General features: G+C 41.8%; 4 protein-coding genes and 3 long non-coding RNA genes across 16 annotated transcripts in view; 3 read left to right on the top strand and 4 right to left on the bottom strand.

Moving 5' to 3' along the window:
- Nucleotides 1-7462, bottom strand: part of PDP1 (pyruvate dehydrogenase phosphatase catalytic subunit 1) — an 8702-nt gene extending 1240 nt beyond the window's left edge. Inside the window, exons 1-3 of one of the 5 annotated variants that reach the window (XM_083749622.1) lie at nucleotides 7270-7461; nucleotides 4243-4277; nucleotides 1-2697 (exon numbers count right to left, since the gene is read on the bottom strand). The exon at nucleotides 1-2697 is cut by the window's left edge and continues 1240 nt beyond it. In XM_083749622.1, the coding sequence (XP_083605748.1) occupies nucleotides 1043-2697; nucleotides 4243-4273 (1686 nt within the window). In that variant the 5' untranslated portion in view covers nucleotides 4274-4277; nucleotides 7270-7461 and the 3' untranslated portion in view covers nucleotides 1-1042. Of the gene's footprint in view, nucleotides 2698-4242; nucleotides 4564-6753; nucleotides 7141-7269 lie in introns of those variants that run through there. The other 4 variants (XM_083749619.1, XM_083749620.1, XM_083749621.1 and 1 more) reach the window with 4 other exon arrangements.
- Nucleotides 7463-19206: 11744 nt separating this feature from the next.
- On the bottom strand, nucleotides 19207-51325 carry TMEM67 (transmembrane protein 67). Of its 2 annotated transcripts, none has more exons than XR_014566479.1 (28): nucleotides 51105-51319; nucleotides 50030-50118; nucleotides 49818-49911; nucleotides 48601-48700; nucleotides 46659-46728; nucleotides 45900-45974; nucleotides 44735-44797; nucleotides 44281-44435; nucleotides 44006-44114; nucleotides 42556-42642; nucleotides 41709-41774; nucleotides 40459-40618; nucleotides 38668-38791; nucleotides 38086-38191; nucleotides 35737-35793; nucleotides 35529-35627; nucleotides 33215-33313; nucleotides 32739-32825; nucleotides 30985-31084; nucleotides 30179-30318; nucleotides 28906-29046; nucleotides 27445-27525; nucleotides 26728-26844; nucleotides 25993-26109; nucleotides 24225-24329; nucleotides 23581-23683; nucleotides 21863-22024; nucleotides 19207-19439 (listed from the first exon to the last, which is right to left on the bottom strand). XR_014566479.1 is itself a non-coding variant. In XM_083747610.1 (28 exons), the coding sequence occupies exons 1-28, from the start codon at nucleotides 51289-51291 to the stop codon at nucleotides 19359-19361; spliced, it is 2955 nt and encodes a 984-aa protein (XP_083603736.1). In that variant the 5' UTR covers nucleotides 51292-51325; the 3' UTR covers nucleotides 19207-19358. The 2 variants fall into 2 exon arrangements, 1 of the variants encoding a protein (XP_083603736.1); XM_083747610.1 differs by having other exon boundaries at nucleotides 21863-22005; nucleotides 51105-51325.
- Nucleotides 51326-52228: 903 nt separating this feature from the next.
- RBM12B (RNA binding motif protein 12B) lies at nucleotides 52229-59700 on the top strand. 5 transcript variants are annotated; one of them, XM_083747747.1, is made up of 4 exons: nucleotides 52229-52640; nucleotides 55284-55333; nucleotides 55852-56802; nucleotides 56842-59700. In XM_083747747.1, the coding sequence occupies exons 3-4, from the start codon at nucleotides 55880-55882 to the stop codon at nucleotides 58166-58168; spliced, it is 2250 nt and encodes a 749-aa protein (XP_083603873.1). In that variant the 5' UTR covers nucleotides 52229-52640; nucleotides 55284-55333; nucleotides 55852-55879; the 3' UTR covers nucleotides 58169-59700. The 5 variants fall into 5 exon arrangements, with proteins under 5 accessions (XP_083603873.1, XP_083603870.1, XP_083603874.1 ...); XM_083747744.1 differs by having other exon boundaries at nucleotides 52306-52640; nucleotides 55852-59700; XM_083747748.1 differs by lacking the exons at nucleotides 52229-52640; nucleotides 55284-55333 and having other exon boundaries at nucleotides 55463-56802; nucleotides 56842-56877; nucleotides 56914-59700.
- LOC310848708 lies at nucleotides 54110-63807 on the top strand. Its single transcript, XR_014566522.1, has 3 exons — nucleotides 54110-55465; nucleotides 60609-60758; nucleotides 63671-63807. It is a non-coding gene; the product is annotated as an uncharacterized lncRNA (long non-coding RNA).
- On the bottom strand, nucleotides 61627-76241 carry CIBAR1 (CBY1 interacting BAR domain containing 1). The gene is made up of 8 exons (XM_083748154.1): nucleotides 76094-76241; nucleotides 74238-74472; nucleotides 72590-72658; nucleotides 70917-71018; nucleotides 67390-67494; nucleotides 65508-65621; nucleotides 63657-63776; nucleotides 61627-62903 (listed from the first exon to the last, which is right to left on the bottom strand). Exons 1-8 carry the CDS (start codon nucleotides 76123-76125, stop codon nucleotides 62829-62831), a joined length of 852 nt encoding a protein of 283 aa, XP_083604280.1. The 5' UTR covers nucleotides 76126-76241; the 3' UTR covers nucleotides 61627-62828.
- A 5082-nt stretch (nucleotides 76242-81323) lies between these two features.
- LOC310848738 lies at nucleotides 81324-84003 on the top strand. Its single transcript, XR_014566566.1, has 2 exons — nucleotides 81324-82216; nucleotides 82250-84003. It is a non-coding gene; the product is annotated as an uncharacterized lncRNA (long non-coding RNA).
- Nucleotides 84004-108751: 24748 nt separating this feature from the next.
- LOC310848736 lies at nucleotides 108752-132633 on the bottom strand. Its single transcript, XR_014566565.1, has 6 exons — nucleotides 132515-132633; nucleotides 129484-129583; nucleotides 119701-119879; nucleotides 112572-112650; nucleotides 111648-111763; nucleotides 108752-108882 (listed from the first exon to the last, which is right to left on the bottom strand). It is a non-coding gene; the product is annotated as an uncharacterized lncRNA (long non-coding RNA).
- Between the last annotated feature and the right edge of the window lie 11546 nt (nucleotides 132634-144179).

Consider the following 144179-nt stretch of genomic DNA (forward strand, 5'->3'; position numbering starts at 1 on the left):
TTCTTCAAAAGCCGACGTGAGAACCATGTTATATGGATATGCTTTTGCGTCGTGATATTTAAAATATCCAAAACACCAACCAAACTGTCACTCAAACTACAACATATGTGACTACACTACTGTAGTTTACAAAGTCACTACTGATTGCCTAGGTTCAAACACAAGACCAGGGACTTATGACTGGAAATAGGTTTGGTACAAGTCAAGACTGTTGCTTGCCATGTTTTGCAAGACAGCCCTATTGAAAATTAGCTCAAGTTTCAGAAAACGTAGAATCATAGTTTCATAATGCAAGTCAAAGTTGTTTTGCATGTCCCCCATAGTTAACCCATTTTCTCATCATCATTTATTGCCCATTGAACTGTGCAAAATATAATCTTCTCAAAGTAAGTCATCTGGTGCAAAATTTTATTCCACTACTATGTTTGGACAGGCTTAAGGTATTTATGGCTTAGACTTACTCTTTTTAACAGTGGTATTCTAGGCATGTGTTTCAAATGATATATCATTACTCAAGACCAAGAGGATAGCTTCTATCAAGACATTTGCCAACCTGTTAAAAAGTTCTCTTCCTTTCCTAAAGGGAAGACACCATAGCTACTTTGTAAATAAAAAAGTCATCAGCCCTATTTAAATTCAAATTTACAACCAAGTTACCCTCCAATGTACTGTATAGTTACTGGAGATACCTACCTATACAGATATTTACATGTGACAAAACACACAATATTTTTTTTTGCCTTGCAAGACATTGCACTGATGCATACAAAGCCTTTACTTCTCCTCCAAGAAATCCCAAATTACAAACCACTGTTCAAGCAGATAGGTTGAATAGTGCAAAGTTCTCCCAAGTTGTTCTGCTCTCCTGTTAGCTTAATTTGAAAACCCTTCGACCATTGCTCGATTTGTGCAAATTATACTTGCTTCAACTGTAATTCTGACGGCCAGAGATTAATCAAACAAGTTTCACTATCATGTCATACAGTCAGTACTGGCCATTTTGTTCTGTGAAAACTTTGGTTCACACGTTTCAGTTTAAAATTTAAAACTCTTCATTTTGACATGCACCTATAACATGGGAATTAAATTGCACCACTATAATTGTGATATCATCCCGGTACATCCTAGCCAACTCTTCTGGAAGACTGAGCATCTTTGACAGCCGTTCATGATCAACAGTACCAAACTCATTATTTCCAACCGCATGGCGTATCAAGTGAGTTGCTGCATTCTGGTCTTCAAAGGCTGAAGAGACCCGCGCTCTCCTTTCTGTTAGAAGACCATGCATCTGTCCCAGAGTTACCTTGTAACCTCCAACAGCTATTGGTTCTTCATGATGAACACCTGTTAGATACTCACCTACAATTCTAACCACATCCTGCCTATGCATGGTTTCCCACAAGCCATCTGTTGCCAATATCAGGAATTTGTCCTGAGGTCTTAATTTGTGATGTATTATCTCTGGCTCAGCTGTGAGGTATGGAGGAGTATGGTAGTTTGGTGGGATGAACTTTGTATATTCGTTATCATTGAGCTGATCTGGGCCCGTCTCTATCACTCTCTTCTGAAGGTCAATGCTCCATTTAAATTTGACATCTCCAAAAGCTCTGAAAGGCATCAGTAGGCCCAACAGTCTATCTTGTTTCACAACACTCTTTTCTTCAGACTTTGGGTGCTCCACTTTGAGTCGTGCAATCTCACTTTCGTTCTGTGCATTATGATCATAGGACAGAGCAACAGCAGACCAAGATCCATCCTCTTCTTGCACACCAAGCATGGCCCTGCTGTCACCGGTATTAGCAACATGTAAATCAACTCCATCAACATGCGCCACACAAGCAGTCGCACCAGAGAAGGCTACACGTAGTACCAAATAATTGAGAAAAGAATTTGGATCGCCTACTTGAGCTTCTAAAGAAATGTCATTGTCAAGCCTTTTAAAGGCATTAATTAAAGCCTCTTTTACATCAGTTGTCTCCCCAGTGTTAAGGTCTATGAGTTCCTGCCAGTAAGTTCGTAAGCTGTTAAAATACAATTTGGAGGCTTCCTTACTGAAATAATCATTGGGGTGCTTGTGCCACTGTAAGATGGGCAACAGGGCCCTACCACTCTCAACAGCATTTTCTATTTCAAGTAAAGTCTCATGGGGTAACAGAGAAACAGCTATGTAATAAAACAGTCTTTCACTGACAGCTTGTGCACAGGCACATCCTGCATGCCCATCAAACACACCAAGAAGCATTCCTCTTGTTTGCAAGCAAGTGGCTGCACTTCTTCTGTCTTCTATTGGTGCATTGGCAGGAAGCTGGTTGCTATCAAAGCCAAGGACAGAACTTAAGTTTTTGCCATCAAACTCTGGCACTTTGAAACTGTATTCATTTGCCTTCAGGATGCTGTTGACTTGCGGAGGTGTGAGGTAAAACCTCTGTGGTGTGGATACATAGTTTCTTGCATGAATAAACTGACTGAAATTCTCCTTTGGCCTACTGAGCGTTGCAAACTTCTTCGGAGGAACATACCTCAAATGATTGTGAGTTAAGTGAGGTGACAGGCAACATAGATGTTTATGATGACAGTAGCATGCGGTGTTGTATATCTTGCCAATCTCACAACTGCGAATTAATGGGAGCAATAGCTGAGTTGGTGCTGGCATGGCATCAGAGAACAATGGCAACCTGGGGTTTCTGACTGGAATTGCTGCGGGGGGAAACACAAGCAATAAGTAAGCTTAGAAATAATTTTAAAGGAAACAATACATATCAACTAGTTTATTCTAAATGACAATTTAATATGCACAATTAATTAACAGCAATTAACTGACAAAAACAGCAACACATTTAATGAAAGTTTAATAGACTAATCTAAGGCTAAATTTCCTCAAGGAGAACATATCTCAGTTCACACTGTTATACTTGTGTAGAACTATAAACAGAGTGACCTATTTTTACAGCTGTACTAACTTAACCAGAACTTTATATTGGGAGTGTGAAAAGTCAACTAAAGGTTACAGTATGAAGAACAGAGTAGACTGAGATTCAAGATTTCTTCTTGAAAACAGTCTCCATTTCTGAACTGGCAGTGAGGAGAAGTAAAGTTTATCCAGCCCAAGATTTTATTTATTTATGTTGTTACTTATGTTAATTTTTCCAACACCTCCCTCAGTTTTTACAAATTTAAGGTCAAGTGTGTACAACCAATACATATATGTGCATTTGTTTAATCAAAAGGTAAGTCATACTCGGTTTAATGGGACTTAGTTCCAAACAAGCATAGGATTACAGTCTTAATATCCTATAATAAATTTGCTGTACCCCATCACCTATCTTTTTGAAGTTTTATAATTACTAGATATTTAGGAGCTACAAAACTTCATTCAAGGCTTCTAAACCCTTGTTTGTTTGTTGCTTTAACAAATTTGATAAATAATAAATCTTTACTCTGACCTCAGTCAATGATTGCTGTGGATTGCATGCAATACCATCTTTTCTACTAAGCTATGCATTCATATAGAACACATATTCAAATGACACCCTACCTACCACTACCAATCTAAGGCCAGCCCAAATTTATGAACCACAACTGAAGGCGTTCAATGTGGAGGAGGTGAAGCTACCAACAGCCGCCTCTGAAAGAAACCACATATATTATCTACTAAGTATAATCAGGCTTAATAGTTTCCCTTTTCATCCAGAAGATATTTGCTCAATTGTGCATAGTTTACTATAGGACCTACTGTTTTGTTTTTTTTTAAAAAAATGTTTAAAGACTCATTAATTCAAGTGAGTTTATTTGTTTTGTATAAAGTTTAGATCCAGCCTTCCAATAGAAGCTTCTGAAAGCTGGTTTAAGAAAATTATGGTGCACAATATTACTAATATTATTATAATATTTATTCATATACCTTCTTTCCCCCAATCAGGGACTCATAATAGGTTATTATGCATAACATCCTGCTAATTTTTCACATTTGAACAAATCAACATCATGCACAAATGTGATACTTTTGTGAAGATGACACTATTTTTTCTCTCTGTACTTCTTCACATTCACAGCCTTATTTGTAAGATTCAAATCCTAGGAGCATGAACTACTCAGCTTAGGAGGCAACACAAATTTAGAGTAACCTTCAGAGTACTATAACCTGCAATAACATATATTCATTATATAGTCTTCTAACCCCACTACCATCCCTCCAAATTCCTATTACAGTACTCAGAAAATAGGAGCACAAAAAATACATACCAATCCGCCTGGGCCCAGGACACACACACATTCTCCTGTCACAACAAGAAGCCGCCAACATCCACAAAGCAGTAGCCCAGGAAAAGCAAGGCAGAGAGTTTATTAAAGAAGGAGGAAGAGGTCTCCAACATTGAAGGGGGACAGAAAGACAAACAGTTTGTTTGTAGTGACAAGCATTAAGAAGCAGCAACTGCAGCACAGCCATCTCTCAGCAGCATTGTCTAATCCTACTGCAGCCCGAACTCACTGCTCGTCATCCCTCTTGCTGAACAACATAGCACTCAGTTCACGCATGATTCATCTGTCAGCCCAACCTAAAGAGCAAAAGCACACTCATCCTTTTAAAGCAGGGCTGGAGAACTTTTTTTTTTTAAAAAAAAAAGCTAAGCACCAACTTTAGTTGATTAGAGCCACAATCAAAATTATAGGTACCAGCTCTGCATGGGACAATGTAAAATTCCACCTTAGTTGCTACAAACTAAGGTGCTCAATATTATTCCAGCTCTGTTGGCCTAACAAACATTAGTAAACATATTAGATTCCTGCTCTGTGGGATTTAAATCCACACATATATGCCACATTAAATATGCTCATGGATAATCTGAAAAAGGTGCACATCATTAACAGAGAGAGGGATGGAGCCTCCCTCTACAAAGCGAAGTATCCAATAGTGCCTTCCTTTTTTTCTCCTATACCCCCAACTTGTTGAGGGTTTTATATACATGTACATATTTATTAGGGAAAGCTTATCCAGGATATTGGCGGTGCTAAAACTATGCACAGATGATTTCTGCAACCCATACATACAGAGGGGTTCATTATAATGAATATTCAACTCAGCTACAAGGAATCAAACTGGTCCATAGCCAATTCAAGTGGAAGACAGGCACAACTGCAAGACCACTAGTATCTCATCAGCTATTCTATCTGCAAGGATAGCTTCTTACTCAGTATGGTGGTATCTTGACAACAAATTAAAAGAGCTTCTCATTCCCAGGAAGCCTGTGCATCCAATCATACACCACAAGGCCTGGGAACAATTGTTGTGCTGATGAGGTCTTATTCACTGCTTAGGTTTCAAGGCAGGAGGAAATATGATTATCAAAACTGTGATGATCAATTGGTTGGACTGATTTTTTAAAAATCAGTTAATGTAATAGAAATGTCCCTAGACAGCTTCTTTTAAAATATAAATACATGCATATTTTAAATAGTACTTAAGCAGTACTGTACTCTCTCTTCAAAATGTGGGAATGCCTCTTCTAAGATAATGGGAAGTATGCAATGCCCTTGTTCCACTGGCCCAAGGATTTATACTTGTGCAGTGGAACTTTCCTCTAGCAATCCCAAAGTCTGCTCTGGAGGGTTGTGGGAACCCTCAGAACTGATTTAGAGGGCACACAAGGGGAAAGAAAGGTGCAATGGTAAATATTTGTCCTAACAGAACAAGAGACTTAAGCACTACTTTGGATACAAACCAATGCCTGCTCTGATACCAATCTAAAGATAAACAATGTCTGCTTCTTACTTCCGAACTATAATTCTTTACATCTCAATTAAATTTGCATATGGGCCATCAGCCAGGATTTAGCAATGGCTCTAGTTGTGGCATCTAGAAGCACATCAAGTGAGACCCTTTGCCTATCTTCCTCAATACAGCTAAAGAACGGCAGCAGTCCTCCAAGGTTTCAGAAAAAAGAAGCCTTCCCAACCCTACCTGCAATCTAAGCCTTCCACATGTAAAGAATGTGATCCATTGCTAAACCTCCCTCCTTCGTGTCTTGTGCGCAGGTCACGATTTAAGAGACCACAGATGCTTCCATCAACAAGACGACCTCAGTGCAGCTTCTTTCTTCTTTAGCAATTTGAAAGGGACACACTGGTTGGGGAACAAGCAGCTCTCTGGATGTTGCCAGGAATTCCCACTCCCGGCCAACCAAGGCCATGGGAAGAAGGCAGGCAGGGATTTCAGCCTTGCAAGTATTCCGAGGGCCGTAGTTCCCCTGCCTTAGCTGAAAAGGGTGTACCTCGCCTAGTCTGCCCATTGCGCCTTTCTGGCCAGCTGGGAAGTGCAGCCTGGATTATACACGTGGGAAGGGAGATAACGGGTTAACTTCGGGTTGTTGTTTTTTAAAAACCTAGAGTTTGATTACATATTGGTGTAAATTGGGCTGCCTCTCCCTGCCCCCCCCAATCAAAATAAACCTCAGCACCAGCAAGGAATCTCGGCCTCCCTCCCTCCCGGGCATCCTTTTCAGTAGCTGGGCGGCACCTGCCACAAGAGCAGCCTCACAGCCACCACAACCATCACCTCCTCACCTCCACCTACTCGGCGGCCCCAGGCATCGCCTCAGGCAAGAGCTGACACCTAACCCTCCCCGGGTCTTTCCTTCATTCTCTCACACACCCACCGGCAGACAAACGCCCCGCTCCGCCCCAGGGCCTGTGTCAAGACCACAGTCAAGACAGACACAGACACACACGCAACACACCCTCCTCAGAGAGACTGACCTGCTCAGCTTTAGGGTCGGGGCCCCGCTCGGGCAGCGGGAAATGGAGAGAGCGGGGAAGTTTGTCACCCACCCCGCCTCTTGTCTGTCAGGCCCCCTCAGCGACGGCCGCGCGCCAGGTGGAACTCGCCGCCGCCGCCCTGCCTCACCCACCCCCCTTTTTTTTTCCCTTTATCCCGCCGCCGGCAAGCGAGAGCGCGCCCCCGTGTGCGCGCGCCCCCCGCGTTCCCTCAGCAGCAGCAACGGCAGCAGCGCCGAACGCCCAGCCCGCCGCGTGACAGCTTCCCTTGTGTCGTGGGCGGGTTTTTCTCCCCCTTTCTCCTTTTTTGTGACGAGCCGCGGCTTATAAAAGCCTCCGTTCGGCCGGGCTCCGAAGCTCCTATTGGCTGAAGGGCGACTCTCACGTGAGCCTCTCCCGTTCAGCTTGCCTCGCCCCGCCCCCTCCACTTTCTTACACCCCCCCTCTTTTTTTTCTCTCTCTCTCTCTCCTTTTTTCTTATATTAACGGTTTCCTTACCGGCGCAAGGATTTCACATTCTCGTCTCCTTCGGCCTGCTTTGTTCCATTGGTGGGTCGAGATCTTGCCGAAGCCGCCTCCGCGGATGAGTTCCTCCTCGTTCTTAGCGCATTTCTCCTGGCTCTGTTAGACGCAAAGAGGCTGTGAGGAGAGGAAAAAGGGCGGGCTCGCAAGAAGAGGCTGCGCTTTGCCGGAGGAGGGGGGGGAGTTTCTCCGAGCCGGGCCCGCCTTTCCTTCCTCCTGGCCTATCGGAGCTCTTGGCGGAGGAAGGGCGTGGCCCGCATTCCTCCTGAGAAAGGGCGCGGGAGGGGGCTGTTAAAAAACCTCGCATGGGCGAAATAAACGGTCGCATTTCCTTCTTCCGCCGCCTGTTTCCTAGCGCCAAGCAAGGTCACTTTCAAACCTTTTGTTCCCGGTTCTGTATACATACATTGGAAAAGGTGGTCATAAAGATGAGTGCCAACAGTGCCCGTATCCTAAAGTGCCTTTCCTTGGAAGAAATCATCACCGACTGCGGGTACAAATCCTCATTTATTTTAGTTTTAGGGGTGCTAACTTGGAATAAAATATTCGGGGGGGTGGGCAGGTAAGCGCCGTCCCGCATAATCGATCGCAAGACATGGCACATGTGCACCATTGGAATGACAGTGCCCATCAACTTTTGGGGGGGGGGTCCTGACCCCCTCAAATATTTTATTGGGAGGGAGCGAAGGGACCTCGGCCCCTAGGAATTGACTCCTGTGTGTTAGTTTGTATGCTCATCTCCAGGGAAAAGAGGGGGCTGTGTGAGGGAACACGACCCCCCCTCCCCACCTTTATCTTTACAACAACCCTGTGAGGTAGGTTAGGCTGAGAGAGAGTGTGTAAAATGGGTTATGGCTGGCCGCCACTGATGGGTGGGGATGGGGTTGGAAAAAGTTCTGCTGCCCCCTGGTCCTAGCCCAGCACTAGGCAAACAGAGACAGGTCTCTGCCCGCAAAGAGCTTACATTCTAGAATAATTGAAGAGGGGAAGAAGTAAGAGGTGAATGCAACTATCCTCTCTACCGTTAGCGAACTCAACCCCATGAGCATAAAAAAATGGCACTGTCCAGCAGAAAGGTGTCAACAGACAGGTTTGCAGGAGTCCGTAAAAGCTGGAGTGACCCGCTAAGGGATGGACCCCAGAACAGAATAAGGAGGGCTCCTTGGTCACAAAATGCTTTCAGGAAATGAAATGGGAGTCTCCTGAAAGCAGGCTTGGCTAGCGCTAGCAGGCTGGATCTCTTGATAGGAGCACTCTTCACAAGTTTTGTTTGTTGCAAGTCCCCACTTGTGTGTACTGTCTTCCATTTAAAACGAATGTAGCTGATGTGTAAAAAGGACTTTATAATCTGAACATGGAGATGATGTATGTACTTCTGTAACCCAAGAAAACCTTTAATAGAAACAATTAAATAATAATCACACACACAATGAATAGACAAGTGCACTTGGTGATGCTGTTCCAGAATTCAAAGTAATGTGATCCTGCCTTGACCTCATTTTCCCTCGAGGATTACCTCATTTTCCCTCGACCTACCTATCCACTTATCAGGCAAGAGGCTTTGCACCTTTTAATAACTGCATCATAAAATCAAGACATGAGGATCGATAGCTCAGACTTCTTCCACTGCTGCATCTCTATGCTGCAAAAAGTTCCCCTTGTTTGATTTCTGCCTATTACATGGTTGTTAGAGTAGCATTACATTTTTTTAAACATCAGTCTGGTCTCCATGCAGAATCAAAGTGACACCAAATTAGAGAAACGGAGGGTGAGGTGAAGATGCAACATGATTGATAGTTCTATTTATTATCCACTCTTTTAAGCAGCTCAGTCAGGGTAACTTTGGTCGCCTGTCCAGACACTGCTGCTCAGAAGCAGACTCCCTTCAATTAAATTTACTCCAACAAATTAAATTTGCATGCCTTGGGAGCGATCCCTGATGACCAGTGTTTGCACCATGTGTGCACCTGTGGCGTTTTGCAAGGAACATGTTCCTACCCCACTGGACTTAATCAAAATAGATGCAGAAACAACAGAGAAAGGGGGGATGGCAACATGTGGAGCAAAGAAACAAATGTGTGGTTATGAAAGCATAATTAAGATAAGGCTGTAACACTTGGATTCTAAAATCACATTGATATCAGTGAAGATAACTTTTCAAGTTACATCATACAACAGCCTTTATGAAAGTTTTAAAATGTGTTTTGCAACTGCAATGAGCATGTTTTAGTTAGCAGTCATTTAGAAGTCCAATCAGGACTCCTGCTGAGCCTAATTAGGATTGGATTAGATCACTTGTATCTTTGATAGTTGTGTATAAAAGGGAAATTTCAGCACTTGCAGCTTCTCACCATTTCACTGCATCTAGCAGCATTCCGCCTACAATGCAACTCTGAAAGGTACAGAAGCCCTGCTCTTGTGATTAAGAAAACACAAACAAAGTGGGTCTCATGTTGCAGGTTGTAGTTAAAAGTGGACCCTATATCTCAAACTGTTGAATGTTGCTGCTTTAGAACAGTGGCTGGTGCTGTTTGTAATCTCCAATTTGTTCAGAGGGCAGAACTATTAATAGCATTAGCTACTGACTTCTGCTGTTGGTCTGCAAATAACTTGGTAAAATGAGGTGAGGGGGAGACTTTTTAAAAACAAAAGTATTGTTCACCTGAAATAGCAGCCCTCTGCTTAATGTTGCCTCATTGATTCACCATTTTTCTGTCATCCCTGAAAGTTTACAAGTGTCTTGACTGAGTGTAGTTTACCTTGATGTGACCTGATGGTCAGTTGGTTTGCGTTTAGTCTGCTCGTACTATGTTTAGAATGGCAGAATGCCTGTGAAAAAAAAAGCTGCGTAGGCCTTCAGTTTAGTCCACTGGGGAGTCAGCAAAATATTTTTGGTGGTTGTGGCATATTTAGGCTGCTGCTTTCAGCAATATAAAATAGTACTGCTGCTCCTGAATTTATTTTGCAAAATTTACTTTCCCCGTGGTTGTAACTGGTCCCTGTTTGTGCTGCAGTGAAGCATTGCTATAGAATCCTTACTACACTGATATAATGGGAGCAGAAGCCGCCACCCTAACCCCCCTTGTATGACATCTAAAGGCTTTCTTGGAGGCAGGTTGAAACATGCACAAACAAGAAACAAAACCAAAAAAATTCCTTCCAGTAGCACCTTAAAGACCAACTAAGTCAGTTCTTGGTATGAGCTTTCGTGTGCATGCACACTTCTTCAGATACACTGAAACAGAAGTTAAGAAACAATCATTATTTCCTGGCAAAGATGGCAGACTTTGCCTTTTCCTGCATGCCCAGCGTTGGGTGAATTCATTCATTCATTTCTCTTTCACACCTTCAAGGACAGATCCCTGTTTAATACCACCGTTACATAAATAACAAGTGCTGCAATTTGTGGCTTTGATCTTCAAGCTGCTAACCTCATCTGGAATAATTAACCCATCTAATGTGACTACTTTGGAGTAAGTCACTTAACATTGGCACAATGCTCTATATAGATCACCCTTTTTCAAAAGACCCTAGGATAGTTTACAAAAAGCAAGGCAATAAAAATACAACAATATCATTATATCCAATAAAACAGCAAAACATTAAACCCAACATTTCACACTTCATAGCAGCAACACAGTACTCTACCTGGTAAATCAATATAGATGGCATGGCACAAACATTAAGATATCCCAAAGACCTGGGTGAAGAAATGTGTCTTTAATTAATACCAGAAAATTCAAGGGGTTTAAGTTAATGTACTGGGTTCTCCCTCTCACTATTTTATTCTTACAACAGCCCTGTGAGGTGGGTTAGGCCGAGAGTGAGTGAGTGAGTGGCCCAAGGTCACTCAGCAAGCTTGTCCCCTCCAGATGCTGGACTGTGACTCCTAACATCCCTGAGACCTGGGACAGCTCAGTCAGTAGAGCATGGGATTTTTAATCTCAGGTTCATGGATTCAAACCCCACACTGGGCAAAGATTCCTGCATTGCACAGGGGTGGACTAGATGAAACTCATGGTTCCTTCCAACTCTATTATTCTATTATCATTTATGCTGGCTGGGGCTACTGGGAGGTAGAGTCCCACAATGTTTGGAAAACAACCAGTTCCTCACTCCTGCCTCATAAACTTACTTTCATAGTTATTAATATATCCTAAATTCAATTTTAGTAATAAAGGTAAAGGTAAAGAGACCCCTGACCATTAGGTCCAGTCGTGGCCGACTCTGGGGTTGCGGCGCTCATCTTGCTTTATTGGCCGAAGGAGCCGGTGTACAGCTTCCGGGTCATGTGGCCAACATGACTGAGCCACTTCTGGCAAACCAGAGCAGCGCACAGAAACACTGTTTACCTTCCCGGAGCGGTACCTTTTTATCTACTTGCACTTTGACGTGCTTTCGAACTGCTAGATTGGCAGGAGCTGGGACCAAAGAACAGGAGCTCACCCCGTTGCGGGGATCTGAACCGCCGACATTCTGATTGGCAAGTCCTAGGCTCTGTGGTTTAACCAACAGCACCACCCGCGTCCCTTAATATTAGTAATAGCAGCCAGTAATTAGATAATAAACCCCCTACCTACAGATTCATTATCTTAAACAAAAAACCACTGAACAACAGCAACACAAAGCAACCTGTGGTTTTAGTAAGTAGGAAAAGCCTGTGTGCAGGAATTGGGGACCCATGGCTCTCCCAGGTGTTGTACTTCAACTGCCATCATCCCTGAACCCTGACTATTGGCTGTCAGGCTGGGTCATCTGCAAGGTAGGCTCCAACAACAGGTTCCTCACCCCTGTCCTAGATTATGTGGAACTGAATTTGCGTTTGAGGGATTTAAACTGGCAAGGCTGCTTGGTGTCCCTAGAACTCAATGCACTCTCCATAGTTGCCTCGCTGAGTTTTGGGGGCTTCTTAATTGTTTGTGCAGTATAAACAGCCACCAGCTATACCACAGATAGATCAGTGGAGCTGGCAGGGGCAGATGGGAGTTGAAGTCCAACAACATCCAGAGAACCACACAGGCTCCTCTCTCCCGAGTTAAAGGCTGCCAGCTGAAATTAAATTAAGTGAAACAACCCATAGGTCCTAATAGACAATTATTATTTTCTTTTTTGTGAATTACTAGTTCGGGCAGTCATAGGGTGGTTCGTGGGAGTTTTGCTGGGACATACTAATTTTACTTGGCCTCATTTTCTTCGGTTTGAGTTGATATTATATAATCAGAGTTATTTTAAAGCTTGCTCCCCCGAGATGCCCGGAGCTCAGTTGAGGCCACCTGTTCTAACTGTGTGCTCTGAGAACCGACTGAGCAACACGTCGATCACAGCTGCCGTTTCTCATTCTCCAGGCGCCAGAGCCATCTACGTTACTCAGTTTCAATCAAACATGGGTTGGAAGCCATATAAGCAGCACTTTCTCCTACCTTTGCATTCATCTTTTTTTTCTTTTTGCATAGCCTGCCTCACCTTTCAGTGCCCACAAGAGCCCACCTGAAACACAAGCACACAAGCTTGTGTGCTACAGAGGTCATGAAAATGTGTTATTTTCAAAACCTGGCCTGTTCCGGGTGCTTGCCAGGTTAGGATATATGAGACTAGCAGCAAAATATATTTGTGTTTAAGTTTCAGATGGGTTGGCACAGACCAAGGAATTCTTACTGACCTACAGCACCCAGCAGCAAGTACCTCATTAAAGGAAAAAAAAACCCCAAATGATTTACATAGAACTGATAAGCCGAAATAATTCACTGTAGATATAGTATAGTCTGTGGAAAGCTCTGCACTGGGAAGTTCGTCTGGCGCCTTCATTATACACCTTTAGGCACCAGGTAAAAACGTTCCTTTTTAACCAGGCCTTTGGTTGACCTAATCAACATCCCATACTCTTTTAAAATGTGGCTTTTTGGGGGGGGGGTATATTATTGGGTGATTGCTTTTGTTTTTATTTTATATACTGTGATCTTTTTATGTGAACCGCCCTGAGACCTCTGAGTATAGGGCGGTATATAAATAATAATAATAATAATAATAATAATAATAATAATAATAATGGCAACTTGAACAATCTGTCAATTTTGGTTTCTCCTAATCTCTCCCCCCCCCCCCATTTTAAGTTCAGTTCTACACATTTCCACATCAGTTTGAAGTAGGTTTTTTTTTTTTAAAAAATTAAATATGACTGTGTTTCAGTTCACATATTGTTTTGGAAAATACAAACGTGGCATGTTCTCCTTTAAAAGTGAACTGAGTTTAATTTCTTCTTCCTCCTTCCTCCTTGTGACTTGGTAAACCATGATTGTATTAACACAGCCTAAAACCACGCCTGCCTTTTCTGACGCTGCAACACACTGCTGATGAAAATTAGCTTCAGATCAACCACAGTCCTATTTTACCAATATAAGATGTAATAACAAAAACATAATCAAGCAATGGTTAGAGAAGGAAGTTTCTGCAAATCAGCAATGGGGACCCTGTGGCTCTCCACACAGAGGCGGCTATGCTGTGCACCCGGGGGGGGGCAGGGCAACCTCCCCACGGTGTGCCTTTTTGTCACCCCCCTCAGGGATGACACCCGGGGCAGACCGCCCTCACCGCCCCCCTTCCTACACCCGTCTCCATATATTGTTGGACTCTAATCCCTTTACAAAATGTTGTACTATTTTATTGTTGTTAGCTGCCCTGAGCCCGGCTTCGGCTGGGGAGGGCGGGATATAATTAAAATTTATTATTATTATTAGCCACAACCAGCATGGGAAGGGTCAAACAGACTCTCTCATTTTGTTGAACTGTATCAAGTCTTTTTCTTAAAAATGAAACCAGTCAGCCCCCTATCTTTTTACATATTTGATGATAACCAACCACAGGGAAGACAATATACTTAAAATTCTGAATGCCTGGCATCTGCAAACAAGATCCCAAGCCTATTTCATGTTATCTTATTTACATTCCTGTGTCCAGACAAGCCATATTTGGGTTAGCAGGATATTGCACGCAGGATTTGAGATAGAGCTACGAGCAAAGGTTGCTTAATGTTCCTAACTATATTCTTGGCTCCAGGGCAGAAATCTTAGAAGGAAGGAACTGGGAGAAGATAAGAAGAAACTGGGTCATTGTGACTCTGTCCTGAATACAAAAAAGATAGCAAGCAGCGAAGCTACTCATTTATGTCATTAGACAAGATATGAGGCCTTTATTTTACTACCGTTGAAATGTTAGTGTTCTTCCTCTGAACAGCAGAATGAATGCTCTGAACCTTTTCCTTCTTAAACATATTTTATATTTTCCATCAAATAATATAGAAAATATACAAAAAGTATTTCCAAGACAGGAAAACCTCTATATAAATAGAGGTTATTCGGTTGTTGTTGTTGTTTTATTTTGATTATGTACTTTGTGGTTTCATATTCTGATTTTATTCTGTGAGGCACCTGAGACCTGCAGATATAGGGCTGTATATAAATTCAATTAGTAATAATAATAAAACTTCAAATTATACATTCTCTTCCAAAATCCCACAAAAGGGGACATTTGGTCCAAGTCTTGGAGCATTGTCTGCCTTGTAAACATTGTAATCGAACACATTCTCAGCTCAGATCTCAGCCACCTTTTAAAGGAAAGAGTAGTAGAATGACATAATTTTTTTAATTATCAACATTCTTGCTGTCATTGTTTGGTTTCAAAGTAACTCACAATGCTCTTGATACATTGACTGGACAGTATTAAAAGATGATATGAAGCTACCATTAGGCTTATTGTGTGCGCAATTTTGCTTCTCCTTGGTAGGTGGTTCTCCAACACATGGGAAAATAAACACATTTTGAGTAAATTTCCTTGAGAAAATAGGGCACGGATGGGCTCTTCCTTTATAAATACCTGCTTACTTACAAATGTACAGTCTGAGCCAGAACATAGATGCAAACATACAAGTAGTCCCCTAAAGGCACAGCAACAAGAAGCAGGTTCAAAACTGCCTCCCAGATTTGCTACTTGATGCAGCTGTTCAGTGGCGTAGCGTGGGTTGTCAGCACCCGGGGCAAGGCAAGTAATTTGTGCCCCCTAACCCGTGGTTTTGCGCCCCCTAACCCATGGATTTGCGCCCCCTAACCCTAACCCCCAGATGTTGCGCCCGGTACGGCTGGGCCCCCCTGCACCCCCCACGCTACGCCACTGCAGCTGTTTCACATTGCCTGATGCTTAGAAAGCATCACTGCCCAAGCCCCAGAAAGTCTTCATCCATTACATGTCCTTGAAGACAGTTCAGCACTTGCTGTATTTTTTTACTCAGCAAACAGCTCTCCACTGATTTCAAAGCCAATGGGATGTTTGTTCTTTCTGTTAAAGATATATATTAGGGAAACAATTGTTTTGCAATACAGTGCTGTTTGAAAATGTATCTCAGCAGGTGAATATTGTTAATGGTGGTTTCTACACTGTGTGGTGCCATTAAGTGTTCATGCCCATGTGCTCTTCTGTTTGTGTACTAGAGACAATTTATTTGCATCCAGAGATTTAACTTCTAGAAAGAGAGCTGAATGCTGAAGAAGGAGAATGCCAGCACCTCACGCTAACAAAATACGGACATCTCCAAAAGATCAGTGGTTAAACCAGGAGTTAGGGACTGTTGGGCTTAATGCCTTTTGTCTAAATAGGGCAGGGATAGGGGAGCCAGTGGCCCTACATGTGTTGTTGGACTCCAACGCCCATTAGCCTCAATGGCCAATGGTTAGGGATGATGGGAGTTGTAGTCCAGGAACATCTGGAGGGGCGTAGATTTCCCCATGTCTGGAACAGGGTGACCTGGTTGAAATCAAGGACAAGGCAAGGTTTGAAAACCTTTTGGGGCCCATGGGATAATTTCCAAACCAGAGAAAATGTTGAGGACGCCTTGCACACATACGCACACACCTACTGCAACAATGGAAGGTCGCTCACTCCCCCCTCCTGGCAATGGCACAGGAAAGGGGGAGTGAGATATAAACATGCGAGGAGAACAGCAGCAAGGAGAACAGCAACTAGCAGTGCTACACAGTAGATGGCTGGGTAGGGCTTGGAGGAAATTCATGCTTGAAATCCTGGAGAGCTGCTGCCAGTGAGTGTGTACAATATTGAGTTAGGTGCACCAATGGTCTGAATCAGTACAGAGTTTCCTATCTTCCCATCATCTATCACCCTTTTTGATACATTGTTTTAAAACCATGGAGAGATACTATCTGACATCTGCATTGGTTTCCGTCACTTCGAGTCCAGTAGGTTCATCCTAAACCAGTTGCCATAGAAGAGAGCTAAAAGGCTTGCAAACCTTTTTTGTTGGTTCAGCCTCAAAATTAGACATAAAGAGGTGATGATGGTATCTCAAAATCGCCCTTGTCCATTGCACTTGTTCCCCCCACCAGAACATGGATTTAACCGCTATGCCCTGTGCTCTTGTAAACCAGACTATTGCAATGTACTTTGATTGGGGTTGACCTTGAAGAGTGCTTGAAAGTACCAGCTGCTGTAGGATTTGGCAGCTCACTGCTAGATGGGCATGGGCTGCCAGACTTATTTAAGATTTATTTTTAAACTGCATTATTTCACTTCTGGACACTCTTCAAGGGGCTGGCTTTGACCTATAATGTTCTGGGACATGTAAATTGTAGGGAATTTCTCTTCCTGTGCAAACTGTCCTGAAACCTCTTTAGATTCACTGAGGAAGCTTTGCTTTGGGTTCACGTTTGCACCATCTCACATCTCTGAAACTTGTCAGTTTTGAGATTTTAATGAGTGAGCATTTCAAGACAGGCATTTAGCGACCTGATTTGGTGGTTTCCCCCTATTATTATTTCATGGTATTGAAGCCTTCCTCACTTTGTTGCATTTTTAATTTTATGTAATTATAAGCTCAACTGATTTTATTTTAAGAAGGGCAAGCGGGGTGTGGGAGAGAAAGGAGCAGCGTTTTTTTTGTTTTCAGAGGATCTTGCTATAGTGGATTGGCACAGATAAGATCACTTACAGGTCATTTTCAACACACTGATCCCAAGGCATAAATATACCACCCATTTCTTCTTTTTAAATAATGGTGAAAAAGTATTCAATATTTTCTAAACAATTTACAACTAAGTGTTCTTTATATGAACTTTTAAGCATATGTTGTAGTGGCATTTGCCAGAGAGATGTCGTTTTCCAAGGGCCCCAAGCCTAGTATGCATGGCATTCTGAATTTAATCTACTTGATGACTCATTGAAAGTACAAGGCACAGGCAGGAACTCTGCTGCAGTGGAAATGCTCATTTCCTCAATTACTCATAAGTAAAATATGTTGGGAGCACAGCCTAGTAAATGTATTAGGAATGTGAAGTTTACTCTGCCAGAATTATTTTAAAGAGGCACTGAACGTTTTATACTGAATGGGAAAAAGGAAAGAGCCAGTTGTTATAGTAAGCATGCACACAGAAGCAGCGTGAGGAATTGATTGAAATGCAGTCTGATGGAGGCTGCTTGCATGAAGTGCCTCTTGGTGTGCTTTCTAAAATTCTCACCTTGCTCTTGCAACCGCTTCAAGGCAGGGGGAGAAATTCAAGTGGCCATCTTCACAACTGCTAGCAAATAAAAAGCAACCCTAAATAATCTTTTTTTAAATATACAGCTTGTATAGACTAATGCATGCTCTCCTACATGACAAAAATTTAAATGGGCCAAACTCTTTGGAAACCCAATTCTGTAATCTGAACATACTGTTAATGGTGCACATGTAAATATTGCCACCATAAATTCAGTTCACCAGATTTCAATGAGTTTGCATTTTAGTGTGCATTGCTGCAGAAAGTCTGCAGAAAGTTCTGAGAGTCACTGGTTGTAATATTCTCTTTCTGTTAGGTCAGGCATGCCCTGTTTCTAGCCCTTGACTCCTGCAGTGGAGGCCTGTTTTGTTGCCCAAGCCACATCTATTGTTTAATTAGATCAGCACATTTTTATACTTGTCAGCATTTTTTCTTCTGTTGAAGGTGAAACCCTGTACTCCTTCACCTAATGGATCAGCAAAACTGTCAGCTAAAAAGCCAAAATTCCAGAATCCTTTTGTTGACAGTACATGAAGCCGATTGGGAAAATACACACAACATTCTTGTTTATACGAAATACAGGAACAGTAGCTAGTCAGTCATGGATATATGAACTGTGTTTTTCCACTTCAAAGCTGTTTTTAAGAGACCTCCTGATTTATTCCATCTGTGGTTCAAGCCCATACAGCAATAGCAATAAGAGAGAGAGAGTGATGAGGGCTGTCCCACACAGGATTAATTTTTTCTCTCATTAAATCCTGAAATCAGGAAGTGCTTCAAATGCTCCTCTTACAAACTGGGCAAGAGCAAGGCTTCTCTTGAACTTTATGAAATCACACCTACCTCTGAAACTCTGAAAGCACAGGAAATGTGTATCTACATGCAGTTTGCTTCAGTGCCTCCTGTCCAGAAAATTCATTGTACACAAGAACCTGAATCCTCTACCTTTTGATCATTTTCTCCATACACATCCAGCTCCTACCCACAAATCTTAAAACACTGCACAAGAGATGTACACATACAGTGGTATCTCGGGTTACATATGCTTCAGGTTACATACGCTTCAGGTTACAGACTCCGCTAACCCAGAAATATTACCTCGGGTTAAGAACTTTGCTTCAGGATGAGAACAGAAATCGTGCAGTGGTGGTGCAGCGGCAGCAGGAGGCCCCATTAGCTAAAGTGGTGCTTCAGGTTAAGAACAGTTTCAGGTTCAGAACGGACCTCTGGAACGAATTAATTTCTTAACCCGAGGTACCACTGTACACATAAAATATCTGCAAAACTAATTCATGGGTTCAGCTTTAATACTGACAGTGACATCTCTCTGTATCTTGGCATCCCTTTTAAGGCATGTGAATAATCACTATCCATGACAAGTACAAATTTATTTAATCCAAAACAGCAGTTTTCAAGTACACAATATGGAAGAAAAATTCTACACATGAATATTTACAAAGTACTGCAAGCAAATCCTTTGTGTATGTGTGTCATTTTAAAGCCGTAATTAGTTCCCAGAAAGTCTCTTCATATAAGAAATCTTTCATCCACCAAAGTTTTAGATGCCAAATTCTTCTGTCCAACTGTATTACGAATGAACCTAAAAATCTGAAAAGATAAAACCAACTTCAGATGTTATGGCATAAATTGTACAAAATACTCCATGTGTAGCAGCAAATCCTTATTTGACAGGATGTTAAGCTAATGCTAGATGCTCTTTAATCTCATCTAAGGTTACTGTCTTAGATTTGTCAAGTATGATCAATCCAAGTTAAGCACCTCACATAATAAACAGTAACTGGAAAAAGCTGAAAATAAGACTTGTTGTTTGGTCACCCCAACAGTAACCTGAAAGCAAGCTGCTCTTCATAGTGAGGGAGCTGTTTACAATTTATTTCCAGACCACTCTTATAAAAAAGAAACCACAAATTTAGTATAACAGAGCTTGTTATCAATTTCCAAACTGTGCTGTCAACTTCAAACATCTTTATTATGGGAAGATCTTCATAATGATCGTCCAGTTAATGTTACAATAGAGATGTGCGACAAAAACCAACCAACCAGTGTTTCTATGGTTTTATTGTTACTTTGGTGTTCGTTGTCAAGGGAGCCTAGAAGAGATGCATCAAAGTGGGGCTATTCTTTGGCCTGGTCTGAGGCTCCAGCTGGTGCAAAACATTGCGACTAGACTGTTGATGGGGACAGAATATGGTCAGTGCATAATTCCAGTGCTCAAAAGCTTGCACTTGTTGCCCATAAGCTAGTGGTTGAGTTCAAGGTTCGTGCATTAATTCACAAGGCCCTGAACAACTTGGGTCCAGAATATCTACTCCCTTATACAGTGGAACCTCTACTCACGACCACAATCCATTCCAGAGGCCCATCCTTATGGCAAAACGGGTCGCTGGGGGAGGCACCGATGTGCCCATGCACGGGCAGCGATTGCCCGTTCCTGCTCATGTGCGAATGGTGGCAAACCTGCCGGTTACTCCTGGGTTTGCCCTGGTCGTAACTTGGAACGTCTGCAAGTGGAGGTGGTTGAAAGTAGAGGTTCTACTATATCCATGTTTAATCACAGAGGTCTTCAGGGGTGTCACTGTTAGTGGTTCCTCCACAGCTCAGATGCATGGTTCGTATTCAAGAGGAATGGTGTGTTCAGTATTGGTGGCCCAATTTTGTGGAACTCCCTTCTGGTTGAGGTCAGACAGCCCCCCCCATTGAACTTCTTAAGGTTTTTGTTTTTAAATTCCAGTGGGCATTTTAATTGAAACCTGATTTTATAGTTTTATTGATTTTTACATTTTCTGTATTGTATTGCTTATACACACCATTTAGAGGTTGCCATAGCTAAACAGTATAAATGAAGGGGGGAAAACCCCAGCTTTATGACTGACCATTGTGCAGTATGTACTGTATGCCCCAGTGGTAGATGATGGGGGCCTCAGCATGATCTCATCACCAGAAATGAAGAGAAACAGCCACCAATCGTAGCAAATGCTCCCTTTCATTTGAGTCTGCCTGCAGGCAGTATGCAAGAGGCCTGCCAAGGCTAGAACTGGTTGCAGTGCCAGCACTGAATTGTGTTCTCGTACTGAGATTCGGGCTCTGTTTTAGGTCAGGCTAATGGGCCTGATATCCTTTCGAAATTTGGAAACTAACAAGTTTAGGAATCAAAGTTTTGAAAATCCTAGAAGCCATGTGGTAAAGCATTTTAAGAGTCGGTAGGAACTACAGCAGTCGTGCACCTTTGTTGTTTGAACAATGCGGATTTTATTGGAAAGTGGGGCAGTACTAGACAGTTCTGCACTAATTGCCAGTTTGCACTAATTGACGAGCAGAGGGTGATGTTTGCAAAAGCCTAACTGAACTTACAATATCTGCTAGCACAGTACTTGAAGCAAGAAGTGGAATGATGAGATTCTAAAAATATCCTTCCTTGGGAGAGATAAATTAGCTGGGATGATAGGCCTGATACACACATATGTTCTATCTTGCATATATTAGTCTTCAATGGTAAAAGTCATTAAATTTTACCATAGACCCTTTTCCTATCTTTTCCAATGTATTTTGGGTTGGATGCAGGTTTGCAGTGAGTAGAGTTCTGTTTACATGAAATTCCACTGGAGGATGGGAGGGGGAGAGATGATTTTTGCTCATTTCTCCTTTCCCCTATATGCCCTGAAAAGCAGCTCTGGAGGGTTGGGAGATATTTGGGAGCAGCTTGGGAGGTGGTGCTGTTGTGTGGGGGGGGGGCAGTAAAAAACATCTCTTCTACACTGCCTCCAGTAGAAACTTCCACAGCATTGGAGTCCTGTTTTGTTCCAACATGCAGTGTTTACTCTTAGGACTGCAAGTCTGCAGCACCTGTTTTGTTTTTTTAACAGTGCCTAGCAATCTTAGGAATAAATAAACAAACAATTATCTGTTATGCCTAATAATACATTTTGTAGATAACTGAGAATACAAACTACTATATGCTATCATTTTTTAAAAAACAACATTCTCTACTCCATTCCAATAAAGAGGCTTACCTCTTGTTGCAAATACGTCAGGACAGCTGCTAAAACAAAACTTTGGCTGGCCATATCCACAATGGTGAAAAACAGCATGTCGAAGATGAGAAGTGTTGCTTCATTGCCATAATACAGCACATCACTGAAAGAATGTCCTTCATCTGCAAATAAGGAAACAACCTGTTGAAAAACATGTATAATATCTGCATCAAAAAAGCTGTACAATGGGAGAAAAGCTTCTAGAGAATGGATAAAAACAACAAAAGTAAAACAAGTAAATTGAAACAAAAAGTTAGAAACATAATAATCTGCAATAGATACAGTTATTTCATTCCTTTACCATGAAAGCTGTAACAACTTAATTTTATAAAATGGCTTTGTATTGTATGACATCCCGTTGTGCACAGATGTCCATTAAGTGCTTACTGTTTAAAAATCAGAAGCAGATTACCAAGACTCATTCTGAACAAGAGGCACATTCTTACTGATCTCTCTGAGTATATTTTATTATATAACTTAGAACAACAACAAAAAAACAACAACTCCACCTCAAAAGCATATGTTTTAAAGATACCAAATCCAGCGTGACTAAATCATGAGCTATGCACATAAATTTCAAAATTATAGGACTAAGAATTTAGCAACCAATAAATGCCATCTAAACTTTATGGTGTCATTATCAACTACTGTTATCTGGTAACCCTTAGTTATCTGGCCAGTGTAACTGTCTCAGGAACTTCTACCAGAACATTGCAGAGATTCAAGACCTTTCTGAAAATCAGTATCTATAAAAATACAGTTTGGAGCATCTGGTTTCCATTGCTTTGATAGACTTTATGGACAAACGTATAGTAGTCCAACTACTCCGGACATCAGCTTTAGCTGCAGCAGAACAAGTACTGAAACTAATGGCTAACACTATGAGAAGTGAAACTTCTTTTGTTATGCCTGTCAAGTGCAGTGTTGGAAGGACTACAAAGTTCAAGATAAAACAGGTTCTGTCTAAACAAACACTGTGGGATAAGACACCTTTGACATCTAAGCGGAAATTTCAAGTCCTGACATCAAGTTGAGAGAGAAGACTGGGAATGCTGTGGACATAGTGTATTTTGATTTCAGCCATCTTGATCTTGATCTCAGCCAAGGTTCTGACAAAGTCCTCCATTATATTCTTGCAGAAAAGCTAGTAGAATGTGGGCTGAGCGAGGTTACCGTTAGGTGGATTTGTAGCTGGTTGACTGATTGAGCCCAAAGAGTGCTTATTAATAGTTCCTCAAAAGTGACAAGTGGGCTGCTGCAGGATTCTGTCCTGGGCTCCTTGTTGTTCAATGTCTTTATAAATGACTTGGATGAAGGAATGAGGGGATGTGCATCAAATTTGCAGAGGACACCAAATTGGGATTAGATGAGCCACTGGCTTTATCCAGCAGACTCATATATTCTTAGTGAAGCTTTTCTTACATGGATGAATAACGATGTTTTTTTTCCTATTTCAGATATACCTTCGCTTCTCCTACTATTATGTGGTTCATTTATTTGTGGGCAAATTTCATTTCTCCTAGGTACTGAAGAATTTAAACTCCATATCGCTTGCTGCATTTCTGGCATTCTTCAGTAGCATTCAAGTGCTTGGTCAAAAAATAAACCACAGAAATTGCTGGGACTCTTGTAGACACAAGCCATTAGGATTCATCTGCTCACCTAACATAAAAATTTAACATCTAGATTGATAATACCATTGTAAAAGATGCTCTTTTCCATTGGTTCCATGAACTCCATTCCAAGGATTTTCTCCAGCAGCAATTTGTCCTTTACAATGTAATCCATCTCCTTATGAACCTATAAGTGGAAAAACAAAACAAACATTTCATTATAAAAGCACTTCTAAGATACAAACGAAGAAAAGCACTATTTTATTTATTTAGGGATTTATAACTCACCTTTGCACTTCAGAACAAAGAACTAAAGATGGCTAATGTAACAAATTTAAAGCAAACAACAAGAATAGAGCAACTTTAGAAATACAACACACATCGAAAGCAGCGGAATAGAAAACTACAAAAAGAAAAAAACATTTCAGGGAGGAAGTAAAAAAGAAAAAGAAAATAAAAAGGATCAGGCAAAAGACTTTCCAAAAGCAAAGAAACAAAATTTATCAAAAGGCACTGGAAAATCAACAGAGAGTAAGTAAGGTGATCTTGTATCAACTTGTTTTACAAGTGATCAACTTCTGTGGTGTTGACTGCAGGGCAGTGTACCAGCATCTGCACAGCACAATCTCTACTCTACAGGACCACATGAAAACAGAGGCTAAATCACAACCCCTTAATATCAAAAACATTATTCAATCTTTTTATTAAATGTTAATTGTGATACTTACATGATCAATAAATGAGCCTAGAAATTTATTCATGGTATGATATGCTTTGGTACTCTGCTCAAATGTAGTCGCAGATGAATTCAAAAGTCTAACAGGACCCTGTTTCTGGGGAGAAAAAGAAATACAAATGATTTTAAAATGCACACAGGGTCTCATTTGACATAATGGATGTGTAAAATAGCTGGAAATATCCGACTGCATTCACGCTCAAAGACACTTATGGCTTGCAGCAAAATACTTGATTGAAAGATACCCTTAAGGTTATAGCCCTCTTAAGGTGCTTGATATTTGTGTTAATTTAAAATGCAAGACATACTAGTTCCAGTTGCCATCATGATCAGCCTGCACAAGTTTAAGGACAATCTTTGGAAGCAGTGAACTTCCTGTTCTTCTAGAGGTTTCCCATGTGTTTTGGAATCCTAGAAAATCCAGGCTCGAAAACTCACAGGAGGTCTCTGTGAATACAGGAGGCTCCCTGCTTTGGAAAATTGCCCTTAACATCATATAAGAGTGCACAAAATTCTAAACCACACACTGTACCCAATAATCCACTGCACCAGAAGATGGTCCTAGTAGAAGAAATTCACAGAAACACAGCTGAAAATACAGGAAGTACTATCAAAGTCCAGTTGTGAACTCATTTTTTAATGACTGGTGGTATGAATACTTGTTGACTGATTTAAAACATTTCTGTACAACGTTTCATCAAAATTGATTCCAGGATGGAATATAGATAATATTTTTTATAAAACCTAATAAAAGGTAAAGGTAAAGGGACCCCTGACCATTAGGACCAGTCGTGGCCGACTCTGGGGTTGCGGCGCTCATCTCTCTTTATTGGCCGAGGGAGCCGGCATACAGCTTCCGGGTCATGTGGCCAGCATGACTAATCCACTTCTGGTGAACCAGAGCAGCGCACGGAAACGCCGTTTATCTTCCCACCAGAGCGGTACCTATTTATCTACTTGCACTTTGACATGCTTTCGAACTGCTAGGTTGGCAGGAGTAGGGACCGAGCAATGGGAGCTCACCCTGTTGTGGTGATTCGAGCTGCCGACCTTCTGATCGGCAAGCCCTAGGCTCTGTGGTTTAACCCACAGTGCTACCCGCGTCCCTATAAAACCTAATACAATATAGTAAAACATTCACACTAGAAATTATAATAAAAGACAGCAGATACAATTATAATACAGACTAAGGGGTTGTACAAATTAAAATTCATGGGTAAATAAACTGTAGTTCTGAGGAGGACAACACTTAAGACCAGGAACTTAGCCAAAAATGTTAAGACATAGGCAGGCTGGTATGTGAAGAGATGACCCCTAAGGTAGTTTGGGCACAAGTCAAGAAAGGCTTTAAAGGTGTGTACTAGCACTAGAACAGCATTCTACACCATGTGTCATATCTTCAGTTTCAGTTTTTGGACATCAAGGTTCTGCCACACGGATACTTAAAGGACCCAGACACAAAACGATACTCATAGACAAAAGGCTCTGCTGTCCTGGGAGGCCACAGTTCACATGCAAGCATTCCACACACACATGGACAATGTAAACTTCACTCATATCGTCTATTTTTGTCTGTGTGTGAATGATCCATATGCACAATGCATGGTCAGAAGAATGAAGATGCACTGGCTGTAAAGGATATATAAGATTAAGAAAAATAGATGTGGAAGATTCTATGTCTTCTTGAACTAGAATCCATCTGGACAAGGACATTTTAAACACAGAGGACAGCACAGCAAGTCTGCCAATAATATACATACCCTTGTTAATGTTTCGTGGATCCTGTCATACTGCTGCCTCATCTTGCTTGAAATGGAAATCTGAAAAGTCTGACCATCTGTGTTTGGTAACAAGCCTCTTTGACTACACAGATTTTCCTAAGGAAATGACATAAAGCAGAATTGCTGGAACAACTTGAACAAGGAATGAACTCAAGAATTTATTATCCATTCCGCTGAACCTGAGCAACATCTGCTTTTACCCTTTTGTACTGATAGTTAAGTTATAATAATAATTATTACTGCTGTTCTGCACTAGAAATGCTAATTACAAGCCAAAGAAAAAAGAGAAGAAAAAAGTGAAAAAAGACAAACTTAAAAAAATTAAGGCAAGGATACAAAGGACAAATAAGTTGGGTGTGTAAAAGGGTGGTTTCTATTTGTTTCTCTGAAACATCAATACCCCATTCTGGTGTGATAGATTGTTTATAAAATGAAGAGGAGTTTCAGATGCAGTTGTTGATAAAGCATGGGAATCAGTTCAAAATTATAAGCAAGAAAAAATATGAGGGTGTAAAAAGGATTCTAGAAAATGCAACCAATTTTATTGCTTGACCTACTTTTAAATCTCTCTCATCCCTGCCCCCTAAGAGTGGCAACAGTTAAGCACATATTGAAGTACTGTACAATGAAATACAAAATAACTAAAGTTCTTGTGCATGGATTCTTGATATATAAGTGAGTTTTGGGATTCCCCTTCCTAGCTGTTTTACATACCGCTTCCCTCTTTAGGTTCATATTCATCTCTTCCATATTGGTATCTGAATGCCCATGCACAGACCGACCGTGAATATAATACCCAAAGCATCTGTGTGACAACAGAAAGACTGAAATCTACAAGGTAAGAAAAATAAAATTCAGCATCTTAAAAGATACAGATTCAAATAGTGTTTACAGTGTTTCTTTTCAATGGATATGAAGATTCTTTGCACAAGAAAGCAAAATTCTGGACAACTAATCTATTTTGCAGTTATTGTTTATGAGTTACGTTCCACCATGATGTAGTTAGTGAGATACAATATATTTTGAAACTGGGCATATCTTTATTCTACGCATCTATAAACCCATGTGTGTACATCTTTGAGAAAGAGGATGTGCTTGTAGATTGTTCACCGCCCCCCTTCCCCACTTGACTGGTGGAGTGAGGATGAGAGGTCTGGGTTGATTCTCAAATAACTGTTGAGAATCTGTTGAGGGCCCTGAGTCTACTAAACTATATATAGTATTGTCTTCTCCTTGTTATACAAGTGAGGAAAACAGCAAACCCTGTTGAGATTTTGGCAAAGAACTGGTGGAATAAAGAGCAGCAACTCTGGTTTATTTATTGCTATACTATGCTAACTGTTAGAGCAAAACTAACTACATCTTTATAGCATTCTAAAGCGTTAACATAGAAAGGCACTAATTGGAAGCATAAAATGATCGAATACTTACATTGCTCATACAGCACAAGTCAACAAACTGCCTTATCTTATCTTCTATAAATCTTTCATAGAAGACAGAAAAGTATATCACCTGTAATAAATCAGATTTACTAATGAGTTAAGGACATGCAACTTCAATTTTTCTGCTTTAGGAGCCAGTTTTAAACAGAGTCATAAGAGTATAAGCCACGAGCTGCCTGTTATGCCACTGTTTTATAAAGTCCAAGGCATTCTGCCTCCTCCAAAGAAGATGGGGGTAATTTAGAAAAGAAGCAAAAGCTGGGATGTAGTGTGTTGATCTCAAATTACTTCAGCCTGGGATGCTGGGCAGTCGTATATGTTTTGTCTGCCTCTATGTTGTTGACCAGGCATAGGCAAACTCGGCCCTCCAGATGTTTTGGGACTACAACTCCCATCATCCCAAGCTAACAGGGTCAGTGGTCAGGGATGATGGGAATTGTAGTCTCAAAACATTTGGAGGGCAGAGTTTGCCTATGCTTGTTGTTGACTAATGACCTAGAAGTGACTTAGCAATTCTGTTTTTTTGTGCGTTTTTTCCTTTCTTGAGAAATCTGGAAACTGCAGTCTCAGTTGAGCATCCCTGCTGCTGCTCCTCACCTCCTTTATTTTTAGTCTCTTTCAACTATGTGTGAAAACTGCAAGGAGAGGCCCATTCTTTGTTTTGTCTTCAATAATCTTCCCTTATCTGCAGATTCTGTATGAACTATTTCCAATAGCACATGTATTTCAAATTGCAATTAGATATTTTAGATATTTTTTCAAGTATCTTTTGAATTTTCCTAAGTTCAAATCCACCAATAGAATTCCAGTGGAAAGTTGATTTTCCACTCGCCACGGGACGACGATGAGGAATGAGGCCAGGGAGAGGCTAGTGCTGCAGCAAAAGGCTGCTGAACACGCCCCCTCTGTGGCACCTGGTTGGATGGCCACAGGAGGGGGCATGAGCACCAGCCAGGTGAGCTGGAGGCAGGGGGCAAATGCCCCCCTGCTGGGCGGTGCTCGGGCTCCCGCCCACAACCACTCCCCTCTCTTTCAGAGAGGAGAGTCTTTTTAGATATTTTTTCAAGTATCTTTTGAATTTTCCTAAGTTCAAATCCACCAATAGAATTCCAGTGGAAAGTTGATTTTCCACTGTATGTTCATAGGTATGTCACACAGCATGTATGTGTACAAACAAGTTTTGTTAGAGCAGATCACTAACACTAACACCAATTGAGATCTTTTATGCTAATAATTGATGGATGTCAACTTCCACGTTCTTCCCAATGAAAATAGATCTCCAAATAATCACCTCTAAAGAAAAATATAGAAACACACAAATACTTAGTTTGTGCCTTTCCAAGGACATCCAATACAACCAGAATTATAATCTTTTAACAACAACAAAATCAACAAAAAATCTGTATAACTTGAAGACAGTTAAATATATAGTGGCAATGGAAAGGTCTACCTGTATTATGGCAATCACTAGCCAAAGGACAGCAGACACGCCAAATCTCAGAATACGACTCCAGGGAGCTATGTAACTTTCTGGGCTCCTTTTAAGACTGGAAGAAGAATCCATTAAGGCCAGATTTGAAAACCCCACAACCTGAAAGCGTATTTTGAAAATACCAAAAGATATCTCATTAGTAATCTGCATTAACAAAGATCTTCTAAATTGCTGGACTTACTGTGTTCTGTTATTTTAGTGTATATCTTTGACCATGAGGTATTATTTTATTGATCTATACTTTTATTCAAATAAAAATAATAATTCTACACTTATGGTACAGAAAGACTTGCAATGATGATGCAGATGTAGTGGATTATGCTGGATAAAACCAGAAGAGGATTTTATAAAATCAAAATATAACAATTTCATGAGCTGTACTTTCAGCTCCCTTCCAAAGCCAGCTGAGCCATTTTTAGTTAAGACTTAGCAAAAATTAAAACTAGAACAGGATAATTTTAGCTCCGGAACTTAAAGATTTGACCATTCCAATGAATGAACATTGATTGTAATTCTGCTTTATGATGTCAAGTATTTAGCTGAGCAGCTTGCTTCACTTCCTGCATCATAAATATCACTTGGCAGCCAAGAACCAAATTTACAAAGTATTGTTATGGAAAAGCGAGTCTAAAATGAAGGCAGTACTAGTAATAGCTCTGCAGGTTGCACAGAAGCAGCATTAACAGAGCTCTTGTCCTGTTCACTAATAATATATGCACAAGACAATTAGTCCTCACCTGCCTTCTCATTATGTGTGCAGGAGAAAGCATTTGCTAACCATTTAATTCAGCTGGAACAAGTATTTCAGCTGATGCTGCATGATGAATAGATTAAAACTGATGCCTAGTTGTGCTATGCTATTTGTTTTTAAGATACAACTTCTGTGGCTCACATATATACACTAAGTACATAGATAACAGAACTAAACCTGAACTATGGGAGCTCATAATAAAAACAGAAGAAGCACAACAGCACACAATATAACCATTGGGTTGTATCCAACCAAGTTGCCCTGTTAACACACATACTTCCTATAAATCTGCTTGGGAAAGGTTGGGGAACCCCCAGAACAGTTGGGGGATTGTACAGAAAGAACAGAGGGGAAGTCCTGCTGTGCAGGCAGAAGTCCCTGCACGAATGGGATGACTTCATTGGTTACATCCCATCAGCTTACCCAACTGCTTTAGAAAGATCAAAAATCAAATGAATGATAATGACATCTGAAAGTCACCTCTAAGAAGAAGAGAATAGCAAGCACTTGGAAGAGAGGATTTATTTTCCTGATGGTTTGAATTTCATTCCACTCATTTGCTATGAAATACGTTCTCCATATGCTGACAGGTGCAGAAATACTTCTTACGCCATTTTCTCCTGTGGAGAAGCATAGTTCAAACTGTAAATGTCTTAAATGTTATTTCTTTATATCCTGCTTTTCCAGCTTAAATAGCTTCCACAAAGCAGCTTGCATCTATTAAAATACATTAAAAATAGAAGGCCAAACATATATCCAATGGGAGGGGGACACAATAGTGTGTCTGTGAGCAGGGCTTCTGGAGCCAATCTTAGGGCCCCAGCCAGTTTATATAGGTCGCAAATCATTTAGTGCTTTAAAAGGAAGTCATAAGCACAGGAACATGGCCAGTTATTATCGGCAGCACAAGGGGTGGTATCCAATGCAAAAGTTCTTTTAGCACAGGGATTTCAGACTCTGCAAGGAAACTCTCCATTTTCTCCATACACCCCCTAAATGTCTTCTGCAGAGGATACCAGGGGCACACTGGGAGAGGAGGCGGGGGGGGGGAGAGTTCTGTTGCACAGGTGGAAATCCTTGCGTCAACAGCGCTACTTCGTTAGATGTTGCCCACATTCAAATAAAACAGTATCTTAACTGACTACAGCTGGGACATGGAAATGTTCCTACTTTCTTGGGGCTATTCCTGGGGCTATAGCCTGTGGCTATCTGGATATTGCAACTCCCATCACCCCTGGCCACTAACAATGCTGACTAGGGCTGACAGAAGTTGTAGGAATACATACCTTCAACTGCTTTAAGAACTTTTCCTTTAGGACGCTCCCAGTCAATGAAAAAGATATCTACCGTAAGTTGGAAAACAAGCAGATGCAAAAACTGCAGTGCCTGAAGAAACCATTTAATGAGACAAAAATAAACCTAAATTAGCATTTAGGACAGGAAGACAACTAATTAAAAACAGGAAGTCGGCATTCAGAATTGTACAATTTCTGTTGCAATCCAGAAAACCTGGCTGCAGTAATAGGATAAAAATTCATTCCTGATTAATATTTCCACTTCTTATATCCATCAACAGGAGCTGGCTGCATTAGGGTTGGTGGGGGCAACTCAAGATCATGGGTAGTATATTAAAGTGTAGTTTCACTTGAAAAACCTGCTGCTAGTTTGGCAATTTAACTCATCCCTGCTCTGAAACTATCACAAGTTTGTAAACAGGGTCAGTTAAAAATTAGGAACGCTTAACATCCAAAGGTTGCTGTGAAAGAACATGTGCTTACACCTGTCCCGCTGAAATCTATGGGACTGTCACTGTGCAAATCCTACTCACATGGAGATGCAAGTTCCATTGAGTTCAGTGGGACATAAGATCATTAGAAGACCACTACTGGATCTGACCAAAGGCCTCCTTAGTTCAACATCCCCTAGCTCCAAGGGGCTAACCTGATGCCCATAGTTTGTAGTATAGCTGTGGTTAGACAGTGGCAGTTCTCCCTCTGCAAAAACAGACTGGATATTGGGTTGCATCTAATGCTCTTCCTCTACTCTTCCAGGGCCCTTAAAACATCTGGAACAGATTTTGAGAGAGCATGAGGTGCTGAAGGGAAGAGGAGAGAAGAGGAGCCTTTTGTTGCCCAAGTGGAAATCTGCTGCATTAGTGGGTCAGCAATGTTGGATACGAAACATTGTATTCCAACTCAAGTTTTATTTCATTTGAAAAAAACATTTTTGTTTAGTTTTAAAACACTGAAAGACAAATGTGCCCTGGCAGTGTCAATAACCCATTATTTCTATATTGTAAGGCAGCAGCTGGGGTGGTGGTATGAATGGGAGAGTGTGGCTTGCAACAGTCCTCCAATGTAGTCCATTGTTAATACTACAGTTTAGAGGCGGGGCTGGGTCTGGCTTGGATTTCTAGTCAAAATTCTGCATACAAGTCCCCTCTCAGGTTCTAGCAAAGGCCAGTCTACTTAATTTGCCTGTATCTGCTGTTAGGTCTCTCTTTTTTAAATCTTTTGCTATTGGAAGAAAAATAAAGAAGTGATACCTTACCACTGAAACCATTTTTCTTTCTCTAGAAAACAGCAGAACTGGAGAGAACTGCAGCTTGTGCTAAAAATGCTAACCCTGATATGATTTCTCATTTAGAAGACAAAATTAACCACAATATCAGATGGGCAACTTAATTATTAGAGCTCTGCACAAGGCTCCCCCTACCCTTGAGATTTGGGTGACCCTCCCAGGGCTAACCCGGGAGACACTCACCCCACCATGGGTCCAGTTCCAACATAGTTTGGGGGGCAAAGCTTATGTCTAATTAGTTTAAAAAAACCTAATAAAACATTCCTCTCCCAACTGACCAGGGGTGGGGTCTGCAGAGAATTCGCTTGCAAAAGAGTGCCCTGCGTCAGGAAGTATTGGTGCTTCTGCTTAACAGCAAGAGGCTTCTCTGTATCCGATTCATCTGATGCCTGAGTCCCTCTGAACAAGCCGGTTTCTGCTCAGGGCTCAGACAAATCCAGAGCATGGCCCTACTGCTTACCTTAAGAGCAAAAGCACATCCAATGTAAGAAACAAAATTGTCTTCTTGACTTGGTAATGGTAAGAGAACAGAGACATACTGCTGTGCCTGTGGAGTGAAGGGTCTTCATTAAATCAAACAAGCTGTAACTACATGTATGTTAAATCATATCATACAATTTCTACAACTGAATTTAAAATAGTGGTTGCTTTTGCCGAAGTTACCAAAGCTTGATGAAAATTAGGATTTGGAGCATTTTTTTATTTTAAAAAAACTAGCTCTATTTACTACTGCATGCACATTTAAAGTGAGAGGAAGAGGTAAAGTATAAAGGACAAATACAGAGAATATTTTACAGGTACAACTTGCCTCAATGGTCTGGTGAGAAAAGCAAAAAGGGAAAACAAAACATACAAACATTTAGATGTCATATCTAACATTTATATGTGTACAATTGTTTATTCATCTTTAAAGAAACACAATATGATGAAACTTACTTTGAAAAATATAAGCCAATATATCCCTGTTCCCACTGAGATGATGAAGAAAACATTTGCAAGGTCACCAGAGTAGAATAGCAAGAACTTCAGAACTGTCTACAACATCAGAGTACAAATGTGTTAGGTGCAATGACAGAAAGGTGTCCCAACAGAGACAGACAGAAATGCTATTCTTACACAGCGTCGCTACACCTGTATCTAGTAACTTTATGCAGTGATTCAGAAAATGGGGAGGCACTTGACTTTGGAACTGTGTTTAGACAACAGTTACCCACACTTTTTACTGGAGCTTTTGTGCAATGAGCCAATGTGATGCACAGTTATATACTGCTACACTGGCCATGTGGATTTCATCACCTGCAGTAATCATTCAGTGAACTGCAGGGACAGGCAGAGGTGCTGCTTCAAAAAAAGTTGTCCAGACATGTTCTTAGGTAACAGAAGAGCTAACTTAAATTTGCTGTGCTCTATCAGCTGATAATTAATCTTTAATTGGAAAATGTTGTTAGCCATAGCCTTAAAAATGAAATAAAAAATCACTCCCTGAAAGACTCTGCATAGTCTCTTTTTTTAAAGGAACCACTATCAAATAAAAAGAGGAGCGGCTAAAGAATAATACAATTATTTTTCATTTGTTTTGAATTCCAAGGATGACCTGCAGCCATCACTTCATTGTTATAACAGTAAGACAAAGAAAGTCAGGATTTTTCCTGTCATCCTGATATGTGTAAGCATCATGAACAAGTAGTATGGATCCAGCACCCAACTATTTATTTCCATAAGTCACCAATACAGCAGATCTTCATTAGCAGAAGACTCAACCTTCCCTGACCCACCAGTCCTACTTGGTTATCCCTGACTGAACCCTTCTACTATTACTATTATGATTTTAATTTATTGCCTGCACGTCACCCTACAGATCGAGGGCAGATTACAACAATTTAAAATACAACATTTAAAACAGTTTAGAACAGCTTACAATCACAAAAAGACTAGAAGGTAAAAGCTTGAAGGTCGGGTTCAGTGTTTTTGGCTCAGGCTCCCATTTTGTGCTTCTTAGCTTTTCTTTCCTCCTAGCCTACCTCTAGCCTGGGGGAGCTCCAGAAGTCAGAGGCAGAGAACAAACTGCATGCAGAAAGCCCCAGAATTTATTCCCAGCACCTCCGGGTAAGACTGGGAAAGACTCTGGTCTCAAACCCTGGGAAGCTGCTGCCATTTAGAATAACAATATTGACCAAGAGGGACTGATTTGGCAAAAGACAGATTTCTGTGGTCCATTACTCCCCACTTGCCAGTCTCTGCTTCCTTAGACTATCTGCAACTTTGGCTTCATTGATCTCTGGCTCTCCTTCATACAACTTACTATGATGTGACCATCTTTCTGGTTCACAATCCTGACTTTTTCTGGCAATAAACTGTTTCCTAGTGTGTGATGGGATGATGAGCTGCTTGTGCGTTAAAGCTTAGTCCCTCAGAGCTTGGGCATGGTTCTCAAACTCTGCCTTAAGCGGAGCCCCCTTAAACATGACTCCCTCAATCGCTAGCAGAATCCGAGAGTGGGCGTTTGCGGAATCTGCTCCAACATAAAAGTTCCTTAACGGAAACACGTCTTCGGGATTCTCGGCGAGACAGCTTCCGGCGAGGAGTGGGTGTACCTATGGGGGGGTCCTGAGACTTCTCCACTGTTTTCACTGGCAGTCTCTCGGAGCCCTCCCTCCGACTCACTTTCTCTCTGAGCTCTTTCCCTCCCCCTGCTGGTACCTTCCTCTGCTGCTGAGTCTCTCTTAGTGTCTGAGAGCCCTTCCACCGCCTGCCTTTCTGATGGCAGTTCCCTGACATAGTGGGTCTCCTTCCACATTTCACCAAAATCCTCCATGATCTGTAAAGATTCTCAGGGGTTCAAACCAGATACTCGGGCCGTATAACAGCCATTTTCTCCCAACATCTCTCTAGATCTATTTACCCAAGTTAAACCCCAGTATCTACTCTGATGCTTTCCTCAACATGAGACTTGAAAGGCACAGAAGAAGACCTACGATCGGAAACATATATCCTGCAACAGTTGGTATGGTGTAGTATAGTGGTCAAGTGTGCGTACTACTTAAGTCCTCAGTCATTAACACGCTAGGATTTAATTAACCTTTGCCCTCCCCATCCACTACATAGGAATAATAATAATGGCCAATTTACAAAAATTGTAAAGATTGCTGGGGTTATGTACATGAAGAACTTGGATACCTCCAAACTGATATAAAACTGTAAATATTATGTGTAAAAAGTATTATCTGCTAGGACTCTCGATCGTTCATACCTGTAGGTCAATCATGGGGCTCCCTATACGCCTCTTCCAGCCAGCTGTCTTGAGAAGGGACCACAGAACTGCCAGGCCACCCAAAACACCTAGAGCTATCTGCAGGAAAAGATAAATAAATCAAGAGTTATGCTTCTGCTGCATTTTGTACAGAAATCAACAAGCATACAGTAAAGGAATTAACATTTGATGAGGAGAGAAAACTTACATCAGTCTGAATGCGAGCCTCCGACTGGTTCATTTCATAGTTGACTGAGAAGGAAACCTGAAGAGTGAAACAATTCCATTAACACTGCAATAAATCATTCTATCCTGAATGCCACATTTCATGCTGCATTAAATTACAATACATAAAAAATAAATAAGTAAAACAGAATGTTAAGTTAAGGGTCGCTAATTCAATGTGTTGAGCACTTTTAAAAGTTTTGGCACAATAATCTGATGGCATGAAAGCATGAAAAGAGGGAGAATTACATTAAGAAAAGCTGTGGTTGCATAGCTTTTCCAGCAGAAACCATGAATTTTGCTGAAAGAAATGAGTAACACAGTCATCGACAATAGAAATACTAGCTTTGCATGAAAATTGCCTGCAATTGTATGAAATTCTTTTTAACCAAGGAATGAATATAGTGTTGGAAATGCCTGCCAATATCTATGGTCTACATACAAAATTTTATCTGGGATCTGGAAGAGACTACAACAGATCACTTATGCCAATACTCAGTAAGTGAACTTTCCTAAACTTGTAGATAGTTTGGTTTGGGAATTATGGAGTTAATTTGCTTCCTAATGCCAACATTGACTGGCAGGTATTCACTTCAGGAGGCATTAAAAGTATGGATTTCAGGCAGTCTGACTTGCAGAGGGAATTAGGACTAAAGTATACTTTCTTGATGTTTGGTTTGTTTGTGGATTGGGATATAAGAAACAGGGTAGCCTGGAGAGACAGAGAGGTGGCTCCCAGGAAGATCTGAAGAATTTCAAGCTCCCTATCAGAATTTTAGCCAGCAGGAAGCCTTTTAGATAAAATTAGCTAGATGTGTTCATCCTGTTTTAATTATCCTTTTGCTCTTTTGGGATTGATTTGTGAGCTTGCAACCATTCAGGAGATAAATCTTTTACCTAAGAATAACCTCCTTGTTAAGTAAGCTTTTAAATTTGGTTCATAAAGCCTTGTGGTCTCTGTGTGTCTATGACGCCACGTTACCTAAAGATGATGTCGTCAAGACCCAGGAAAGCTTTGGGCTGTTTGGTAGAGGAAGCCACAGGTAGCAGTGAACCAGGGCGTAGCTGGGGACATGTGACACCACTGCTCAAGCCTATCTAGCAATCACTGCTCCTGCAATGAGTAACTGCTGGTTGCAATTATATGGCTGAGCTTTTATTATTTTTTTTGGCAAAGTTAAGTTTTTAACCTATTTTGGGGGAAATAAAACAAAAAAAAAAAAAAAAACAAAAATACACAACACTTCCGATATGGGCTGCCATACAACTGGGTTTCCCTGGACATTTCAAGCGATTTTCAAAAATTCCACCCAGATGCCATTTTTGAAGGATGAATCCCAGCTATGTCCAGGAAATTCTGGATGCAGCCCTATTTAGGAACCAAGAAGTAAGAGGAGGAGAGGACATGCACATGAGAATGTAAGAAAAACCTCCTGAATCAGGCCAAATGTAGTCATGCAGCCGGCCCTCACAGGCCAATCAGATGCCCATGGGAAGCCCAAATGCAGGACGTGAGTATAACAGCACTCTCCCAACCTGTGGTTCCCAGCAAGTGGTATTCAGAGACATGTTGTCTCCAACACAGCTACACACATGGGGAAAGCAGAAACTACTACTTGTTCATCAGAACCATTTCTTCCCCAATAAGTATGAACAAAGCTGAAGAATCTTCATAGATGAATTTGCTGCCTTTTGGACAGTCAGCAGGCAGGCAGGGTACAAGAAGTAAAGGACCCCTGACCATTAGGTCCAGTCGTGACCGACTCTGGGGTTGCGGCGCTCATCTCGCTTTATTGGCTGAGGGAGCCGGCGTACAGCTTCCGGGTCATGTGGCCAGCATGACTAATCTGCTTCTGGCAAAACCAGAGCAGCGCACGGAAACACCGTTTACCTTCCCGACAGAGTGGTACCTATTTATCTACTTGCACTTTGACGTGCTTTCGAACTGCCAGGTTGGCAGGAGCAGGGACCGAGCAACAGGAGCTCACCCTGTCGCGGGGATTCGAACTGCCGACCTTCTGATCAGCAAGTCCTGGGCTCTGTGGTTTAACCCACAGCGCCACCTGCGTCCCTAGGGTACAAGAAGGAAGGGCTTATTTTTATTCAGTATATTCTTACACTTTTAAAAACATGCCCGATTTTGCTGTTAGTTTAAAATGTGAAATCTGTACCTTTATGGCCCTTTTATTTTTGCTAATTTGTAAATAGTGTTCCTTATTCGATTCCTTGGCATTATGTACCTCACCTATACCATTTTTGATTGACTGACCGAGTTACTGTTGAATGATGCCAGGGAAATTCAAGTAATTGCTGGAGCTACATAGGAACTCACCACCACATTCTCAGCACCGGGATTCTGAACCAGAACATCACTGTACGCAATTGTAATCAGAGGGGGATAAATGGCTCCTCTCTGAGTGTTAGGCACAAGACGAATGCTGCAGAAATATACACAACACGATGTTAACAAGGAAATAAAAGGAGATGAGAAATTAGACACTAAACAAAAACCCAGATCTCTGATCAATAAAACTTTATTTTAACAATGGTTATAATAATCAACTGCGATGTGCATACACAAAGTCAAAAATTAAATTAATTTTAGTCAGCCTTACAGTAAAAGAACTGTTAATTTTCTGCAGTGAACCATATATACAGAATGGGTTTTCCTTTTAAATTGTCTTCCACTCCCAAAGAGGCAAGATGCCATTAAATTTTAAAAGCACATTAGTTCTGAGCCAACACATGCAGGATTGCATTGTTAGTATGCTAAGTGCCTTGCAAAATTTATTAAATCTTTTCTCACAACAAATAAGATAAATAACGATAACAAGTAAATTATAAGTTAATCATGGTAATGTCAAATTTATAATTGGGAAGCTATAGCTGGTAGTATCTTGTCATGTGATCTTACCTTATTGTTATTTCACTAGCAATTCTGATTATTCTTGGCTGGTTTCCTAAGTCATTTTCTTGTCCACTTAAAGTATCCACCAAAAACATTCGACGTGTCAAAAGCCAATTGTTCATATTGCTACCTTTTTTAAAAAAATGTAAAATTAAATTTTCAAGGTAAAAAACTTAAATATAGAACAGTAGCAGTGTAATGAAGAAATAATGAAACATGCTTTAAAAAATATTAACATGTGAAAATGATAAGTAGTAAAGAAACTAGGGCAAGTAAATTTTCAGAGAGAAATGAACATTTCCTTGTTTTCAAATGCAGGTTTACTATATCATGCTTCTAATTCAACAGGGAAAGCTATAATAAGAATGATCTATCACAATTCTGACTCATTTCAAAATCAATAGCCTCTTCATATAAACTACATTTCAAATTCTCCTTGAAGTCAATGAACTTGTTTGGACATAACACTAAATTATGGTGTAACATTATGTGAATGAGCCTTAGGATTGTGTGCCTCCCCCCATCCTTCCTCTGCTGAGGCCATGAGAAAATCAGATAAACTGTGGTTAGTTTTAACTATGCTTTACTGAAACTATCAATCTAAAGCAGTGGTTCATGAAGCTGGCTTCTTTAAAAAAATAGTTTAGAGTTCACGTGCAACAGTAAATTGTAGTTAACTGAAATCAGAAGTGAAAGCTTATTTTCAGTGCTGCACTGGAAGAGAGGGGAACCTTTGGCTTCTTCATGTAATACTAAAGTTAAGATTATTGCCACCCAGCACTCTCTCTTTCGTTAGATCACCACCACCACACTTCCTTTTGTAAGATTATGGGGAGCGACAAAGAATGTCGCTTGGCTCTGGTACCACCAATTGTCAACATGCATTACAGTGGTGCCTCGCAAGACGAAATTAATTCGTTCCGCGAATCTTTTCGTCTAGCGGATTTTTCGTCTTGCGAAGCATGAAATCCCATAGGAATGCATTTAAAATCAATTAATGCGTTCCTATGGTAAAAAAAAGTCCAAACAAAGCCAAATTTGGTACAACAAGAGTTTATTAAGTGCTCTTTAAAGTCACACATACTGTAAAGAGCATTTCAAAATTCAAACCCAGAATTTTTTTTAAAAAACAGCAGAGTGCCCCAATGGTCACAGAAAATCATAAAAATGCAGGAAAAAAACCACAAGCTTCCAGATTCTTGCAAACCCCTCCCCAACACCAAGTCCTTGAATTCCAAAACCCCCAACCCCAAATTCAAAACCCCCCAAAAAAGTTTTAAAAGCTTAACTTACCAAATGGCTGCAAAAGAAGTTTTGGAAAAGCTTCAAAAATCACCAGTCTTTAAAAACCTCAAAAAAGGCTACTATGTAAACTGCGTTCTATGAGTTGCTCCTCGAAGTCAAGTCGCAACTGTATTAACAGTGTTAAGAAAAAGGAAACAAACTTGCAAGACGTTTTCGTCTTGCGAAGCAAGCCCATAGGGAAATTCGTCTTGCGAAGCAGTTCATAAAACGGAAAACCCTTTCGTCTAGCGAGTTTTCCGTCTTATGAGGCATTCGTCTTGCGGGGCACCACTGTACAATGAACAGCAGTCCTTGGGAGAAAAAAAGTTTGTGACTTTGCCACATTATGTTCAAACAAGGTGACGGTTTACAAAAGAAGACTTCTGTGATATTACATCACAAATATAATTACACACACGGTGAAACAATACGCTGCCAAAAAGCTAGAATTATTGCATGTAACAGAATGTATATAATCAAAACTCACCGCGAATAGAGCCTAAATGTTCTTACCTCTGTTCACAAACATTTCATTATACTGAAGATTTAAGTTTAACACTGGCACTGCCCAAAGGTACTGTTGTCCATCTTCTTCATAATAATATTCAAGGAACACATCATAAAATATAGGACTAGAATAATCCTTTAAAATTTTGGAAACCGATATTGTACACTGTAGAAAAAGAGCATAAAGGTAAAATGAACTAGAATAAAATATGTATCTTCACTGTTCCAATAAAAGCCCTGAAAAACTCAGAAGCTGCAAATTGGTCCCATGGAATTCTTAATAAATTCTACCCTTTCACAGAATGGAAAGTATAGATGTGCAATTACTTTCTAGCGACTGTACAGAGAAATGATTCAATCTGCATCAAAATTTATGTTGCAGAGCAGAGTATCAGATTTGAAAAGTAGCTGCATTTCTCCTCTTGAGAATGCAAGAAGATCATTGCTGGGGCAGTATATTGTTTCCCACAATGGCCAACCAGATTTCCATGAGGTGCCCAGAAGCTGGGCTTGAGGGTAAATAGCCCTCTGTTGCTTTTATTCCCCAGCAACCAGTATTCACAGAAAAACTGCCTCTGAGCCTGGAAGTATGATATAGCCATCATAAATAGTAATCACTAAAAGCCGCCTTCTCAATGAATTTGCCTAATCCCCTTTTAAAGTCTTCCAGGTTGGGAGCCATCACTATATCCCGCAGTAATGCATTTAACAGTTTCACTACGGCCTCTGCAAAGTACTTTCTTTTTACCTGTCTGGAATTTCCCAACATTCAACTTGATTAGGTGACCCATGATTCTAGTATATGAGAGAAAGAGGAAAAACTTCTATCTACTTTCTTGACACAGTGCATTCTTTCATGAGCCTTGATCATGTTCCTCCTACCCCTACCTGCATTGTTTTTCATTTAAAGCTCTAGTGCTGTAACTTTTCCTTGCAAGGGAATGGCACCCGCCCCCAGTTTTTTAGGTTGTCCTTTTCTGCACCTTCTCCAGTTTGCATGAACATACAGTGGTAACTCAGGTTAAGTACTTAATTCGTTCCGGAGGTATGTTCTTAACCTGAAACTGTTCTTAACCTGAAGCACCACTTTAGCTAATGGGGCTTCCTGCTGCTGTTGCCGGAGCCCGCTTTCTGTTCTTATCCTGAAGCAAAGTTCTTAACCTGAAGCACTATTTCTGGGTTAGCAGAGTATGTAACCTGAAGCGTATGTAACCCAAGGTACCACTGTATTTAATATTGTTTTAAATTACTCTTACTTTTTGTTGATAAGTTGTCCCAAAAATGTAAGCAGCATTCAGTTTAGTTAGCGTATCTGGGCAAAGCTGCAGTTTTAAAAAAATATAATAATCAAACATTTGACATAATTTAGTGCAGTCTTTACATACCTACTACCCCCTCAAAGAAACACAAAACACAAACTGCTGCATTTATAAATTTTTAATAAAAGGTAAACATAAGCTTTAAAAGTAACAGAATAAATATTGTGACAGTAGCTGGTCCTTTAAAAGCCAACTTTGCTTCCTTCACATTCCACCAAAGCAAATTAAGCTTTCAAACATTTCAGAAACAATCCTCTCAGGACAGGCAGGTCAAGCTATGCCATATGTGGATGGGAAAAAAACAAATAACCTTAGTCAAGTCAGCTCCCTCTGCTAACTTAATATGTAAATGATGAATAAAAGTGAACAGAACACTTGCAGAGAATGAAAAAAATGATGATTAATAATCAAAGTGCCCTCTATTCAGTGGCTCTGGGCAGCACATGGGGCTCCAATGCATATTCAAAACTCTGTATGAGCATGAACTGTCAAATTCACTTCAATAGCAGAGTCTATGTACACAAAGTTTCTCCTGACATTGAAGTAACAAGCCAGATCCAGCTTAGATGGATCTCTGCATGTTCATTAGAACCATGCACAGCATTGGACTGAGCCATTTCCCCCCTCTTTGCTGACCAACATATTTACAAACTATGAGGCCACAGAAAAAAGAGATATACTAAATACTAGATGCTTTGAAATGATGTGTTCATTCTTTCCCTCATTTGGTTCACGGCTCTAAATTTAATCCATGATGTATCATAAATAACAAACACAAGCTTACCTGCAAAACACCACCTTCTAAATACTGCCATTTAAGAAAATTTCCCCTTGCATCATATGAAGCAGCAATAAACTGCAATTTTATATTCTGTAAATGAAGATAAAAGTCCCTTTTAAAAACAGGTTTTATGTTTTAGACATTTCTTACAGCACACATGAAACAAAACTAAAATATTATTAGCATTTCACTTCCTCTTCTACAATTTTGCCAAAGAAATTTAGATACCAAATGTAAATCTCCTGCTTTACCAGGCAGCTGCATAGCTGCATTATATAATACACAATACTATGCAAATGTGAAAGGTTAGTTTGTTCTTCTCAAACTATTGTGGGGAACAAAGTCCATATTTTAACAAAAACTTATCAATGAAATGAAAGCTGAATTTTGTATAATAAACCAGACCCCAAGATGTTCCTAAAGTGTATAATACAACTGCTTCTTGTTTGGTCTAGAAATTAACAATCATTTCAGAGTTACTTTATAGTTATATACAACATATAACCATTGTTTGGTTATCAACCTGCTGCAAGCCCTGCTTCCTGTCAACTACCAGCTGAGCTGCTGTGCATAAACTCAGTAATAAAGGGCTTGAAGAGAATTCAACTTCTTTGGGTAAAGTAAAAGATCGGTTTGGCTGGGAAAAGAGTCAAGGAAATCAAACCTAGCAGGTATGCCAGTGTAACGTAGAATCAAACTCTCCAAAACATTAGAGCTGAAATTACATACATTTTGGTCACTTCGTGTATATTGCCCCCCCAATCTTTCTGATTTTATGACTGATACTTAAAGTAGTTTATATTGCAAAAGTGCAATCATTTACATGTCTCCTCAGAATTAAGCCTCTCTGAACTAAATTGTATTTACTGCCAGATGAGTGTAGCACGGATGGCGAATGTCTCACCCATGAGCCAAATTGGGCCCACTAGGCCAGTCATTTGGGGCCATCCATGACCACCTATTGCTCACCTGATGCCATGTGCGAGTAGGTAAAGTTGTGGCTGCCAAGGAACAATCAGAAGCATACACATGTGCTTTTTACTGTTGCTTAGCAACTGGACTTGCATTTGCCACTGTTTAAATTTAGGGCTGAATGCTAGCCTCAGTGGAGCAGAACCAATCTCTGTGGGGCTTGCGTTTGGCACCAAATGTATATCGTGTCAAAGGCAAGTCCTTTTGCTAAGGAATGATCAAGTCATCTAGACCAAAGTAGTTAATCACCCCTGGAGTAGAGCAGAGGTGGGGAATATTTTCTGGCCAGAGGCCCAGATCTTTCTTTCTCTGTTTGGTCTGCAGGTTACCCACCCCTGGAGTAGAAGACTGCAGCCTCAATTACAAGGAACACATTAAAATTCGGAGGAAAACTGGCAACCTGTGCAATCGCATCATAACTGAATCACACGAAGAATAAACCTGACTCAAAAGTATTTTTATATAAAAAAAGGTAACTTACTTTGTTTGTTCCTTTAAAAGTGAAACTAGCAGGAAACTGGGTTGTGTCAAGAACCTGTGATGCTAATCCTGGCTGGTCACCATAGTATAGCCATGGAAGGTTCTGTCTCCTGCAAACAGTTATATGATGTTTGTTACAACTATTAATTTCTAGAATATCTATCTATCTATCTATCTATCTATCTATCTATCTATCTATCTTATCTATCTATCTATCTATCTATCTATCTATCTATCTATCTATCTATCTATAAATGAATAGCAAATGCCACATACCAAAATGATATGGAATGAACAGTACCAAGTCCAGCTGTATTTGCAAAAACATACTGAAAAAGACCACATGCATCTGTGCTGGCAGAGCTCAAACTATTCATGTTCATCACACACATATTTCCAAGTGTTTGGCAAGATGTAAGGTTGGAGTACAGCTGCAAGGAGATAAGCCAATGACAATTATTACAATATTGTAAAGATATTTTAAAACTGAAAATATCATCTTAGAATACCATTTCTGGCTCTTTTAAGTTTTTTTTAATGCTTTGAGAAGTTTTAAGTAACACTGGGAAGAGGCATTCTGCAGCACATTTTACACTTCTACACTGTTTCAACACCTCAAAGCACCAGGGAAAACTGCAACCAGGTTTCAATACACAGAAAATAATAAACTATGTGTATTAGTAATACTTATCAGTAATCCTGTTGAAAGAGAAAAACTTTCAAAGCTTACCCAGCAAGCAGCTGCTGACGCTTGTAGGTTTTTTGAAAACCATGCTGATATCAAGGTGATGCCCTATAAGTAAGACCAGAAAGTCAAAATAGTTGCAGCAAATTGTTTTCGTTCAAGGTAGAAGAGCAGGCCCTCACCTCATATAGGCTTGTGCTCTCTTTTTAATGCTACTGTTGTGGGAGGATTGAACTGTTGTGGATACCAGAAAGTTTATTCTGCTTTTGGAGTAATATGCTGCTAGTGGGTAGTAGGTGCTTCTGTAAATATTTATAGTTGTTGTATTATTTATGTTATTGTATTTATATCCCATTGTTTTCTCCAAGGAGCTCAGTGTTGTACATGCTTCTCCCCAGTGCTTTTTTTTAATAGAAAAATAAGTGCTGGTACTCACCATGAAGTTGTTACAGTAAGTGCTACAATGTTTAACACCCCCCCAACACACCCACCAGGTGCTGGTACAGCATACCCTTGAGTACCCACTAAAAAAAAAGCACTGGTTCTCCCCCTCCTCACTTAATCCCACACTAACCCTGTGTGGTAGGTTAGGCTGAGAGGCAGTGACTGGCCCAATGTCACCCAGTGAGCTTTAGAGAAAATGTGTGCATTGGAACCCTGGTCTTGCAGGTCCTACTCTGACATTCTAACCACTATACCACACTGGCTCTCATATATGTTTTGCAACACAAAACAGGTATCTGTTAGATAAGGAGCACAATAAAAGGGGGATAAACAATGAATAAAAAACAACTATTTGCTTAATGCAATGAATTATATTGTTAGATTAGCCAATTTTTGGAATAATATATAAACTTGATTATTTGTTTCTTTATTGCATTGCATATTGCTGTTTTGATATAAATTGTTTTATTGAATTGTTCTTTATACTAACATAGTGTGGATACATTTGGGATGCAGTAATGCTTCTGAATATCAGCTGCTGGACACCACAGGAGGGAGAATGCTCTTGTGCACGACTCCTCCATGAGGGTTTAGTCTTATGCTCTTATATCTATGATGTACATATATTTTTGCATTGATTGATTTATTTCTATTGTCGCTGGATGTGTGTGTGTGTGTGCTTGTTTTAAGTGTAAATGTGTCACCTTGAATGTCTGCAAACACTCTGTGGCAGCATGCAAACAAAATGATTATTATTATGACTTACTAGCTTTCCAAAGCGTACTGTTGCAATTCCCTTTGGGGGGTAATTCCCAGTACTCCTGAAGCATAAACCTCCTGTCTGAAAAGATATTTTTTTTAAAAATCAAATTATGTAAATATCTACTTTTAAAGACAGAGGCTTAGAATTAGAATAGCTTTGTCACAAATGGAAAGAGGCATGAATCCAGTTAGGCAAGCAGAATCCCACTTGCACAATGGGCCTTTTCTGTGTCCTTCCCTTACTGCAGTACCGTGACATAGCACCTTTTGAGGGTCAGGGGATCTGGGATGTGATGACAGGGAAGGTAGCTTACATGCGCAAACCTCCCACTGTGGGATATAACTCATACTGCTTCTCCTACATACTGTCCTATTATTTTGTTGGCATCCGTCTCAAGGAACAAGGCAGCACATCTCTGAGAGCAAAGTCAAATCACTGCAGAATCAAACCGCCCACTGTAGCTGCAGAGACTGGTAACTCTTGCATTGTTTTTGCTGTGTTAGCAGCACCAGTGACCTCACCTGGGGTGCACGCCTGAGCAGTGAGGTCCTGGGCTGCCCAGAAAACAAGACCCCTGCTTGACCTCGTTTATGTGGTCCAAAGGAAAGCAGAGCAATGCATGTGGCACCAACCTGGCTGCAGGAGTTGCAGGAAGGAGGCATACAAGACACCATCCAACTGTCTTAGGGACTCCACTCCAGATTTGTGTAGGGGTTATTTCCTTAGCCTTTCCTTCTCCCAAAGATGTCCTATTATACTTACTAAAATATTGGGCTCAGAACAGCTACATGACTTGTTTACACTGATGAATGTTGGTTCACATCTTATACACCTAAAAAGATAAAAACAGAATGTGAAGGCATTCCTTGAAGGCATTTCATACCCTATACTTTAGTAATCCTTTGTAATGAAATAACATCACACAGGCAACACCAGAGAACAAACTTGCTGCATTTGTGAAAAGTACCATTTGTTCTATCAGGTGCACATATCTAACAGTTCAGAGTATCCAACTCAGATATGCTTGTGAGAGATAAGTAGAGTTATGGAAGACAAAAATGCTGCAAAAAATGATATCACTGTGTCTTGTTCCTCCCATTATATCTTATGAAACTCACTATGTGATGTAATGTGATCACACTATAGATTTTCTCATGCTAGCTTCATAAGCATTGGAGGCTGCTGCTGGGTAAACTAGCAGAATGATGTATTGATTTCCCTCAGTGAGTTTCACCTGATGCTACAGATGAGATGTGGCATAGATGTGAGAATGCTATTTTTGCCTGATACCTAGCATTTTCTATAATGTCTTGTTCTCCTCATAGAAATACCTTCAAGTGGCAGCTATAGGTTTACACATATTTTTCAGCACTGAAAAAGTAGCAAAAACATACTGAGGTTTTTTCAATGATGCACATGTTTAGGAGGATGTTGAGTTGAACTTTCTCTTCCACCTATGCAGAAAAACTACTGCCCTTATATTCCAGAATCAGCTTCCTTTTGCATGCTATCAGTAATTTCTTGAAAATGGATCTTTTTGGACATATCACTGCCAGCTTCCTAAACTACAATATAGAAAGCTAAGAACAAGTGTTGGGTTTGAGCACCCTTGCTTCAGATTTCGTTGGTTTCCTCTAGTGCTTCAGTTCTGGTATCTTCAAGCCAGTTCCCCATTATGGGACTTTCCCCCCTCTCCTCCCACTGTGCCCTCTGAAATTGGCTGGTTGGGGGTCCCTCAAGGGAACCCCTGAAATAGTGTATAGGTAAAATGCTTGTGCAGCTAGAACATTTGTCATAGCACAGCACTCAATTCTATCAGTTCACTAACCAAGTTTAAATCCTTTTTAGAAACCTGACATAAAGCTGAGGTTCCCCATTTCAGCTGTAATGGGGAACTGTGCTTTAAAGCATTGGTCTTCAACCAATGAGTAAGAACCCACTACTTGATTGCAACCCAGCCTAAAGTGGGTAACACTAGCACGGAAATATATGGTTAAAAAACTAAGAAGCTGCTTGTGTTAAAGGCGGGTCCTAAATCTAAAAATACTGCAGGAAACTGCTATAAGGAGACAAAGACTGGAGCACCAAAGCCAACATATGTTAGAAGGAGGAAGAAGGGCAAACCACACAGACCTGACATTTAGTTAAACTATGACTTATAAAGCTGAAAATGTATCTGATCTGATTCCATTTTTCTTTTAAACATGGGACCGCTTCAGAAAGTTTGAAATTATAGGTTGTATGCAATGCTGTTCAGCTCACAGAGCAGCGTTCTACTTGCACAACGGAACTTCCTCCTCCTCTCCCCTGCAGCCCCCTTCAAAGTCTGCTCCGAAAGGGTTGGTGGGCTCTGTGAAATGGATTTTGTGGTGCATGGGGAGATGAGGGTAAGACTGCACGCATGGAATGTTACTTAGGTAATATTGCATACAACCAGCCTTTTTTTCTGGGGGAATGCATTCCCCTAAACATTTTGTGAATCTAAGTTTGGCATCATTGAGGGGCAGTATTTCAATATGAGTAGGAAAATGAGAGTAACCCTAAATATTTTTTAGAAAAAAAGCACTGCATACAACCGTAATCCTGCAACTTTTTGCAAATTTGTATCAATTGCACTTCCAGTTTTGTATATTTGTGCATGAATAAAAGAATAAATCAACAACCCCTTCTCCCAAAGCAAGTCTTCAACAAAAAGAATACTTACATGGTATTTAATGCATTTGAAGTAGCAAATGACTTCCCTTTCCCATCACATTGAACACATAATGCATCTGACAACAATGCACCATTGGTGTCTCTTTCCACTAAGTAAAAAGAGAATATGAACACATATAGTAACATGGCATATAGGTTCATATAATATCTATATGTGATTAACCATGTACAAATGCAATGTTTCAGAAAAAAGTTAGAACATTCAGTTAGAACACGCCACAAATTTAAAACTTTACTGTGATCCAAAGGGCTTTTCAGTGTTCTGCACATACGCTGGGGCCTTCTAGGACTGCTCTTCCTTCCATCTGGCGGATACTGAAAAATCATTCCAAAATCTTTTGGAACTCTCTGGAGTGAAACTCCATGTGACATAAGGGATTGATGAAATTAGAAAACCAGCTACTTGGAAGTGCTTTTTACACATGGATGGGTCTCTTAATGCTATAGAAACCTGTCAAAATGACCCACAGGTGGGGGAGAGGTCAGGATCTAGCCTACTGACTGGATCCTGTTCCTCACTCCTGAATTAAAGCATCTAAGGTAGTAGGGAAAGACCTCAACTCAAGTCTTGTAAAGCTAGTCAGAGGAGACAATGCCAAGTTAGACAGACAAATCATCTGACAATATAAAGCAAGTTAATAAGTTTATATGTTCATTTTTTGTCTCTGTTATTATCATTCTGTTACTGTCTTATTGACCTCTTGATGTTAGTTAAGAAGCCCATAGTAGAATAGCTGCAAAAACTACCTTCCTCAAATGCAGCATTGTATTTGATATTGGGTGGGTGAAAAAATTAATATATTTTTATTACTTTCTTAAGACAGAAATCAAACATATAGTATTGTATCCAATCTTTTCATCCCATGAATAGAAAGATCCTTTCTGAGCCTGTGTATGAATAATACATTTTAAGCATATGACTTTCTGTATCCTGAATCTTGAGAACTATAGTTTGTTAAGGGTGCTGAGAACTGTAACTTGGTGATGGGTAAACTACAGTTCCCATGATTCCTTTGGGGACATAATGTACTTTAAATGTATGGTGTATACACAGCCTTGGTGTGCAACTCTCTTTCCATGTATTGAAGCTCTTTCCATTCATGGACTTAAAATATTAGGTACAACCCACAAAAATATTCATTACTGCTTCCTCTGATGGAGAAATCAAATATTTTAACACAATGAACAACTTCATAGAATTCTTACCCAATATCTCATTAACAGGGCATTTACATTTTCCTTCACTAGTTAAGCCTTTAGGACAAGTAATGCAGTCCCATCCATCTTGAGTAACTCCACTCTAAAAAAAACACACATATTAAAATATTTTAAATCTCACTGCATTATAACTATATAGTACATCTATATGTTGTTTGCAGTAAAAACTGTTTAGATTTTATTGCAAGTATAACATTTACCATGCTTTCTGGACATTTTTCACAAGTTATAGAAGATCCACCATTATCAGAAACTAACTTGAATCCTGGTAGACAAGCGCATGATGTACCTGAAACAAACACAATAACTTGTTATTTCAGTTGCTACAAACTGAAATCCAATTTGCTCTATCAAGGTTACCTCTCTGAAATATATCCTAAAAGCCCGCATCTCCATTGGCACTTTTGTGTGGTTTGATAGCTAGTAATGGACTATGCTTGGGGAAAACTTGCATTCAAAGCCTATTGTCAGCTGTGAAACTTACTAACTGACCCTGGACCAGTCACTCTTTCAACCTAATCATGCACACTGACAATGCTATATAAATAACAATACACCAGGGAGTGACAGAAGCAGTCACACCTTACAGCATGGAGTCATATCAGGGTCTACTAGTAGATCACTTGGGTTTTTTTGTACTCCCAATAGTTTTACAATGGCAACAAACTTTTTCTCCCCCCATCCTAATGGGACTGATGAAATGAATAAAGATTGGGGTCATGATGCATGGATTTTTCTGTCAAAGGATAGCAAAATCAGCTGTGATTCTCAAAACAAATTCTTGAGCTCAGAGTTCTTTAGCTCTTGCGAAGATGGCAGGAAAGGCCCTCCTTACATGTTCAAAACCAAGACCAATAGGCATTCATGAAAAAGCCTTCTCTGTAGAGAGGCATCACTTCTCTAAAATGCTTTATCAACTGCCCTGAAAAAAATGCCATCACTTCACCCGTCGAGGAAAACCCCCATAGACCCACTTCATACACAGTTGCGTTCTGTTGTAACTACATAAGATGTTTGGGGTTGGACCCTTGCAGTTTATTTCGCTTGGCTTTTAACGAAGAACTGAAACATTAGAGAGAGGGAGACATAGGGCAATACGCAACGTTAACTATACGCAGCAGCAGGCCCATTCAAATCAATGGGAACGCCATGGATTTCAATGGGTCGGCTGATGTACTCGGGATTATGACTGAACTGGAAAGAAATGAGGCTCCTCGCCAGGCATCCCTTCCTAGGGATTTCGCCTGTAAACCGCGCTCGCCCAGCTCGCCTCACCCCGAGAGCTTTTCCTCTGCGAGGCCCCGCACTGCCCGCAACTCAGGCTGGCGATGTCAAAGTACTGCGTCCCACCGCAGCCCTGGGGCCGGTGCAGCGGGAGGAAGAAGCCCTGGCCTCCCGACAGTCCCGCGCCGAACGGGAGCAAGAAGAAGGCCGCGCAAACCCAGCGCCTCGCCGTCGCCATGGCTACCGAGGCCTCGGCCGCGGCTGCCTGCCTCAGCGGCGCAGCCAATAGGCTACCGCGTCTCGGAGCGGCCGCTACGGGACGCCAGGCAGACCAAAAATATCAGAGTGCGCAAATCATACCCATTCCCCAGTAGGTGCCCTATTGAATTCAACGGGGTTTGCTCCCAAGGTACAGTAATTGGGATTAGGATTACAGCCTTAGTTGACCGAATACTCGGATCTGTCTAAAATGTTCTCGACAAATATAAAGGGGGGAAATTGGCCTTTCGCAAGTCAGTTTTTTCCTGTTTTGCGGTCACCCTTACATCAAGTCAATAAACGGTTTTTCTACGGGGAAAGACTAAGCATGAGTAGGGTTTTTTTCTCAGTTAAAGCGCAGGGTTGCAAATTTCAGATCAAGGAAGATGGGTGTTTCGTTCATACCAGGGAATAAGTGCATTTATTTGGTAGTGAAGTTGCTTTGAGATTACTGTGTAGGTGCCACATAAAGCACAGATTAATTATAAAACTGCTGTTAGGAGCTACTGCCAATGGTGATGATAGAACCCCAAAAATTTAGACAAGCACCAATTTTTTTTGGACAAACACTAAGAAACCGGAATAGCCAACCCCAACTCCTATTTTCCATTCGATTTCAGACAGGAAAAAACTGCGCATAGTTTATATCTTAGCTGCAGTTAAACGAAAATTGGCAGGAGACAAAAAGGGCACACAGATTGATTTCTGAACTAGAGGTGGAAATGAAGACACGTAAAAAATCAGCTGTATTTCCACACTCGAATTCCTTTTCATCGAAACAACACTGTGCGCAAGAATTTGGATTTCCCCATTTATTTCTTCTGCGCATGTGCCATACTAACAGGAAAAGATACGACAAGGCAAAATGATTGGTGAAGCCTCGAGTTTCCCGTACAACGACAGACGCATGCGTACCGGTTGCCGGGCGGCTTCCGGGGGACTGTTTGTGCGCGTGCGCAGCAGAACCATTTCCGTCCCCTCGCTGCGCACGTCCTGGCGGTTCTCTGAGGGAGACGGAGACGAGGGCGGCTGCCATTTTGTCGCTTGCAGTTGGGCCTCTCCCTCTGTGAGGCAGAGCGAGGGGAGAGTAGCGCTGTTGCTGCTGGAGGCGAGCGAGTACCGCGCGTGTTTCAGCTGGTGTAGCCGGGTGGGCCGCGACGAGGCGCGCTTGCGGACGTGGCGAGGCCGTACGGAAGAGGCCGCGCCGTTGGGTCTGGCGAGTTTTCCCGCAGTAGCAAAAGCAAAGCGGTTGCGCTGTTTCCTTCCGTCCGTTGAGGGAAGTCGCGGAGCCAGGGCGCTCTCCGGGTCCATTCGCCCCACACGGGCCTGGTTAGTAGCGCTAAAGGGTGTCGTGTGTGTGTGTATATGTGTGTACGCGCGTGTGCGTGCACGTGTGTATGTGTACACGCGTGTTTGTTGGCACGCGGGTAATGCTGCCTGGCTGCTCTCGGTAGTGAGTCTCTTAAGCTGCAGAAACACCTCCTGCCCCGTACTGTACTTCTCTCCCTTGTGGCAAAAGGGGCCGAGCGATACCCCGGTGGGTGATAACTTAAAGGTATTCAATGGTGCGCCGGCAGCCGGTGACGGGGCGAGCCTGGTGGCTGCTTGTAGGGGGAGGCCGCGCCTATGTCTTCCCCACTCCGGCGTAGTAGGTGCGGTGACAGAATAATGCTGCCTTCAAACGAACACAGTTCTTTTGTGTGGACGGACATCATTCCGGCGTGGGGACCAATTACAGCTCTGACTTAGGAGTGGCTGATCCGGTTGGTGATTCCAGTTCATGCCCGGTGACGGTCATCATGGCTTTTGGTTTTTCTTTTTTGTCCTCCTAGCCACAGAATTTATTGTTCTCCCACGCGTACTCGGATGGTTGGTTAATAGCAATCCCTTGGAACCCACTGGACCTTTCTGCCGCTGGCATCCCTGGGAGTGCATTGGAATGTACATGAACTGGTATGGGAGAACCACGGAGGACTAAGGAGATGCCGACCGCATTCACAGCTTGTTTTAACAAATGGTTCTTGATGGCTGCCCAAGAAATGTTCTGTGTTGGTGTGATTTCTCCTAGCCAGCATTTACGTGGAGAAAAAGGAAGAATGCTAGTTGCTCAGGATGACGTGCCTTCTCTGCACTTCACATACTCTGTACAAAGTATATTTTTGCTCTGTCAGGATATCCCTGAGTTCTATCATGCACCAATCCCTGGGAAGAAATAGCGTAGACATTCCAGTACTCCAGTAACATCATTATCATGAACAGTTAAGGGTAGGAGTTAGAAGTGCCTGTTTTAGTAGGATCTATATTCTTGTTTTGTGTTAGCTTCTTTCTCAGCAAGGACTGCATAGGAGTAAAGTACACTTACGGGTTTTTTTAATTGGGAATAACTATTTTGTGGATATACAAAACACTTTGCAACTTCTCCATTTTCCCTAGTTGTTTTTTGATCTAAATTCTATTTACTCATCTAAATCTTTATATACCTTGTCCACACCTGATAACCAAGAGTTGCTACAGTAAATTGTTAATATTTGTTTCATTTTTTTGTTATTGTTGGGGGATGGGGCTCTAGAAGTAAAAGCTTGCCTTGCGGTGAAGACTTGTCTACTTGCTTTGGAGGTCTCTGCTGGGACTGAAAAAGAATTTATAGTTGTCTTTTTTAAAAAACCGCAAAAACATGGTGGATTTTATCCATGGTGTTGGTGTTGGTGTAAGATCTTGAGTTACCTAGGAGTATTTAGAACAGTTTTACCTGGTTTTCTAGCATTGTTAGAGTGCTATTACACTGATGCCCTGCTTGCAAGGATATCTGGTTGGCCACTGTGAGAACAGGATGCTGGACTAGATGGGCCACTGGCCTGATTCAGTAGGCTATTCTTATGTTCTTGTTCTTGGTTCCCAACAATAACAAGAAGAATGTTTGATATTAGCCTTTTGAGTAATGAGATGTTATTAATCCCTATTGATTAGAATACTGCCATTGATTTCAGTATGATATTGATAGTGCTTTTAGAGAACTATTCAGACTTCTCAAAAAGCCCTTGTTAGAAACTTCCAGATTGGTGGTCTATGATCTTTGCAGAGGGGGTGAAAGAAAGTAGGCCTTTTCTATGTACTTTACTGAAATCAAGTTTAAAGTAAATAAGATTTCATAGTTTGCTTTCTTGGTCATGTGGATCAGTTATAGATGAATTGGGTTCTTGCACCGTTCCTATATATGATAATTCGGACATTTATTTTTGAGTAGGTTTCATTGAACTCAGTTGAACCTCCGGTTTTGGGCTACCCAGTTTCTGTTGCTTCATATTTATGTATTTTATGGAATTTGTGAAAAGATTGGCTTGGAAAGCGCCATGAAAATGTTTTATGAATGTAGTCAGTATATTTGAGTGCCTTAACTTTTGTGATGTTTTAGTGCTCTAAAGAGATATCATAGAATATATTGTATTCTGGATTTGTGGTTGAATGACAAGCATTCGTGGTGAAATTGGAATGGGTATAAGCAGTATATTTTCCTGAATTTACTTGATTTTTGGATTTTTCTTCCAATATGGTCATCTTTACAACAACGAATTAAACTACAGACGAACATCTTGCCACCCTCTTCTGAAAAGAATTTAAGAACAACTGCCGACTCCTATTTTTGTGTGGGACTTCAGTTTTCTATAACTACAGGCAGTGAAATGTTTGGGTTCTTCCACCCAACTGTCTGTGGATCTTTTGAAGACTGATTTCAAACTATTTTCTTCACTTGCTGCAATCTGTTTTAAATGGATACACTGGCATAAACATTGTTCACTTGAGATTGGTTATTTTTGATTTTTGTGCCTCTCTGGACTGGGAAATAATTTTAACGCAAGAATACCAATCTTGATTTCTTACTAATGTTGACCATGATTATGAATATACCACAGTAACACAGCATAGTATGTAAACCTGCTTGACCATTAATAATGTTTCATTTTCTTTCCACAGTTAAATTGATTTCACAGACTTTATCAAGTCTTCTAAAGGGAAAAAAAAAGGTAAGCTTCAAAGCTTAATGCTTCTTTTGTCTGAGATGATGGTTTTTTCTCCCAGGCTTGTGACTGGAAAAGATGTACAATTCAATATCCTGATCATGGGGCAAGGATGACTGGAATTTGATTCATTATGAGGTGGGCAGTTCTACTGATAGAACATAAATGTCTGAAAATCTAAGATTTCTGTGTAAGTTGCTAGAGAGTTGTGAGACATTTTTGATCACAGATCTTTCTTGGCTTTTGCTGTTGGATGGCAAGAACATGGGACCACAGTTGTCTAGAATATATTCTGTGAAAGGTTTGCTATGTCTTATTATAGATTGTAAGAAGAGTTTGATATTGTTGCTTTTAAAATGGGGAATGCTGTTGGAACAGTGCGGAATTTCAGATTGAATAGTGTATAAACTTTCACACTAAAATAGGTTTGTTATTCCAGATGAAGGAATTATTTTTTATTTTGTAGCGCTTAACTTCCCCAGTGTACTAAAGGCTTGCTATCACATATACCTTTTTGTCCACAGGTGATTATTGCTGTGGGCTGAGCTCAGAATGGCGGTAGTCATCCGTTTACAGGGGCTTCCTGTTGTTGCGGGTTCTGCAGATATTCGCCGCTTCTTCTCAGGATTGAATATTCCTGATGGAGGTGTACATATTATTGGAGGAGAAAAGGGGGAAGCTTTCATTATATTTGCAACAGATGAAGATGCACGACAAGCAATGAGCTATTCTGGAGGATTTATCAAGGATTCACGTATAGAGTTCTTTCTTAGCAGCAAGACAGAAATGCAGACTATAATAGAAATTAGTAGGAGAAGACGGGCAGGTTCCATTAACTCAGGCGCATCTGGAATTGGCAATCTTTCAAATTTAGTTGCAGCCATTAATAAAGGAATGCATCAATCTAGCTGTAGTTCCATGGATCCGTTGGGGAATGAGTTCCGTTCAAATGGATCTCGAAACAGTGATACAGATATGTTGGAACCAAACTATAATCAGCCTAAGAAAGAGCCATTTCCAAGTGTGTACCTATTTATACGTGGTATGCCTTATTCTGCAACAGAAGATGATGTACGCAATTTCTTCTCTGGATTGCAAGTGGAGGGAATAGCCATGAGAAAAATTAATGGTAAAAATAATGGAGACGCCGTGGTAAAATTTGCAACATTAAGTGATGCCACGGAAGGGCTTCAACGTGATCGAGAGTATATGGGTTCAAGATTTATTATCGTACGAACCTCTAGTAAAGGAACATGGATTAAGTTTGGTGGAAAGATTGGCAGTCCTGTCAATACCCAACATTTCAGTCATCATTTGAATAAGGAAACATTTTCTTCAAGCAGAGAGCATTCACGAAGAGAGCCAGACTATTTGTCCCCAAGAAAACGCACCTGTTCAAGGTCTCCAGAGAGGGTTATGGCACGCACTCCTTCAAGGTCTCCTGTAGGGAGGATTACATCACGTGCCCATTCAAGGTCTCCTGTGGGGAGGGGTTTGTCACGTGCCCATTCAAGGTCTCCAGGGAGGGTTAAGGCACACCATCGGTCGAGGTCACCACAGAGGGTAAGGACACGCACCCGGTCGAGGTCACCACGGAGGGTAAGGACACACACCCGGTCAAGGTCACCACCACGGAGGGTTATGGCACGCACCTGGTCAAGGTCACCACCACGGAGGATTGTGGCGTGCACCCGGTCAAGCTCTCCACAACAGAGGTTTACGACGCAGTCTCGTTCTCAACACAGAGAATATTATATACTCATTAAAAATCTCCAACCTACTCTTGAGAAGAAAGATTTGATTAAGTTCTTTGGGCATCCAGGTGTGACTGCCAGTCCTATTATATTTTTAAAGCCAGAAGGCGAAGCAAAGACGAAAGATGCAATTCTGCTGTGTGACTCATTGAAGGTGTATGAGTTTGTATTGACCTTTCACAAGGATAAACTGCTTGGCCAGCCGATCTTCATATTTCCCATTTCAAAAGAAAAGCTGTTGTTCTTAACTGGATCTTCTGAAGCAAAAATACCACCAGAAAGACAGCACCATGCAAATGAAAGAAGTGATAGAGATGAATATTCTGGCTTAAAGACCTGCGTATATGTGAGAAACTTTCCATTTGATGTGACAAATGTTGAAGTACAGAAGTTCTTTGCAGGATTTAATATTGATAACAGAGACATTTATTTGCTTTATGATGACAAAGGAATTGGACTTGGGGAAGCATTGGTCAACTTCAGAACTGAAGAACAAGCCCGCAAAGCTGAAAGCTTAAATCGCCGGCGGTTTTTGGGAACAGAGGTACTCCTAAGATGCATTTCTGAGGAACAAATGCAAGAGTTTGGTATTAATATTTCATCAACATCAAATGAAAAGATACAGGATAATCTCCATACATATGAAAGAAGTGAACATTTTTACCCCAGTAGTTCACAAGGATCCTCTTTGCATGGGAACTTAAAGCACCTGTCTAATTATAGACACCCATCTGATGATTTTATCTGCTCATCTGATCTTTTTAGAGGGCCTCCTGGTGACGGCATTCCTGGTAGTTTTCAAGAAGGGAACTTTAGGCCTGACTATAATTCTAGTCATGCCTCAGATCGTGTCACATTGATTAAATTAAAGAATTTACCGTTTCAAGCTTCTCCTAATGAAATTCTGGATTTCTTCCATGGTTATAAAATCATACCAGAATCTCTTTCTATTCTGCGCAATGAATATGGAATGTCTTCTGGTGAAGCTATTCTTGCCATGATGAATTATAATGAGGCAGTGGCTGCTATTAATGAATTAAATGACAGGCCAATTGGCAACCGCAAAGTTAGTTTAACTTTTGGGTAGATGTGAAAATGCCTAGGAGGCAAAGTGAAGATGTTTGCAGTATTAATAGAATAAAACTAGATTTGTGTTTTTGTTGTTTGGAAAGTGATGACAAAACATCCATCTATTTGTAAATAGTTAATTGCTTTAAAATGAAAGCTGTTTGATGCAGTGCAGTTGCATCTGTTAGAAAGCATAGGTTGTTAGTTACTTTTGAATATAAATAATAAGTTGAATGCAAGTTTTGGATTCTTGTCTGTAACATTCAATGGCATATTGAATGTTTTTTTCTTAATTTCAGCTTAGCATTTCTTTTAAAATAAATGTACCTAAATGAAATACAGTATGTGGATGGTTAATTTGTATATTGCTTTTTTACACCCATTAGCGTATGACAGCCCTAATAAGAACCAATCTTGTAGTCTGGCAGTGTCTTCCTCTATAAATTGTACAAACTATAGGCTATACAGGAAGTATATTGGTACTACTAGAAGATAGTCGAATCTTTTGAAGTTCTAGGGCTGTTGGTTAAACAACCCAAGATGCATATTTTCATGGCCCTTGGCTTCCCAAATTTTTGAATAATAGTACAGTGGTACCTCGGGTTACGCTTCAGGTTACAGACGCTTCAGGTTGCAGACTCCGCTAACCCAGAAATATTACCTCGGGTTAAGAACCTTGCTTCAGGATGAGAACAGAAATGGTGCTCCGGTGGCAGCGGGAGGCCCCATTAGCTAAAGTGGTGCTTCAGGTTAGTAACAGTTTCAGGTTAAGAACGGACCTCCGGAACGAATTAAGTTCTTAAACTGAGGTACCACTGTAATTGGGTGTCCTCATACTACTGATTTACGGAGTTTTTAAAAAAAAAATCCAGGGAAGAAGAAACGGTCCGTTGAATGAAAAGGCTGCTTGGATGAATATGTAAAAGCAAGAGTTTAAAGGGAAGTTGTATTATCCCCAAACTTCAACTCCCATGATGTTGGCATCAGCAAGCTTCCTGATTGATCTTTTTGAAAAAAGGAAATGTAGCCATTTTCTATTCCATATCTCTCTGCACAACACTTTTGTTTGGGTCTTCTTCAAACTGCAGCCTTTTGTGATATTTAGTGCAGACTACTTTCAACTGCACACCTACAATGAAAATTGAGGAAGCACTAATAGATGGAGTTTTTCAAGGTTATAATGCATTTTCAATATTAAAATGCAGGGGTCATCAATCTGACATTTGCAAAGGATTTTGTGTGTGTCTCCAGGCAAGTGTCCCCCAGAGCCTTAGCTTTCATTTTCAGAAAAAAGCAGGTCTCTAGCCCTCCCAGAAAGAAAGTTATGTGGCAGAATGTACAGTACCTTCTAAATTACCTTGAGGTAATTTTAGTATTACCTTAAGGTAATTTACCTCTGTTTTAATATTTAAACTTTTTATGTTTTAAAATATGGCTGTGAATTTTCCTTGATTTCCTCATTTTATATTTTTGTAAACCACGTTGAGATTTGTTTTTTAATCAAGCAGTGTATAAATTTTATGAAATAAATAAGTGATTTCTGTGAGATAAGAGTGAGTGTGGTGTGGCCACCTTGTATAGTTTTCTTGGTATTGAGCTGTGCTCCCTATTAGACAGCAACAACATCAGTGTATATTCAGTATTGTGGTGATCTTCACAATCAGGACCAGCAGGGCATAGCTGACTTCTTGTAGTAAGCCTAAGGTTGATGGAGTTTCTAGTCTAATTTTGTGTTATGCCATGTCCCCAATGGCAGCCATTTTGTGACTGGTTCCCACAGCACACTCTCAAAATTCAAAATGTGCTCACTGATATGAAAAGCTTGGCAAACCTCTGGCGAATTGCTATTGTGATGGTTTATTCCTCTTTGGATGTTTGCCAATTTCTGCACTATTTGTGATGTTGTATTGACTAGGTAAAGGTAAAGGGACCCCTGACCATTAGGTCCAGTCGTGGCCGACTCTGGGGTTGCGGCACTCATCTTTCTTTATTGGCCGAGGGAGCCGACGTACAGCTTCCGGGTCATGTGGCCAGCATGACTAAGCAGCTTCTGGTGAACCAGAGCAGTGCACAGAAACGCCGTTTACCTTCCCATCAGAGTGGTACCTATTTATCTACTCGCACTTTGGCGCGCTTTTGAACTGCTAAGTTGGCAGGAGCTGGGACCGAGCAACGGGAGCTCACCCTGTCACGGGGATTCGAACCGCCGACCTTCTGATCGGCAAGTCCTAGGCTCTGTGGTTTAACCCACAGCGCCACCCGTGTCCCTGTTGTATTGACTAGCCGGTAGCAAATCCCTATGTACTTTGTAAAACCGGTTGGACTCTTAACGCCTATCAGCCTCAGCCTGTATGGCTAAAGTTAAGGGTTGGTTGTAGTTCAACATCATCTAGAAGGCCAGATTTCCCTTCTTTGCTTTTTTATATTGCATGCCATTGTTTTGGTTTGTTTTTCTTTAGACAACCATTTTCTTCAGACAACTCATCTTATTTCACATTGAAGCCACCATGGGGATGGATGCTTGAAAAGCTGGTGAATTACCCATCACATACAAATTTTGACAGTATTCAACATTTGGGGGCCATAGGACACCTTTAAATTTTTACCTAGTAAGAGATTTTTTAGAAACTGTAGTCTAACACACAAACTATTAAAGTATATTGGTTCTGGCTATGTTAATCTAAATTCCCCTTGGGCTATCAGGAACAGTACCCCCAGAATGCCTAGGTGTAACACTGGGCTGCTACTAATGGAACAGGTATAATCTATAATCTCATAGTTCTAACATGCAGATTCCAATTTCATTCATGTATTAGGTTTGATTACATTACATCTAAGAAAGCAGTGTTTGGGAGTTTGAACTATGAGAGTGTTAGCCTTTCCATCAGGTCAAGGACAATTTGGAGCAGAAGCCTTACTCTTGGGGTCCAGCTTCCCCTGCAGTGCTTTGTAGGGGTGTGTGTGTATAAGTAAAACTTGGAAAAGAATGAAACCTAATTAATTTCACTTACCCATTCAGTATGTGCAAAATAGACTTGATAACTTCACTTAGTGTGGGGTTTTTGTTTTAAATTGAAAGGGGTAGGGGGAAGATAGATCACTTCAAGACAACTGAACACATTAACTGTTGAGGATGGAGTATAAATTGCTTTGTTTGTTCAAAAAATATTTCTAATGGTTGTTAAGGGTGTACAGCAACCCCAGTGGTTTTGGAGGGTTAACAATCTTCCCTACACTCCACTGTAGTACACTACATAACCATAGTACGCTACGAATGAGTGAGAGGTGAGTATTGCTGCTTGGTTGTCCTGCATATGACTGAGATGGTTGTAATGTTCACTATGGTTCCTTTACAGACGAGTTTTACATTTGGCACCTTCAGAAAAGTCTTCCAGCTTTACCCTCTTAATTGTATCATTCCAAGTCCATCTCTGTTCTGCAGGCTACAGTTAAGAATTACTGACAGAAGAAAAGCTATTTTGTGAAAAATACAAGTATTTATTTATTGTAATTATTCCCAGTGGCTTAGATAATGCCATAATATAGTTGTATTTAAAGTCAATGACAGAACTGAAATTCATGCAGAAAGACTAGACTTTATAATATTGATAATAAAAAATTAATGTAGAAATGCTGCTATGAAGAAAAATCGGCAGGTGTGGGGAAATTTTGGCCTTTGAGACATTGCTGAACTGCAGTTCCCACCAGCCCTAGCAAGCGTAGCCAGTAGAAGCAACATTTGGAAGGCCAAGGTTCCTCACATCTGAAATAAAAAGAAAATAAATCACCCCAAATAATCAGCCCCCTTGCATTTTGTATCCCTATAGGAATTACAAGGAAAATAAAATTAAATGTAAATTAGAAGTTCTGTAATACTGAAGGCACTTTCACAAAGAATACTGAAGCAGCTTAACTGCTGCATTGATGCAGATTTTATGCCATCATCTGCATTGATGCAGCAATAACTAAGTTAAAGATTATGGGGCAGGATATTAAGAAAAATATCCTGATGCGAACTCCGAAACATCTGTTAAATAAATAGGCACATAAACCTGTATGCTAGCCACCCAATTTAACACTCCATGAATATGGTAAGTCGGAGAATGAAAATTTTGGAATGTTCTGTGACACCTTTATGAGAGCACTAGATTATAAAGTGAACTGAACAAATCAGTACTGTCTATTTTCACCAGCTGCTTAATTTGCTTCCATGCTTTAGCATACACCGGGAAACGAATGAGTTTATGAAAAGTCAAAATGTATTCTGAAATAGAATCATAGAATTGAAAGGAACCCTGAGGATCATCTAGTCCAACCCCCGGCAGTACAGGAATATGCAGCTTTCCCATATGGGGATAGAACCTGCAACTTCGGCGTTATGAGCACCATGCTCTAACCAATTGAGCTATCCATGTCTTCCATAATTATGGAACTCTGAATCCCTTGAAACACAACTAAACTCACTGACACAACTTTAATATTGCTGAATCTACTTTTAGTGGACCATTAAATTTCATACCATTAAAAAAATCATAATTGTCAGGTAACAGTGTTCAGTTCTTTACTGTAGTTTAAAGTCTTAATTGTGTCCATCACCGAGCAGCAACACAATGAAAAATAACAATTTGCAGGGGAAACGCTTTCTAGTCTCAAAGGTGCTCTCTTCCTTGGTTTTAATGCTAATCTTCATATTCATCCTCATTGTCATACTCTTCATCTTCCTCCTCCTTTTTCAGTGGATTTCTGGAAATCTGCTACACAGAATATGACAAATCAGAATTTTAAAAATTGTAACAAAAAGCATTAGCCTTGAATGAAGTCAATCTGCATTTAAAAATATATTCAGTATCTTGTTTTTTAAAAAATATTTTTGTATACAGTATGGGTGTATGCTTGCCAGGTGATCATATAAGGCTCAAACAGGATCCAGTAGGTGTGGAGTAACATGCAGGTGAGCTTTCCTGTAAAAGTCTAACCGAAGGCAGGCCAACTTTCATACCAAATGGACAGCAAGAGTAATTTGATACAGACCCTGCAGGCCCGCACACTGCCTTGGCACGCATGTGCGGGGTGGGAGCAAGCTTTATATTTGACTCCCCCGCCAGCTTCCATGCTGCTTTCCTAAAGCTGGGTAAGCGAGACACTGGCCTTTGGGAAGATGGTGTGAGAGGTGGGTGGATGGTGTCAAAAGTTGCTGGTCTAAACAGCTCCTCCTCCCTTGGCTGCCCTGCTTTGTTGCAGTACCATAGACCTTTGGTTGAACAAATGTCAGCACCAGGAATTGCTTGCATAGTGAGTAAAAGTAGCAGTGACAAAAAATCAGGGGGAAGGAAGGAAGGAAGGAAGGAAGGAAGGAAGGAAGGAAGGAAGGAAGGTAGGTCTTCCTACTCTGAGGAGAAAGGGTCAGAGAAGATGTTGATGGAAATCAAAAAGTGAGAAAATTTAATTCATTAATTTAATATTTCATAGAATGTAGCTAAGGAAAGCATTCAAGCTTTCTAACCAACCTGAACTATTCCAGGACAAGATTTGGATGAAGCAGTCCTCTGGAGGGGAGACTCTGAATTTGCACGGACAATATCCAAACGAGACTGATGTTCTGTTTGATAAAGCGAACTCCGAAACATCTGTTAAATAAATGTTGGTGTTCAGAATACACAGGAGACCAGGGGTTTTCAAATCTACCTGCTGTGAACCTTTTCTATATCAGTTTGTTACCCAAGGAAACACACTGTGCATGTCTGGCCCACAGCCTCAGCACCTTGCAAATGATTCTGAAGCGCGTTATCTAAGAGTATACATAGTTCATATGGGACACTGGCCAGTCCTGTTAAGCTTCACAGTTTGTCCAATTATAAAGCTCCTCAAGAACCTGGTATGGTGCAGCACGGGTGCCTAGAGCAGAGGCCTGATCTGGCAGACAAGAAAATTGTTCTGTCCTCAGCAAGATGCTGATTGTGGTGGCAGCAATTTTTATTTATTAAACGAATAAAAGATTCAGCATGTGGGAGGCAGTGGATGGTGCCCAGTGCCCTAATGGGGATGCAGATTACTCCTTGGTCATCCGATCAATCATTTGATAAGAAAAGGGGGTAATAAGCCCTCTCCTCACCTCATCTGCATGAATTAGTGGCTGTGTGTATCTGCAAGAGTGTGACGGGGCCAAACTCACATGTAGCTTCCAGAGGTTAGCTTGCCCTGCTGTATACAGCCCACAGGATTTTTCTAGCATACATTCAAACTAGAAAACAGGTGTGCTATTGCCTTATGGCTAACAGATACTGGCATAAATTGTAGTAGTTCTACTTAACTTGCTGGAGTGGATGTCTGAGGCAAGGTTGCAGGGATAAAATACAGCTAAATGTTGTTTGCCTCTACGGCTCCAAACTTGTCTTCATTTTTTCTTTTTTGAACTATGCCTTACCATGAAGTGAAATGGTAGCCTAAGGGAGAACAGACCAAGCCTTGCAGCTGATCACTACAGGGGCTGGCATGTGAGATTTCCCTTAAGAAATCTTTAGAAATATTCCACCTTAATAAGTTAAGATCTAAAATTGCTCTTAAATCTTGTCACTAGCCCAGGCTTCATTTTGTTCATTATGGCTGAACACATTGTTAAGGATTTTCAGTTATCTGAAGTTCACTGAAGCGTTGCTAATGGCACAAGGACTAGATATTTTATTTTTAAAATGAAAGTTATACACTGCTTGATTGTAAAAAAACCTCAAAGCGATTTACAAAAGATAAAATCGTGAAATCAAGAAAAAATTACCCTACTTTAAAACATAAACACCCTGTGGAACACCCTCCCTTCAGATGTGAAGGAAATAAGTAGTTATCTTATGTTTAAAAGACATCTGAAGGCAGCCCTGTTCAGGGAAGTTTTTAATATTTAACGCTGTATTGTTTTTAATACTTGATTGGGAGCTGCCCAGAGTGGCTGGGGAAACTCAGCCAGATGGGTGGGGTATAAATAATAAATTATTATTATTATTATTATTATTATTATTATTATTATTATTATTATTAAAAGTTAAAATACTAAAACACATTAAAAAAATTTAAGCCTCTGGTCAAGCTTGTCTAAATAGGAATGTTTTTATCAGGCGCTGAAAAGAGTACAGTGAAGGCCCTTGCTTCTCAATAGGCAGGGAGTTCCAAAGTGTGGGTGCTGCCACACTATGTGCCAATTCCACTGATCTAAGGGATCAAATGGGTGCATATTGGGTAAGGTGCTCGTAGTTAAACTGGTCCAAATATATGCCTCAATAACATTAAATATTATGTAAATTGTGTAGGGAAAACAAAAACCAACAACCCTGCACAGCAGTACATTAGAAGTTCCTCATGTTTCTTACCTCTAGGTCTTCATTCTCATCAATATTTTGTATAGTTTGGTAGGCAGCAGTGTAAATTTCTAAGGCTTTCCCATGGAATAGCATTTCAATTGTTACAAATTCTGAAAAGATATTCTAAAAACAAATGAAGGGAGAAAGTGTTACAGTAACTGCTCTATATGTATAATAAAGGCAGACTAACTGGGCTGTCACTGTATGAAGAATGGTAGCTTGATAAACTCTGTATAAAAAGAATATGGATCATTACACAGCAGCCCATACTGGCAGCTTCTCATAGGCTGAGGCTTTTCTTGTATTGGCCTATATGAGGTCAATGAAGCCCCAGCTCACTTCTGCATACAGCCAAGTACTTGGTCTTTCTCTAGATACTTTTACCTCCACCCCTTGCCATTCTGGTTAGAAGCCTGTTTTAGCACTGCCTACCTGAACCTAACTGCACTATCTCTTCTTCAGGGAGCTGCTGCATAGTAAGAATTACTTTCCTGTTTAATCACCCACAAAGTTACTTGTTCCTTACAATTAATAGACAGCATGTTAGTGCTAGGAACCTGACCAAATTCTTAACTAAACAAGAAGTCCACTGCTCTGGCCCCTCGATTTTTTAGGTTCTGCACAAGACTGGAACAGCTTTGCCTATTTTTATAACAAGTAGAAACTAGCTGTGAGTGGGCTGTGATACTACACTGCAACATGTTTTATCTAAAAATACAATTATTACAGTTTTTACACTTTCCTTTAGCGTTCTAGTACAAGCTGACACCTCATTTTACCCACCAACTGGGGCAAACTGGTGCCCCACTGGGGTTCCTGTGAATTCCAGCAGCTGCTCAAAATATTTCTTAAAAATTAGCCAATATGAGCTGCTTCATAGTTCTCCACAGTTATGGGGTCAGTTGTCCTGTGATGTTTCATCATCATTTCCGTTTCTGAAATTAAGCACTCAGAGGTCTCAATTTATCCCTATTGAAATGAATGGGAAAGTAAATCTGCCAAAGGCCTAAGCTAAACGAGCCCATTCTATCCCCAGCAATGTCTCAAAATTGGGTAGTTGAAAAAAGTTAGCATTTTGCTTGTACTGTAATTCCATTTTTTGTAAGTATACCACTTCAAGAGCAGTGGAGTGGATTTTCTGTTTAGTTTAAGTTTATTTTGTCTGTACATTCCTCTGTGTGCAAGCACACACAAAACCCTTAAAAAGCACCACAGCAGTCTATTGAACCCTGGAGTAAACTTTACCCTAGGGAGTTAATTCTGCTTCAGATTGGCATTATCTTGACACAGGAGTAAGTGCAAACTTGCAACACTAGTTTCTTATTTGTAATGGGTTGTGTTCAACATTGTGCAAGCAGACTTGTGGAACGGGACTTACCCTTCTCTTCCCCCCTGCAGCCCCAAAACCTGCTCCTGAGGATATGCTATATTCCTTCTGTTATGTACCAATCATTTCACCTAGGCATTTTTGGGCTTCTTTTTTGTACTGCTTTCTTCTCTAGTGCTTCCTGATAGCACAAGGAGGATTGTCTACTTGGTGGTTTATAGCTTTGCTCCAGTTGAGTCACAAAAGAAATACTGCTCTCTGTACATTTTTTTTAAGGGAACGTCATGGGGTCCAATGTACCCCAATAGTTTTTGTGCTTTATTGATATATCAATGAAAACTTTAAAAGGAGATATAAAGTAAATTTTATTATGAGAAACTGAAGTCATTTAGAAATTATAATTGTATTTATTTCTAGCTAGGACAAGGGGACCTGTTGGTCCCCAATAGCAGATTAATGTTTGTTAAAATAAATGGTGAAGGAATATTAAATAGACAATCTAAATGGCTCTTTCCCTGAGCCATTTTTTATGTTGTTGATTTATATTAGAGTATACACACACACCTTTATATCTCTTATTTTTTGTTTTTCAAAGTTGTCAATGGTTTCTTCCAAGTACCGACTTGTCCGCGTGGCATCCAGTGAAGCTCTTTGTAATTCACTTTCAGCCTTTAAATATAAATGATAAATAGATGTTATTCCTATAATTTTGAACAGACACTATTAATTAGAATGCACTGGAATTAGGAACCACTATAGTGGTAGCTCTCAGAACAAAGCTATTAATCTGTGCTCCACTGTATTTCATAAGAAGAGCTCCCCTGGATCAGAGCAAAGCCCATCTAGTCCAGTCTCCTGTTCTCTCAGTGACCAACCAATTGCCCATTGAAAGCCTGCAAAGAGGATATGAGCACGACAGCACTCTTTGTACCTGGGCTCCCTAGCAACTGGTATTCAGAGAAATATTACCTCTGATACTGGACATCACAGCTAGCCTTATCCTCCATGAATTTGTGTAAACCCCTTGTAAAGCTGGCTGGGTTGGTGGCTGTTGCAACAGCTTGTGATAGCAAATTCCATGGTTTAATTATGTGCTGTATAAAGAAATACTCCCCCTTGTTTGTCTTTAATCTTCCTCCATTCAGCTTTATTGGATGACCCTGGGTTCTAGTACTGAGAGGAGAAAACCATCTCCATCTACTTTTTCCACATCATCATCATCATCTTCATCATCTCTATTTATATACCTCATGCATGACTGTACAGACATTGGTCATGCCAATTCACTGTCTTAATTTTCTTCATTCTAAAGACGCACATTCGCAACTTTTCCTCATAGGGAGTTATTTCAGCCCAATGACTATTTGGCTTAGCTTTTCTGAACTTTTAAGGCTCTAAAATACCCTAATTGAGAGGAGGTGATCAGAACTGTATACATGATCCCCAAGTGCAGTTGCTCCATGTATTTGTTTAATGTCATTCTGATATTAGCAGTTTTATTTTCAAACCCTTTCCTAATGATCCCTAACAGGAAACTGACCCTTTCCACAGTTCTGAGTTATCGAAGATCTCTTTGTTGGTCAGTAACTGCCAATTCAGACCTCCAAAGTAGATAATGTGTTACCCTGCATCACAGCTACCATTTCCATGGTTTGGAAAATAACTGGTCTTATGGCTCACATACAAAAACGCTGCTAATACCAATAAAGGATTATTTTTTTAAAAAAATTGCTTTAAGATCATAAACTCTGGGTGGAATACAATTTGGGGTTACTGTGCTGATGGAAGATATCCAACAATTGGAACAGTTAAGCAGTTTGAAATAATTTCTCTTTACAGCCCCTGCAAATCTCCAGAGGCTTGGAGTCTGAAGGAGATTTTGTGGGACAAAAGGGAGAGGAGGAATCTCCAGAAATCGATTTCCTCACCTGATGGATGTCTTTCATCAGTGGAATAACACCAACTGATGTCTGCCCTCTATGTAAGGCAATAGTGTGGAAAATGCTGTAGCAATCAAAGTAATGGTAAAGGTTTCTGTTGAGTGAATGAACAACTTTAAAAAGCACCTAACCAAGTCAGAGCTGAATTTCAGGGCACTTTAACCTGGTACTGTCTCAAAGACCTTTGCTACACTACTGTCTCCTACACCACAAAAGAAGTTAAAGTCTCTTATAATTGAATTTATAGCATTTTTGCCTTTCTCCCTAAGAAATTTTTTGAAGCCAAAACAAGCTGACCACCACATGTGTGTATTTTTTTAAGCAACAGAATAATGTAATAAACATTACATTATACTTCTTCATCTACTTTTCCAAGCTGCTGTTTTACCAGAAAAGAACATGATTTGTTAAACTGAGAGCCTTAGAGCAGCTGATGACACCTGGTGTTTATAGGCTTCACCATAATGATTGTAACAAAGATACAGTAACTTGTACAGCTGGGATTCTGATATACAAATAACTGATGAAACATAATTAACAATAGTAGAATTTAATCTGATATTTCATCCAAAAAAGAAGACCTACCTGTGACTGAAGTTTGCAGTAAATGAAATATTTTAAGTTATGGAAAGTGCTAACACACTAGTATTCTACAGACATAAAAACATATTTATATACAAATAACTCAGTTGGCTCCCAGTGTCTCTTAGGCATTGAAATGAATTTATGATGGATTTAAAAAAAGAAAATCTAGAACCTATAACAAAACAGGGAGCTAAAAAAGATTATTTTCCTCTCAGGAGCTTCAATCGTAGACAACTCCTTTTTAATAATGTTATCTGCTGATGTTGCTATCAGTCAGCCAGAATACTTTAGGACAGAGGTTTTCAACCTTTTTGAGTCCATGGCTCCCTTGACCAACTACCGTATTTTTCACTCCATAAGACAAACTTTTTTCCTCCTAAAAAGCAAGGGGAGATGTCTGTGCGTCTTATGGAGCGAATGTGTGGTTGATCGCTGGCTCCCTTTCCGGCCCCGGCCCCTTGCCCAGGTCTCCATTGTTGAATGTTCTGCAGACAGAGGCTGTTTCCCAAGTGACATGCGACTGGCTGATTAGATTATCTGTCTGTAAACTGTAGAAACATCTCCCTTTCCTAAAGAAGCTGCAGAACTCTGAGTTGAACCCCATAAAAACAGGATTTTTTCCCTTTGCAAAGTAAGCTCAACAACATTGAGCTGATCTTCAAAAAAAAATATGGGGATTTCCCCCTTTCCTCCTCTGAAAACTAGGTGCGTCTTATGGAGCGAAAAATACGGTATATTTTTCCTGCGGCTCCCTTGTGGAGCCCAGTTATGTCACCCCTTGCCTGCAGAGCTGGCAGCCTCTCACGCTGGCACCCTCCCTTATGGGGTGCTCCCTCAGCCTGCTCTCATCTCTTATTGGAAGCCCTTTGGGCAGTCAGTGCTACCACCCCTGGTCTCTAAGCTGCACCCCCCTGCCCCAAAGACAGCTGCCTCCTCACAGTGCCTCACAGGGGCCTGGGAAAAGGATGCCCCCAATCTTAGTGGCCCAACAGAGACTGGTCAAAGGTGAATATGAGGCTATCACCTTACCTTAGGAGGCAGCAGTGGATGCTGCTGGGCCTGCATGGCAGAAGGGCTCCCCTCCAGCACCAGTCACTCAGCTCCCAGGCAGGCCATGCACACAGCAAGCACAAGAAAGGCCAGTGCCAGCCTGCCCAGTCTTCCACTTGTCTGCCCATTCCCAACAGCAAGGACTGATGGACTGGCTGGCTCAGCTCCCTTGCTTACTCCAAGGCTGCCTTAGCTCCTGGCAACCAGCATCCCTGGCCAGCCCCAGAGACACTATTCGCTTGGGGAGCTTGTAGCCAGGGCCACTGCAACAAACAGCTGTGCAAGCCTTACGAAGCAGAGATGTGAGAGGGCATCAGGAGGAGGAGGGAAGGAAAGAGGGACAGAGGCCAGCGTTGCCTGCCGCACCCCTGACCATCATTCAAGGCACACTGGTTGAAAACCACTGCTTTAGGGACATACTAGGTGGAAGAGGCATATCTCTCACATAAATTTTGCAACAGTCATCTAGTAAAGCGCATATTTGAAAGCTGCTGAACACTTGTTTGCAAAGGATACAATAATGTGCCGGTCTGATGGATTTCGTTGACGCGTCTTTTCAAGCTGAGAGAGCTGTTTTGCTTCTCGATTCTTTGCTGATAAAGTTGCTTTGAGATCCTCCTGAAATCATATATAGGGACACACTCAAAGTCTAAAGATTTTACAGAAAAGATTTCTGTTCATTTGAGTTCCTTATAACTAGCCTTCAAGTCAAAGCAGTTTTACCACACTAGCTATTCATTTTGTGCAATACCAGGTCTTGGAAGTTAAGACTACTAATCGAGACGGGATTATGAACTGGAAACTGCTTTTAATGACAGGGCTGGTGCTGTGCTTTTATTGAAATTATCTGTATGCTACTAGATTACATATATAGTTTTGATTCTATTAATGTTGGTTTTTTAAATGATTTTTTTCTGTCCTTAGAAATTCCTATTTTATCTATAAGCCGTCTTGTGCCCCTGTTGGGTAGTAAAGCAGGATACAAATGAATATATAATAAAAATAATCAGAGATGGGATTTTCTAAAGAAAAGGTTCTCTAATCTTCAATAAATGCTGTGGGTATCCATATAATACTAGGATTAATACAAGACAATCTTAATCAGATATCACATGACAAAGTTCAATATACACAGAATATATGCAATTGCCAAATAAAAGATAATAAAGTAAAAAAAACCAAGAAAAAAAAACTTGATTCTTCTTATAACTGGCAACGAAAGGTTGAAAACAGAACTCCCATTTCCCCCCATTCTTAATGGCAATATTTGCACTATCTTTCCATAAAATATCATCTTAAATGCATGGGAGGCAATCCTAAATCGGTGGTAATTTCCCACTTCCAGGCCTATAGCTTTTCAATATTTCCCATGGATACACTTCTAATGAGGTATTTGTGTGCTCTTTCCCATGTCTCCATGGTTTCTTCTTGAAATTGCTGCAGCCAATTAGAAAAAGAGATACAAAGCAAAAAACTGATTTGTATGATCTCTCTTGCTCCCTAATTTATCTGCTTTTTCTTTGATTCGTCTGATCTCATTCTCCCTCCCTCTCTCCATGGTTTCTGCCAGTAGCAAACCCCCAAATACAAGGAAGTAAGCTGCTGTTCAGATATGTGAATCTGCCAAGCATATAGCAAGGTTTGGGCATATTTCTTTAAGTGTGGATAAGTGAATTTTGGTATAAAAAGCATGCAGATAGCGGGACCTGTGTGTATTCTGAATTTCAGTCTCATAAACGCAAGAACTGCCTCTGGTGCTGCATTTTGAATGGGATTCTGAAACTGCATTAGTTCAGAATGTGGTTGCTAGATTACTAACTGATTCACATCACTCTTGTGCTGTCCTAAAAGCATGACATGATGTCAACAGAACAGCCTTTTCCTGCTGTGGTTTCCAATCAATATTAAGAGGCATACTTTGTTTGATCATTCGGGTAACATAGCCACTGACAACCATATCCTCCATGAAGCTGTCTAACTCTACTTCATTGGATGACCTCAGCTTTAAGTGTTATGTTCAGGTATGTAAAGTTTAATTATTGATATGACATTTTGTTGCTGAATTTACCAACAATTGATTACTAAAATACTAATTTATGAGATCAGAAGCATCAGTTGAACTTGCTTAGTTATTTACCTTCCTCGAAAAGAAAATAAACATGCAATGGAAAACAAAATCCATCACCTACTCTCTTAAGTTTTATGATGGTCCCATAACATTTCAGAGGTTCAACAACTTTTGCTTCAAGTCTTTCTACCTGTAAAGAGGAGCAATGAAGTATTATTTTAACTTTAAATTTTGGCAATCAGTCTTAAAACTGGTTTTGAGAAAATTCAAACACACAACTAAGGAAGAGGGAAAACATACTACAGTTCGGCAGTAAGAAAATTCAGTTTTGGTTTTAGTATCTCACAAATTACACCTGCATTTTTACTTTAAAATACAGTTGATTAATTATATGCCTTTTATCTGAAAGAATAAATTGAAATACAAATGACATCTCTCAAAACACTTACAGTTGTCTTTTCGAAATATTGAAGAAAATAAGCATAGTAGGAAAGAAAACATTTAATACTGTCCCCCTCATTTACAGTAATAAAGCAGGACCAAAGTAAACACAGGTAAATAAATGTGTCATTAACTTTCAGTACCATCTGGTAAAATTTGCCCTCATCATCTGAAGATTTATTCAATTTGATTAAAGTTTCTAAATGAGTTTTTTTTTCAAACACGGGGTATTTCTCCAAGGAAAAGTTTGCTGGATGATACGAGGGGGAAAAGCAGAAAATGGCATGGCAATTTGTGTAACTATAAAACATGACCATTTTGAGAAATGCAAAACAGCAAGGATGTCTCCATGCATCTTCATAGACTAGCTGCAATTTGGATCTTGTACCACAGTGGCTATTAAGTGAAATCATGATGTGACACATGCTATCTGAACGCTTGTCTCTTCTTTTTGTGTTTATTAGATTTGAAGCCAATAAGGCAGGTGCTTTTTTTGCTCTTTTGCTTAGGAGTATTTTAAGCACCTTATAAATTACGATGATCAAAAATAAAACAGGAAGAAACGGCTGTCATGAGAGTAGCATTAGATCTATGCAAGATACTAACATTTATTATTTTGATTACTGGAAACATTTCCAAGTCATATCAGCTTTGCAATCTGTCTTTGCCTTTCCAAGCCTAAGAACCCAACTAGCAACTGTATCATTCTTTAAGGGGAAAATGTGCAGGGTGTGCACTCATCTCAACAGTGTTGAACACAGGTCACAGTTCAGAAAAGAGCACATAAGAACAGAATAATCATTTTAAAATGGCAAGATGGAAGAGCAGTGTTGTAACTGGGGGAGGAAGTGGCAACAGGAAAAAGAGCAGTATCAGCTTAGTATGCAGAACCTGTTTTTGAGCCTACACCTTTTTTCAAAAGTTTTTTTACCACCATGGCAGGAGTTTATTTTATTTAAAATACTTATATACCACAATTCATGAAAATAGATTCAAGGTGGTCATGAGTACATTGCAGCTAGTTTCAAAAATGACCGTGGTCATTTGCAAGGGGTAGTAGTGCTGCTAATTCCCCAGTATTTATATTGTTAGCTGATCAGTGGATTCAGTGGTTTCCTTGGGCTGCATCAGAGCAAGAAAAGATGCACTCGAATCCCCCTGAAATCAATGTGAAAAAGTTCAGACTAACTTGTCTCACGGACCTTAGCACAACTAACATACTCTGGATCCAACCTCTTATTCTTAAGTGCATAAAGTCATAAGTGCAAATAAAAGTAATAGCTTATAATTTAAAATACAAACTTTCCACCATGAAGTGCATTGTATACCTCTGCGTGGCGATAATCTTGAAGTTTGGAAAACTCATTTGCAAAGTTTTTCAATCCATTCCTTAAACTTGGTGTTTCTGTAGCTGCATAAGCATGAATCTCATTTACTAGAAGATCTGCTTTGTCTCGCAGTCTGGCAGTTTTTCGTACATATGCTGCAAATATTTGGCACAATTCACCAAAGTGTTTTTCCACTTTTGACACAGATTCTCGTACTTGACGAGTCTGGTTGTCCCTAGACAAAGAAGTTAAAGCATTATGGTCAGGCAACATTAACAACAGCCTAAACAACTCTGGTAATACTATAACAATTATTTTGATCTCAGTTCATTTGAAGAGAAGAAAACAACAATCCACTCTATTGGTAAGTGTTTAGGGTGAATATCATTGATTCATAGAATTCTAGAGTTGGAAGTGACCATAAGGGTCATCTAGTTCAGCCACCTGCAATGAAGGAATCTTTTTCCCCAACGTGGGGCTCATAACTGAGCTATTGCTGCTGTTAATCTTCTGTAGCTTTCTCAAGTACACTGCCCCCTCCATCAAGTTTGAACAGCATATAGGAATATAAGTGTTCCAAGGTTCTCCAGCTCCTGTGATCCCCCAAATGCCACATCTGATTATCTGCTGGAAGTAATAAAAACGTTCCTGGGAGCTCAGTGATGAACAATATATTTAGGGCAAGTCTTCAGTTACCTGTATGAACATGCCCAAGTATTACAGGGTTCAAAAACCTAAATGCCAGCAAGAGCTGTTATGCTGGTGAATACTAGGGGCAGTTTTCTCAGTGGTGGCCCCACACCTTTGGAACTGCCTCCCCGCATCCCACCAAGTGGTGTATGCCCTTTTCAATGCTGGCTATTAATATATAAAAACACATTTATTCAAGTCTGCATTTGCTAAACCATGCTGCTGCTGGTGTGCGCATGTACTTTGCAAATGTATCTTCAGGCGGTACCAGGGCTGTGTGCCCTGAAAGATGGGTTAAAAACCTTTCCATGGGCGTAGCCAAGATTTTTTTTTGGGGGGGGGCACAGAGCCAAGTTAGTTAAGTACAGTATTTCTATTGTTTTACTTGATGGGGAGGGGGAGCTGCCCCCCTGCGCCCCCTTGGCTACAGGCACAAAACTTTCAAATGCATATTAGAGCTGCATTGCAAAAACGGTATAGCTCATTTTCTAAAACCCAGAAGGATTACATATTCCTTAGTATCTAAAACGTGTGTGTGGAAGGGAGAAAAGAATGACTCATTATATCTCCCGAGGGCGATTTCGAAGCAGGCGCAACGACAGCTAAGTTGGGGTGGGGTGGGCGATTCTGGGGCCGGGGCGCCTGAGACTGGGGCCGGGCTTCGTTTCCCTTCCAAGCTTTCCATTGCGCTCGGATTTGCGCAAGGAGAACTTGCTGCGGAGCTTTGAATCTAGTTCCTCGGCCCCTTAGGCTCAGCGGGACCTCCCAAATACGCGCCCCCAAGGATTTCAGCGCCGAGCTCTAAAATACGCGTAGGGCTCCTGAGCGCGTGCAGAGTGCCTTTCCCCCCCGCGGCCGAGCCACACTCGGGGATGAAGAGAAGGGGGTGGGCTACTTGCTTCTTAGGATGCAAACCCGGGGACCCTTTGGATGGGTGTGGTGGGGGGGGGATCCCCGAGTCAGTCAAACCTACCCGCTCCCCGAAACCCCCAATTAGGGGGAGGGCGCGGCCATCGCGCGTCCCCCCGTCCAGCCCAAGGCGAGCATCCTTGTTCGCCGTGCCTCCCCCCCCCCCCCCCGACCCCGGTCGGCGAAGATCCCTCGCTTTGCGGCCAGCAGCCAAGGCGGGGGGAGCTTGTCCCTCTGCCTCTCCGCAGAGCCGTTACCTGGCGTCCAGCCCGCGGCCCAGCATCAACATGGCGGCGGCGGCGGCAGCGCCAGAAGCCGCAGCGACGACAACAGCGGCAGTTAGCGGAAGGAGCCCCGGGCGCGCGCGCTCGCTCGCGGCTTCCAGCCGGTTCCCTTGGAAACCGAGGACCGCCCACCCACCCAGCCGGCTGCGCGGCCTAGCCTCGCCCACCCGAAAAAGCCGGCCTGAGGGGAGAGAGGCGGCGTAAGGAGCTCGCCTGCCTTTCGCTCTTCGGGAGGGCAGGGCTCGCGTCTCTTCCCTTCAGAGTCAGTTCGGGGGGAAATAACCGCCGTTATTTTATAAGAGCCTATTCCGGGCAATACTTTTAGAGCAGGGGGTGTGGGGAGAGCGTTTCAAGATTATGCTGGACTCCAACTCCCATCAGCCCCGAATAAGGTGGCGAGATGTGAGGAATGATGGGAGCTGTAGTCCCAACAGCGCTTGGAGTACCGCAGACCTCAGTGAGCCCTCATTCCTCAGTCATAGAATCATAGAACTGTAGAGTTAAAAGGGACCCTGAGGATCATCTAGTCCAACCCCCTGCAATGAAGGAATATGTAGCTGCCCCTGCAGGGAACAAACCTGCAACATTGGTATTGTCAGCACCACGCGCTGCATAACCAACTGAGCTGTTCTGAACGCAGTTGTTTATTTATTTGTCACTGTCTTTATGTCGCCCATGACAGTCCAAAGCGACCTGCAATTACTCCAGCCAGCTACATGAGCCCCTCACCTCGCACAAGACAGACAAGAGGACGATGAAGGAGGGAAGGGGGCTTTTTGCAATCTCTGGAGCAACTGCTGTGTCTTTGGATAGTGCAGAGCCATCCTCAATCATTTTGCCACCTGGAGTGAGAAGACGGGTGACCCAGGGAGTGGAGGTCACTGTGGCTGTAGGGCTCTTCCTCCTCTCATTTTTCCATCTTGGTTGGTGTAGTGCAGGCATAGGCAAACAGCCCTCCAGATGTTTTGAGACTACCATTCCCATCATCCCTGACCACTGGTCCTGTTAGCTAGGAATGATGGGAGTTGTAGTCCCAAAAACATCTGGAGGGCCAAGTTTGCCTATGCCTGGTGTAGTGTTTCAGGCATTCCCAAACTTGGCCCTCCAGATGTTTTGGGACTACAATTCCCATCATCCCTGACACTGGTCCTGTTAGCTAGGAATGATGGGAGTTGTAGTCCCAAAACATCTGGAGGGCCAGGTTTGGGGATGCCTGGAACTTTAGATGGTCTTTGGGTGGCTAGAGAGAGTAATAGCAGCGCAAGACAACAACAACAATAATAATAATAATAATAATTTTTTATTTATACCCCGCCCTCCCCAGCCAAGGCCGGGCTCAGAGCGGCTTACAAGCAATAATAAAAACAAGATGAATGATTACAACTTAAAAACAAAAATAAAATACAACATTAAAATAATGGAACATTAAAATATTAAAAGTAGCCTCATCGCAGGAGAAGGAAAAGAAAGAAAGAGGAGGAAAAAGAGAGAGAGAGAGAGAGAGAGAGAGAGAGAGAGAGTGAGGTGGTGGTGCGAACGGTTTCTTACTGCTATAGCCACCAATTCCTCTCACTTGCTCATCCTGCCCTTGTCCCCATCCTAATGGCGTGACAGACAGAAGGGGAGGGGGTTAAACAGAGCAGAAACCACCGTATTTTCCAATATGATCTTATTTCTGTTACCTATTTTTATTTTAACAAAATTCATATACACTGCTTGATTGGGAGAAAAATCTCTAAGCGGCTTAGCTATGCAGTAGAACCTCAAAGTTAATCAGCACAAAGCTGATCTGAACTTCAAGAAAAGAGCATGGCGCAGTCTTCATTGGACTCTGAAACTTCAGAATTCAAGTGTGTCTTCACATAAGCAGAAAGCCCCTTCATGCAAAATACTTCCAACACACGAATCCTTTTCACTCTCTTGATAGTTTTTCATGTGCAGTGACTTTCAGGGGGACCCTAGAAAGGCTTTAAAAGGAGATAAGACCATGCAGGAGATGGTTATTTGCCCATAATAGCTGAGTGGGACCTTCTTATTCAGAGGTAAAGTGTTGCTGAATACTATTTGTTGGAGAGCAACAGCAGGAGAAGACTATTGCCTTCATCCTTTACTGTGGACTTTCTTAGAGCATCTGGTTGGGCACTATGAGGAAACAGGACGCAGAAGTAGATGGACCTTTGGTCTGTGGCAACAAGCTTCTTATGCTGTTAGGGAGGCAGTAAGAGAATTGACCCCCTTCATGGATCACTGCCTTGTCGTGGCAAAGGGGCTTGAATAACTCAGAGAAGCTATGAGCTATGCTGTGCAGGGACACCCAAGACGGACAGGTCATAGCCGAAAGTTTAGACTAAATGTGATCCACCTGGAGAGGGAACTGGCAAATCACTCCAGTATTTTGCCAAGAAAACTCCATGGACATAAAAAAAGGGAGAAGCTTTGAGAAGAAAGCGAGAGTTTCCAAGGCATGCTCTGGTTCCTGGGGTCACGGAGAGTCGAACACGACTAAGACGACTAAACAACAACAACAAGAGAATTGACAGATACAAGGATATCAAAGCAAACTAATGTTTGTTTTGTTAGTGAAGTTCAGCCTATGGAGGCTGCCATTTTTTGGGGGGAGCAGTAGTGGAAGAAGAAACCTTTAACCTTTCCCCTCACAATCCTTTCCTGATCAAAAGTGCCCTCCCCCTATTTGCTCTGCGTCTCCCTTCCCGTGGGACAAACAGAGGTCTTGAGTGGGAGAATAACCCTTCTGGACCACTGCTCCAAAGAAACAGTCTGCTCCCCAAAGCTGCTTTTCAGAAAACGTTGGGAGATGCAGTCATCACAGATCTCCCAGAGAATATGTACTTTGTTTCTTAGTGTTCTTGAACTGAAATTTGGACAGTGCACACCTGTTACCAGACTCAGGACGCAGTTTGCAACAAAGCACTACAAATGTTGCATTTTGAGCATTTGTGGCAGCATTCAAACCTTGAATGGTGACAAACATGCATGTCCAACTCACATGGGTTGGGAGCCACCATACACAGGGTTTGAAATCTCTTTTCCTGCTGTTCCAGATTCCCAGTGCTTGTATGAATAGGGCTACTGTGGGCCCTACAGTAATAGAACTCTCTTCCTCTAAAAACCTGCCAAAAGCTGAACCTGAACATTTTCTTGAAGTCTTGGAAGGCAGTTTTGTTTGGATTAGTTGCTTATTGCTGTGGATAAGCAAACAGTAGGTGGTTTTTAATTTGGTGGAATTTGCATTTTTACAGTATGGCTTTCTTTACAATAACTTTAATTTGTTTTATGATGTTTTTAATAATCTTGATTGCTTGGGGCTGAGTGAGCATAAAATCTACACGGGGGAATAAATGAGCAGAAATCATGGTAAGAGAAATTACATCACTTTCTGCCCGCTCTAAACTCAAATGGGAATCAGACCCAAGAGTTTTCAGTGTCTAGTCCCAAGCCCAGATGGCAAGTGCTTTGCTCACAAATTCTTGAGATATTGCTTTTAATTTCCTGACCCGAGTATTTTCTTTTTCAAAAATGCATATTAGCTTTAAAAATATAGTCTTAATTTTATTTTTAATTATCAGAATATATCATTTCAGTATCTAAAATTGTAGAGATGAAAATGTTCGCTTTTAGCAAGTGACTCAGTTTGAAAGTTGTGAATAAATTGAAACCATTAAATGATAACTCACATTTTAAGTGTGTGTTTGTGTATTCATTCCAGGTATTCTGTACAGGAATTCCATTTTGCTACCATACACAGTGGCGTAGCGTGAGGGGTGCAGGGGGGGCCGGCCGCACCGGGCGCAACATCTGGGGGTTAGGGTTAGGGGGCGCAAATCCACAGGTTAGGGGGCGCAATTCCACGGGTTAGGGGGTGCAAATTACTTGCCTTGCCCCGGGTGCTGACAACCCATGCTACGCCACTGATCATACATTCATGCTGATGTCTTGATTCATGGTTACTGTTATTTCACCTGCCTTCTGAAAAGGCAAGGCTTCACAGCAAGATTTTCATCAGTGAGTCCTTGCTTAAGATGACAGGCTGCATGTAAAGGTGGTGTTTCCCCTTCGCATTAATACTCCAGCACAGTCAGCATTGGTATTTGCAGTCTTTATTTCATATACAGTGGTTCCTCGGGTTACAGACGCTTCAGGTTTACAGACACTTCAGGTTACAGACTCCGCTAACACAGAAATAGTACCTCGGGTTAAGAACCTTGCTTCAGGATGAGAACAGAAATCGCACGGCGGCGGGGTGGCAGCAGCAGGAGGCCCTATTAGCTAAAGTGGTGCTTCAGGTTAAGAACAGTTTCAGAACAAATTACAGAAAGTTCTTAACCCAAGGTACCACTGTATACAAAAAACAGCTACAGTTCAGAATTACGCGTCCAAACCTGTTGAGTCAGATTCGGGGAGTGGCTTCCTACGATTCCCGCGCCAACGAAGTAGGCATGGGAATCACATGAGACTTTGATCCTTACATTTCATTTCCCTCCTTGTCTGTGCTGATTTGAAAGCCCCCTCCCTTCCTGAGTCTGAGCTTCCTTCCCAAGCCTCTGGGTGGTTGCAGGGCTCTTCAACATCCCCGAGCCCCTGTTCCGTCTCTTCTGTCCATTGCTCCTCTGAATCCTCCTTGACACTGCTTAATTGCATCCTATTAAATCTGGGACATTTGAGAGGTTTGCAGTAGCAGATGAACTTGCTACTATTGTTTATTAGGTAAGGCCAAGGGACAAAACCTGATGGTTTTATTTTGGGGACCTTTCAAAACTTGAGTGGTTGAAACTGGTCATTCTCTGTAGCACTATTGCACTATTACCATAATACACCCCTGCCCGTCCTGGAAAAGATATGCCTACTGAATCCAAAAATTGCATTTGCCTTCTTTGGCAGTTGTATCGCAAAGACATATTGTGATTGGCCAAACGTTTCAAGCCTCCCTTTCCTAAAATATGAGTTGCCACAGTTGGAGGAAGAATGCTGGAAGACAGTGGTAATGTTGCATGGTAGCATTGCATATTTTCATATAAAGGTAAAGGGACCCCTGACCATTAGGTCCAGTCGTGGCCGACTCTGGGGTTGCGGTGCTCATCTTTCTTTATTGGCCGAGGGAGCCGACGTACAGCTTCCGGGTCATGTGGCCAGCAGGACTAAGCCGCTTCTGGAGAACCAGAGCAGCACACGGAAACACCGTTTACCTTCCCGCTGGAGTGGTACCTATTTATCTACTTGCACTTTGTGCTTTCGAACTGCTAGGTTGGCAGGAGCAGGGACCGATCAACGGGAGCTCACCCCGTTGCGGGGATTCAAACCGCCAACCTTCTGATCGGCAAGTCCTAGGCTCTGTGGTTTAACCCACAGCGCCACCCGCGTCTCACATTTCATATATGAGACTTAAATTATGCTGAAACTTGTCTTGCGCTATATGGGAAGGGGAACCTGTGACCCTCTAGATGTTCTTAGACTGTAAGTTCCATCAGCCTCAACCAGCCTGATCAGTGATAAGGGATAATGGGAGGTGTAGTCCAAGAGCAATTGGAAAAAAATTGAGGGTGGGCATTGTAATTCAAATGAGCTTTCTGGGCAGTGTAGGTTTTCCTTTCACTTACCCGCTCTGAAATGTACAAATTCACAAGGATGGCCACTAATCTCAGTCTTACCCCTGTATGTGCAAAATGAGAATGGTAACTCTGGTCCACCTTGACTATAAGGTGCCCTAAGGATTGCTGACATAATATATGAGCAGCAGTTTTGAACATCTGAAATGTGCTACATAAATGCTAGCTCTTAATTTCATATCAACTTTTTAAATCACAGGAACAGTACCAAAGTCAAAGAGCAACAGGAGAAGTTTTATTTCCACAAAACGTAGACAGTTGCCAGGCTAGGGTATATTATGCTACAATATTTGACACAGTACCAGATAAGCAATTAGATAACAATTTCAATTTTGTTTAACAGTGTTCTAGCCGATGGGTCTCCATGGCAGGAAAATATTATTGATTGGACCATTTTGGTCATAGTAAACAGAGTTGTCTTGAAGGTGATGGATTTACCCTGGTCAGTCAATAAATAATATATCTTTTCACAGTCTGGTCTATTATCTAGACTGTTATTATCTAGATCTATTATTGCTCTAGTCTTTTACATCAATGTTGGGTAGATAGGATATTTTGGGAATTGGCTTTTTTATATTAGAACCTCAAACTTTATCACTAAGGTTCAATTTCAAATCTAGGTGAATAGATTATTGTCAGGCCATGACAAAACATTATTTAATTTTTCTAGATGTAGTGAGTTTTTTTGAACCCTCAGATCAAATCTCAAGCCATGTACATATTTTACCTTTCCAGCACATTCAAAGCACATTCTTTCCCCCAAATAATTCTGGGTACCATAGTTTGCTAAGGTTTGCCACGTATTGTGAGGGGTAAATACAGTGCCCAGAATGATTGAGGGAAAGAATGGCCTTTAAATGCATGGTATGTACACAGCCTACTTTTAAAGTATGTACAAAACCTTTAGAAACAGCAGGAGTCGTGTAGCTATGCATGTATGTAGAAACTTGTCCCACAATCTATCCTCTTGTTCACTTGTAAGGAAAACTGCAGTTTTATCAAGTTTTAGAAGCTCAAGAAGGCTCATATTTTGTATTTTTTTGGTTTATGCATGTGAATATCCTTTGTGTGTGAGTGTATAGAAATGGTTATCCTGCATTCCTATCAAATTTTCTGGGTGATTCAGCCAGGCATTTCTTACATTCTTCCTGCATCGGAGGTTAGGGATCTGTGGCTCTCCAGACACTGGTCTCCAACAACAACATCTGCCCCAGCTAGCATGGCCAATGCTGAAAAATGATGACCTGCTGCTTCCATTTCATATCCAAGATGCATCAATAGAAGTATGTTAGCTTACATGGAAACTTTTGAAAATACAGTTCCTATTCTTAGCATGCTCTCACGATTTATACTCCTTAAAAATGTGTGTTAATTTAAGGGGTGGAATTGTTCAACATCAACTTTCTGTTCAATTAACTGATAGCAGGTGTCACTAGATGGTGCTGTTGGATAAGGTCTTCCAACAGCTCCTTATTAGCTGAGCAAATAGCCAGCATTGTTTGTCCAAAGTTGAAGAGAGTGCTGGGTGGGAGGTCTTGGGAAAAGTCTGAGAGCTTGTCTTGGCTCCTGATCAGAGTAAACTTTGAGCAGCATTTGCACACAAGTATTGCTGCTGAGCTGAGTTTCCTGAAAGAAGACTGCCTGAATGCTCTTTGTTATACTCTTCTGAGTTGTGACTCTTGTCCTTTTATTTCATTTATTTGTGATTCCATTTATATCCCAACTTTCCACTAAGGAGTTCAAGCTGGCAGATTTAGCTCTTCTTCTCCCCTGGTTTTCTGGGTCCTAGTCCAACACTCTAACCAGGTGTATCTGTTACACCTGCAATATGTATGCCACTCTCAACACCACAATGGTATCTTCTGTTAAGTAGAAGAACTGCAAGACCTAGAAAGTACCATGTTTCCCCATATAAACTTGCCCAGACCGCAACATTATTGTCTGAAGCCCTTCTTTTTGTGCCATCTCCAGGAAGGTCTGAAGGGTGGTGATGAAAGAACAGGCCTTTCCTGCAATAGTCTCCATCTATGGAGTGTTCTCACCAGGAGGTCCGCCTGGTCTCAACTCTGTCACCTATTTGGTACTAGGCAAAGATGTCCTTGTCCCCATCGCTGAGTATTTGAGCTTCACCAATGACTGGATGATTTTATTCTATGTTTTTAATATATCTTTATTCTTGTACATACTCTCACTGTAAAACACTGCAAGATTTTTGTAGTGTGAACTGATATATACACTTAATAAACCAAGTATAAACCTAACCTAGAACACCTGCTACTAGTGCAGAACATAAAATCGAAGTCCCATGGTCTTGGATGTGATATCTGTAATGTTGGGTGTCCCTCTCTATCTGACCTTTGCCTCATTTTCTGTTAGTATAAAATGTCAATATGAAAAATGATCCTGAGTCAGTAAGACCATTAGTGGAAACACCCTTCTGTGAATATATACAACACAGGGCCTTGCATATTGATTCACAGTGTAGCTGGAACAAACTGTATGGAACATCTGCAAAGGTGAGTCAATGCAGACAAAACACATCCAACTCTTCAATTCTTTGATTCTAGCCCACATGCTTGTCCCCCCCCCATTTCTTTCATTCTTTTACTGAATGCAACAGTGCAAAACGAATGCAAGGTTAGCATAAATGGTAGCATTATGATCTGCCAACGAGGCCAGTCGGACTCGCAATTCATATTTACAAAGGGTGATATATTGCTGTGCTAGTACACTTTCAAAACCCTTGCTATTGTGCTATTGGCATTACAAGCAGATATGCCAGGACAAATATTCAGAACACAGAAACCAGGCTGCAGCCCTAGAAAGAGTTACATACACACACATCCCTTTGAAATCAGTGGATATTGTCTATCAATATACAGAATTGCATCCTTTAGGATAGGTATCTTAAAAATTTTCAGGACCCACTTAACCCAAACATTTGGGGACCCATATACTGTATTTTGCTGTGTATAAGACACCCCCATGTATAAGATGACCCCTATTTTTTGAGCCCAAAATTAAGAAATAAATCATTGCAACATTCCGTGTATAAGACAACCCCCAATTTTAAACTTTAAAAATCTGGGGGGAAATATAGTCTTATACATGGAAAAATACAGTAATAATCTTTTACCATCTTAGGGACTCCTTAGAGTTTGCTCCTTAGCCTTGTCTTCTCCTAAAGATGCCCCATAAGGTAGGGAAGGTTTAGGATCAGAGTTTACCATCTAATATTCCTGTGGAATACTCAGTCAACAGATTCAACAGCAACCTTCTGTTTCAACTATTCAAACACCTACTGAAAACCCAGGCCTATGCAGGCAATTAAGAATACATCTTTCTACAATAGTTAGTTGATGTTTGCTTTAAAACTTTTTAAAAATAAATAAATGGTTGAATGTATTATTGTTGCAAGCTACTTTGATTTTTCTAATGAAATAGTGGCATATAAATATTTTTTATAAATGTTGCATGTTGAGATAACACTGGAGCGTGCCTCTGGGCATGAAGTCAAATCGCTGCTTTAGCAGCATTGAAATGACCTTTCCAGGACACAGGACTGATGTCGTCCAAAGGAAAACAGAGCAATATGTTTGACACCAGCTTGGCTTCAGGAGTTGCTGGAAGGAGGCCTACAAGGCACCATCCAACCATCTTAGGGACTCCTTAGAGTTTACTCCTTAGCATTGTCTTCTCCTGAAGATGTCCTGCAATGTAGTGGAGGTTTAGAATCAGAGTTTACTATCTTCTAGATGGGCTACCTTCCCAGATTGACGAGCCCCATCTGCCCCTCACTTCCCTCTACAGCATGTGTAGAGATCACCTTCTTCTCCATTGGACCCACTATTGGTCTCATCCACTCAATCCACTGGAGCCTGTCATTGCATGCAGGAGAAGTCCGTAATTCACCAAGGGTTTGAGACCCATCAGTGACCCTCACCTGGTTTAGCTGGCCAGTCAAAGCTGTTCCCAGGATGTGGCTGCTGTCACATGCTGACAGCTTCTAGGAGCCACAGGTGAGAGCTGAGTGCAGGGTGGGACCAAAGGTGGACAAACTATCCCAGAAGGAGTATGACGTGCCCCCCACCAGAGGTACTGCCCCCTCCCCTAACACTCCATGCACCCCTATACATATATATATATTTGCATGTTAGTAGAGGCTTTGTTTTGACCCACTGCAGCCAGTTAGTGGGACCTAACCCACCATTTGAAGACCAGTGCTTTAGCTCACTTAACTTCAGCACTGCAAATTTCACCTAAACCCAATAATCACAATTCAACACAATGTTGAAATGCGCTGAAGCCCAATTCAATTTTATTTTTTTGCCTAAGCATGCCTTTTTCCTCCGTGACCAACTTGTTAAAGATGTCCTGTTGATGTAGGATGTATTCATCAATCAACTTCTAGAGGGCAGCAGAAGACTGCATTTCAGCAGTATAAACACTTCCTATGCATAACTGTAAGTGTGGAGGTTCCTATCCTATCCACCCAAGTACAGTAAATCAATGCATGATGTAAGGAACTCTACCATTTCCTTCTATAAGAAAAGGGCTAGTTTCTCCCCCCTCCCCCAATTAATTCACTCTTCCCTCTCTTTAAAAAATGACCAAGTGCTCAATTGGACTTCTTTTATCAATCTTATTGTTTCTTAAATTGAGTGAAATGGACTATGCATATAAATCTTATACTTCCGTTTACTGTATGAGTAATGAGGGCTCAGTTGAGTTGCTAGTGGGGGGAAACCATAGAATTCATTTAGAATACATGCAAAAATAGCTTCCCCTCTCTCTTTCGTTACACGCAGTAGAATGCAAATAGTTTCTGTCTGCACATTAAAGACCATCAGGGGCAAAGGGCAGGGGGAGTGTCCATCAGATTTTTAAAAACTGCTTGTCCTGAGTCAGTATCATCCTGGAAATCAAATGCTATTTGATTGAAAACGAGAAGCCCACTTTGATTTTATAAAAAAGATGGTTGTGTGGAGAGAAAGGGCTTTGAAGCCTAGACTGTCTGCTTTTCTTCCCCTTTCCCCCCAAACACGAGATTTTCTTCTACCAGGTCTGACCCAGCAATACTATCAAATGCCAATCTAAATTCATAGGTAACTGTCTATATGATGACAACTCTAATAAATAGCTGAAGAGCTCTTTAGTTTTGTGCTTGCTATGCGGAGGGTGTGAGTGGGGCAAGTTCCCTATCGCAGCCATACCTGCAGACATGCAGTCCCACAGAAACTCTTCCTGTTAAGGGTCAAACTAAATGTGACATTAATTGCATGACTGCAATCAGCATGCAAAGAAAGATAACATTTATCTTTCTTTGACCCTTGTTTTAAATGCTAAAGCTTTGTACTTTTTCTGGCTGAGGGACAGTGGGATTTTAAAAAAAGAATCGCAGATGAATGTAGAAGTGGAACAGAATGGTATTGTGGACAGGGGGAGAGATTGCGTTTGGTGCAGATTTTAACATGAACCTATCCAATTTGCTCTTCCTGAAACAATATGCAAACTGAAACACAACTGTACTTTGAAATTTGGCCTTCTCTGAATCTGGTGAGAAACTGCTTGCAGAAATGTGTAGAAATGTGCATAAATCATCCATCCCTAATTGAGAATGAACACATGTGAAAGCAGCATTGAAAGAGACTGCTCCGACCACCCCTCCTTGCTCTTAGTCCAGAGAAGAAGCCAAATTAACCTTCCCAGTGCTGTAGGGGAACACAGCCTCATTTATTTAAGCAAAGTTCATGTGCGTGGCCACCATTCACCCCTATGATCCTACAAACAACATTTGCAAACATCTCAAAGAGCACACAGCAGGCTTTGATGCTAATTGGAATAAAAGATGAAATTCTACAAGCTCTGGTGGTTCTTGGACTCGTGTGACTTTGGGGGATGATCCGCATCAAAGGACTTGCCGAAATGAAGTTTAGCTTGGGTTGACAAAGAAAAGGCAAGATATGTATGTAAAGCCAGGAAAACAAAGTGGCTTGGAATGGCAAGCACAACATAACACACAGATGTGACGCTGACACACAGTAAATTGCAGAAGCATGAAAGTAAATTAAATTGTGCGTTCCTGTCCCTGTCTTAGTCCCAGTTTGATTGGTGTAGCTTGCCAGAGAAAGCTTCCTTGTTGACCCAGATTTGTAATTTCTCTGCGAAAAGGTACGTCTGTGGGGCCTGTAAGAAGCCAGAATGAAGGAACAGCTCTGCTGCATCTAAATATTGTGATGAGCATTGCTGCCCTGCTTAGTGGCTTCTTGGCCACTGACACTGAATGCTAATTAATAGGCAATCAAGGTTAACTTGCAATTCAGGTCACGCTTGCTTGCCAGGGAGTTGAGTCTGGTCTTTATACCTGGGAGGGTGCGTGCCAAGAAAGGGCAACCAGAAAGCTCTCCTTTTATATTACTGGAGCTATGAGCTGCAGAAGAGAAAGAATATATGCAGTATATGTGCAGTATATGGCACATTTCCCCCCTTGTGGCTCATAGCAACTCAGGTGGGGATAATCTGCATGTGTTAACTGTTTCCTGCCACGGTTCTGGTCCACACCCCCCAGTTGATTTTAGGGGAGTTAATGACACTAGGGGAGCCAATCACAACTCTCCAGCATCACATGAAGTTTTGCCTAACTGTAATTGGTTTAGCCAAAGCAAGACTGAACTGGGAAGGTAGCCCATCTAAGAGAAAGAAAACTCTGAGGTTTACTCCGTTGCCTTGCATCCAGGCCACTACAGAGCCAGGGGGCAGCTGGGAACCCTTGGAGGGTTAAGCCAGCCAACGGGCTCTGCCAGGAATTAGTTGGTTTTTTTGTTTGAGTTTATAACTTTATTCTAACAAGACTCCTGCTCTGGGCCTCAGACCAAGCTCTGCATGGACCTGCTTGTGACTATACACATTTGTGAGAAAGGTTTTGGGAGTAAATCCTGAGGAAAAACCCATACTCGCTGCCTTGAGGGACATCTTCGGGAGAAGAAAAGGCCAAGGAGGAAACCCTACAAAAATCTGGAGTGGAGGCCCTAAGACGGATGGCATTTTCTATGCCTCCTTCCAGCAACTGCTGCAGCCCACCGGGTGCCAAATGTATTGCTCTACTTTCCTTTGGACCCCATCAGGGCAGCCCAGGACCTCCATGCATCAACACAGCGCGGGAGGCAGCAGTTATGAGTTATCAGTCTCTGCAGCCAAAGCAGGCGCTGTGATTCTCCGGTGGTTTGTTCCGGCAGCCTCCACAAAGCTACAGGTGTTTAGCCCTGTGGCGCATGGAAGGTGGTGATGGAAATGTGCTGAAGAGGCTGGAGCCGCTCAGCATGCCTCTTATCTCAGAACAAGTGATCCTAATCACATTAGATGATTAGAATCTGCACAGAGCTATAACTATTGCAAACATGGTAAATATTTGCAGCAGGTCTGCTGATTGTTTGCTAGGGAGGATCTCTTTTTTATTTTCTTTTTGTATGAGCATAATCTCTCTTGAGTTTGTGACTGATGTCATCACTGACCCTCGTTTAAAGGCATGCAAATTTGTCACCCAACAGAAATTATTATTATTTCAATCTTATTTAACTTTTTAAAAAAATAATCCAATTTATTATGGACTGCAATAATGATCATTTACATTTTAGACAACTGGGAAAAAGTTCAATTTAAGTGCTTAGCAAGTATGTTAATATTATTTGTCCTACCACCAACATTTTTGTATCGGAGCTGACATGAGAAATTATGCTCTCACATTTAAAATGCATCGCTACAATTTGCCATAAATTATAAAAAATAATTTGTCAACACCTTTGTGTTATTTAATAACATGAAGATTTAGATGGTCATAAAATGGCAATTCACCCAGTCCGGTGGTGGGAGACGTTTGCGGCCCGGTGTGCTGTTTCCCTGTCCTCCTGAAGCCACGCTGTCCTGCAAACCTTTGCTCCACTCCCCTGGCCATTGTGGAGGCTGCTGGGTTCCCACCAAACCCGGGGGGGGGGGGGGCGGGCGGACGGGACTGTGCCTGGGCACAAAAAATCAGTTTTGCCTTAATCCTATTTCCACTGAGTTCAGTTCCTTTTTGCCAAGGCTTTGCTTTATTCAACTGTTGCAGTTTTCAGCCTCCATGAGACTGACATGAAAGCTGTCATTTTGGGTTTGAAATAATTATGCGAACAAACATTCAGTTCCATATCATTTGGCATAAGAAATAATGAAATGGGAAGGGGGGGGGGAATTGACAGAAAGTTCCATAACACTCATTTTGGACCCTGTCTTTGGCTGTGCTGTTGCACGGAGTGTATGATGTGTTGCCTAAGGCAAACTATCTCCTTGTTAAGAAATCCATAAGCTACGTTAAGCTACCAGCTGATCTTCTTAAAGAACCAAACCTAATTTCGAAGGCGGTGACATTTCTGCTGGTGTTTAGAATGAGCAGACTGATTTAACAAAGAAAATGTGCTTAAAAACCAAAAACTAAGGAGTTCATAGCAGGAAGGATTTCATAGCAGGGATACAAAATGCATTCAAGCCTTTAAAATTAGTTTTTTTTGGGGGGGGGTGAGTACACAATTGATTGCAACTTGCAAATGAATTGATGGCATGAGGAGAGGCAGCCGAGGAAGGTGATAATGATCACTTGACTAACTTTTCTAATAATCCTACTGGGGAAGATATTGCATTAATGTTGTCCAGCTGTGAGCAGGGAAGCAAAGGTTACGGAGCGTCTTCTCTTTTCAAAATCTCAGAAAAATAGAAGAGAAGAGAGATGGGGTGTAAAGTTTATGAAAATTCTAGTTCTAAGAATTAACAAACGAGGGTGAATGAGGCGCGATCCCACTTCTCGAATAACCATGGGAGGTTGCAAACATTAAGCTTTCTTTCCCAGAGCACCCCAACTGCAGAATTTTACAATAGTTGCAAACTCACCAACGTTGGCCCTCAAAAGTCAGCACCTAAAGCCTCTTCTCCTTACAGAGGGGAGGAGTTGTGAGCGGGAGCCGTTTCCCGCATTGGCAGGGGGCGTTTTGGCCCCTACCCAGCTATCCCGGCTGCCGCGCCACACCCCCGGGCAGCCAACCAATCAGGTTGAGGTTTGGGGGCGAGGTTTAGCCACTCAAATGCGGTCGCGGCAGCGCTTCCTGTTTATTCTGCTGCTGGTTTTCGTTGGGGATCATGGCACGACCCCCAGTGACATCAGGGGGAGCTTTCAGTTGTATTTGCATCAACAGGCTCCTCCCACTGGTGGTTAACCCTTGATAGACTCACCCCTCCCTGAGGGGGTGGAGTCACGCTCTGTTGTTTTATCCAATGCCTAAGCCAATACCTCTCACATGCTGTAATCAATAAAGTTGTGGCCTTTTTTAGCCCATTAACTTAATATACTGTGTCCATGTGTCTTTCTTATTCTCAAGCGGGTGGCGGGTCCTTGAATCACAACTGCAAATGAGGTGGAGAAACACTCCAACATATTCAGGAACATTTCCTATCTGCATAGGCATCACCCCCAGTCGCTACTGCACCCTGGGATGGAGAGGCCCAGGGACAAGGCATCAGTGTGGTGCAACTTCCGGCTATAGAACTGGAATGTATGTACCCATGACTCAGCCAGAGGGAGGTCAGGTAAGTGATGCAGCCCTGCTGTGCTGTCCATCACTGCATGCAAGGCCAAATTTTATGTGAATAATGTAATCTCTAGTTTGGCCCCTAATAGGAGGTGCGAAGGGACGCGGGTCTAAACCACAGAGCCTAGGATTTGCCAATCAGAAGGTTAGCGGTTCGAATCCCCGTGATGGGGTGAGCTCTCGTTACTTGGTCCCTTCTCCTGCCAACCTAGCAGTTTGAAAGCACAAAGTGCAAGTAGATAAATAGGTACCGCTCCGGCGGGAAGGTAAATGGCGTTTCCTTGCACTGCTCTGGTTTGCCAGAAGCGGCTTAGTCATGCTGGCCACATGACCCGGAAGCTGTACGCCGGCTCCCTCAGCCAATAAAGCAAGATGAGCACCGCAACCCCAGAGTCATCCACGACGGGACCTAATGGTCAGGGGTCCCTTTACCTTTACCTTTAGGAGGTGCAAAAAAGCGTTTTAGTGGGAATTTTGCAAGAGGGAGGCCAAAAGGCCCCACAGGCTCGGGATTTATCCTTGCCCTGGACGTGGGGCCAAGCACTGCTATTGGTCAGTTGGTCCTATGCCCAGGGGGGTGCTCTCTGGTTCCTGCTGCCATTGGTCAATTTGGCGGCAGAAGGACGATCCGGCCTGCAATAGGCCAGTTCACAGAGGAGGCCTGGGACCTGCTGCACTCTTCACTTGTGATTCTCAGGAACTGGTATTCAGAGGTATACTGCCTCAGACAATGGAAGCAGCCAAACAAACATTTATTGAACTGGTATATATTTTACAAGCTATTTGGTAAGTCCGCCTATCCTTAAACAAAACAAAGGTGTTGCATATTCACCTGAATTCTTATTTCCTTTGCAGATTTGAATCTCCCTGTCTCAAAGCTGAAAGAAGTCACTGGAGCAACAGCAGAAAAAAAACACACAAATTGATTCCTTGTATTATCTTGCGCAAATCAACATAGAGGAGATGTATCTCCCCCTCATTTAATTCTGTTTTCCTTCTAAAGGTCAGCTTTTGAAATGAATGTGAATTCTTTCTCATCTGACTATAATTATTTAAGGCTTAACAACAAATCTATTCTTACAGTCTCTTTTGTCTTGGGTTTGAATTGCTTGCTGTTAAATGAATTGCTTATCAGGGTTCTTTTTTCTTATTCTGCAAATCATATGTGCACTGCTGTCAGACTCCTGTCTATTAATTGGTGGAACTGAGATCTGAATGCAGATGGTAAACCTATTAATAAATGATGGTTGGGGAAATACTTATTGATTCATACAGAAAAAATTATATATACATACTTCTGCGTCGTTTTGGATAATGTGGGATTTTAATCCTTCACTGATTTTTCTTTATTTGCAAATTAAGCTTAATATACGTATGCTGTAATAGAAAAAAAAAATTGCCCTGGGTTGCAGTTGCTCAGTTTTGAGGAATAAAACATATCAACAATGTTCTCATTAAGGCGGCAAATTAAACATTAGTGAGATCGAGCATGTTTTGACTTTTGCACAGATATAGATCCAATTTGTTTATTACATTTAGGCTGTGAACATACCACACACTTAAAGTTTCCCCTTGAAACCAAGGATTGTAGTTTGTTAAAGGTGTTGAGAATTGTAGCTCTATGAAAGGTAAACTGCAGTTCCCATGATTCTTTCTCTCTCTCTCCGTCTGTGTGTATGAGAGAGAGCAACCTTTAAATGTGTTTTCAATATATGCTGTGCACACAGCTTTATACCCCTTATATTCCGTCCAATGAGCTCAAGAAGGCATACATGCTATGTGTTCAGCTCAGAGATAATGACTGCTCCAGGATTGCCAGATCAGTTTTATATTTGAGTGGAAATTTGAACCCTGGCCTCCTCAGTCCTTATCTGACTCTCTGACCACTCTGCCACCATGAAATGTAAACATACTGGGTTGTATCCAACTAAGTTGTCCCACTAATGCAAGGACTTCAGCCTGTGCAGTGGGACTCCCTCTCTCTGTATAACCCCCATCCAAAGTCTGATAAGGAGGGTTGAGGGGAAACCCAGAAAAGATGTTTCTGGGGAGGGGTGCGCTTGTGAGTTGAAGGTGCTCTGTATGTGTGTTATTTTACTAGTAAAATAATTACACAGTAGACATGTGGGAAACCTTTCAGACAGTCTAGCAGTTTTTCTCTGGTTTCTGGCTCTGATACTCTGAGTTAGAAATAAATAAAATAAAAGCTGCAGCAACTGAATGTGCGAAGGGTTTAAGACTCCTCTTGGTCAGTCTTTTGTATGGTTGGAATATTCCCCCTCTCATCTTGCTCTAGCTGCTCCTCAGTGTGGGTTTCTGTGACATGATACAAACTCAAGAAATAATTGGTCACAATGCAAAACTATAGTTACTTAGGGTATTAGAATCAATACCATTTGGCAAGTCACGGTTTGTGACTGACCAGCAAGCAGGAACTGTTATTATGGTTTGAAGTTGTTTGGTATTACAAACCAAACCATTGTTTTTGGGACCTTAAAGGCCACTTTTGGGGATAGCATCAAGTGGAAGCGGGAAAACATGGTTTGTCTGTATGCTTAAAACACAAATCATGGTTTGGTATCCACAGTTGATTCAAAGCACAATTTTGTGTTGCATCTAAACCACCAGTTTTTAATAGGTTACATTTCAGTGGGATCTGCCCAGCTATAGGTGCAATCCTACACTGTGGAGACATAAAACATAAGATTTGTTCTGGTAAGGTACAGTTCTCTTTCAAAGAAGATTAGCTTTTCAAATGAGATTAGCGGTTTTAAGCCTGATCTCTGCCTGCAAAGTAAAGATATCATTTCTGAAGCTACATGCCTTCTGCATGAGGAATTTACACAGAATTCTCATGTTAGAAATGAAGAAGCCCTGGAAGCCGTACATGCTGAAAATAGAAATCACTGTGACCCCCCCCCTCAGTAAACCTGCCCCCCAGAATGCTTTTTTGTTTGTTTAGATTGAGCCTTATCACTCTTGAAAGTGAGCTCTGTCACTGCTAGAGACCTGCACCGATAAGGCTGCAGAGACTCTTGTGCTAAAAAAGAAATAAAGAAATCAGCACAAGAAATCTGCAGAAGGGAGATAGGCCAGGCCAGAGAGCAGATACCATCAGCTCCTGACAGAACCATCAACAGCCTGAGAGAACTGTTGGGTCAGCCCCTCTCTCTCTCCCTCTCTGGGCCTACTTACACCTGCTTACTCTGTCTCCAGTGCAAGCCAAGCATACCCTCCAACATTTCTCTGGTGAAAATAGGAACGTCCTATTCCATAATCATATTAATAATAATAATTTTACTATTTATACCCTGCCCGTCTGACTGGATTGCCCCAACCACTCTGGGTGGCTTCCAACATACAGTGGTACCTCAGGTTACATACACTTCAGGTTACATACGCTTCAGGTTACAGACTCCGCTAACCCAGAAATAGTGCTTCAGGTTAAGAACTTGCTTCAGGATGAGAACAGAAATCAGGCTCTGGCAGCAGCGGGAGGCCCCATTAGCTAAAGTGGTGCTTCAGGTTAAGAACAGTTTCAGGTTAAGTACGGACCTCCAGAACGAATTAAGTACTTAACCCGAGGTACCACTATATAAAAAGGTAAAGGTACCCCTGCCCGTACGGGCCAGTCTTGACAGACTCTGGGGTTGTGCGCCCATCTCACTTAAGAGGCCAGGGGCCAGCGCTGTCCGGAGACACTTCCGGGTCACGTGGCCAGCGTGACATCGCTGCTCTGGCGAGCCAGAGCCGCACACGGAAACGCCGTTTACCTTCCCGCTGGTAAGCGGTCCCTATTTATCTACTTGCACCCGGAGGTGCTTTCGAACTGCTAGGTTGGCAGGCGCTGGGACCGAGCAGCAGGAGCGCACCCCGCCGCAGGGATTCGAACCGCCGACCTTTCGATCGGCAAGTCCTAGGCGCTGAGGCTTTAACCCACAGCGCCACCTGCGTCCACCACTATATATGAAAGCCTAATAAAACATTAAGCATTAAAAAACCTTCCCTATACATGGCTGCCTTCAGATGGCTTGGGGACTGGATAACTCTATACCCTCCAACGTTTCTCTGATGAAAATAGGGAAGTCCTAAGGAAAAGTGGGACATTCCGGGACCAAAACAGAAACCGGGACAGCTTCTATAAAACCGGGACTATCCCTGGAAATTAGGGACACTTGCAGGGTCTGCAACTGCTGATTTGGGAAGCAGTATATACACAAGGTTCTTATGAAATGCTGCATTTTGCAGCATTTCCCCCCATCTTTGATCTGAACTGAGAAAAAGAACAACCTGTGTTTTAAGCCCGTAATGCGTACAAAGTCTGCAATGCGTACAAAGTCAAAATGTCTTGAGGGAAGGCAGAAGGAAGGGAGACCAGGCCAGGGGAACATGTGCCACCAACTGGCAAATGGGAATCAATGCTGGGCTCCTCCTACCCTTGTTCCCAATGTACAGTAGATGTTTATTCCCACCCCCCTTGTTCCTGATGTAGATCTTCAATCACCCCTTCTTCTCTGGAAGAAAAACAAATTTATGCACTTCTATCATGTTGCCTCTTACTTGCCTTTTCTCTAAATTACGAATCCCCAAATGTTGTCACCTTTCCTCACAGGGGAGTCGTTCCATCTCCTTCAGCCATTTCAAGTTCTCGGTGAAATCAGATGAACAGTAGTTACAAACCAGTAGCCATACATTGTGGGAGGGATTCAAGTTTAGGTTTGCACAGTTAAGTGAGTTCAAGTGCTCTGTTGTCCTAGCACAACAAATCCACTTTTTTTAAAAAAAGAATTGGTCATTTTGCAGCTAGGGAAGTGATGGAGAAATGCATTGAAAAATGTGTAATAAACAAATCACTAATGGGAAGATGTATAAGGATCTTGCAATTAAGACCAAGTATAATCTAACCTTTGCATAATCTTTGTGTGAGCAAACCATGCTGAATAAACAGGTCTTTTTGAATGGCCCTTTGCTGCAAACTCTCCATGGACCCCTCCTTTCATACTGTGTCTTATTTAGGTGTCATAATTCTGTTGTGACTTTATCAGAGCTTCGAGTCCAAAAGAAAGGGAAATTTGTTTGGAAGACCATTACATAACTGAGTGTGGTTGGGGTATGCGAATGGGTAAAGCAGCTGGGATCTGTGACGGAACCTTTGTGATCCCGCTGTGATCATCCTCTCCTATATGGAATTTTATAATTGGAATTGTAGGAAAAACATAAATTAAAATGATGACAAATGATTTACCTCGCCTTTTATGTTGTTGCTTCCTGGAGTTTTATATCATGGCTGTGCAAAAGCTCTATTTACCAAACAGTGGGTAGCCTGTGCCCATTAAAGTAATAATCCTATGTACTTTATTTTTTTTTGTTTAAAAATTATTTTTCCCTCATGAAATTGGAGACCTTGCATAGTAACAATATGACCTTTTAAAATTAACTCACTTTTTCTTACGTCTTTGTTTGTTTGTTTGTTTGTTCTTTGAGTTTGCACTTTAGGATTTCTAAGGAATAAGTAATCCTAATCTTGAATCCTGTTGATGAAAACTATATTATGGAAATGTCTGAATCACTTACTGTGATATGTAGATCAAAGACTGGGCAAAGTGCTATGAATAGCGAATGCTGGAAATTACTTTAAACCTGTCACAGGCCAGCTGGCAAACAGAATGGCCCGAATCTGTGACTGTGAGGAATAACTGAAATTTTGAAAAGTTGTACTAGAGAAACCCGTTTTGGCTGAGAACAACAGTCCTCCCTCATCCCCAGGGAAAATGTACTTTACCACTGTGGGACTGGAGCAGAAATATTTAATAGGAGATAGATAAATAGATGAAATGATAAAACATTATCTAAGATTAATCAAAGGATCATTAGGCAAGTATCTCAACACTGAAGGAGTACTTTTACATTAAATTCTATTGCTTTAATTTTTTTAAAAAAGATTATACCATTCAGGTACAGAGGTGATCGGCTGTTTTCTCTCCATAATTACTAAATAGGTCCATTGGACATTACGTTTGCAGACTCTTGAATTTCAGCCAAAACTGGGTTTTATAATTCTTTAATGTCTACAGTGCAGCTGGATAATGTTAAGTTTACACATGCCCAGAGTCTAATGCATTTATCTGTTCCAAAATTGATTCTCATTTTTGCCATTACTCTTATTGGACTGTGTTAAATAATAAACAGCCAGGTGTCAGCAATCTGAACAATGATGCCTCTGCTAAATCTTCTGTGGATGAAGGTGCACCTGCCAGACATATTTCCAAGAAGACACAATAATTTATTCTGGTTAAATTGCTTCTGCACAAGACTAATTAGATGCATAAAGAAAAGGAAGCTGGAATCCTTGGTGCCTGATGCAGCTCTTGGATCTGGCCTTCCAGGTAGGGATTTGTAACTGCACAAAAGCTCTTGTTGCTTTCAGCAGAGTTGTTTAAGCTCCAGGCACCACAATGGTGATAGCTTCAGTATTACTGGTAAACTTGACTTTAAATGAGGGGTGGGAAATCTGTGCCCCCCCCGCTCTTATTGGCCACAGCCAGTGTGGTCATTGGTCAGGGGTGATGGGAGCTGGAGCCAAACAACATTTGGAGGGCCACAGGTTCCTGGTTTAAATAGTGTTTTTATTTGGAATTAAGTGCCCAGTCCTCACACACAAGGGTCTCTTCTTCTTTGGCGATGACTCGTAGCTGAGTAAGATTGTCTTCCATGAACACGGTTTTAACAGTCTGTAAGTGACTGTGGAGACCAGTTCTGGATCCACACGTCCTTCCACAGTGGAGACGTAGGTTTCCGGGTGGGAGTTGATCACGGTGAGAATTTGCCAAATGTGCCTTCCTCTTAGCACGTTTCTCCCTTTCGTCCTGAGTTTGAGCGTCTTCAAAGCCCATGACACCTTTGGTAAAGGCTGTTCTCCAATTGGAGCGCTCACATGCCTGTGTTTCCCGGTTGTCGGTGTTTATACTACATTTTTAAAGATTTGCCTTGAGAGAGTCTTTAAACCTCTTTTGTTGACCACTGGCATTCCGCTTTCCATTTTTAAGTTTGGAATAGAGTAGTTGCTTTGGAAGACGATAATCAAGCATCTGCACAACATGACCAGTCGAACAAAGTTGATGTTGAAGAATCATTGCTTCAACACTGGTGATCATTGCTTCTTCTAGTACATTGGCATTAGTTTGCCTGTCTTCCCAAGTGATGTGTAAAATTTTCCAGAGACACCGTTGATGGAATCTTTCAAGGAGTTGGAGATGGCGTTTGTAAGTGGTGCATGTTTCACAAGCATACACTAAGGTTGGTAGTACAATAGCTTTGTACACAAGCATTTTTGTTTCCCTGCAAATGTCCCAGTCCTCTACATGAGTTGAGGCACTGCCTTGACAGTGCTTAGGTGCTATGTGGCACCACACCCAATGTGACTCTTTCTGTGGTCAAATTCAAAACTGCCCCTTTTTCATCTGCTCTTACAGCATACAAACTATATGGCAGAAAACTGGTCTCAGACTCTACTACCATGGCAAGTGCCCATGACTTACATTTCTAGTATATGAAATACTGATGATCCGCTTAATGAGCCATTGATGAACACTGTGAACAACTGAGCCATGGCAATGCTACAGAGAGAGCTCCTTTGCCTGTAATTTCATATCAGTTTCTTAGGAATGTTCCTCTGGAATGGAAGGATGAATCTAAGATGCACTGGAAGTAAAAAGGTCATTGCCTTGAGTCCTGTGTGTATATCCCTATAAATGTATGAAATCTTGAGAGTTTCAAGTTAAGTGGGCTTAAGAGACTTCTCCATTACAAGTTAATGCTTTCTGTCATAATTGTAGCCTAGAGACTGGACTTTTCCAGAAAGACCCTGGGCTGGAATGGCAGAAACATTAATAGTGACTGCAACTGGATGGAGGGAAGTGCCCTGGCTTGAGATGTTTTGGGCTAGAAGAAAGGATCAAGACGGTTGAAGTTGAGGAACAGCGTAGCCCAAGGTCTTACATGCTTTGGAAGCAGGAAAGGGGTCTTCAGACCCACTGCCTAAGGCAATCTGGGATCGCTTCCCTATGCATCTCAGAAACGTCCTTTGCCCCTTCCAAGCAGGGAAGTGAAATCATGGCCCAGCAGTCAGAAGGAATAAGAGTGGAACAACACGGGATAGGGAGTCTGCCAGAGGCATATGTTTGAATCCTTTCTTATGGGCACAATTGATTGGAAAATAATAATGCTTCCTTTCTTGGCCTCCTTTGCTTGCCTCTGTGCTGAAAAGGACATAGATGAAAGGTGACAGAGGAAGGCACAAACAATATGAGAAGCCTCAGACTAGTCCTTAAACAATATGGAAATGAATGGAAGATAACGGCATTGAAATCCCGAGGCAGTCACAAACTGTGGACTTAGCAAAGTACAGAGGTTGCCTATGCATTTTAACATACCAGAAATCCTTGGCTGGTTTCCAGAGCATGGTAGTAGTCACCAAGGACATTTTTATGATCGACATAGTGTTATCCTACACTGTTAAAGCCATCAAATTGTGGTAGGAGTTTCCATAGTTTTACTCTGGCAAGTTTTAACTCTGGCAAGTGGCATAAAACAAAATAAGCAACTATCTCCCAAGTTGTTTACTTCCTGGTTGGTTGTCATGGAAACCTTAGCAATGGCCTACTTGCCAAGGGAGGAAAGGGCTGTAATCACATTTCTGAGTTTTAGAGTAGCAGGCGGGTCTGTTGAACCTCCCTCGTGTCCTCTGAAGAATTCTGTTGGGAGTGCAATCCTATGCACGCTTACCTAGAAGATGGGCCCCATTGAATGTCATAGGACTTACTCTGGAGTAGACCAGCATAGGACTGCAGTGTTGGATGTTTAGCTGGCCAAGGTTGCTGTGTTTTGACAGCGGCAGGCCAGGACTTGTCTCCAGAGATCAATATAGCTAATTTGACAAATCTGCCTTTAATAAACAATTATTAAAGGATATGGCGAACGGGCAAAGTTTCAGAAGAATGGGCTGGAAGAGCACTGTCAATTTGGCTTTTAGCCATTGTGAGAAAGGAAGGTGTGTGTGTGTGTGTGTGTGTGAGAGAGAGAGAGAGAGAGAGAGAGAGAGAGAGGGAGAGAGAGAGAGAAATGTCCTTCCAGCTTTCTCCCCCCGCCATATGTATCAGCATTTGACCTACCTGTGACCTCAGGTCCACGTGCTTCAGCCCCCCCCCCATCCCAAAGCCAAATGAAGTGATAACTGTAGCTGGTCAATAATCCCGGATTTAACTGGCCCATGAGACACCAGCATTTGTGTCCTGTGGGTGATATCTAAATTAGATGGCAGTCAGGTATGTGTACACTGGCGCGGTCATTAGAGTGGGCAGATGTGCACAGCTAATGGCTTACCGAGAGGATTGCTACAGGGGGAATTCCTTGAGAAGCTGCAGCACAAGTCGCACTTACAGTCAGAAAAGGTCCTTTTTTTCTCTCCAAAGCATCATTTAACTGCAACGAAACACATGGTTGAATAAACAAAAAGAAAACAGAAACCTTGCACCACAGGGTTCGTTTTAGATGTGGTTTTTAATCTTTATATGTGCCTCTTGGGTTGTAAGGTCATCCGAAAACTAGCAGGGCGTTTTTCCTCCCCCCCCCTTTCTTCTACACCAGCAAATACCGAGGACTTATACCACGAGATTTGGAGAATACTGTGGGGTCCTATTCACGGCTGCACTCACACTTTACACATGTAAGCAGAAATGCCCACAATCTCATTAGACCACTGAAAACTTGCCACAGTTACAAAGAAAACTAAATGCACTGCTGACCTGCATGCCAGTATCTATGCAAATCTGAAGCAGAAGCTGAGATTTATATATGCTTTACATACCCCCGAGGAAATACCTATTTTATAGCACTGATGGAGCAGATGTAGTTTTCTCTGTGAAATGTGAGTGGAATCTAATCAGGGTCGGTGGTGGTGGGGGAGAGAGAAGCGCTCTATGTATTCAAAACAAGCAAATGCCTACGCCACCCCTTAAACCTGCTGGCACATCGGAATGGATAGAAATGCCATCTCTGAACTAATTAGGCGCTTTATTGTATACCACGGCTATGCATTTGCATGCCTGCCTTAGCAGAATCTTATTCCCTTCCAGCTGCACTGAAGAGACAAAAATAAATCTTACATTTTGATGGTATAATTGACAGCATGACAAAGTTTCCAGCACGAGACGGCACAGTCCCTTTGGAAATATTTGGAAATGGAGGTCCGGTAATTTCTTCCCCCCTCCCCAAAAAACAATTCTATTTTACAGCTATGCAAGTTTTTAAAAAAGGGGTGGGGAAAAACAAGCACGCAAGATGGCTTTGGGGGGGGGGAACCCCATCCCTAATAGAGCCAGTTACAGCAATCAACAGTCTGCTATTGCTGAGATACATCTGTGCGTTTTGCAATTGGAAAGTGATTATTATGCCTCAGACACTGAACTCATGGACTTCTGTTTAACTATTTTATTGTCGTGCCATCAAAAATCCTCCATACCTGGCACGGTTAACATCTGAGCAATCCTAAACATTCTAAAATTAGATGTATATTCAGAAGGTGTTTGAATAGCTCCTGGAGCACAGGCAGGGGCAATTATGTACAGATCCATGAATAAAACATCTTTTTGAGGGCATAAACAGAGCAGAGGAAAAGAATAGAACATATGCAACGATGAATCAAGAAGGAAATTTGTCCTGAATTTACACCCCACACAGGATCACTGTACTTGGAAAGAAGCAGAATTATTCACAGCAACACCCAGCGAAATGCATACAAAGTTACAGTGCAGAGATTTTAATCCATAGATATCTATGCCACCTGCAAATGGGAGCAGGGAAGAATGGCAAACTACCACTGAACCTTCAACTAATGGATCCAAGGAGACAGATGGCCGAGGGGTTATGCTGACAAACAGTTCAAAGAGCACCACAATGGTCAGGGCCAGCTTAAGATTGGAAGGTCCTGGGCAAAGTGCCTTCTAATAAGCCACCACTTAAATTAATGGGTCCCAGTTGGAACAGTACTCCAAGATTGGCTGGGAGCCACCATTTTAACTCCTCACAACACACAAAATTGCTCAGTGACTATCTATCTATATCTATCTATCTATCTATCATCTATATCTATCTATCTATCTATCTATCTATCTATCTATCTATCTATCTATCTATCTATCTATCTATCTCTATCATCTATCTATCTATGTATCCAGTGGCGTAGCATGGGGGTGCAGGGGGGGGCCCGTCCACACCGGGCGCAACATCGGCGGGGGGGCGCTCCACGGGTTAGGGGGCGCAAATTACTTGCCTTGCCCTGGGTGCTGACAACCCACGCTACGCCACTGTATCTATCTATCTATCTATCTATCTATCTATCTATCTATCTATGCAGTAGTGTCACTCCAGAGCATTGTGGGAAATCAAAAGGCTGGCATACCCAGCTGCCCAGTGTGGAGGGCCTGGTGAAGGTACTAGGATGCCAGGTTCTGATGCTGAGACTGACTTTGGCATTTTAGTCCCCCCTCATCCCACTTCGTCTATCAGCGGTTCTCAACCTGTGGGTCTCCAGATGTTGTTGGACTACAATTCCTATCATCCCTGAGCTCTGGCCTTGCTAGCTAGGGGTGATGGGAGCTGTAGTTCAACAACACCTGGGACCCACAGGTTGAGAAATGCTCATCAGTTTCCTAAGACTATCTTTCTCTTTGCAGGCTGAGAACTAGTGTCACAACACGGCACAAGACTTGAGAGGGAATGTCACCCTTTATTATTGGGGGAAGAGCCATAGGTTAGTGCTAGTGGATTTTCTTTTCATGTAGTGAGTCTGTGGTTCGATCCCCAGCATCCCTGCACAGGAGACCTTTGGACAGTGGCAGAGCTTCATGCTCCGGCACCGGGGGTGGGGGTGGGGTGGGGTGGAGAGCAGTGGGGGCAGGGCTGATGTGTGTCCCGGGGATGGGGCGCGCTGCCTGCAGGGACGTGGCACCCAGTGTAGGCGGGGGGGGGGAGCTGCAATGGCACCCCACTGGGATCGCGCTGCCAGGGGTGGTGCGCTCCCTCCCCACTCCTCTTCCTCTGCCAGTGCCCTTGTATGAAACCTTGCAATGTCACTGCCAGTCAGCACAGACAAAACCCTGGGCTGATGATCTTACTTAGAATAAGGCATATTCCTATTGGAGAGTACAGAATAAACAATACAACTCTTTCACTGAGATATTAGACCAGTTTCAGAATATTAATTAGAAGAATACATAGAAAAAGGCATTTTAAACAAAACCACTGAAGTTACACAGTAACAAATAATAATAATAATAAGAAGAAGAAGAAGAAGAAGAAGAAGAATTCCAATGCATAACCAATGAGACAATTCTATAAACAATAACTTCATAATTATGAAACATATTGAGCCCCATTCTTAGTTATTTGTTGTTGTTGTTTAGTTGTTTAGTCGTTTAGTCGTGTCCGACTCTTCGTGACCCCATGGACCAGAGCACGCCAGGCACTTCTGTCCTCCACTGCCTCCCGCAGTTTGATCAAACTCATGCTGGTAGCTTCAAGAACACCATCCAACCATCTCATCCTCTCCTTGTGCCCTCCATCTTTCCCAACATCAGGGTCTTTTCCAGGGAGTCTTCTCTTCTCATGAGGTGGCCAAAGTATTGGAGCCTCAGCTTCACGATCTGTCCTTCCAGTGAGCACTCAGGGCTGATTTCCTTCAGAATGGATGTGTTTGATCTTCTTGCAGTCCATGGTACTCTCAAGAGTCTCCTCCAGCACCATAATTCAAAAGCATCAATTCTTCGGCGATCAGCCTTCTTTATGGTCCAGCTCTCACTTCCATACATCACTACTGGGAAAACCATAGCTTTTACTATACGCACCTTTGTTGTTTTTTTTTTAAATGATTTTTATTCAGTTTTTAAAACACATAATTAAAAGACAAACACATCACAAAACACAAACAAACATAAGCAAAACAACCAAAAATAAATTCATAATCTTATTTTCTTGTAACTTCTTTCAGTCAACTTCCCCATACCTCCCTTTCGCTGCATCCTTATTTTAAACAATAATTTTTTAGCAACCCTTTAATCAATTTATCCATTTAGTTCCTTTTCATTAAATTCCCATAAATTTATTGGTTACAGCTGTAGTTCTCTGCTTCTTACCCCTTGACATCTTAACACTCCTCAATTTTAGTTGTTTTTAAGTAGTTTTTAAGTAGTAGTTTTTAAGATATATTTTAAATTTCTTCCAATCTTCTTCCACTGCCTCTTTCCCCTGGTCACGAATTCTGCCGGTCATCTCTGCCAGTCCCATGAAGTCAATCACCTTTGTCTGCCATTCTTCCAGAGTAGGTAGTTCTTGCATCTTCCAATACTTTGCCAGAAGAATTCTTGCTGCTGTAGTAGCATACATAAAGAAAATCCTATCCTTCTTTGGCACCAATTGGCCAACCATGCCCAGGAGGAAAGCCTCTGGTTTCTTAGTAAATGTCCATTTAAGGACTTTCTTAATTTCATTATAGATCATTTCCCAGAATGCTTTCACCCTCGGGCAGGTCCACCATAGGTGATAGAAGGTACCTTCATTCTCCTTACATTTCCAACATTTATTATTGGGCAGATGATAAATTTTTGCAAGCTTGACTGGGGTCATGTACCACCTGTAGATCATTTTCATTATATTTTCTTTTAAGGCATTACATGCCGTGAACTTAACACCAGTGGTCCATAACTGTTCCCAGTCAACGAACATAATGTCATGACCGATATCTTGTGCCCATTTAATCATAGCTGATTTCACCGTTTCCTCCTGTGTATTCCGTTTAAGCAGCAAATTATACATTCTTGACAGATTCTTAGTATCGGGTTCTAACAGTTCTGTTTCTAACTTTGACCTCTCCTTCTGAAATCCTATTTTCCTGTCCTCTTTAAATATCTCATTTATCTGGTGGTAATGCAGCCAGTCTCGAACTTTGGACTTTAGTTTTTCATAACTCTGAAGCTTAACCCTTTCACCTTCATATTCTAAGATTTCACAATATTTTGGCCATTTAGAATCCATATTAAGTTTTTTCACCCCCTTAGCTTCCATTGGTGACAACCACCTGGGAGTTTTACTTTCCAATAGGTCTTTGTATCTGCTCCAAACATTATATAATGCTTTTCTAACAATATGGTTTTTAAAACCTTTGTACACCATTGCCTTGTTATACCATAAGTATGCATGCCAACCAAAACTATTATCATATCCTTCCAAATCCAAAATGTCTGTGTTCTCAAGAAGTAGCCAGTCTTTCAGCCAGCAGAAAGCTGCTGCTTCGTAATATAATCTTAAGTCCGGCAGGGCAAACCCCCCTCTATCTTTTGCATCAGTTAAAATCTTAAACTTTATTCTGGGCTTTTTGCCCTGCCAGACAAATTTTGATATATCTTTCTGCCACCTCTTGAAACAATCCATCTTGTCCAGAATTTGTAAGGTCTGAAACAAAAATAACATTCTAGGCAGTACATTCATCTTAATAGTAGCAATTCGACCTAACAAGGACAGTTTCAACCTTGACCATGTTACTATACGCACCTTTGTTGGCAAGGTGATGTCTCTACTTTTTAAGATGCTGTCTAGTTTTGTCATTGCTTTTCTCCCAAGAAGCAGGCGTCTTTTAATTTTGTGACTGCTATCACCATCTGCAGTGATCATGGAGCCCAAGAAAGTAAAATCTCTTACTGCCTCCATTTCTTCCCCTTCTATTTGCCAGGAAGTGATGGGACCAGTGGCCATGATTCTTTTTTTGATGTTGAGCTTCAGACCATATTTTGCGCTCTCCTCTTTCACCCTCATTAAAAGGTTCTTTAATTCCTCCTCACTTTCTGCCATCAAGGTTGTGTCATCTGCATATCTGAGGTTGTTGATATTTCTTCCGGCAATCTTAATTCCGGCTTCGGATTCATCCAGCTCAGCCTTTTGCATGATGAATTCTGCATATAAGTTAAATAAGCAGGGAGACAATATACAGCCTTGCCGTACTCCTTTCCCAATTTTGAACCAATCAGTTGTTCCATATCCAGTTCTAACTGTAGCTTCTTGTCCCACATAGAGATTTCTCAGGAGACAGATGAGGTGATCAGGCACTCCCATTTCTTTAAGAACTTGCCATAGTTTGCCGTGGTCGACACAGTCAAAGGCTTTTGCATAGTTAATGAAGCAGAAGTAGATGTCTTTCTGAAACTCTCTAGCTTTCTCCATAATCCAGCGCATGTTTGCAATTTGGTCTCTGGTTCCTCTGCCTCTTCTAAATCCAGCTTGCACTTCGGGGAGTTCTCGGTCCACATACTGCTTGAGCCTTCCTTGTAGAATTTTAAGCATAACCTTGCTAGCGTGTGAAATGAGTGCAATTGTGTGGTAGTTGGAGCATTCTTTGGCACTGCCCTTCTTTGGGATTGGGATGTAGACTGATCTTCTCCAATCCTCTGGCCACTGCTGAGTTTTCCAAACTTGCTGGCATATTGAGTGTCTTAGTTATTTAGTCCATGACAAAAAGAAAGTGTACTATAGCAAAATTGCCTTGCTGCGCAATTGAAGTGTGGACTTCTCTTGCGACTGACCTCCAGATCTGTGCCTCATTTCTTGCCGAACAGAGGTGGGAGTAGCACCCTGGATAGCTCCATGAATAGCTGAAACACAAACTCAATTGATGATGCTTCCTCCTCAAGCAAACTCAGGCTGAGCCTTAAATAGAGCTGCAATGCTTTCCTGGTAGCCAGCTCCACTCGCATTACACAAAGCGTCTTCAGTTAAAGGGACCTAGCCTGATTTAACAGTCGTTCATCCTGACAGCACAGGAGAGAGCATGTTCTACTGGGACTTCTGGGCTTGAGGCCTTGGAATCAGAAGACAGCAACATAATATCCTCAGGCCAGAGAGGTGCATGCCAAAGGGCACCTCTTGTGCTGGAGTTTCTAGAGTTGGGGGACGTGAATGTCTGGGACTGGTTCTGAGGGTGATTCTCTCTCACCTTCTGATGTTCTTCCTTGGTCCATGGCCTTATCCTTTAAATATGGGTGATGGTGGAACATGCAATTCTGTCAAGGTCCTGGTAAGAATGAAGTTTGTCTGGCTACCATGATTTGTTGGTCCCTGGTTGTATGGGTATTGAGGTAAAGGTAAAGAACCCCTGGACGGCTAAGTCCAGTCAAAGGCGACTATGGGGTGTGGCACTCATCTCACTTTCAGGCTGAGGAAGCCAGCATTTGTCCACAGACAGCTTTCTGGGTCATGTGGCCAGCATGACTAAACCGATTCTGGTGCAACGGAGCATTGTGACGGAAGCCAGAGCACATGGAAACGCCATTTACCTTTCCGCCACAGTGGTACCTATTTATCTACTTGCACTGGCATGCTTTCGAACTGCTAGGTTGGCAGGAACTGGGACAGAGCAACGGGAGCTCACCCCATCATGGGGATTCGAACTGCTGACCTTCCAATTGGCAAGCCCAAGAGGCTCAGTGGTTTAGACCATAGTGCCACTGCATCCTACACTGAGCACACTGCTGCCACAGTTCCAACTCTACTTTCCATATGTCCCACATGCTCCATAGGTGGTCACCTGAACAGGCTTACAGTTTGGTAAACATTGCAGCAGTGTGCAGAAATAAAGAGCCTGGTAAGACTGCTGGCTGAAAGAATAAAAGAAAGTTAAAGTTAACAAAGCCATTCTGAGCTCAAGCTCACATATGCCCATTATGGAGTCATGAGGTCAAGAGAACAAAGGAGTCCTAACACGAGGGCAAAGAAAGAAAGACTGGGTGGAAGAAGAAGGAGGAAGGAAGGAACACAATCTACATGATAACAGGTAGTTACTAAAGAAGGAACCAACAGGAGGAAGAAAAGGTTGCTTTTTTTGTCTGTTGCTCACCACTGATTCAAGAAACTGACTACAAGTCAATACAAGCATGAACAGCTATCTTTAAATCAGGGGTGCCCAAACTTTTTTTCAAAGAGGGCCAGATTTGATGAAGTGAACGTGCATGAGGGCCGACCAAAGTTGCTGAGCTTTTTTAGGATTTTACCCAGGATGTACTGCCAAGGGGGCCAGATTAAATCAATCAGTGGATCGGATTAGGCCCCCGAAATGAACTTTGGACATGCCTGCTTTAAATGGATAAAAGTATTTTAAATTATTATTTATTAGATAAAAGAAATTATTTGTTATGTCTTGAGCAATCTCTCTCTGTCTGTCTTTTTTAACCCCCCCATATCTTTCTAAATAACAAATGTATTTCTCTTTGTTTACAAGTACTGAAAAATCCCTCAAAATTTGAACTTTTAATACTGAGTCATAGCATGGGCCCTTCTTTCCCCCCAAATTTCCCAAGAATTTGGGAACTTTTCAAAGGAATCAAGCACATTCTTCAACATTTTGCTAGAGGCTGTATAGAATATCAGTGCAGGCATCTGAGATGAAGGATGCACATTCATGGCTTAGACTCCTCTGTTCTTCCTGTACTCCTACTGAAAAAAACACAACAGAACTGAGGCAGCAGCCTCCTCTTTATTTTCCATATAATTAATCTCACTGCGAGGTACACTAGCTTTGTGCACTAAAAAATAATAATACTGAGTGCAGATAATCTCTCTGCGTATAGTGTTGCAAATGTTGCTCTGGAACAGAGGAGCAGAGGAAGAAATCAGCTTTTGCACATAGCATCCATAGAAATGTGTTCTTGAGTATAATTTATACTTGATTGGACAGAACATTTATTTAAAAACTTGGAATCGATAAAGTCAGATCTGTATCTCTTGTTTGGAGAAACTTCTTAAAGTCTACTTGGAAAATGTTGGCTCTTTAAGAAAGAAACTAGAGACATGAAAATCTTCTAATCTTTGAATTCACAAGGCTGGCTGACTTAGCCATGTGTGTGTGTGTGTGTGTGTGTGTGTGTGTGTGTGTGTGTATGTATGTGTGAAGGAACCTTCCATCAAACAATATTCTGTTAAAAGTTCTTGTTTGGTAACATAGCTTCTAGGCAAGGAAATAAAAACCCTCATCAGTGTTCAGACTGCAATGCTTATTTCAGGGTGGGTTCCAAGCCATAAAATTACAAACAACACATCAGTAATCAAATCAACACGCCTCTTAAAAGCTAAAATTTGGGTTACATAAGCACATTAAATACAATTGCAGCTTACATCCCACAAACAATAAAGTGAATGTTGTTGTTTAGTCGTTTAGTCGTGTCCGACTCTTCGTGACCCCATGGACCAGAGCACACCAGGCACTTCTGTCTTCCACTGCCTCCCACAGTTTGGTCAAACTCATGCTGGTAGCTTCGAGAACACTGTCCAACCATCTCGTCCTCTGTCGTCCCCTTCTCCTTGTGCCCTCCATCTTTCCCAACATCAGGGTCTTTTTCAGGGAGTCTTCTCTTCTCATGAGGTGGCCAAAGTATTGGAGTCGCAGCTTCACGATTTGTCCTTCCAGTGAGCACTCAGGGCTGATTTCCTTAAGAATGGATAGGTTTGATCTTCTTGCAGTCCATGGGACTCTCAAGAGTCTCCTCCAGCACCATAATTCAAAAGCATCAATTCTTCGGCGATCAGCCTTCTTTATGGTCCAGCTCTCACTTCCATACATCACTACCGGGAAAACCATGGCTTGAACTATACGGACCTTTGTTGGCAAGGTCATGTCTCTGCTTTTTAAGATGCTGTTTAGGTTTGTCATCGCTTTTCTCCCAAGAAGCAGGCGTCTTTTAATTTCGTGACTGCTGTCACCATCTGCAGTGATCATGGAGCCCAAGAAAGTAAAATCTCTCACTGCCTCCATTTCTTCCCCTTCTATTTGCCAGGAGGTGATGGGACCAGTGGCCATGATCTTCGGTTTTTTTGATGTTGAGCTTCAGACCATATTAAGTGAATTAAGATTAAGTGAATAGCCAGGTTTTAAGTTGTCAGAAGAATGAGACCAGTGATGGAGCCAGTGAGCAGAGGGCATTCCACAGTCAGGATGAGATAGCACAGAAGGCCTCCCCCCATGTCTCCACATAATATACAGCTCCTACAGATGGAACATAGAAGAAAGCAGCCCTCCAAATGATTTGAATAGGCAGGCAGGAGACTAAAGTGTGAAATGCCTACTGAAGTATTGAGGGCCCAAGTCATTGTAGCTTTAAACATAATCACAAGCGCCTAGAAATTGGACCAGAAATGTTTAACAGCGCATGGCCAGCTCTTCAGATAGAGGATGCATTCAATTAGGTGCTTGTCCTCTGTAAAGTAGGGCACTGGACCACCCATAAAGGACAGCTAGTGTTTTGTAAGGGATAGTGTGTCAGACTTGGCATGGGGGACCTGCATTCAATTTCCCACTTGGCTATGACCTCGGGCCAGTCATTATATATCAGTCTAGCGAAGATAAAAATAGGAGCAGCCCCATATACTGCCCTGATCTCCTAGGAGGAAAAGCAAGATAAATACGTCATAAATAAGCATATTATTACTGAGAACATCTCAAGCGCTAGCCATGTCAGTCTGCTGCAGCAAAAACAACAAAAGAGGTTGTTTTGGCACCTTAAAACTGATTTATTGTAGCCTAAGCTTTTGTGGTCCAGAGGCCACTTCATCATATTTTCTGACAGTCCCCTGGGCCAGGATCCAAAAGCTCTAGCACTGAGTATGTTAAAAAAAAAGAAAGATACCCATTGCCAACTGAGTTCCTCTTAAAGGGTGATAATAACTTATGCTTCACTCATTAGCCCTTACATTGTAACATTTTTCAATTTCTACAAAGCTCGGATAGCAATCTACTGATGAAAGGCATTATGTTCTTTAACAATCTCTCAAACCACTCTGTCCTCCATTTGCAAAAGATTTTCAGTAAAACATTATTTGCCTAAATAATATAAAAAAAGGAATGAAGTAGAATTACACTGTCATTTGAAGTTTCATTACAATGCTATTTTCTTGAGCAGCATTGATTGACCCAATGACGGCTTTGTCTAATTTCTGCAGAGTTGTTATTAGAGCAATTTATTAAAATTGCATGCATTGATTGGAGCCACAAATGATTTCTTGCTAATTATGCAGATGATGTACGAAGCTCATTTCAAATTCCTTTTTGAACTTCAGTGAACAAAAAATGTCAAAACTAACATATGGTTGTACTGTCAAAGGCAGAAGTAGGCTACATGCTAGTGACATGCCTTTGGCCTGCCAAAAGGAAATTTAAAAACACACACACACACACACACACACACACACACACACACACACACCACCTTCCACTTCATGGGTTCCTTGAACCGTTTTATCATAATGTCTTGGGTATGTTTATGCAAGTTGGTTGTCTTCATAAATTCTGTCCTGTTGGAATGGAGATTTGCCTTAGGAAAACAGAGAGAATCAGGGAAAGAATCAGAAGACTTCAATTTTTACCAACCTTAATTTCATATTAATACATGTAAAGAAAGTAGATTCAAATATTTTTGAAGAGCAACAAATGAGAGTGGAACCATATATTATGACAAAGAGATGTCTCCTCCAAACAGCAACCCCTAATAGCTTAAATTTCTTGATTAAAACAACCTGATCTACTAAAAAGGTGCAGATTAACCAAAGACAGAATTTAATTTTTAAAAATGTCGTAGTCAAGATACAGTTATAAATACTGCAGATGAGAAACACTTTCTTAAAACAGGAGCACTAAAACTATTGTTTCAGTACTGCCACAGAACTGATCTTTGTCTCCAGTAGATGTGAGATGGTTAAAGTTTACATCATTCAGTTGCTGGACAACTGTTGGTTCAACTCATTAGCTCTGGGAGCTGGAATCGTATAAATTGGTATGAAATGAAAGATGTGTCTGGTGTCTTGGTTCGTGATGTCATGAAAGACACCAAAGACTTAATATTTAGCCAATCTCTGTATATTTTTCTTACCTCTAGTTTGTTCCGAAGGTAACTGAGGGCAGGGAATAATAGGTCACAGAGGGGGGAAACCTAGCATAGTATTTCTCCTCATCATCACTAAATATCTCACCCAGACTGGCAAAATGGTTCATGTGTAGAAGGCAGATGGAGGCACTTGCTTGTTTGATCATTCACAGATGTGTGGAGTATTATATTGATGCTGATTCTGATTCTCTACACTGAATAACACAAAGTCTTAGGTGGCAACCTTATATATACTTACCTGGGAATAAGTCTCATTGAACTCCATCGGCTTGGATTAAAATTCCAGTTCAGCCACATATTTAAACATTATAGCCAAGCTAAATGTGTCAAATTTCATAAGAAGATCTCAGTCAAGGTTGGAAATCACATTATATTTATTTGTACCCTGAACCTTCAACCTGGTAGTGTTCTCAGGACAGCTTGTACTAAAATATGGATATAGAAACTACAATATAACAGAAACTAAACATCTGTAACTTAAAACAGTGACAAAACACAGTAGTTCAAATTCAAGATGTGTAACTAGAATAATACTACTTCCATGTAAGAAGAATGGGAAAAGTAAGAAGGTATTCACCTGGCACCAAAATGAGATCAGAATAGGTATCAGTTGGCCTTCCTGTGAAAAGGCTATTATGCTCGTGTTTTGCTTATGCTCATAGACATCTGGTTATCCAATTTGAAAACAGAATGCTGGCCTAGATGGGGTTTTTGCAGACGCCTTTTTGTTATGAGAGATTCCAAAGGCAGAGTGCCACCATCAAGAAAGCTCTCTTTCTTCAACCACCATTGCATGCTCTTTCATGGCACCATCAGCCAAAGCACCAGACCCATCTTTGAACTCATACTTCCCACTCACAGCTCTAATGTGTTGAACCAACCACTACGCCAGAGGCACTCACACAAGAGCTTCAGATGATGACCTCAGTGAATGAACATACATATGGGAGAAGCTGGTCCAGCAGACATCTGGGTCCCAAGCCATGCAGAGATCTTAAACACCAACACTTTGAACTGAGCTCAGAAATGGACCAAGAGCTCAATCTTCACTATGGAAGCCCAGATTTGTATGCCGGCTGGTTCTAGGGCAGGAATGTCAGAAGGTTTTCCATTCTACCCTGCATTTGTGACATGCATTTGTTTGTATGCCATTGCAGTTCAACTTCCACCAAAAGCTACATTATTCATCTAGTTGTCCTGTGTGGCAAAAATTATGTGACACACAAAATTAATTATGTAAATTATGTTGTCATTACTTTATTCCACCTCATTCATTTCAGTGCAAAGGAAACACCATGCAAATAGGGGGTAAATCCACATTCAATTGTTTGCAGACTGAAAGCAATAGCAAATACCAATATAGGTAGTTGGATAGATTTCTGTTCCATTCAAAGGACAAATAAGTGAACATTGACCATTTCTGCTCCCATTTCCAGTGAAATTCGCTACTCTTCCTACTCTAGGGCCTAGAATTGTTCTAATGACTGTTGCAGCTCATCTGTGATGCAATAAAAGGAGAATGTGCCCCTGGAACCCAGGCAGAGAGAATTCCTTTTGCTCATCACATAAAGTGATGAAAATGGTTCCATGTTCCAAAGTTGAACTCTGCCACTGAAAACAGGCTTTGAGGTAAAAGCCCAGTAAATCTTTACTCTAAGGAACCATTGACCACAGTTCCTCACATGTAAGTGAAGCAGGAATAATAAAAATGAGAATAAGAATATCAGTAAGAATATCGATAACAATAATCCCCCACCTCTGAGGATTTTACCAGACATAAGACAGAAATACATAAAAGAAACACATGATGGAAATGATCAAGAATTTTACAATGAAAGTTGGCGCTCCCAGAATAGTGTATATTCTCCTTGGTGTCTGAGGTACCAGAGTGAAGCTCTAAATTACCAAGTCCAATGAATTCCTAAAATAAGAAGAGGCAATTCAGAAACACACACACACACACAAGGAGATGATGTACCTAAAGTGGCAGGAGCTCTTGCAGAGTCACACATTCCTGCTTCTCATTAAGCTTCTTCCTACGTCCTTTTGTAAATCTGGCAGAACTACAGAAAGGTGCGAAGGGGTTAATCGCTTGGTTTTGCTTAAAAATTCCAAACCACGATGAAAACATTTTAGCACCTAAGAGCAGAGATTGTGGGTGAAGAAGGAAGAAGAAAAAAAAGCCGAAGATACATGATTTATCACTCCCCTCACAAATAAAATTTATTCATTGCATCCACCAGCCATCACACAGATGGTCAGAAAATTGGCTTTGTGTAGAGATGTGGATTCAGGCATGAATATTAATATGAGACAGATGTAAACGCATATTAATATGCACTTGCTTTGCATGGACTGACATTACAATATTTTCATTAAAGAAACCGCATTTGAAATGGAAAGTGAGGGTCACCTTTTTATAAAACATAAAATGGTATGGCACAATGTATTTACCATCTCCTGAAATGGCAACAGAAAACAAACAAAAGAAAAAGTAGCTGCCACAATTTAGGGAAGGCTGCACAAAAACGGATAGAACAGAAAGCTCTTGATTTGTACTTAAATTCTATTTCGTGCTTTTATAATAATTACTGCTCAAGGAATGTGTTCTGTATAGAATCTATGCGGAGTCTGTTTCTTAAGCAGTAAGAAACACAATAGAGCTCATACATAGGAATGTCACTTGAATACGCATCACCTATGCCTGAACTTGTACAACCCTCTAAGATGGTAGAGGGTCATCAGATTTCACTGTGTGTGTGTATTTGTGTGTGTGCACAGACACATGCACATAAATTAAACAGCGAGGAGGAGCAAGATTCAGGAATGTCCAAAGGCCCACTCTTGAATGTTTTCATGATTGAATTAGAAAACAAACCGTTACATTTGAAAAGCATTATTGTGGCTCTTGGGATGCCAGTGGTGCTGTGGGTTAAACCACAGAGCCTAGGACTTGCTGATCAGAAGGTCGGCGGTTCAAATCCCCGCGACGGGGTGAGCTCCCATTGTTCGGTTCCTGCTCCTGCCAACCTAGCAGTTTGAAAGCATGTCAAAAGTGCAAGTAGATAAATAGGTACCGCTCTGGTGGGAAGGTAAACAGTGTTTCCGTGCGCTGCTCTGGTTCGCCAGAAGTGGCTTAGTCATGCTGGCCACATGACCCGGAAGCTGTACGCCGGCTCCCTCGGCCAATAAAGCAAGATGAGTGTCGCAACCCCAGTCAGTCATGACTGGACCTAATGGTCAGGGGTCCCTTTACCTTTACCTTTATTGTGGCTCTTATCCCTTACATATCATTACAGCAGTGTGAGCGGCATAGCAGTGTGACTTTGTTATACTAAGGAGGGCAATCCCAGGGCATTTTTCAGCCGGAATTCACCAAGACTCAGTTCTGGCACCTCTCAGCTGGGCGCTATTGCCATTATAAGAGAACATTGGAGGTGTTTTCCCCCCCCTTTCCCCCTTTGTTTCCTAGAAAAATAGCACTGGGCCATCCTAAGCCAAAATCTGCCAGGGTGAGTAAGTTAGGATGTGGCAAGTCTCTAGCTCTGGCTCAAGTCCCTAACTCCAGCTCTGCTGAAGATACATTGGCACATCTTGGCTCAGCTTGGGGCTCAGTCATGGAGCAGAAGTCCCACAACAGGGGTGTTTCAGGGATGGTAACTGAATGCTCCATGACTTATCTGTCAGCACTCACTAGCAGAGTGCTATTGAATCACTAATACAGGGGATGATTTCTTCACTCCTTAAAGTTCTGTTGAGTGGTGGACCAAAGCACTTGTTTACATTAAATTGCATTTGCCATTTTACTGCCCATTCACTTAGTTTGGAGAGGTCCTTTCGGAGCTCTTCACAATCCTATTTGTGTTCTAACAACCCTGAACAATTTAGTGTCATCAGCAAATTTCCTCTCTTCTCCCTTGTGTCATCTTCTAGAGTGAGGGCTTGACGTCATGTGTTAATAGTGCCACTTGCAATCCTGGTGTTGGTTTTTCTTATTTACTACAGGCGTGAAGGGTTTTTGTGTGTGTGTGGGGTGTGTTTGTGTGTGTGTGTGTGTGTGTGTGTGTGTGTGTGTGTGATTTGCAGCATGCAGAGAGAGAAGATTTAATCCTTTCCTTCATCACTGCAACCATAATGGAATATTACAATTCAGTTTAGGTAGGGAAAGCATCTGTTAGCAGGGAGAGTGTAACATACCTGAAGTTTGTGGTTCGAGGACCCGAACCCCGCGCAGTGGAATGAAACACAAGGACACGTGATATGAGATTAATGGGCAAGAAAAGGCCACAACTTTATTGATTACAGCAAGTGAAAAGGTATTGGCTTAGGCATTGGATTACGTCAGCTGACTCCACCCACTTGGAGAGGGGTGAGTCTAAAAAACAAAGGGGGTTTATTCACCAGTAGGTGGAGCCTGTTGATGCTAATCCAACTATAAGCTCTCCCTTGATGTCACCGAGGGTCGTGCCATGGCCTCCCGCCAAGCAGGCATCGGACAGAATACACGACCGCCAGATTCCTTTAACGGAATGCCCAAAAATTGAAGGTGCAGGCGATGGCCACACCTAGCCCTTCGACACCACAACACATTATTCCAATGCCTAACCTACCCACCAATACCACGAAAGTTGTGACGATTGCTATGAGGTAGGCGAAAAAACCAAAAAGCCTAATGCCAAATGGAAAAATTCCTACCAGCCCCCCCCCGGACAACCAGGGCGACTAACCTAAGGTCCATAGCAAGGCCAAAAGAAAACTGGAAACCCTGCTCTAAGGGAGTGGAGGGTGGGTGACTCGCGACGGGACAACAAAAAGTGAGGGCTGGAGGCTGGTGCCGCAGCAATTTAGGCTGCTGTACATGCCCCCTTGAAGGCACCTGGTTGGGTGCCTGGCCGAGGGTGTGGGCGCCAGCCAGGTGAGTGGGAGGCAGGGGGCAAACACCCCCTGCTTGAGGCGGAGTCCGGCTCCCGGCCACAACCACTCCTCTCTCTTGCAGGGAGGAGAGTCTTTAGCAGTGAGCTGGATACAGACTCAAAGGCTGAATGATGCCTATGGAGGAAGCTCTTGGCCCAAGCACCACCACCAAAAAAAGACCCCTGATCTCAAGATGCCAGAAACCTCTGGAGATGACAGAGACTCCTGAGCTGAAGATTCCATAGCCTGGGTTAGAAACTGTAGCTCCCAAGCCCAGCAAGGAACCGACATAGTTGCCTCCAAAGGACTCACACGCCACAGAGCAGAGCCTCAGTGCAGGCAGCATAGCTAGAGAGACAATGGAGCACTGTGCTGTAAACCAGAGGCCTGCCCCTTTAAGGCCTTCCACTTTTCAAGGAGTGGATGGGGTCTGAAAGAGGTTCTGGATGTGAAGCAATAAAAGGCACAGCGAGTTGTTCACTAGAAGCTCTTCTTTGTGCTACCGTTCCACCTTGCCCCATGGGATCCAAACGGAATGGAGTGGTTGGGTATTTTTGTGGAAATCGCAGTGGAGTAAACGAAGGGTCAAATTGCCCCTTATCAAATGCTGTCATTCTGATAAACATCCTCTCCACAAATGTTGTGGACATTTGCCCAAGTCATAAGGACATAAGAAGAGCTAGGATGGATCAGACCAACAAAGGCCCATTGAGTCTAGCATTCTGTTCTCACAACGGCCAACCAGATGATGATGATGATGATGATGATACTACTACTACTACTACTACTACTACTACTAATTTATTATTTATACCCCGCCAATCTGGCTGGGTTTCCCCAGCCATTCTGGGCGGCTTCCAACAGAACACTAAAATACAATAACCTATTAAACATTAAAAGTTTCCTTAAACAGGGCTGCCTTCAGATGTCTTCTAAAAGTATGGTAGTTATTTTTCTCTTTGATATCTAGTGGGAGGGCATCCCACAGGGCAGGTGCCACTACCGAGAAGGCCTTCTGCCTGGTTACCTGTAACTTGGCTTTTTGTAGCAAGGGAACCGCCAGAAGGCCCTCGGCACTGAACCTCAGTTTCCGGGCAGAACAATGGAGGTGGAGACATTCCTTCAGGTATACTGGACCGAGGCCATTTAGGGCTTTAAAGGTCAGCACCAACACTTTGAATTGTGCTTACGGGAACCAAAAAGGAAGACATGAGGTTAATAGTGTTCACCTAATTGTGATTCCCAGCATTCCCCAGTATTCATGACATGGTGTCAAAAACTCACTGCCTACAGAAAGGAAAGCATATCATCAGGGTCTATTGATATGTAAATGCTAAGTGAACCTCTTGCAATCATGTTTTCAGTGGCAGACAATCCCAGTCTCAGTCCCCAGGATCTTCAGTTAAAAGGTTCAGGTAAGCAGGTGATGTGACAGACTGCCTAAGACTGTGGAGAGCCTCTGCCAAAATGGACAATATTAGCTGGGCTAGATCAACCCCGTCTGTGGTTTCCCCACATGCCTTAAATGCATGTTCTGGTTGTAGCCAGACTGTGTTCCACCGGGAAGGAAGGAGTTAAATGAGAAAGATTAGGATAGTAAAATGGGGAGCAGTGATAGCTAGAGTTTCTTTCTTTATTTAAATCCTGCCTTTTTCTGACAAAACCAAGGCAACTCACAACAACATATTTAAAAATGCAGTTAATACAATATTTCTTAATATTAATATTGCAGTGCACTTCATCAGCCATATCCATTAAAACAAGCGTCACAGTTTTAATTATATTACAGAATCCCATTATGGTACTGTTATGTATTCAGTGGTCTGTGTTTGCCTGAGCTTGAGTCTGGACTAAGGAGTCTGAGCCCGTGTTCTGATTTGATACATGATATCCAATCACAAAATATTTCAGGATTTGGGCCTCTGCCATTGGCCCTTAAACTCTGAGTCAGGATTCGCAGCTTGTAAGTTTAGACAGCCAATCATGTTGGGAGTGGGAATGGCCCAGGCCTTCAGAAATGTATATAAGCAGTTATTTTGCCCCTGCTGTCCAGTTCTGTTAGTTCAATAAAGGTTCTTGCTGTTATCACTGTGTCTTGCCCTCTGGGAACTCACGTACACTTCAGATACTTTCTGAATGTATAATACATTCCTTAATCACTCACTGAGGCAAAGGCCATGGCTTTGATAGTGAACATGTGCATTCTTACATTAAAGACAAGCCATTCCCTTTCGTGAGAGGGGAGCTTCCAGTGTCCACAACAGAAACCATGCATATGAAGAGAATTCCCTTCTCATACGGGACAATGTGAATGATTCATTTGTTAATTTATTAGCCATCTTTTATATGTGTCTCAAGGCGATTGGCAAACACACCCCAACAACCAGCTGAACCAGTTAAAAACAGAACCTTCTGAAGATAGGATTAAAAACAATGCAAAATGGATTCCTTACCACCCAGCTGGAAAAGCTTGTTGAAACGAAAATGTCTTCAGTTTCTACATGGGTGCCTGGCAGCTAGTGAACAACACCCCTCTGAGGAAAAAGGGTGCAGAATTTGGGACTTCTTAGTGTGTCCATTTGGTGTCATGGTGGTGGTGGTGGCACTCGCCCTTCCTCTGACAGGAAATGCTCTGTAGGGGTGTGTGTGACAAAAAATGGGGTGCCGAGAAGGGTCAGTTGGCGGGAGAGTGAGAAATGTCCCTATCTGAGGACTGTTGGAGGGTATGCTTTACTAGAAGGACAAATGGTCTAATTTGGTACTGTATAAGGCAGCTTCTTGGGGCTGTCCTGCCACTTAGCTTCACATGTTCAAAAGCAAGCAGGTTGGTAGTGATAGGTTCATGACTGTGTATCTGAAATGGACAGGGCATTGAAATCCATGCTTTATTGTGTGTGATACACACCCAAACACCCACACCCCTTTACCAAGACTGACTTCAGCCCTGATTTTGGCAGGTGAACATGACTTGCATCCATTTCCTTGAGAACAGCTAACTACCCTTGACCAAGTCCCATCGAATCTAAGGAACACTGACTAGCAGTAGAGCTTGACTCAAAACAGCAGATTAAATATTTTTTAAAAATACTTTCCCCCCTACTCCATTGATTATTAGAACCGATAAATATTTCAGTGTTTACCACCCTCTCTGTTAGTTTGTTAGTTATTAAATAAATTAGTTGCTTTATTTTGCAAAAGTAATTCAAAGTGACTTGCAACTATGAACAAATCCATACACATTTCATTGTTGGCATCTGTCTGACTTGGGCCAGCCATAAAACAAAACAAATAAAAATCTAAACGTCAAACATATATTTAAATGGCAGGATTAAAACATCCCACCCACCCAAGAGATCACAGATAATAAAAAGTCCATGGCCAGAAGAAAAAGAAATGTGCCTAAATATGTATATATTTCTGGATCTTTCGGTTTCATCAAAAGAGTTTATAATGAATTTACTTTTTTATTTTTTTTAGAGAGAGATTTACCCATATATACACATCAGTGAAGAATTTATGATCTGGGTATTCTATTTTGTATAACTTCCCCTTTGATCAAATAAAGAAAAGCTGTTTGCCATTAATTCCTCACAGTAAAATGCTTACCTGCACACAAGAGCAGCTTCTGCAATATTTATGGCTATGGAAAATATGTCAGCTTCAGTCATGTAAGAATTCAGGGGAATAGGATGTTGACACAAATTCCAGTGCCTACCAGCTAATAAAAAACAACAACTGCTCTAAAATTGCTTCCTGAATAACTCCAGGCTTACCCAAAGCGCTCCCAATACACTAACAATGTTTAAATATGGAACAAGGCTCTTTTGCAAATCATCATTGGCGGGGAAAGAGTGAGGAACAGAATTGCTCCACATAGTCACGGGCAGTAAGCATCTGTCTGTCTTAATTATACTTTACATTTGACGTTCACCATTCAGCCAGGATTCACACCCTTGTAGTCTCTCCATGAGTGAGTAGATGCAAAAGAAAAGGACTACATGGAAATAATACATCTCAAAACAGCACGAATTACAAACAGCATCCTAAGAAATACTTGCTCTAACCCAACCTAGCATTCAGAGCTCCCTGGGGAATATCTGCTCGAAACTGTATCTGAATTTGAGTCAGAGAGTTGAATTCAATCTTGCATTGAAATGCTGATTATTATTACTGTCATTTTGTTCAGCCATTCAGTGTGCGCCCTTAAGGCACCAAACCGCATAGCAATGTTGCTATTTCTTTCTTTTATATATATATATATACACAAAAACACAATTACAGAAACAAACAACACAGGATAGATCAATATTGCAGAAATTTATAAGCACAGATATTAAACAGGAGGAAAATATATTTTCAGATGAGTTCACAGATTTGTTGATGAGGTAAAATGGCGATCATGTGGGGTTTTATTTTTCATTCAGACAGCAGAGCTCATAAGAAGGTGGTTACAGTATCAGTTTTATGTGGATGAACTGTCACGAAACTGGCACAGAGGAACTTATATAACTGCCTTATAGTGAGCTTTCAATGTATCGGTCGCATCCACATCATGCATTGAAAGCACATGGCTTCCTCCAAAGCACCCTGGGAACTGTAGTTTCTGCAGGGTGCTGGGAAATGTAGCTCTGGGAGGGGTAAACTACAATCTTAAACTCAGTTCACATTTCTGTGGCAATTTGTGAATTTTAGTTAAAACAATTCATCAGCATTTTAGGGCAAATATCCTCTAATAAATGTTTTGTATGTATGCAGTTTTGACTAACATACACATTTTTGCAAGCAATCCCCCCAATCTGACACATTTTTATATGATATTTTCACTGTTATTTGCATTTATGTGCAGACTTTACACTATCATAGGGATTTTTGTACACACTACTTGGTTAGAGTACTACATTGCAAAGTTCTGAGATTTGTGAATTTCGAAGGATGGCTGTGTTTTGGTTCACATATAGTTTCAGAAAGTGTGAATTAGGTGAGATCAGATTTTTTCTCTCCATCCCTAATGACAAAAAGTTATAAATGTGCTTTAAGTTTGTTACATGGCTGGGGCTGAAGAGAGAAAGGGACAGAGATGTCCCTATAACAAATAAAATAATTTTAAAAATAAATTAAATAAATTAAAACACTCCAACTATAAAATACCCCCCCACAATGCAGTGTGATCCAGTATGTTTTACATGCTGAACCTAGGCAGCTAGAATTATCACTGCGTTCAATAAAGTTCAATGGAGGTGCATCCCAGGAAATTATGTATAGGATTCCAATCATGTTGTTTCTTATACATTGGGCATTTATCTATGTACTGCTGCTCTGTGGATTGTGTCTACATATAATAATAGAGCGACACAACCGCTTGCATTTTTTGGACTGTCCTTGCAGGAGTGGCTATGAGAATTGCCACAATGAACTCCTTTCCTTCAAAATTTAATTTGCCATTACAATTCTAGTCTGTACCCTTGTTTTGTGATTACTTCCTTGTGGGATCCTGGTTGTTTAGTGAAGTTTGGTCATTGTATAAGATATAGTTGTTATCATCTTCTGCAATGCTAACGAAATAGCAAAATTAGTCCTAGCAGAAGGAAAATACAAACTGGCCACAATAAAACGGGCGTGAGCAGAACAGAATCAAGCCTGAGGTTGCCTAAGATCTAGAGATACTGGGTTTAGAAATGAAATTAAAAAAACAAGTTACTGCAAAATGTGGGGTATAGAAAGAGTTTGTATTATGGTGAACGGCAGGTGAATCTTAAATATATCTTTGGCTATTGGAGAATTTCAGGGGAAGGGGGTCACTGGTGATAGGTGAAAGGAGCTTTCCCATGGCATTTAACACACAATCTTCTGGATTCCCTCGTTTTTCCATGCTCTTTGCACAGACTCATTTTCAAGATTAATACATGCTCTTGATGGCAAGGGCCTGTGCTCTTCCATAATTAAGTTACCCTCATAAAACAGCTACGATTGGTAACTTGAAGGAACCCAAGTGAATGAACCACTTCTCCGAATCTGCATGACAATATTGAAAATTAAACCCAGTTAATAGAAAAAAATGCTAAATCAATTGCCATAAAATTTAATGGGTTTATAGCAGCCTTAACTCAGTAGGACTGAATTATCATGTTAATTTAATTTCCATTTCTAAATGAACCAGAAGGCACAATAAAGGTCAATTAACCAACTACCTTCTCTGTCTTTTCCCCCCTTTTACTGCCAGTTTTAAATCACAGGAAGCCCCAAAGCTCTTCTAAGAAACTCATTAGTTTTCTCTTAGAGAGTCAACAAAAACTAGCTCTGAACCATGTGCTGAGAATCATTCCAGCCATTGCATCACAATGCTGCAGCTATGTAGGATTTAGTGCATATCTGCACATCTGCACAATGCTTCCTTCGGGGCTCTGATATGCTGTCTCCTCAAAGTCCACATGCATCAGTTGGCCACACTTTGCTGATGGGACCAGGCTGCCCAGCCTTCAGTACTGGCTTTCCACTTTTAATATATCTGTGAGGAGGGTAGGTTGGTGTATTGACCCTGGGGAAAAGGGATATACCCTTTAATAGGGGCACTATTTCTGGTTGTACCTGCAGCATCCAACATAAGGACATTAGAAGTGGCCTGCTGAATCAGACCAAAGGCCCATCTCATCCTGTTTTCCACAGTGGTAAACCAGATGCCTATGGCAAGCCCACTATCAGGACATGAGTCTCCTAGTGTTAGGGCTGCTATATGTCCAGTTCCCCTGGACATATCTGTGATTTGCCCATTGGAAATAGCATCCGGACAGATTTTTTTGGGGGGGGGGGAGCTCAACAACTTTGCAGGAAAAAGCTCACATTTTGCGTCCGGATTTTCACTTTTTGAAATATGGCAAACCCTACCCAGTGTTGTCTTCAGTAACTAATTCAGAGGTAAAGGTAAAGGATCCCTGGACGGTTAAGTCCAGTCAAAGGCTAGGGTTGCGGCGCTCATCTCGCTTTCAGGCCAAGGGAGCCAGCGTTTGTCTGGTATACCTGAAGGAGCCTCTCCACCACCATTGTTCTGCCCGGACACTGAGTCCAGTGCCGAGGGCCTTCTGGTGGCTCCCTCGCTGCGAGAAGCCAAGTTACAGGGAACAAGGCAGAGGGTCTTCTCGGTAGTGGCACCTGCCCTGTGGAACGCCCTCCCATCAGATGTCAAAGAGAAAAACAACTACCAGACTTTTAGAAGACATCTGAAGGCAGCCCTGTTTAGGGAACCTTTTAATGTTTAATAGATTATTGTATTTCAATATTCTGTTGGAAGCCGCCCAGAGTGGCTGGCAAAACCCAGCCAGATGGGCGGGGTATAAATTATTATTATTATTATTATTATTATTATTATTATTATTATTATTATTATCCACAGCTTTCTTGGTCATGTGGCCAGCATGACTAAACTGCTTCTGGCGCTACAGGACACCGTGACGGAAACCAGAGCGCAAGGAAACACTGTTTACCTTTCCGCCACAGCAGTACCTATTTATCTACTTGCACTGGTGGGCTTTCGAACTGCTAGGTTGGCAGGAGCTGGGAGAGAGCAACGGGAGCTCAGTGGTTTAGACCACAGCACCACCCGCGTCCAGCCCTAATCCAGTAGTATGGCAGTTACTAGGACTGGGACTTCCCACTTGGCCATGAATCTCTCTGGGTGACCTTGGGCTGGTAACCAACTCTAAACCTTTTTGTGAGGATAACGTCGTGGGGAGTTAACTGCTTGAGTTAACTGGAGCAAAGGTGGAATATAAATCTAACAAATAAACAAACCAAGAAATGAGCACTGCCTCTGAACATGGCTGGGATGCTGCAGTGTGGACATGCTATTAAAGAAATGCCTGGGTATGTATCTCATGGATTATTCACTGCCTTATTCCTGTTGTTTCCTATAGTGGCCAACCAGGTACTTCTGGTAGCCCCCCCAAAGAGCAGCAGGCAATAGCTCTGCTCCATTTTTGCTCCCCAGAAGAAAGTATTCACTGGCATTCTGTGCTAGGAGGAAGCCAGCATATGAGTATTTGCCACCTCACATCTTCCTTAATCAGGCGGGAAAGTCTTATAGGGCTCCAGTATTCATTGGCAAGGGACGCAGGTGACGCTGTGGTTATACCACTGTGCCGCTTGGACTTGCCAATCAAACGGTTGGCGGTTCAAGGCCCGCAACAGGGTGAACTCTCATCGTTCGGTCCCAGCTCCTGCCCACCTAGCAGTTCGAAAGCACACAGTGCAAGTAGATAATTGATACCACTCCAGCGGGAAGGTAAACGGCGTTTTTGTGCCCTACTCTGGCTTTGCCAGAAGTGGCTTAGTCATGCTGGCCACATGACCCGGAAAAACTGTCTGCAGAAGTGGACAAACGCCAGCTCCCTCGGGCTGTAAAGCAAGATGAGTGTCACAACCCCAGAGTCGTTCATGACTGGACTTCATTGTCAGTGGTCCTTTTACCTTTATTCATTGGCATATTTTAGCAGCATGGAATCTTGCCATGGCAAAGGCATGGTTTTTATACTTTTGTAGCAAATGTGAATAATTCCTTAATGCTTACAAGCTGTGCTTTTTCTCTCATTTTCCTACTCATATTGAAACACTGCCCCTCAATGAGGCCAAACCTAGATTCACAAAATGTTTAGGGGAATGCGTATCCCTGTGTCCCTCCATAAAAAAGCACTGCTTACAAGAAAGCAATAAGAGTTACGCTGCAATCGTATACAGTTTCATAGGAATGAGTCCATTAAGTAGGCGAATACAGAACTGTAGTGCAAGTTTGTATGTATCCTCAACCCAAGCACTGCACAAAATATTCCCAATTCTTAAAGTAAGATGTGCAAATCACAATGATGCAACTCTCCCCAATTTGTACAATTGATTCTGGATACTATTTGGTGTTATAGAATTAAGGGTGACATTTCAGTGCATCTTTCTAGAACATTCAAAACACATCTGATGCTCACCTGCCTTTGCTTGTTTACTTCTTGCAAGAAGCTCCAGGTTTTATTATGTTTCTGAGACAAGTGCAATGCAATGTACGTGTGGCTGTGTGTTCGTTTTCATTTACGTCTGTCAGGAAAACTGGAGAAAGATGTTTCTCATTACCCAGCAGGGAACATCTGCCCATTTTTCAGACTACAGCTTTCTTCAAGTAGAGTATTTAATATTATATTTATGCATCCAAAAACACACACCAAAAAAAGGTTTACAAGGAGGGAACTAAAATGTTACAACTGTTGCCGAAAACTGTAAACAAAAATGTGTACCTAATGAAGGAATATGCCAAAGTGATGCTTCTTGGCTTGCAGTCAGGACATGTGCCAGGTAAACAGATTATTCCCTCTTTGGCAACGCTGTTGAGATATTGCACCAGAGGCAGGAGCATTTACTTCACTGTATAGGCTGGGAACTGAAGATCCCAGGGCCAAATCTGGGTTTCTGACAGTAGTGCAGTTAGACCCTGGGCAGAATGGTTTTACCTACTCCTTTTTAAGTGTCAATATGTTTTACTTCACTAGTATTCCAAGGCAGAGTAATGTGCATTACTCCAACTATAAGGGGCTTAGACAAATCCATAGAGGACAAGGCTGTGAATGGCTACCAGCTACCATGGACTACTTCCAGCATCAGAGGTGATAAACCTTGGAATACCAATTGCTAGGGAGCACAAGTGGGCATGTCCGACTGACAAGCTTCCCATGAGTTGGACCCTATGAGACCCGAATTCTGGACTAGATGGAACTTTGGCTCCCTGAGGAAGGCAGGTTGCAATCCACACATTGGCCAGCTCAAAGGCAAGAGAGGTATGCAAACCTAAAGGAAAAGCTAATAGACATGTCAAGGGTCTTTGGGGAATGGGGTGTGGTCTGTCTTTACTGTGTGAGAATGATTGTGCCATGATTCACAAAGGATGGCCTTCACTGCAATAGCTATTGTTTCTTTTCCATTCTCAACTATCTGAATGCCCAACAAACAAAAGCCAATCTTCCTTCCTTCCTTCCTTCCTTCCTTCCTTCCTTCCTTCCTTCCTTCCTTCCTTCCTTCTGTATTAACCACATTTCTATAGAAGCCCTGTAACACTAGTGATTTCGTTGGTTCACAAAGCAATACATACATAAATCAATAAATGATCTGGGTGAAGAGAATTGCCTTCACCTGTCATAAAAAGACCACAAAGATGGTGCCAGGTGAACATCTCTGGGAAGGTGATTCCATAACTGGGGTGCCACTACTGAAAAGGCACTCTCTCCAGTGCCTACACACCTCATATGGTGGGACCAGTAAAGAGGATTTTATAGTTTGGGTACGTACATATGGGAGAAACCTTTATGGCTAGGCTGATGGGAATCGGAATCCAGTAACATCCAGATTTTCATAGTTTCCCCATCCCTGCTTTAAAAATTAAAACCAGCACTTGGGTGTGGGAGCTATAGGTATGCAGTTGACAAATCGCAGACATAATGATGAAAGCAGTAAGTAGGGAAAACGCAGGTCTGTTTCACATATTTGAGAAAGGTGAATCCACTTGAAGGTTGTTTTTGGGAGATTCTGGCATGATGAGGATTACATGTCACAATGATTGCTTTCTGTTCACAGCACTCCTGTGCCATTTTTGGGCCTCGTTTCCGTTCCTTCCTGGAATCCATCTGAACAGGGGCAAAGGCACTCACTTTCTGTACAACACAGGGCATGCCACTGGAACTAAACAGCTGTGAAATTAGTGGTAGCTGTGGTAGGAGCCTCCTTAGAAAATCTTCCCAAAGTAGCATGGACTTCAGACTCACACATATGTTGGAATGCTCATAACATAAACTCACCGAACTATAAAACATACTTGAGGGTGATTCTACCGTGTAAATAATGAGTCTTGTATATGTTCTTTGTTCAAGAGGAATATATCGTTTTCACATTCTTACTTCCCTGAGTGGCAAGGCAGACATTTACAGACTACAGATCCATCTGGAGGAAAGATCACTGGAGATTTAAGCTACCACAATAATTGTTCATTTACAGAAGAACAACTTAACATTCATTACATGAGTGTAGATATAAGCACACAGCAGAATGTGCCAGTTCCAGTGCTGCATCAGCACCTGAAAATCCCCAAAGATGATTATCTGAGGACACCTCTATGCAGGTACTTCAAAGTATACATCAGTGTGAAGATGCTGAATACCAGTACCCAATTTGATAAGAGCTGAGGCTATAACACAACTCTGTTCCCTGTACTCTCATTTTGTTAATATGCCTCTTTAGACTGTTTTCAGCCCCAGCAATTCAAACGAAATGCTGATGGCAGTCAACACTGACCGAGTATCCGTGTTATCACCATGCTTTTTAAAAGCCAGTGTCAGAAGGCATTGAGGGATAAGAAACCTCTGTGCTTGTGAAAAACAGATGGGTTGTAATGTCATAATATACTTTTGTTCAGGGAGGCAAAGCAGTTCACCCATCCCCTACATGGACATCTAGAAGAGGAACACAAATAGATGCCCTTTCCTTTTCCTTTTTTTTTTTTTGGACCTAATGGCCCCTCTTTTAAAATTTCTCAGCTGGGGGTTGCCTGCTTACATTTTTATAGTCACTTGTCCTTTTCAACTCAGAGCAGCACAGCTTTTGTTGGAAAAACAAAAGAAAGTGAGCTGTAGCTTTTGGTTGAAAAGATTATTAATAATTGTCCGGGTGAAGTGACTCTCACAGTCTGCATGCACTGCCTCTTGTCTGCATGCACTAGCTTTTGTCAAGAAGCTTTCTGAATCACTCCAATTTGGGATTGGGGTACAATCAGATTTATACAGTTGTTTCTTCTTTGTGTCCTGTATAAGCCTCAAGAGTCCAATTCAGCTGGTTTATGCGTTTTGGAAGGCTGTGTGTTGACAAGAGCACAGAGAACTGCTTGGTTCTACGTAAGCTTTCAGAGTCAGAATTCTTTACTGAGTATCAAGAAGAACGATAGGCACAGAGGTGAAAGGTTGATGGCACTGGAGCGCCATACTTGCTCTGCTGCCCACATGAAGCTCTTGCACAACTGGTTTCCAACAATCACATTATGCAACTGTTTTTAAAATGGTAAATACCAGAAGCTGAGGGCCAGATTAGGATGGCAGCATGCTGTACCCCACCTGTTATTTACCAACTAAATTTAAAACAAACATGGATAAAACTAAAAGTTTAGCAATGATGTAATTTGTGTCTTTCTTACAAAGTGCATCCTGTTACACACGTACACTTACCCCACTGAGTGAACATTAAAGAAAGAGATGAGAAAAACTTCATCTGCTGCACTCTACTTGCAATGCAGCTGTTAAAGACACAGGAGCCCTTGCAGTGCAGCTGTTAAAGACAAAGTTTGCCACCTACCAGTCATGAATATATATACACAATATACAACACAGAATAATGCTAATTGGATAATCCCTACATTGATAGAATATTGTAACACTAATTGGATAACCTCCACCTTGGCCACTGGAGCTCTTTGAGAGAATGTGCTAAATAAACAATTCACTAGAAAGTATTTAAAGGTAGATTGTACAGATAATTATAATTTGCCCAACTCATTCTAATTCTGTTCCTTGAGTCTTCTGAACTCCAGATTTAGAATTGTCACTCCAGAGTTGAGGCTCCATGTCTGTAGAGGCAACATGGCTGTGCTTTGTTCACTTATTTCCAAGACTGCCTTCTGATTGTAGCCTCATAAGCAACCCCTCTCTAAATTCTTCCACCTTGCCATATGCAGCCAGTGCAAAATACTCTATCACAACCAGCTTTGATGTAGTGCTTGAATAACCTGTTCATGAATATTTGGCTACCCAGAAGGGAGGCCAAACTTCTCGGATCTATTTGTGATTAAGAATTATTTGGTCAGCCATATCCCATAGCTGCTGAAAGTCTCTGTAGGCGCTTCAGAGCATTATACTCAGCACTTAATGCCAGTCTCATGGCATCATGATGAAAGCAGGAGTAATAAAAATGTGCTTATTCCTGTCAAAATTAATCTGTTAATTGGAAAGTTTGTGGTGAGCTGTTCTGTAGTTTGTATCTGTGGAGGAAACAGGCTCTCTGTTTGGAGGGAAATGGAGCTGTTTTCCTTAAGCAGCGAGTTGCCTATTGTGTAGGTAATTACAAGGCCTACGCTTACCTGGCAATGAGGTAGTATATATCTAAATACCTGAAGTGAAGGAGAAAAAACAGAAATGAAAGCCGGGGCCCCATCTGCCAAGCAGTAATGACTGTGCTATTTGAAGACAGAAAGGTTTGTCTGAAGCAGCTGGTTTCTCTCCAAGTGACCTTTTAGCATTTCTGCTTTTGCCGTCTGACAGATGTGTCAACTCAATAATTTCAAAAGCCCCTGAGTAAATAACCAATTGTGAGCAAGGATGACCCAAAGCGATGACAAAATGGGTGTGCGCAGCACATTACGGAGCATAATACCTACTGAAAGAACCGGGAACATTATCGAAAGGAGAAAAAACATTTTACTCTTATTTTTGAGTAAATGGGTTTTTCTGCCTGCAGATCAGTTCTCTTTGGGGAGGGGGAAGGGCGGAGAGAAAAGGAGAATTGTGGAGTGAATGGAATGGCATTGTGATGCGTTTGCCCTTGGAAGACTTCTATTAGCTGGTTGCGGGACTCAGGTGGTGTGTCAGAGCACAAAATGGAGTCCTGCTCCCTCACTCAGCTCACAGCTGGGGGAGATCTACCGAGGCCTACACTAATTGGCTTGGTGAATGACTGGGGAGCCTCGGAGAGGTGATTGCAATCAAGCCAGGTCTGATAGAGTTTAAAGTCTTCCAGGGAGTTTTCTCCTACTGAGTTTTCACCACAGACCTGAAGCCTAACAAAGGCAAAAGTTGCTGCCTGGAGGATAATTTTAAAACCCTGGGCACTTGGAGAATGCAATGGCCAAACCTGTTATGTATTAAATAACTGTCATTCATATCAAAACATCTTCTCCCGTGCTTTCAGAGGACCCTCCAGGAAAAGTAACATCCACTCGGTTTAGTCCCATTTAGCTTTAACCATGCACTTTTAACTGGTTTTACACAAGTGTGTGAAAGGTGCTCCACACCCAGCTATCAATTGTCATACGGGTTTGGTGGCCCTTACTGACAGAGAGAGGCATCATTTCCTCAGTCATTGAAAGAGACAGTCAGGGCTCGCCCATTTGTCCCGTGCCTAGAAAGCATGGGTCTGGGTGGTTTCCCACTTGCCTTGTGCTTTATAGGCATGGATTTAAGCAGTTTTGCATTTGCCCCACAACTTTCCCCTGGAAAATCCACTCTTTACCATGATTGCTGTTTGGTCCAGATCCGCAGTAAGCCAAAGGTTTTCCTGGGGAAAAGCAGTGGGGCAAACACTGCTGTGGACAAGCCCTCAGAGTTGAACAAACAAACCGGCTCTCATTTCCCCCCCATTTAAACTGATAAATGGGTGATAGATTTTAAGAACCTTTAAAAAAATATTTCCAGAGCAATGGGAAGTCTGGACCAGAAGCTGGAATATAGATTATTTCACCCAGGGCTGACATTTTTTTTTCATCGCCCCTGCTCCTGTACCTTAAATAGAAGTCTGGCACTCAGAGGTTTATCATGTGTTTTTCAAGGAACAGGTCTGTTAAAAAACCCCAGCATTGCTACCTTCACAGGGACGCGGGTGGCGCTGTGGTCTAAACCACAGAGCCTAGGGCTTGCTGATCAGAAGGTTGGCAGTTCGAATCTCCGCAACGGGGTGAGCTCCTGTTCCTCGGTCCCTGTTCCTGCCAACCTAGCAGTTCGAAAGCACGTCAAAGTGCAAGTAGATAAATAGGTACCACTCCGGCGGGAAGGTAAACGGCGTTTCTGTGCATTGCTCTGGTTTGCCAGAAGCAGCTTAGTCATGCTGGCCACATGACCCGGAAGCTGTATGCCGGCTCCCTCGGCCAATAAAGCGAGATGAGCGCCGCAACCTCAGAGTTGTCCGTGACTGGACCTAACGGTCAGGGGTCCCTTTACATTTTATCTTCACTTATTCTGTGCCCGTGTATTGTTTTGCCCTTCAGATCTTATCTTAACACAGTGGAACAGAACCACACGTGTGGAAAAAGTGGGGGAGTAGAGATGACGTTCATTGCTGTGCCACACCATGCCCACTGGTGTGAATGGAATTTAGCATGGCATGCCGGTATATTGGTGAAAAAGTCACCGTTCCATAATGCAACAGGTGCTGTCGTGCAAAAGGAACATTAGAAAATGGGACAGAAGCACTAGCATCCTAATTACTTACACAATATTTTTCAGGCTGGATGCACTCATAGAAGCCATTCATGGTTTTAAAAGCTCCTGCTTTTAAACCAAGGTAAGAAACACACCTTCCAACTGCTCTACCTGCTGCTTCCCACCCAGTCTCTGACGTTGCATTGGCTAAGATTCTATTAGCTTCTTTCTCTCAGAACAGAACTGCAGCAGAAGCAACAATGGGATTGGTCTGGGAATCCCAATCAGAGTTAAATGGCAGGGATATTTTGAAGTGCCTGTAGTGGATTGGTTATGGGTGCTGCTGTTGACCAAACCACTTTTTGCAAATTGCCACAGATAGCTGCGTCCTGATTGGCTAGGTGCTACCAATCTCAAGGAAAGAAATCTATTGGCAGTTGTCTCCACTCCACCCCACCAAAGCTATTTTTCAGTGGGAATTGCAGTTCACAGATGCAAGGGAATCCCAGAAGCAGTGCTCTCCCCCCCCCAAAAAAATGTTTAGGGGTACTCTCATTTTGACTCAAGAAAATCACCATTTAATAGTTCAAATTGGGAAAAATAAATACAGTAAATGGACATCGGGGGTAGCAATGGAATGGGAAGTTTAGGGAAGTTTTTAATGTTTAATGTTTTATCGTGTTTTTAATATTCTGTTGAGAGCTGCCCAGAATGGCTGGGGAAACCCAGCCAGATGGGCGGGGTATAAATAAATTATTATTATTATTGACTATTCACCATGTTAGAGAAACAATTTTTTAATTAGTACTTTTTTTAGTTTCTTCTCCCATTAGATTCACAAAATATTTCGGGGTATGTGTCCCCTTAGGAAAAAAGCACTGCCTAGAAGCATCACTAGGGTGCACTGGTCAATGTGGATAGGTTCCCAGAAGACTGTTATCTTAACTCAATATCCTGTAGCTGCAATGAAGATGTTGTATAGGCCACTGGAAGAGTGGACTTCGTGTTCATCATTGTGCATCTTGGGTTGGTTCAAAATGTGCCCTTTCCATGAACAGAAGGGACCTGGATTCAGCAGAACCTCCACAAATTGAAGGTAGGGGAAGAATTTTCATTTATTTCTTCAAACTCTTGTGATCCCCTTAACCATCTATACTGCTCCAGGGCAGATTGTCCAGACCTCTGGAACAGATTTTTGTGGGGCGAGGGATCTGTTGAGTGAAAGGAAGCTGAGATTTGAGACCACCCTATTCTGTGAGAGAAAATGCACCCAAGGAAGTTTTCCCCCAACCCTTGATGTTTCTTTAAATTATTATTTAAAAGATTTACAGCCTGCCTTTCACTAGTATCTATACTAGGGTGGAGTACAATCATTAAAAACAAAACAAAACCCAGTAGAACAAAAACTCAGTTCTTGTGAGCATCAGTAAACAAAAGGATGAAAAACATCTAAACAGAGGTGAAGGCTAAAACAATAACTCATTAAAAGTCTTATTAGGCTGAGTAAGCAGGTATGTCTTTTCTAAACACCAGAATGACAGCAATGTCAGCATTTGATGTACCTGTTAAGCTGCTTTGGGGCCCTAATTGGGTTGAAAGGTGGTATAAATGTTTCACACAAACAAACAAATAAACCAACCGACCGATAACTGATGTTAAGAGAGTGATGGCTACAAAACCAGTAGCACCTACACTAGGTTCGCCAGGTTTTCTCTAAAATGGCTAATATAAATCAGGAATGTACACAGCCTATCTTCAATCCTAGATGTTTTGCAATGTGAAGAGGTAACATTATCATCCATCATTAAATCCACTAAGTGTCAAAACTTATCACCTTGACACTTTAATGATCCTTAAGCTGCCCTTGTGAAAGCCTGGTGCCATGACAACCACTCAAGACACAAGGCCCTGGTACTGCTGAACTTCTCTTAATAAATCAGGCATAATTGGCATCTATGCATTATAATAAATTAAAAGTTATTCAACTGGAATGATTTTATATTGTACAATATTAAGTCATTAAATTGGCTGTCCTAATCTCTCCTTTGTGGTAGAATTCCTTGCATGGTGTGGTGGTGGGGTGGTGGTTATTTTTAACATGGAGGATTTTATCTAACCTTGCACTTAAAAATGAAGATCATTAATGGTGGTGCGGAGGGAAAGGGCAGAAAATGTACTGAATTAATGTAGAATCTGTCACCTGCTGACACCTGGGCTCAATTCCTGGCTTAGTTTAGTCCCTCTCCTCTCCCTCCAGAGCCATGAGGTACTAATAAGAAGTCGACTAATTAAATTAAGATGCTAAAATTAATTTTTCATCTCAAAACCAGGAGGGAACAATCAAGCTGGCATGTTAACCCTTTCTTTTCCTTGCACGTATACTTTGTGTTCACACTGCAAGGGGAGGTTGTGTGCAAAAGGTGTAGATCCACATAGGTCACGAAGAAGCGACTAGAACATCATTGATTACGCTCTTTCCTTTCCTCTGCTATTTATTAACAAATGAAACTTGCTAAGACACCCAACAGCAAATACAATAATAGAATCCTAGAACTGTACAGTTGGAAGGGACCATGAGGGTCACCTAGTCCAATCTCCTGCAACGTAGGAATCTTTTGGTCCACCGTGGGGCTCAAACCCACGACCCTGAGATCAAAAGCCTTGTGCTTTACCAACTGAGCTACTGTAAATGTTAAAAAAGCCTCCCACCCCCAAAGGCAGAAAATAAGTCACATAGTCCAACAATAATAGGAGCTGAAACCACAAGAAGCAGCAAAGATGGCCTTAACATGTGAAGGAATACACAGTCAAAAAGCTATTAAAGAAGGCACCACTTCTTTACGGAAGGCATTTCAGTGATAAGGGGTCATGGCTGAGAAGGCCTTTTCTCTTGTAGCCCCTCACCATATCTCAGCTGGATATGCAGAGAAGGACCTCTCTCAGGGATTTCAGTGCATGGGCACATACATACATACATACATACATACAAGCAGGCAACTAACACAGCTACAGTCATACCTCATGTTACGTCCACTTCATGTTACGTTCTTTCAGGTTATGTCCCGTGGTGACCCGGAAGTACTGGAAAGGGTTACTTCTGGGTTTCGTCGCTTGCGCATGTGTAGACATGCAAAATGACATCATGCGCATGTGCAGAAGTGGCGAATCACAACCTGCGCATGTGCAGACGCGCCGCTGCGGGTTGTGTTCCTTTCATGTTGTGAACGGGCCTCCGGAACAGATCCTGTTCACAACCAGAGGTACCACTGTATACTACTTTAACAGATTTATGGATCAGTCCAAAGGTTTATTGAACCCTGCCTTATGTTTCTAACAATGGCCGGCCAACCCTGACTGGTTGGTAGTGTTATGGACAAAGATCCAATGTTGGGGTGACCTTGGGCCAATAATCATTTGTCCTTTTATACATCTCTATCACATGCCCTCATAGACACCTTTATTTAAATAGAGGGATTGCTGAGCTCTTGCACCTGCTAAAAATGACTAGGATGAAGTAAACGCAGGATGGAGCCTTCCTGTTTATTTACAGATTTTAGAAGCAACCCACTGTTCAAAAACATGGTGGCAGTGTACCAAAAAAGAAACAAAACAAAACAAATACAAAGTTATAACAATAAAATACATTAAACCCACCTCTAAGACCACCATGAACAATACCACTCAACAGCCTGCTTGAATAAAGAAGTCTTCTGGTGGGGGGCTGGGTGTATTCCAGAGGGTGGGTCCTACCACACTAAAAGCTCTGATTCTTGATTTGCCGGTGTGGAGGGGGTGGGGGAATTGAAAGATCAAGGCATAATTGCACCATCTAACTCTTACTTCACTACACGCTGCAAAACAAGTAGCTACAGTTGGTTTTCAGCATGACAGACTTTATTCGTCAGAAGCTAACAAGATTGTTTGAGTTCAATTGGATCTAACGGTGTGTTGAGCTTTGGTGACAGAAATGCATAACTCCTAGCTGTGACTGTAGAGCCAGTGGCAGATCTGTGGAATAACCTGTCTCCCATTGTGCTGAATTGCCACTATCACTTTTTAGCCCATGAAAGGATTGTGCTACTCTGTGTATGAAAAATGCATTCTTGAACCACTCTGAATTAGTTTTTAATGTACTGTGACCTCAGATTGCCCCAGGATATTAATGCTAAATGATTACTTCTGAATGCTTTTTGAATAGCTGCAAAGAGCAATTAAACGTGCCATACATCACACATGACACAGTTAAATGCCTCTTCTGGTCAAGGAACCTAAACAATTCTTTCAAATGATGGTAATTCCATAGTACTGGAGAGAGAAAAAAGAGCACTTGTTACCATAAAAAAGACATAAATGGGAGTAGGTGATAACCTTTGCCTGAGGTTGATCAAAGAGAAATGAATTTTTTATGGATATCTAAAAGGAAGATGATTTCTGATCACTGCAAAACCAGTGTCCCATTACAGTACGCTCTCTTCATTGTCTGAGGCAAGGAGAATAATGGAGATAAATCTCATCACGGAGTGGCATATTTCCAATTTTATTTTGGTGCGGGAAATAAAAGGTTGAGTATGAGCTATTAAATAAGTACAGAGTGTAGCTAATATTAATAACTGGGTTACTTCAAATTGCAATATGGCAGGATCTCTGATAAATCTTGCATAAATAGTCAGGGGCTGTATCCAGACTTAGTTGGAGTAGAGCCACTGAAATCCATGGGACTTAGCTAACTTAAGTCCCATTGATTTTAATTGGACAGACTCTAAGCATTACTGAATCCAGACACAGTCCTGTTTATTTAGTCACACAAAATTGGAAGAGTACAAAAATTTGAGCTCTTATATATAGCTTGTGCAGAGCTGGCATATGGTTTAAAATATAGCCGGCTGGGAGAAATGCTAATAAAAAATAAAAAATACTAATACAGTGGTACCTCTGGTTACGTACTTAATTCGTTCTGGAGGTCTGTTCTTAACTTGAAACTGTTCTTAACCTGAAACACCACTTTAGCTAATGGGGCTTTCTGCTGCTGCCACGCTGCTGCCACATGATTTCTGTTCTCATCCTGAAGCAAAGTTCTTAACCCGAGGTACTATTTCTGGGTTAGCGGAGTCTGTAACTTGAAGTGTATGTAACCTGAAGTGTATGTAACCCAAGGTACCACTGTACAACTCACAACTCTTGACTTGCAGCTGAATCACTGGAACACAGGAAGCTGCCTTTTATTAAGTCAGCCCATTGGCCCATCTAGCTCCCTATTGTCTACACTTACTGGTAGCAACACTCCAGGGTTTCAGACTGGGGTTTCTTCCCACCCCTGGAGATGGTGGGGATTGAACCTGGGACCTTTTGCATGCAAAGCATGTGCTCTACCACTGAGCTATGGCCCTTCCCCATCATGTAGTGCAACATTACCTGGAGGGCCAGAGAGTCCCAATGCCTGCTAGACAAAAGGAAAAAGGTAAAGGTAAAGGACCCCTGACAGTTAAGTCCAGTCGTGAATGACTCTGGAGTTACGGCGCTCATCTAGCTTTACTGGCCGAGGGAGCCGGCATTTGTCCGCAGACAGTTTTCCCGGGTCATGTGGCCAGCATGACTTAGCCGCTTCTGGCGCAACTGAAGACTGAAACCAGAGCAGCGCACGGAAACGCCATTTATCTTCCTGCCGGAGCGGTATCTATTTATCTACTTGCACTTTGGGGCATGCTTTTGAACTGCTAGGTTGGCAGGAGCTGGGACCGAGCAACGGAAGCTCACCCCATCGCAGGGATTCAAACCGCCGATCTTCTGATCAGCAAGCCCAAGAGGCTCAGTGGTTTAGACCACAGCACCACCCGCGTCCCTAGACAAAAGGAAGCCCTCTGCAACTTGGGACTAATGTCTGGATCTGAACTTGGCTATCTGCTAGGTTCCATGCTCCTCCTGACTGTTGCTTGCAAAGCAGCGCTCTAGTTCTGAATCCCTGATGTAGTTCACTGCTGCTGATAAGTGCCACTGAGTGAGGGAAAAGGTTTCATTAGTAGATGGGAAAAGCAGCCATCTAACGTTCAAGTCATTAAGCCTGTTCTGTACTGTTGAACAGGGTAGGCTGAGCAACAATGGTCCCATTCATGCCTCAGGTCACACCCGTGGAATACATGAAGAGTGTGGGGTGTGTGAGTGGCACTGACCCTGTTATATCTACCCCAACCTCCAAGCGTTCAGTGGAAGGTGTGAATGGGGCAGCGCACACATCCAGTTGTATGTAGATGGGCTCTGTCTGCACAGTTCGGAACACAGGGTTCCAGATTGTGTGGAAGAGCCTATGGGCATACAAGCATTTTTCAGGTGTCGCTTGGTTGAAGGGGGAAACTGTGGTGAAAGGCACTGTTGGGTTATGCATTTAGCTCCATTCCCAAAACCATGCAGTTCCATTCGTTCTCACTGTGTTGGGGCATAACCTTGAAGCAAGTGAGTACTTGCGAAGTGTTTAAAATAAGGATCAGCCAGACAGCGTTTGGAGAATAAGAAGGTGAGGTTTATTGCCAGGCAATAAGGACCCAGTTGGAATATTTTCCAAAGAACTGGGACCCCGATTGACAGAAATCCAGAGGTCTTTATACCTGAGCAGATCACAGCAAAACATTGATCATGAGACAATCATGAAAGATTCACAATATTGTCTGCGAGAATCAGCCAATCAGCAAGCGGTTGTCACGCTACTTGACCCCCGGTCAAACCTGGGTCAGCACCGGATTCTTAGTTCTGCTTCCCGATGCTCGCAGTGACGCTCTGTCTAACCTTTCCCCCAATTATGACAGGACAGGGAGCTTGGACATTTTGCGGTTTTGCTCTTCCTGTTCTGTGGATTAATTTAGCCTGTATCTGAGGGGATTTGTACCAGAATCTCTGATTCATGTCTTTCCCCCTTGTCCGGAGTGCACAGATGTTTAGGGGAAAGGTCGGCTCTTTGCTGTTTCAAGCAGTTTGCTAAAGCACAGCTTCCCTTTTGATTCAAAATGGATTATAAAGTACTGTAATCCTTGATTATGTGTAAGCATATTTGGATATATATTGAATATATTGGTTTCTGATAACTGATTATGTGGATAGCATAGGGGTAGCCCTTCTCCCTTGCCTCAACCTCTGACTCGGCTCTTTGCATGGTGGCTGCACCTGTGATCAGGGTTCTCAATACAAAAGGAAGTTATGCCCCAAATAACACAATGGTAATGGTGGGTGTGTTAGGAACAATAGAATTGTTCCTTTCACCATGCCCGACCCTTCCACAGGAGCAATGCCAGAAGAATGCTATAGAGAGCCATCTATTCACCTCCCGTTGAATGTTAAGAGTTTGGGTATCTGTGGCCATACCTAGTTATTACACTGGTTTATACACTGGGTGAGACTTGCTACTTAAAACATGTGCCTGCAGAAGGGAACCTATACTCTCCCAAAGGGGAGAATATTCAGAGGGAATCCTTGAAAGCACTCTACTTTTCTCAGGAAAATGGCTGTTCTGAGTCTTCACTTTTGTTCCTCCCTTTTAACTGCTTTCTCGAGCCCCAGTAGCAGGGGCAGACTTTGGTCTTTCAGATTTCAGCCTTGCGCAAGCCCCAAATTTATGCTCCCCCCACCTCTCACCTTCCGTTCTGTGCACACACTATGTCATAGTTGTGACGCCCTGTGGCACTCCTCTTGGATTGGTGCCCAGTCCAGGGGAACCAGTTGTGCTACCCTAAATCCACATCTGCCAGTAGTTACATCTTCAAACAGTGTGTGGACAACACATGGAGAGTGGAACAGGATCATGCCCATTGTCCACACTCCTGGTCTCCCTACATTGAACAGAAGGTTGGAATAGAGGTTAGGCATGTACAATGTACAATTTTTACTCACCTTGGCAGCTTTCACATGATCAGGAAGCCTGCATGTTCCTCATCTTCCTTTCGCAGTAACACATTTAGCCTCCAGCTTTTCTTTTTGAAGGTGTGAACAGGGTCACAGTCACAAAGCATTAGCTTTTTAAACACTATTCTCAACCTCCAACTCATAATTTTTAAGGCTGATATCGGTCTCATAGTCTCTCACACTATCACTTTTCTCTTTCAAATGACTAACTTTTGAAAAAAAAAAATCTTTCAAGCCACTATAACTTTATTATTTTTTTATTATGATGATTATAAGACGGTGGTCGAACCGAACCCATAATTCTCAAGTCCCTGATGGAGACTTACATAATGGAAGGTACAATGAATGAATGTTGTTAATTTGAAATGTGAAATTATAAATCAATTACAGCGATGGCAAAAGCCCTCTGTGACATGCCACAATTTACTTTCAGTGGCATTTAAACCTATTGCGCATGCTGAACAATCTGTAATAAATTATGATTTTTTCCCTTGCTCCTGAAATGAAGCTATAATGATGGTAGTTGAATTCTTGTACTGGGAAATAAGGTGGCATTTAATTCCTTGAGAACAAATGACAGTCACAAAAGAACAGTTAATTATTCTCAGCTGCAAGAGAGAGAGAGCAGGAGAGAGCACTCAGCCGAGATTTGTGTGTGGTGTCTATTCTTAACTAATCTTTAACTAAGGCTGAGCTGCAAGGGAAATTTTCTGGGAGTCCATATGATCAAGTGCTACAAGTTTTACACTTTTCCTGCAAACTCCAGAATACCTTCCTAGTAGCAGCACAAATGAAGAAACGTGACTGAGGGCAGATCTGCACTATGCATTTGAAGCACACTCAGCACGCATTTAAATCACACGTGTTCCCCCACAGAATACAGTGGGTGCTCGGGTTGTGAACATGATCCGTGCGGAAGGCACGTTCGCAACCCTCAGCGTTCGCAACCCACAGCGCCACATCTGCGCACACATGGGTTGTGATTTGGCGCTTCTACGCATGCGCAAAGCGTGATTTAGTGCTTCTGTGCATACGTGACTGCCGAAACCTGGAAGTAACCCATTCCGGTACTTCCAGGTTTCGTCGTGTCCGTAACCTGAAAAAACGCAACCTGAAGCGTCTGTAACCCGAGGTATGACTGTAAAGCTGTAATTCCCAGCAACCTCAACAAACTACAGTTCCCAGGATTATTTTGGGGAAGCCATGTGTTACAAATGTGCATTGAATGTGCTTTAAATGGATCTACCCTCAGTGTTCAGGGTTCCAGCTTATGGGGACAGTCTAGGTACATCTGGCAGGCTGCCTCAATGCAGACATGCCCCCCAACATGCAAGAAGAACATTGGGGGAGAGGCTGGCATGAAGCATGACAACAAAAGCAGGCTGAGCATATGTAACCACGCTTCCGCCTATGAATATTGTCACGTCTCTAGCGCTTCTGCTGCATACTAGGAGGGAGAGGAGGAGGCAGCAGAGAGGTCAGTGCAGTGCAAACACACTGGGGGAGCTAATTCAGTACACCCGCCAGGGTGTTTGCTCCACCCCAACCTTACTGCCACCTTGCCTTTCCGCCTTTAAATTCTAGTATGCAGCAGTGCCATGGGCAACTGGAGGTCAAGAAAACAGTGTGCTCACTATTAGAGAGCCAGTGTGGTGTAGTGGTTAAGAGCGGTAGACTCGTAATCTGGGGAACTGGGTTCGCGTCTCCGCTCCTCCCCACGCAGCTACTGGGTGACCTTGGGCTAGTCACACTTCTCTGAAGTCTCTCAGCCTCACTCACCTCACAGAGTGTTTATTGTGGGGGAGGAAGGGGAAGGAGATTATTAGCTGCTTTGAGACTCCTTAGGGTAGTGATAAAGCGGGATATCAAATTGAAACTCTTTTCCCTCCTCCTCCTCCTCCTCCTCCTCCTCCTCCTCCTCCTCCTTCGCTTCACCCCCAGTAAACCAGCTGAGAATCTCCCCCTGGAGAATTTTGGTGAAATGGTTCCCCCTCCCCCCATCTTTCTGTCCACAAATAGGGCAGAGAATTTCAAGAAGTAATTGGTGCTGATTTCTAATGAAGACAAATTTAAACTTTCCAAATAGCATGAACAAAAGATGCCCTTGTAGCCCATGGCACTGAGGGGGAAACTTCTGCACATGCTCCATTGAAGTGAATGGAGTTTGCTCTTGTGCATCTTCCATACCTCACCGCGGAGCTTGTGCTCCTTGTGCTTCCTTCCTTTGCCTACTGGTAAGATACCCACATTATTTATCATGCTGTCATTTTGTCACTGCATTGAGCTGAATCTCTGGACGTAGTGACATAATGAAGCCATGCTAGATCTGTGCAGGAACTAGGAAAGTAATTCATTTTATTTCAGTTTGGATAGCAAACCTGAGATTTATTAATGTAATGTAAAATGTTAACTGGCAGGTAAAAGTAATCCTCTTAATGAACATGATTAAAAGAACAGTTGGAATACAGAAATTGCAGTGTGTGCAACATTGAGGGAATTAATAGACCTTAAAATATTCAAAGAATCAATTAAAAAAAGCCTCTTCAGGGTTTAAAGTGAGCATAAATATATTCAACTTGAAATAAGTGCCAGAAAATTAAAACACACACCTTTGTTAGGGGGACATTTAAAATACCTTTTGGGGACACTATACATTCAGAAATGTTAACACATGTTAGAGATGAAAGAAGGTTTTGAGGAAAACATGGCAATACAGTTTCAAAGTAAAGGGTAGGATTCAACTGTGTTTCACTTAGTGTAAACACACTGAAATTAATGGACCTAACCTAGTCATGCTCATTAATTCAATGGGTCTAGTCTGAGTGAACTTAGTTGAATACCATGGAAGGTTTTTGAATTTAATGTTTACCTCAAAAACAGAATTCGACAATATTGTCTTCTGGCCCCTAGCATGGGACAGGAGGGAAAAGGGTACCTAAGGGAACCTCTGAGACAAACTCCCATGCCACTATCCAGTTCAGGAAACCTCCAGAATTGGGGAACAAAGGTCCTTATAGTTAAGGCTATGGTTTTCCTAGCAGTGATGTATGCAAGTGAGAGCTGGACTATAAGAAAGGCTGATTGCCAAAGAATTGATACTTTTGAATTATGGTGTTGGAGGAGACTCTTGAGAATCCCATGGACTGCAAGAAGATCAAACGTATCCATTATTAAGGAAATCAGCCCTGAGTGCTCACTGGAAGGACAGATCGTGAAGCTGAGGCCCCAGTACTTTGGCCACCTCATGAGAAGAGAAGACTCCCTGGAAAAGACCCTGATGTTGGGAAAGATTGAGGACACAAGGAGAAGGGGACGACAGAGGTTGAGATGGTTGGACAGTGTTCTCGAAGCTACCAGCATGAGTTTGACCAAACTGAGGGAGGCAGTGGAAGACAAGAGTGCCTGACGTGCTCTGGTCCATGGGGTCATGAAGAGTTGGACACGACTGAACGACTAAACAACAACAAAAATGTAAAAATTTATTTGATTGATGCAGACCAAATTCTGCACAGAAAATTAGAATTGTAGAATTGTAGATCAGGAGTGGCTCAATAACGATGAATTCTCATAGTACCATTGCTGCAGTGCCAGGAGAGTGGTTTTTATTTTAAATGATGTTTCAGAACACTTGCAATTCAGGAAGTATTCGGTGTGCAGCTGTGTGTCTGTCCAGGGTGCTGAAATGGCAACCTTATTTGCTGAGTTTGAACTCAAGCGGCAATGCTATGAATGCTTTCTTGGAAGTAAACCCCATTAAACATAGTGGTAGGTGATGCCAAGTAAACATGTATAGATAGGATTGTGCTATAAGATCTAGGTCAGATAGTATCACACAAGTTAAAATATTT

Source organism: Podarcis gaigeae (assembly GCF_964106915.1).
Source record: "Podarcis gaigeae genome assembly, chromosome: 7".
Lineage (NCBI taxonomy): Eukaryota > Metazoa > Chordata > Lepidosauria > Squamata > Lacertidae > Podarcis > Podarcis gaigeae.

Bases quoted from the DNA above. Each gene is read 5' to 3' on its own strand.
- RBM12B (XM_083747744.1), top strand. From the start codon at position 55,880: ATGGCGGTAGTCATCCGTTTACAGGGGCTTCCTGTTGTTGCGGGTTCT.
- TMEM67 (XM_083747610.1), bottom strand. From the start codon at position 51,291: ATGGCGACGGCGAGGCGCTGGGTTTGCGCGGCCTTCTTCTTGCTCCCG. The intron at 49,912-50,029 runs GTAAATGTTATA...TGTTTTTTTTAG, and splicing joins AAAAATGTCCAGAAAGCATG to AGTGGAGTTACTCAAGATGG. The intron at 35,628-35,736 runs GTAAGTTTTCTC...CTTTTCCTGCAG, and splicing joins AGGCTCGCATTCAGACTGAT to ATAGCTCTAGGTGTTTTGGG.
- CIBAR1 (XM_083748154.1), bottom strand. From the start codon at position 76,125: ATGTTGATGCTGGGCCGCGGGCTGGACGCCAG. The intron at 72,659-74,237 runs GTATACAATGCA...TCCTCTTTACAG, and splicing joins AAGATTATCGCCACGCAGAG to GTAGAAAGACTTGAAGCAAA. The intron at 63,777-65,507 runs GTAAGAAACATG...TTTATTTAACAG, and splicing joins ATGAGAATGAAGACCTAGAG to ATGTTTCGGAGTTCGCTTTA.